The sequence below is a fragment of the Triturus cristatus genome, chromosome 12, assembly GCF_964204655.1.
Source record: "Triturus cristatus chromosome 12, aTriCri1.1, whole genome shotgun sequence".
Lineage (NCBI taxonomy): Eukaryota > Metazoa > Chordata > Amphibia > Caudata > Salamandridae > Triturus > Triturus cristatus.
The window spans coordinates 852,943,220-853,087,398 of record NC_140595.1 but is presented as its reverse complement, the minus strand read 5'-3'; the positions used below and the strand labels follow the sequence as shown (position 1 = coordinate 853,087,398).

Here is a 144,179-nt window from a genome sequence, read left to right as displayed (position 1 = left end):
CACTGGGGTGGACGCAGCTTCTTCTATGGAGCGTCCAAATTGTGGAATACTCTTCCCTTTTACCTCAGAAACGCTAGCTCCCTGTTAACTTTCAGGAAACAATTGAAGACTTGGCTTTTCCAGCATTAGAGGCAAAGTAGTCTTGTATCTCTGTTATGTCTAGCGCCAAGACACCCCCGGGTATACATGCGCTCTATAAATCCCTGTAACATAACATAACATAACGTAACATGTTAAAAGTGATGCAAAAGTGGCGCATGGGGCCTGTAAATCTGCCCCATGGTTTCTCTGATTCCGACTGGAAATTCTGATCCTGAAGCTCCCTGAAACGCCAAATGGAGCCGTTCGGACTTTTGACCCTGGAACCTCCCGCCCCATTACAATGCAAATTTCCGACATGCTGAATCTGCTGGGCCAACCACCTTGTCAGAGCAGGAAGGTAGGGGAGTATTTCAAGTCCAGAGACATGCTTCCAGCGACCTATGTTGTGCAGCTATGAAGTACATCATGCATGTCATCCCTCTACTATACATCATCGATGAATATTACAATCCGAACCAACGCAGACATCGATGCTGGTAAGTAAGACACCTACCCCTACATATTAAGGTAACTACCAATGCGAAAGTCAATAGTGTAGAAAGTGTTCCATAGCATGTTGAGCATGGCTAATATGTGAATGCCATCTTCAGGAATCGACACTCTGACCATCAAATTCTTGATGAAACACAAATTTTACGTTTAAATAGGAATGCCCAAGCTACATATATGTATGTATATCTAAATGAATAGATGAGTACACCGCAGAACACAAAGATATATTACATTGCAACAGAACAGCAATGCACTCACAAAGGTATGTCCACAGAAATATATGCAATGGCACCAGTGCCGCATCTAGATTAATCTTTTCCCTGGGAAGAATCTGAATCTCTGAAATGCATACAAATACGACAAGATGGCATGTCATAGGAAGTCACATTGCAGGAAGTGATGTCATTTACTATATTTAACTTGTCATTTTTCAAACACCATTGCAAGAAACACCTTATCTAGTCTTTATATCTTGAAATTGGCCAACAACATGTATGAACCCCACATGAAAATGATGTCAAAATGCATGGCTAATCTACCAAGTAGCAATACAATATATCCACCAAATTAGATGGAAAAGCAAGGCCTAGCTTGTTTACAATCTGACACCTCGCTTAACCTGAACACCAAATTGACTAATACAATCCAACCTGGACTGCTACTCCTCCATCAGCCCCAATCGCGGAATCCCACACCTTGTGTCCTGATGAGTACAGCAGTGTCGGGGCAGGCATCCACCAAACCCTCCGCTCCCTATTATCTCAAACTCGCCACAGGGCAGGGTGCCAGGTCATCATAGGGAGTCACAGCCAGCATGGGATGTTTGATGTGTCAGTATTAACAACATTTGAAGGCTCCAGCACATATCCAGAGCAGGAATCAAACGTATGAATCTCTTCCCTACAATCCCTAGATTGTACCCAGGTCTGCTTGCACGCACACATCACTCAAATACATTGGGCCACAACTATCCTAGAGCCCCTTTTGCTTTGTCGGGCCAGCTTTACATGCCCCTGGTAGACCTGTGGCATTCCTCCACCACTGTTCACTTAGGCCAGCCAGAGGGGCATGAGATAGGATATCTACCTGTACAGTCAAGATATGGCAGCAAAATGTTCCACTTTGAGTTATAGTAAAAAGTAAAAAGAGTCCACATGGAGCACTTAAAGGATGGTTCATGGTGTAAATCCTTGGGAACGGATGAAATACATCTCAATACTAACACATTTTATTACATACAACAAAAACAGACAGGGAATTGCGTGTGTTGCCATATGGATGAATGCATGTACCTGCAAGTCACAAGACATTTCAACATCCAAACTAATCCCTTACTATCAGCTTATCATCATGCTTGGGCACACCTTGAGTAAATCATCTTTCATTAAGCAGGCCATGAAGATCTGGTCAGCAGGGCATAACAAACATTCATCATTGAGTCAAGTATACCGCAAAAGGAGCATATGGTACAATGCTGAACAACTCCAAAAACACGATAAACATAACAAGATAGATGAGCACAGAGGGATGATGGACATTTAGAAGGTCAGCATCCCACATAACTCACAGTCCAGACATGGGGTTGAGACCGTGGCCTCTTGTACAATAGCCATTGTCAACAGTCGACCTTGTAGCATATGTGAATTCTAAGAGACCCCCCTACATGTGAATGAAGGAAGCGATGTCAGGCAGCCAGCCTGCCTCACATGACAGAGCAGCTGCCTTATCTAGCCATGTCTGGACCACCTATGAGAGGTCCATGACCACATGTCTGTGAGCCTGACCTTTCAAAGTCCTTCACACATCCAGTGGCTCTTCCGGTGCATCCTCTTATTCCTGTTGTAATTGTAATTGTAATTGTAATGGTATTTGTAGAGCGCGATTGCTGCCCGTGGGCGTCCAAGCGCTAAGCTGACCAGAAAGTGACGGAGGAGGTGCTATGGTACAGTGGGTTTGTCAAACAGCCATGTTTTTAAGTTTTTGCGGAATGATAGAAGATTTGAGTTGGACCGGAGTGAGAGGGGAAGGTCGTTCCAGAGCCTGGCGGTATTCAGCGAGAACATTCTTCCCCCTGCTCTGGCTCGCTTTACTCTGGGAATGACGGCAAGGAAGGCCTCCTTTGATCGTAGGTTCCTGTTGGGATGATAGGGGGTGACAAGATTTCTGTTGATCGCTGGGCTTGTGTTCCAGAAGGTGCGGTGCGCCAGGCACAGTGCTTTGAAGGCTATCCTCTGCCTCACTGGCAGCCAGTGGAGAATTTTTAGAGCAGGTTTAGCAGACTGAGTGCGCGGGATTTCTAGCAAGGAACGAGCTGCACAGTTTTGAACAACCTGCAGTTTTCGAAGTGTAAACTCAGGTGCCCCCATGTATAGGGCATTGTTCGAGTCAAGGCGAGACTGGATTAGCCCTTGGACCGCAACCTTTTTGGCTTCTAGTGGCAGCAGCGGAAGAACCTTCCTCAAGGTTCTTAGAAGGCCAAAGCATGTGGCAGATAGTTTTGTGGCCTGGGTGGAGAAGGAGAGTTTGCTGTCCAACCACACTCCCAGGCTCTTCACGCTTTCCTTTGGGGTGGGGGGGGGACCCAGTGCATTAGGCCACAGGGAGGTGAATGGGACTGGAGAAGGTGGGCCTAGGAGCATGAGCTCCGTCTTATCTCCATTTAATTTAAGGGAGGAGTTGGTCATCCAACCCTTTATGTCCTCTAGGCAGTGTAGCAGATCGGCAGGGGAGCACTTGCTGTTCTCGGTCGTCATACAGCTTAGCTATTGCAATCCAGTGGAGGCACACAACTAACTCCCTGCACTGTGCAGCAGCCTCAGCCCTACACCATTAGTGAGTCGCTGTAGCCAAGTGTTGCAGTGTTGCGTCATCAGTGGCCTAACAATGGATGCAAATGTCCTGGCGTATGATGAGCATTTACAAATCCATCCTTTTATTGGATACCTTTTAAAAACTCATCTTCTGGAATATCCCTCGCTGCATCCCCTCCAATGGAAAGAGGTGATCCAACCCCTCACTGTGTCAAGTACACCTGTAACTCAGGACCACAGTTTTGCAGCAAACTTCCAATACCACAACATATGTTTCATATCTGAATTAGGTGCATTACATCATGTGTACAGAGGGCAGGGCACAAACCTTTGGGGTCGGACAGCTGAGGTGAGACATGCCCTGTGCTAGATGTCAAATTGAATAAACTAGAGTTTGGCATCACAAGATACTGTACATTGGAAGTGCCTAGTACATTCCCACTCCTCGTCCATGCGGGCACGTAATATATCAGTGTCTCATAGACAGCGAGCAGGTGACAGTGTGTCATTCTTTATGTGTGCAAACACATCAAAAAATAAGGGCACTAGTCTCTGACCTTCACCCATGACATGCAGGGCGTGGGTTGGGGGGATGCGCCAATTGAGTCCCATTTCAGCTATCAGTGGGCCATGTGCCAAGAAATGGCCCACCAAACTGTCAGGATCTTCCTACAACTGACCAAGAGTAATGTCCTCCTGGACCCTGAATCGGTCCCCCACTGAGCTCAATCCCATGTCGGTTCATGCCAACAGTCCTTCCCAACAATGCTTCTATAGAAAAGTGCTAAGTAGTGCAGAATAACAGACAGAGCGAATGGGATCATGTCCCTTAGTAGCCTCAGGCGCTTTTAGCTCAAATAAGCTACTTTCACCAGGCTGTCAGCCCCACCTGGGAGCTGCGCTCCAGGGAGCAACATTGATCCTGCCATCTCCTTTGCCCTGCATTTTGGGAACATGCCTACTACGTACAACTGCCTCCCAGCCTAACATCAAACCTGCCATTGCTGCGGTGCTGACACATAACATTTCATAACAAATGCTCACCGTGGGAAGCCTTCAGACAGACAGATTCAGCCTCCGCAGAGCCACACTTATCATGCCACTATTGCAGATCAACCCTCGCAGCATGGTGTCCGACTACGTGGAGGTGGCACGAGGCACAGCCAGTGCTAGGTGATGGCAAAAATGCAAGATGCACGGGAGCATAAACATCTCGGAAACTGAAATCCATCCTTGACCTGTAACTGGGAGATGCTGCAAAAGGCCATCTGTCGACATAAGGAGGATTGGCCCAGTTTAGATTCACACAATGTGGTTCTTTGCACCAGACAGTTACAGATCTCTAGGTACAAAAAACACGAAGCTCAGGCATCACCCTCTGCTCACCCGCTATCACCTCTTGTAGAGGATACTCCACCCAGAGGGTAAAACACAACGCTGAGCCCAGTTAACACCCAAACTCAACACACTCTGCAAATTTGATAGTCTCACATAAATATCTGGAATGTCCCTGCAGACAGACGGAATATAGAGCAGCGTGCCGTCTGCATCAATGGATACTCCTTGTACCTCATCGCCTCGTGAAACTTACCATACCTACCACCCCTGACAAACGTGCTGGTCTAGCGGCTACACTGCCAGTACAAAGAGCAGTGGGAAAAGGAGACAACCCTGACAAATCCCCTGCCCAATCTAAAAGAAGGTGACATGTCCATTAAAAATCTTGACTTGGGCTGTTGGCTTGGTATGAAAAAGACAAATGTGTTGTTGCAGCTGCAATGTTCAGTTTGGACTTAGTAGTAAACATGTATACCCAATCCACGGCATGGAATACCTTCACTAATTACAGAACTAAGCAGGCTGCATAGGGACACCTCCACTGGACTAGCTACAGCACCCTATTTTGGCTCTGAATGCTAAGCGTTGTGGATCTAGCAGGATTATAAACCTTTTGAACACCAAGCACTAGAGGCAATGTGTGTACCAGCAGGCGTGGTGCCACTACTGTGCTAAGGTTTAAAAATCCATTGCAAGCATGGACAAGGATTGTAGGAGGTCAGTTTGGCCATGACCCTGTTTGTTTTTACCAATGATAGCAAAAAAGACCTCTGCTTAAATTGTTATAGTCTCAAATCTCTCAAGGTGGCTGGAGATATCAGCAGTCACCTGTGGGCAAGTACAAACTCAATAGCCTTGTCGAGATTGGACGGAAGGCCGTCCAACCCATGAGTTGTCAATGTGGAAGTGCACATAATCACTCTGTGTATCGCTGGTATCAGCCAGAGGGTTGGTGAACACTGCATGTGATGCCAGATCAATTACAGGTAGATTCAATCCAGTCATGAGTTCAGAAACATTTACCTTGCGTTCAGACTACGGGGGAATGTGTAGGGCACAACAATACACCCTGAAGGATTCTTGGATGTCTGCCTGACTAGTGCACATCTGGTGAAGCTGATTCCTAATCATTGTCATCTGATGGGTTGTTGGTCTGCAATGGAGGAGGCAGGACAGGAGCTGCCCTGACTTATCTCCCTCCATGTGCATTCCAGCTTATCATGTTTTAAAGTGAAAGCAGTGCAGTTTCTCAATAAAATGGTTGTGGTGTATTTGAGCATCTGTCGGCATGGGTAACATCCCGGGATGCACCTGTACCACAGTCTCATGCTGACCTAGTGGTACCTCTGTCTCCATCAAAGCCCTATGGATATTGGCACTAGCCCCCACAAAAGCCACAACCACCTGCCGCTCAGTACCGCTTTCGATGCTTCCCACTCCAACGGCCTAGAAGTGGCTGTGTCCCCGTTGTCAGTGAAATAATTGAAGATGGAATCCCTCAGTAATGAGCTAAATGCATATTGTCCAAAAACAACGTAGGGGGTCTCTGCACACTACATCCAATGTGTATGTGTATTGGGTTATTTACAGAGGATGTTCTTCACCGGTTTTCAGCATCAAGCACCTCGGGCTGTCGTGTGTGCTGTTAACAAATATTTAAATTCCGAATGTGCTGATTGTGTGCTGCAGAGTAGTAGGAGTACTCATGGGTCTCAGGATGTAGGATCCACCAACAGCGTCAGATGGACCAGTAAGCATCTCATTGTGAAAGGCACACTGCCAACACTGGAGAGGATGCCGAGGGGGTGGATAATGGTCAATGTGGCTCTTGGACACAATAAACACCTCCATCTTAAAGCCAGGAGATATTGGTAAACCTCGTGAGGATAAGGGATAGGTGCAGAATGAAGTCTGGTTTGTCCATATTCACCAGAGAAACACTGCCCCATAATCCCGGATAACATCAAGGAGACCCTCTACAAAAACATATTTCTTTCGGGCTCAATGGCAGTGTCTAAGGGGCTCAATGGGACCCCTGTGCCGACCCACACAAGGGCTACCCTTGCCAAACCAGAGTAGATTATGCAAAAATAATGGATCTGCAAACACTTCTGGAACTGGGTCTAATGCTCCGGTGTCACATGGGTCTCTTGTAACAGTGCAATACTCTTTCCCAGCTCATTCTGATATATCATCACAAGGTGCATCTCTTCCTTGTCGTTCCCATACCTATGACCTTTAAAGTCATAATGCCATAAGTACCCATGTGAGTGAAGTGTACTGAGGAGGAGTTTCAGGTGTAGGCCGCCCCCAGGTGGGCCACCAACACACATATTATAGTTTTTTAAATGGGGGACATTGGGCTCTAATCAATGGACTGCCATTCAATGGTTCTGCCTCATGAAAGAAAACATGAACCCTCAACACCTCCACCCAGGGCAGTTTTCAAGGGGAAGACAGAGCAATCAGTGACATCAACCTACAAAAGGAAACTTAGCAATTACGCCCACACACAACTCAGCCAGGGCAAATCTAGGTGCAGGGAACATGTCCTGTGATGCCAATAGGTTTTGCACATGCTGGTAGTCTCCTAGCGGCCATTTCAACAATCTGTCATGAACAATTCGTGGCAAACAGGAAGAAGCAGCAGCTGAGCTAACACAAACTACATCCTAAACTTTCGTCTGGCAACTGTTTTTGCATACTTACATCTACCTATCCTCTCCATGTGTACTTTTCCACATTACCTCTTGGCCTGCATAATGTCTACTTGTGCTGGTCTGATCCTTCTCACATCCACAAGCTCTTTACAATCACCCTCTGGTGCCACCATTCTTAAAACCATGTCTACCCTCCAAGCTCTACCCTTGTACTCTTGCTCTTTCACTCAGACTCTCACATTCTCATTCTGGTGCTGTACGTCTTTCATCCACACCTACATTCCCAGCCCCACTCGTCACTACTATGTTCATATCACCTCCCACATTCATTCTATATCGACAATGTACTCAGCAGCCGATAACCAGATCATGTCAAATGTACACTTCTGATCCCCATTTGGCCCCTTTCCAATGGCTTTGACCTCACTTTTTTCACAAGGTGCAACATCATATCCAACTCTGACATTCACACTTAACACCTCACCACATCATGCAGACACTTGCATTGCTCAATAAATATGTCCTCATCCATTCGCATCTCACCATTCACTCACGCTACTCTGCTTAAGGCCTATTAGGAGTCATTTGAGTCAGTAAGGAAGTAAGTCAGTGCTCCGATAGCGTTCCAGCAGCTACAGAAGGTAAGGATTCGATATATACGGAGGGTGCGGAGGAGGCTCAAAATTCCCACGATAACCTTGTTAAAAGTAAACAAATCGATAAAGGGAAGAAAACATTTAAAGGGGACAGAAGCATACTCCGTAAGCAGACCCTTAGCAAAAAAGAGAAAAAAGTATTTTTGGCAAGGGCGGCTGCGAGGGATAGTGAACAACTTGAAGTGGAAAAGGCCAGAAGGTGTACCCCAATAGGTGAGGGGGAGCTAAAGAATAGAAGGGCAAGTCGGAGTCAGGAGGGAGAGGATAAGGAAGTACAGAAGCGCGTTAGTGGGAGAAACTCCTTACAGAAAGTGGAGAAGAAACAACAGAGTAATACAGTTCGAACAACCCCCTCTCTGCGCTCCTTCTTCAAGGTCCTACCTCAGGTTTTGGAGATCTGTGCTAGTAAGGACACCTTGCCATTTTTTGCTGACCCCTCTCCCGATCCTATGTCTGATATTTCCGATATATGGTCTTTAGCATGTGAGCAAGCACCCATCCCCCAAGAAGTTAGTACTGGAGGGGTGATGGCGGAGGTTAGCAGCAGGAATGCGAAATTAAAGGTTATGGCGACAGCCTGTGATCAGAGCACATTGGGGGAACTTGCACAAACACTAGCAGATATGAGGGAAGAGATTAGATCTGATTTCTCAACCTCTAAGCTCAATCAGGCGGAAATAAGAGCCACGTGTGAATCCCTTGAAAAGAAAGTTGAAGATCTTGGAGGGCGGATTGAGAATCTGGAGACCTCTGTTGAGGTTTTGAAATTGGGCATGGAGAAAGCCGAGGATAAAATCCACTCCTTACAGAGAGAGGGGGCCGTTCTGAAAGAAAAGGTTGAGTCTCTCGAGGATTTTTCACGTCGGAACAATCTCCGCCTTCTAAAAATTCCGGAGGGAAAGGAAGGAGCGGATATTAAGTCCTTTGTGATCAACCTGTTAAAAGCCTCTTTGGTTTTCGATGAGGACGTGGAGACTTTAGAGAAAGACATACAGCGGATTCATCGAGACCCATTCCGGTTAAAACCCGGAAGAGACAAACCAAGGAAAATCTTGATTAATTTTCAGACCTATGCCCTGAAGGAGAAGCTATTAAATTTGGCGTTAAAAGAGAAGTCGGTCAAGGGTCCTGAGTTCTCCTTTGAGGTGCGATCGGACCTCTCCAAAACCACTCTAGACCGTCAGTGGGAGCTTGGCCAAAGAATGGAAAAATTTCGATCATTGGGTGCTACGGTACAGATGAGATTTCCTGCCTTTCTGCGGGTGATGTACAATAATAAAATGCTTAATTTTAGATCTCCCCAGGAGGCAGATGCATGGCTGAACGATACTCTAAGGAATTCTCAAGGGCGAAGTTAGGTGTTTGTATTTTGAGTTATCATCATTTTGAGTTAAGACCATAGTTCCTTCTATAGGTGGGATATTTGTGAATAATTATGTAAAAAAAAAAAAAAAAAATTCAAGAAATTAACAGCATTTCTATTATGGTCTCAGATACTTGGGTTAGGAAAAAAAAATAATTAATTAATAACAACAAAAAAAAAAGGGGGGGGGTTTGCGTAGGGGAGTGAGGGGTAAAAAATTAAGAAAGGAGGAAAAAAAATATATATATATAAAAGGTGGAAGATATTATAAGTTTTTCATTCTACGCTCTTCCCCTTGTGACAACATGTTTCATGAGGAATCAGAAGGGAAGATTTTGGATTTTGTAGTTGGGTATGAGGGTATTGCTCAATGACGCAAATCTGACAGTCCAACAGGTCAGAGTAAGCAAGGGAGGGTTTTCCAGGGGGGGTGGTGGGAAGAGGGGGTGGGTGATGGGAGCAAATTAAAAATTCTCATTTGTCATTTCTTTTTAAGATTAAGATGTCCTCAAATTTGGTTGAAATCTCAAATAATCCTCAATCATGCACAGCAAGTTAATTGGAAGGGATGGTTAGATTGCTTGGGTGGTGGTGGGTAGTCACTAGTGGTTATGACTGTTCTACAGTATTTATCCTGGAATGTTAATGGTCTGCGCGGGAGGAGCAGAAGAGAGCTGTCCAGATAATGATGGGAAGTGTACTTTCAATATGGCTGTCACTGGTGCTTGGTGTTTGAAGCACAAGGCCTTGATGGGGGCTGTGGTCAAGTCAGACACCAGTCCACAGTGTCAGCCATCTTGCTAGTCGATTTCCACTCACTGTCAGGTAAGCATAGTTCCATCTGGGCTCTTTGTGCTGGGGGAGGAGTATTTGCAATGACTCCATCTCCCATCAGCCCCTTTCTTACACACCCCCTTCCCACCCAGACGGTGCACAGACATAGTACAAAAATATTGAGTTCGAAATATCGAAGGGACAGAATATCGACATCAAGATTATCGGTGATCAGAATATCGACAAACCTTTGCACTGAGGCAAACAGACTTGTACCAGTGCAGAGCAGAGATCTTGGCACCTGCCTGACTGAAAAAAGTTGATGATAAATAAAAAAAACCAGCAAAGGCCGATAAGGGTGTGAAAGTTGCCACTGGTAATCTTTATCAGGTATGAAGCTGATGTGCTTCCCTAGGGAAATGCTGTGCAGCATACAACAGGGTCCCTCCAGCTTGTCCAGGCAGTGACACATTTAGCTGGCTATTTGTGTGGTTAAAGTACCTATGGCTGCAGTTTAATTTCATCCACATCGCTAGCTACAAAATCCACTGCAAGGGGGACACTGTTGACCATGGAGCCACCTGTCACCACCTCCCCAGTTTTCACTTATGCTACTTCATTTCCCTTCAGAAGGGGTTTGTCATCTGGCACAGTTGAGGGCAACACCCAACCAAGCATCAACAAGAGGTGGAGAAATTTGTTTTTTTCTATTATTGGAAAAGAGATTATTTTTATCCACATTATGTTTTGTCATTTCAAAGAGACTCCTGGATTGTTGCCTGGAAAAGGTCTTAATATAATTGTTTGCCTAACATAAACTTTTCATTCAACTTTACTGCTTATTCAGGGATGCGTGAGCTTTCGCATTGCTACGTGACTGAATCTGCTTCTAGGCTCGTGAGACGCTCGTTGGGATGGTTGCAGCGCATGGAGAAAGATAGGAATCCACCAGAGAAGCTGTGGTGAACCAGGGGGCATAGGAGGAGCAGGAGATACTGAAAACTCACTCTGGAGAACCCTATGCGCGACTAACTCAAGTGGCAACCCGAGCAATTAGCAATTTCTGTGGTTAGTAGCACCCTCCCCGCATTTTAGGCTGAGTACGAGCATGCTTTACGGTGGCCAAATACTTGCACATTTGTAATACTGGGCAGAGGGGGCCTGTCAACCAGAGTCAAATTCTTGAAGAGGGAGTGACTAGCCGGCAGTCCCAGTGGGGGGGGGGGGGGCTAGTAGGGAAGAACAGATAACAGGGCGAACTGAGGAGCGTACAGTTCCAGTCTTCACAACTGACCCTGTGAATATTTTGGGGCAAATTTACAAGCCCCTTGTGCCACCTGTACGTCACTTTTCCCATGTTGAAAAATGACACAAAAGTGGTGCAATGGACTTGTAAATAAGCCCCTTAGATCGGTGCAGTCGAGTCCCTGGACAAGGAGTTGAGTGGTTCACGCAATATTACTGGAGTATCTGAATTAAGGAGGAGTTGAAGCAACCTGTCGGGTGACTCTAGGTCCCGCCACGGGGGGAGCATTAGCTGAGTATTCGGCCGGTCTCTCTAGTGCGGATGTGGCTTGCCATTTTTCAATGAACCTCTGGCACCTCCTTTCTTCCCGCATGTAAATCAGTGAACTACATGAAAAAGCACCAATGAAATGCAATTCAAGGGATACAACAATAAAAACCCATGTTTTAAGGAATCAAAAAGACAGCAGTCAATAATTTCAGCCGAAATCTAGGAGTGCAGAAGGCGACCTATACCTCTGAGCCAACAGGCTCCAGTTCAAATGAACTCTTCAGTCAAATCTATCCTAAGTACAGATGATATTGACTCTAACCAGCCAACAACAGGCTTTCGCAGCAGGCATGCTACTTATCAGCAAGGAGAAACTAATGATGTACCCTTTGTTCACTATGGGTCACCCTAAAGGGGGCCAAAAGGAGTCCGAGCACAGCAACCAAGCGCAAGGAGAGGTGCAGGAAAAAAGCAAAGATCTAAGCGGTACTGCAGGGTCTGCTACAACTGAAAGTTCAGTCTTCCCATCGCCAGCCGGAAATTTGGATTCAATCATGATCTCCCCAACTGAGACGCTATCACCATTACAGACCCCTCACTGGAGACAACACTCAATCAGATCCTATGTAAGCCTGGGCCAAAATTTCGTTCCTTTCGCGGATATTGCGATAACTTGGCATTTTCGCGTTCCGCGGAAAGCGCGAAAATGTCAAAATTTCCGCATTCCGCAGCTTGGCGATAATTTGTTTCTTGCTCGCGCTGTAAAATAATACATTCTCGCGTGCGCGCCATCATCTTACCTGAATCCCCGCGTTCGCTGACAAGTTTTCCCGATCCGGTCGCGTTCTCCACGAGATGTTGGATTGTTGGTAGCCATTTGCGCTGTCTCGTGACAGTTCGCGCCCGCAATATCGTCATGCGTCGTGCGATCACGTCTTTCTTCTCGCGATCATGCACCGCGAGACAAGTGAAAACAAGATGGCCGCGCCCGCGAGCAACCGCATGGGTAATTTGGCGAGCCGCGACCACGCAGAAAATACCGCGAACGGGCGGGAAAAAAACTTCTGCATCTTCGCGATATTTCGGCGTGTTTGCGGAGGTTTTTAACATTTTCGCGATAATTTGCGAAAGTGAATTTCGCAAATTCCGCCCACCCCTAATCCTATGTAAACTGCGAGAAATGAAATTATCTCAGAAAGAGGCAAATAGAAAAACCAATGAACAGTTGGGCCACATTAGTACTAGCATCCAACAATTCTCCTCTCATATGCCTAGAGGAGCTGCATCTGAAGCAAGATGATGCAGAAAACAGATCGCAACCTGGAAATCTAAGCTTCAGAGTAATTTCCGTGGATCGTGAGGCCGACCAATCTGTCCCAGTGCTCATTTCAGACCTTGTCTTCACGCATGTTCTTCCTGATAAAGCATCAGAAGGAGTTGATTTAACCCTCACTCAGGCACATATGGTTACAGCAGTTCGACCCACAAATGCTTAGTACCCTAGAACACTTTTGGCTAACTTCAGGGATTTCAGATTCAAAGAACAAATTTTATCTAGGGCAATCAAGCAGAAACTCTTCACCTCTTCTCATTATGAATCTTTTTAGATATGTCCATTTTAGGTACCCCCAGCGCAAAGCATTTGTGGCCTTAATTGATGACTTTAAGTGACATGGATGGCCTAACTGGTTATGTCCAGCAATCCAAACTCAGTTTTTTGTTTAAAGGACAAGTGCACATTTTTCAATCTTTTGGATTGTCAAGGAACTTTCTGTATTCCATCAAGAAAGATCCAAGACGACGGTCAAGTAGTAGAGCCTTCTAAGGATCATGTTTGTCGAAGGCAGTAGAATGCTTTATTAATTGATTATTTTTGGAGAAAGGGGCTGAAGATTTTCGCCTTTGTACATTAACTTCTGTGCTTGTTAACTCAATTGTTTTTAGCCTTAAAGTGCAATCAAAGCTACCTAAAATGACATATTTTATCTCTCAAGCATTTTTTGCATCGGGGGAGTGGCCATTTTGATTACACAGAATTTTATGATAGAAATTCTACAAGTCACTAGGGACCCTAAAGTAGGATGTCTCATCATCAAGGTGAAATTAGGAACCCAATTGTTTGTATTGTTAGCTTTTATAGTACAAATAAGGATGACAAAGGGGCTCTTAAAGAACTACTCGATGCTTTGCTTCTGTTATATATCAAAGAAGGGGGGACTAGGAGCTAATTATGGTCCAGTACCAGTGCTCCCTGTGTTAGACACCAATCAGAAATGGGGTTCCAAGGCTAGGCGCAGAGAGTTACCCGCCAACAGACCAGGAAAAAGAAAAGGGATGGTCCTAGGTATAGAACTCACTGTCTAGAGGCAAGCGCTAGTCTTGTCTCATGATGCCCTCACACACCCGAAGGATGTCATGCGTCATCATTGGGCATTTGCTCCTCGTTGGGCCGGTGCTACAATGCCCTATGGGTCCCCCGAAGTGTCACTTTTGTGGAGATCTTTTGTATAGACTGTTGTCAGATGAGTGCGGGTGTGCGAAAAGAGGGTCCTCTGTGAGTGGTCAGTGGGTGTTAGGAGGATAAAACTGACTAAGGGACACCTGAAAGTCAGTGAAGTTAAATGTGCGGGTTCCCTTGCCAGATTAAAAGACCCCGAAGGTTGTGAGTTACTAGAAAGAGTGTTAGGGGCCTGAGTTACTATAGGTCAACAGGTCCTGAGGAAGGCCGAGAGCATATCTTGATCAATGCGGCTGAAACATGTAGACCTGTTTTTTTCGGACTAATGCAGTTATTTGTTCTAAACTGCATATGCACTGGTTGTATATTTTGACATCAGGATAGATAAAATTAAAGGTGTTTTGTTCCTGGTAGCCAATTTTATCACCACACGCACTGCAACCATTACTCGAAACATCTTTATCGCTTCACTTCTAGTGGATCCTAGTAGATCCTAGTCGTGATCACTGAAAACATCCCTGAGCTCGTCCCTCCCAGGTAGGGGGTTGTAGCCCTTGGTTGCCCTAGGTTTTGTAACCAAGAGGAGAGCCCAGATGATGAAGCATGCCACTTTGGTGGGTGACGGGGTTCCGTCCTCTATAACAGACTACCCTCAGATTTAAGAGGGACTTATAAACCTGTACTGTTTGTGCTCCCGAGCTTGTTGAAGCTGAGCTAGACCTGCGGATTTTCTTTGGTTTATTTCAGTATAGTATTTGGGGATTGAATCCATGCTGGTCTTTAAACTTTTCCCTTAGACCCTCTATCTGAAGTGTTGTTGTGATTCAACATGTTTTGCGCCTGATCGGTCAAAAAAAATCACGGTGCTTCATCAGGACCAAATGTTGAGAATAAAAATGTGAAAATTAGTGGGTTCGAGAACCCTATTCGATCAGGGCGGGCCACACCTGTGTGTTGCTATAATGTAGCTCAAAGTAAATAGCTTAACCGCTACTGTCACAACCTATTAGATGATTAAGTGGTGATCCATAGGCTAATGCGTGCGGGCACTTTAACAGGAGTTACCTGAGGGTGCAACGTCATACATCACCTACCCACCAGCATGCCTGTTTGCATATTGCTTTTGTTCCCTGGCCGTTTAGTGACAGGGGGCGATTTTAATATCCTGAGAGGTTTAAGGTTGGACAAAATAAAAAAAGTCCAGAATAAATCCCAGGGCCTCTAGTTTTTTTTAGATAAAATGATTAAGGATATAGTGTTAGTTGATTCCTGTTGAAAAAAGCATCCTCCGATCCAGGAGTTTACCTGTTTTTCTAAAAGGTTAAACCCTGCTTCCAGGATCAACTTTTTCTTAGTTTTCACCAATTGACTAGAAAGAAATCTAGTCTACTTTCTAATCCTTTTTCTCATCACTCAGACCCCTTTATAGAACTACGCATAGATTTTGAGCAGGTTGAAAGACCAGTTGGTCTCTATATAAAATCATGCTAACCGATCCGGGTTGGGTAGGAGTTATGACATCTAACCTCATAGTATTCTCGGAGAGAAATGTAAGGACTGCCTCCTGCTTCTCAGCCTGAGATGCACGGAAGAAGTATATCAGGGGTAAAGCAATCACTTGTAAAGCACGGTGCTTAAACTAAGGGGTGGGGGAATGCACGCCTTGCAAGTAATCTTGGAGCAAGCTCCACAAGCTCACTTGGCAAGTTGTTATTCTCAGTGCTCAGGCTCTAGCTTAAGGATAGCTAGACAGACCTTGAAGGCCACAATGTGTCTCAGACAATAGTCAACCAAAGCTTCAGCTTCCAAAGATGCTAGGAGGTGAGCAAATGTGCTGGACGACTCATGGCCTGTTCAGTTACAAAAAGGTGTAATAACGCAATCACCAAACTGATTTACAACGAGGCCGGGGGGGCATGGTCATTGATGAGCTAGAGAACGTTCTTCGAGTGCGCTTTGCTGATCCATACACATCCTCATCCATGATCACATCTGATGCAGTCAAGGAACACCTGGGGGTATTGATCCATCTACTCTTAGCAGAGAGCCGCAGTCTAGAGCAATGGCTCCTCTCACGCTCACTGAGGTTCAAGAGTCGATCAAGTCCTCTCCTAATGGGAAAGCCTGTGGGAATGATGGGTCGCTGGTCAAGATGTATACAATCTTTATGGTCCGGATAGCGGCATTCCTGCTCAAGCTGTTCCAAGAACTCCTTTAGGGATGTGAAGTGACCAATACATCACTCCAGAACTGGACACAAGTCTTCAGGTGTTTTTCTTCTTTTTTCCTCTTCGTTTTCTTATTTATTACAGAAATGTGTCTATTTAGTTTCAGTTCACAGGAACAATGGTGTGTATAGTTAATGCCTAGTAATTATGTAACACAGAAAATTCACTGTTTAAACTCGTGGACAGGGATATTTTTCTACCCAAACAGCCTCTTTAGTATTAAAAAAAAACTGCCATCATACAAGCTTCACCCGTCAAATCCACCATTTCACACCATATTTTCAGTAGACTCAAACAATTAAAACATTACTCGTGAAATTTCTTGCAGGAGTCAGGAAAATACTTTTCACATTCAACTTTATAAACAATTATGTACAATCGTTTTTACACTCACCTTGTTGTCTGAGCTTATCCATTCCTCTTAAAAAGAAAAACAGGTGGAAAGTTCTGTAACCAAATTCTCAGCATTTGTTGTCTTGCATTTTCAGCTATGCTATAGCGTCGCTCCTCCTCCTCAGTTTGTCTTTCCATATTTCCTTAGTTCTCCAGATTTGGTTTTCCTTTGCCTCTTCTGTTCATGCCCTTCTTCCTCTTTATCAGTACACATTTCTAAAATGTAATTTCTCCTAAAAAAAGATGCTTTGAGGAAGCTGTGCCTTCATCTGCAAAGCTGACGTTAGCGCTCTCCTCAGTATCTGGTCACCTCTCTGCTCTATGGTTTCATCTATATATTCTGTGCTTCTCATGGAGTCAAATCTTCTGGCAAATGTTGAAATCCTACCATTTGTGTAGTGAAGTCTATCCCTATTAAATTTCCTCGCTCTCCTTGCTTGGACATCTAATTCATGTTTATCCATTTTTTTCTCCATGATCTTTAGAATACTCTTTGTGCCCTTCGATGTTTTATGAATTTCCAGCTCTTGCTCAAGTGTTTTTATTTTCCCAGCCATTGTTTAATCAGTGTTTTTATTACCTTGAATGAACACTCCGGAGTATCCATTTGCCATTCTTTCGGGAGGCCATCACCTGATCATTTAATGTTGGCATTATAAAAATGTGAAGGCCTCTTGGTATCCTCTCACAGTCACGGGGGCGGATTTACAAGCCCCTTGTGCCGCGCGTGCTTCACTTTTTCCCAAAGAGCTTGTACATAAACACCAAGATATTTACACAATGACATTTCCCACCATTTATTGATTTCCATATTACAAGCATTCTCCAGTTCCTTCATCAATCTTCATTGTTCTCTTCTGTTCATCTTTTTGTCCCTCATCTCTCCGTCTTGGTCTAATTCCATTGTCATTGATAATCTCAGCAGCAATCCGAGCTCTCTTCGCCCTCCTGTCCCATGGGTCCTGGACTCACATTTGCATGTTTTCCAATGTTCAGTTTATTTCACCCATATAGGACCGGCTTCCATTTCCCAATCGTGGCTGCTCATAAACATGAACAATTCAGTCAGGCAGGCACTTTATTTAGGGTCATAAAAGTGACTATAAAAGTTTACAGGACAAACATCACAATCCAACACTCAAAACAGATGTATAAAGTGAAGTTAAAAATGAAACAATTCATATAAAATCCAGAAGCAATTTGAAGCCCATAAATACAGCCATGGATCTTAAAACAGGCATAAAAGCATACACAAACCAAAGTCTAGCATTGCATAAAAGATCCAGTAAAATGCAGGTTACTGTGCCTAAATCACATAAGAAAATTCTTTAGAAGGCATATGTGCATTTAAAAAAAAAATAATAAGCTAGACTATCTAACTAAAACAATAATGAAAAGATGTGAGTAACTTTCCAGGTTTTACAATGAAAAACAATGTTGACAACATTTAGGATTGGACACTTTCAAACAGTATCTAACAGTATTAAGCAGGTATGGACATGAGTGAGTAACAGTACTAACCCAGGTAGAAGCATGAGTGAGTAACAGTTCTAAGCCAGGTATAAGCATGAGTGAGTAACAGTACTTACTCAGGTATAAACATGAGTGAGAGACAGTACTAAGCCAGGTAAAAGCATGAGTGAGTGACAGTACTTACTCAGGTATAAACATGAGTGAGTGACAGTACTAACCCAGGTATAAGCATGAGTGAGTGACAGTACTAACGCAGGTATAAGCATGAGTGAAAGACAGTTCTAAGCCAGGTATAAGCATGAGTGAGTAACAGTACTTACTCAGGTATAAACATGAGTGAGAGACAGTACTAACGCAGCTATAAGCATGAGTGAGAGACAGTACTAAGCCAGGTATAAGCATGAGCGAGTGACAGTACTAAGCCAGGTATAAGCATGAGCGAGTAACAGTACTATCCCAGGTATAAGCATGAGTGAGTGACAGTACTAACGCAGGTATAAACATGAGTGAGTGACAGTACTAACCCAGGTATAAGCACGAGTGAGTAACAGTACTAACCTAGGTAGAAGCATGAGTAAGTAACAGTACTAAGCCAGGTATAAATATGAGAGAGAGACAGTACTAACTCAGGTATAAACATGAGTGAGAGACAGTACTAACCCAGGTATAAGCATGAGTGAGTAATAGTACTAAGCCAGGTATAAGCATGAGTGAGTAACAGTACTAAGCAAGGTATAATCATGAGTGAGTAACAGTACTAACCCGGGTATAAACATGGGTGAGGGACAGCACTAAGCCAGGTATAAGCATGAGTGAGTAACAGTACTAACACAGGTATAAGCATGAGTGAGAGACAGTACTAAGCCAGGTATAAACATGAGTGAGAGACAGTACTAACCCAGGTAGAAGCATGAGTGAGTAGCAGTACTAAGCCAGATATAAACATGAGTGAGAGACAGTACTAACGCAGGTATAAGCATGAGTGAGTGACAGTACTAACCCAGGTATAAGCATGAGTGAGTAACAGTTCTAAGCTAGGTATAAGCATGAGTGAGTAACATTACTAACCCAGGTATAAGCATGAGTGAGTAACAGTACTAACCCGGGTATAAGCATGAGTGAGTGACAGTACTCATGCAGGTATAAGCATGAGTGAGTGGCAGTACTAATCCAGGTATAAGCATGACTGAGTGACAGTACTAACGCAGGCATAAGCATGAGTGAGTGACAGTACTAACGCAGGTATAAACATGAGTGAGTGACAGTACTAATCCAGGTATAAGCATGAGTGAGTAACAGTACTAACCCAGGTATAAGCATGAGTAAGCAACAGTACTAATCCAGGTATAAGCATGAGTGCGTAACAGTACTAACCCAGGTAGAAGCATGAGTGAGTGACAGTACTAACCCAGGTAGAAGCATGAGTGAGTAACAGTACTAACCCAGGTATAAGCATGAGTGAGTGACAGTACTAATCCAGGTATAAGCACGAGTGAGCAACAGTACTAATCCAGGTATAAGCACGAGTGAGTAACAGTACTAACCCAGGTAGAAGCATGAGTGAGTGACAGTACTAACCCAGGTAGAAGCATGAGTGAGTAGCAGTACTAAGCCAGATATAAACATGAGTGAGAGACAGTACTAACGCAGCTATAAGCATGAGTGAGTGACAGTACTAACCCAGGTATAAACATGAGTGAACAATATTGAAGATGTTGAGCAAGATATCTGTGAGAATTTAGAAATTGAACAAGATAAATGCAAGGAATATCCCCAATAAACATGCTTTAAGATTTGACATATGAAGTGTTTTGGAAAAATGTGAAACGTTCAAAAACAGACGTACATCGAAAAGCTTTCGGGGATTTTAAAATGTCCACGCTTGGCTATTTTGCAGGCACTCTTGAGTTCATGCAACGCTCCAGTGTAATGAAAATTCATGTTACTAAGAAGGGAATAAATATTGAGGGATGGTGTGATTTAAGTAAGCGTGGTCTTATTTTGAGACCAGGTACTGACAATCCCATTACTCTTGATAATGTTCCTTTTTTGCTGGTAAGCACCGACAGGAGTTGGCTGGGTATTAATGCTATAACTGACCGGCATAAAAAAGTTTTTGCACACCATAGGGGATGTGTGAGAGGCTAAACGCATTATATAAACGTAAAAAAGAAGCTTTACAGGTGACAATCAAAAATACACCGTTTATAAGTTCGAGAACAATAATAGAAATTTTTAGAATCTTTGTGTGAGGACACCATTGTTGAGCAGATCGATTAATCTGAATGTGTTTTAGAAAGCGTTAAAACACGAAAATAATGCGGCAATATTCTTTTATGTGCCGACATGTGTCCCTGAACAAAAATATCATAGTCGTCTGTCACCCCCTGCCTAGGATGCAAGTAATTTGTCTGTCATTTATTTTTTTATCTGGACTGGAGGGAGTTGGAGCACGTCAGGAGACTCATTTGGTCCCGGCATTTTGCTAAAAAAATTAAAAAGCCAGTATTAACGGTGTTAAAATTACAGATAAGATTTATCGGAACAAGGAATTTACCGTCTTGTGTGCCATAGCTCCAGTGGGTTATTTACTTTTGGTTCTTAACGGAGGGTACGAGTGAAGTTTGGCCCTTTTTATACCGGTTGCTCAACCTCAGATGAGAATCAGAAGAGAATCCTTAAAGGGGGAACGTATTGGCGCCTATTTCCCTTAGACTGTGGGGCTGTGTGTGAAAGAAAAAAAACAGCCATCGCTACATGAGGAGGAGACAGTTTCCCTTTTTTAAACAGACGTTCTGTTTTTTCGGATTGTGTTGGGAGACACTGAACTATAAAACATTAGCCTCAAGAAGGTGGTGAACCATACTAGACCACCGAAACGCGTCACTCTGTGTCGATTGAGTACCCAAGCTTCACCGGGTTTGATTATAACAGTTACACGATCAAGTGATCAACCTTGGCTATCAACAATAAAAGATAAAAGATAAGTCTTTGATGTCTCTACTGTCTTGATATAAGCTCCCAGATTATTTTTATGAAATATTTTAAATGTATGTGATTATTTGAATTGTCAATCTTGATGTGTGTGTTTTTTAACGATTTTAATTATGAAAAATGTTTTTAAAAATGGAATCCTATTTGGATCGTGAATAATAAAGTATACTGTATATTTGTATATTATTGTTTTGGTTTCAACTTGGTGTTGGCAAACTGTGTAATGTATGCTTGAAAGTAATGTGTATGAAGGGTAGTATTGTGTTCTTGGATGCTTAAAAAGAGCCCAAAGGGATCTTGTCTCTGACAGAAGTGTCTATTTATTATTTTATATCATACTTAAATTGGAATACCATCAGATGTTATCTAAGGATTCACAGGATACTAGCACATTTGTGACACCTTTTGGTGCCTAATAATTTTTGAGACTATCGTTTGGCGTGCAATCTGCCACCATCATCTTCCCAGTTCATTGAGGAAGGTCCTTTACAAATCAAGCTAAAAACCTGGCATATGGCCTGTGTACAATTCAACACTCAGCTCTCCCATATTCAGCAGATGAGTGAGAGGACAGGTTGGAAGCCACACGATATTGGTTTCAAATAATATATACATTAATAAACATAGATAAATACTTTCTTTTAAAGTACAATACAATGATATAAAAAATACTTCTATTGCATTTAAAGTATACTACTCTTACATTTCATGGAACTGTTGTATTTTTAATATATATTTTTATAAATAGCATACCTAGTATATATAAAATACTTGCATTTAAAAAATATTTCTTTAATACACCATTCATTTTCAAATTAATAAAGAACAATAAAATTAATTCAATATTTTATTTCATTTACCATAGATACCACTAAAGATATATTTTAAAATGTTTTATTAACCAGGTGTAATGATTCAGTAATATATTATTTGTTTTTTAAAGTTCAGCCCACTCTAATCCCCTATAAGATGCACTATCCACCTTATAACAATATTAACAAATTAATTAAAAAATTGACACAATGATTAAAGAAATCAAACATTGGTTAACAATTAGCATAATATGTTAGTTATTTTATATTACTATCTACCTCATTCCCTCATTAAAAGACAGACCCATGGAAAGATTATTAACACATGAATTTAAATTAATACACAATTAAATCAATTAACAAATAAATATAAAATAACCTAATGAATTGAATCATCAAGACGCTTACAAAATAATACCTACTTCTTATAAAACACCACTCACCCAATAAAATCCAAGAGCCCGAAATAAAAAATTCATAATAATGTATATTTTAAAACAATGTTATATTATAGCCTTATAGCCCGCCGTAGCGGGCTATACTGGCTTTTAAAGGCCCGCTGCATCGTTAAAGGCGCGAGCCGAAGGCGAGGGACTTTAAAAGCCGGTATATAGCCCGGCTACGAAGGGCTATAAGGCTATTAGAACATTCTGCCACTAGAGGGCAGAATGTTCTAACAAATAAAACGAAGCCTTCAGGGGGCGCGAGGGGATTCAAATCCCCTCAGGCTCCCTGAAGCCTGTGTTCACAGCCAGAGCTGTGAACAAAGAAACATTGGAATGTTGGAGCTCCGGGCTTATACCAGCCATTATAAGCCCGGAGCACTCCATTGTTTTAATGGAGCTACCAACATTCCAATGTTCTAATATAGCCTTATAGCCCGCCGTAGCGGGCTATACCGGCTATTAAAGGCCCGCTGCAGCGTTAAAGGCCCGAGCCGAAGTCGAGGGACTTTAACAAAAGCAGCGGGACTTTAATAGCGGTATAGCCCTGCTACGAAGGGCTATAAGGCTATTAGAACATTCTGCCACTAGAGGGCAGAATGTTCCAACAAATTAAACAAAGGCTTCTCGAAGCTCGAGGGGATTTAAATCCCCTCGAGCTTCGAGAGGCTTTTGTAAAACATTGGAATGTTGCTCTGCGGGCCTTTACCGGCCCGTAGAAGCAGGGAGCACTCCATTGTCTACAATGGAGTGCTCCACATTCCAATGTTCTAATATTATTTACAATCTAAATTTAATAAACATGCAAACTAAATAGCGTGTAAAAATTTAACATTAACTACTCCGATATTTTAGCAATCAAAATTTGTAACTTTGACGTCATTTTGAAAAATATATATTTCCTTAATATTACCTTCCAGAATATTTATGTAGCCATGATATTTTGACTTCAACATTATGGTCAAATAATATTATGGAGTCCATATTCGGAGTTGCTGTGGAAGATGCGAGGTGCCTGCTGAGTGGTCAGTGGCGTTTTGCTTCCACACCTCTAAATTAACATTCTGTACCTCTAAGTAAACCTTCCGGCTAAACGATCAATTGTTTCAGCACCTCTAAGAAAACCTCCCTCCAAGGCCATGGCATGCTTCCAGCTCCTTCAAGTAAACTAGGCCATGACATGCTTCCAGCACCTTCAAGTAAACTAGGCCATGACATGCTTCCAGCACCTTCAAGTAAACTAGGCCATGACCTGCTTCCAGCACCTTCAAGTCAACTAGGCCATGACATGCTTCCAGCTCCTTCAAGTAAACTAGGCCACGACATGCTTCCAGCTCCTTCAAGTAAACTAGGCCACGACATGCTTCCAGCTCCTTCAAGTAAACTAGGCCACGACATGCTTCCAGCTCCTTCAAGTAAACTAGGCCATGACATGCTTCCAGCACCTTCAAGTAAACTAGGCCATGACCTGCTTCCAGCACCTTCAAGTAAACTAGGCCACGACATGCTTCCAGCACCTTCAAGTCAACTAGGCCATGACATGCTTCCAGCTCCTTCAAGTAAACATAGGCCATGACATGCTTCCAGCTCCTTCAAGTAAACATAGGCCATGACATGCTTCCAGCTCCTTCAAGTAAACATAGGCCATGACATGCTTCCAGCTCCTTCAAGTAAACTAGGCCACGACATGCTTCCAGCTCCTTCAAGTAAACTAGGCCATGACATGCTTCCAGCTCCTTCAAGTAAACTAGGCCATGACATGCTTCCAGCACCTTCAAGTAAACTAGGCCATGACCTGCTTCCAGCACCTTCAAGTAAACTAGGCCACGACATGCTTCCAGCACCTTCAAGTCAACTAGGCCATGACATGCTTCCAGCTCCTTCAAGTAAACATAGGCCATGACATGCTTCCAGCTCCTTCAAGTAAACTAGGCCATGACATGCTTCCAGCTCCTTCAAGTAAACTAGGCCATGACATGCTTCCAGCTCCTTCAAGTAAACTAGGCCATGACCTGCTTCCAGCTCCTTCAAGTAAACTAGGCCATGACATGCTTCCAGCACCTATAAGTAAACTAGGCCATGACATGCTTCCAGCTCCTTCAAGTAAACTAGGCCATGACATGCTTCCAGCTCCTTCAAGTAAACTAGGCCATGACATGCTTCCAGCACCTTCAAGTAAACTAGGCCATGACATGCTTCCAGCACCTTCAAGTAAACTAGGCCATGACCTGCTTCCAGCACCTTCAAGTCAACTAGGCCATGACATGCTTCCAGCTCCTTCAAGTAAACTAGGCCACGACATGCTTCCAGCTCCTTCAAGTAAACTAGGCCACGACATGCTTCCAGCTCCTTCAAGTAAACTAGGCCACGACATGCTTCCAGCTCCTTCAAGTAAACTAGGCCATGACATGCTTCCAGCACCTTCAAGTAAACTAGGCCATGACCTGCTTCCAGCACCTTCAAGTAAACTAGGCCACGACATGCTTCCAGCACCTTCAAGTCAACTAGGCCATGACATGCTTCCAGCTCCTTCAAGTAAACATAGGCCATGACATGCTTCCAGCTCCTTCAAGTAAACATAGGCCATGACATGCTTCCAGCTCCTTCAAGTAAACATAGGCCATGACATGCTTCCAGCTCCTTCAAGTAAACTAGGCCACGACATGCTTCCAGCTCCTTCAAGTAAACTAGGCCATGACATGCTTCCAGCTCCTTCAAGTAAACTAGGCCATGACATGCTTCCAGCACCTTCAAGTAAACTAGGCCATGACCTGCTTCCAGCACCTTCAAGTAAACTAGGCCACGACATGCTTCCAGCACCTTCAAGTCAACTAGGCCATGACCTGCTTCCAGCTCCTTCAAGTAAACTAGGCCATGACATGCTTCCAGCTCCTTCAAGTAAACTAGGCCATGACCTGCTTCCAGCTCCTTCAAGTAAACATAGGCCATGACATGCTTCCAGCTCCTTCAAGTAAACTAGGCCATGACATGCTTCCAGCTCCTTCAAGTAAACTAGGCCATGACATGCTTCCAGCTCCTTCAAGTAAACTAGGCCATGACATGCTTCCAGCTCCTTCAAGTAAACTAGGCCATGACATGCTTCCAGCTCCTTCAAGTAAACTAGGCCATGACATGCTTCCAGCTCCTTCAAGTAAACTAGGCCATGACATGCTTCCAGCTCCTTCAAGTAAACTAGGCCATGACATGCTTCCAGCTCCTTCAAGTAAACTAGGCCATGACATGCTTCCAGCTCCTTCAAGTAAACATAGGCCATGACATGCTTCCAGCTCCTTCAAGTAAACTAGGCCATGACATGCTTCCAGCACCTATAAGTAAATCTCCCTGCCAGGCATTCAGTCACTTCCAGCTCCCTGCTGGAAGGTCATTCCTTTCTAGCATCTCTAAGGAAACCTCCTTGCCAGTCAATCAGTTGCTTCGAATGTGTGTGTGTATGTGTGTGTCTCTGTCTGTCTGTCTGTCTGTCTGTGTGCCTGCGCACCTTGCATACACTGAAGTCCATTTCCTGCACCCCAGCTCAAGCAAACAATGTTGCACCTTCTTCCTCTGTGTAACTGATGCCTCCCTTCCCCCCAAACAGGGTTCTCTTCCTTCCTTCTGGTCCAAGCAGAGGATGCTTGGCGGAAACACCTCCTCATGATACAGATGGGCTTCTACATCAGCTCTCTCTCCAGAGTGCCCTGTACCAATGCCCAGGTCCGGCACTACCAGGTAGCGCCGAGTTACAACTACAAGTGGACCGACATCCACTACGAAGCCAGCCGTGGCAACGTAGAGAAGCTCAGTGTCCTTCTAGCCACATCAGGTGAGTACTTCTACCACCCTCCCAACAACATGGCATGCAACCTTCTCAAAGATAACCTTACTTAAATATTGCCTGTGTAAATGCTCTCTTTTTAATTTTGAGCAATGCGTATTTTATGTGTGGTGTGTGGTATGGCCTAAGAAGTTGACATTTTATTTTATGTTTTTGCTTCTAAAGCATGCACTGCAAACTGAATTGCTTTTGGGAGATTTAAGAGAGGTGCAGATGTGGAGTAAGAGCTTGCTCTATTATTCTGTTGTAGCATTCCTGCAGTGCTTGTTCCCCCTTTGCTGGTGCGGTAGCACTTACCCTGACAGGGGGCATGCTACACCATGTGGGGTATGCTTGGAAGGGTGTTGTCTTTGTTTTGAGCCTATGCCGGAAGTGTTTTAGCCGTGTGAATGATGGAGGTGGTCTTATCTTGTCTTGGGGGACAGCATGATGGAAGATGCGTGCAAGAGACAGAGAGGCACCTTACAGTTTTTACAGCTAGTGGCACCAGTTATTCCTGCCTATCCCTAAAAGTTGTGATTTCCATCTGGTCAGTTTCTATGTGGGATGCATCAGAAGGGTGTACGCTGGAGTTATGGGAGTGCAGCAGGTCAGCTAGTTATAGGACAGAGATAAGTTGGCAATCCACTCGGGAGACTCTAGTTATGGATGTATGAACATGTATGGGGGAAGAGGTTCAGGAAGGGTCTCGATCGGCAGGAATAAAGTCCTCCATTTCAACAGCCGGGAGGAATGTCTCAAATACTATCAGTAGCTCCCTAAGCTCTAGAGGGCCATAGTTATCAAGTTGCATCACCCTTGCGCTACACCACTGGTGCAAAGACAAGACTACTCATAAGTTAGATTTATCAAGCCATGCAGAGGGGGCGTTCCATGGGTGGTGCGTGAGTGTCCCCACGCAACTCCCATGGATTTTGGCGCATTCCTACATTTAACATTACTGCTAGACCTGAGAATGCATCAAAACTGCTACGTATCCTCAGGGGAGGCGTAACGAGGAGAAATATCTTTATTTCTCCTCGCTTTTTCCTCTCTCTTTGTGTGCTCCATTTTGCATCACACAAAGAAAGGGGGAATGCCTCAGGGAATTGTCTTTGGTCCTCCTTCCTGCACATAAAACGACGCTGCTTACAATGCAGGCACCCTCGTTTCATGGTGCCCGGGTGCCTGCGTTGGCACTAGGCAGCACATTGTGCGCCAGTGCTGGGAAAAGGCAGGAATGTGCTGTATTATGTTAAATACGGCTCATTCCTGCCCTTTCCCTGTCACGCAGCGCAGCACATAGGCTTGATGCGCTGCGGGACCTTTTTATAAATACGCTCCTTGGTGTTTGCTAACCTGGACTCTTAGTAGGAGAAGATCATGAGTGATTACGAGGAGCGGTAAATCCATTGAAGCTGGCGGTACCACCTAGAAGAGGCAATCCTGGAAGTGCAGGATGGCTGTTACCCATTGAAGCTGGTGCTACCACCTAGAAGAGGCAATCCTGGAAGTGCAGGATGGCTGTACCCATTGAAGCTGGCGGTACCACCTAGAAGAGGCAATCCTGGAAGTGCAGGATGGCTGTTACCCATTGAAGCTGGCGGTACCACCTAGAAGAGGCAATCCTGGAAGTGCAGGATGGCTGTTACCCAGTGGAGCTGGCGGTACCACCTAGAAGAGGCAATCCTGGAAGTGCAGGATGGCTGTTACCCAGTGGAGCTGGCGGTACCACCTAGAAGAGGCAATCCTGGAAGTGCAGGATGGCTGTACCCAGTGGAGCTGGTGGTACCACCTAGAAGAGGCAATCCTGGAAGTGCAGGATGGCTGTTACCCATTGAAGCTGGCGGTACCACCTAGAAGAGGCAATCCTGGAAGTGCAGGATGGCTGTTACCCAGTGGAGCTGGCGGTACCACCTAGAAGAGGCAATCCTGGAAGTGCAGGATGGCTGTACCCAGTGGAGCTGGTGGTTCCACCTAGAAGAGGCAATCCTGGAAGTGCAGGATGGCTGTACCCAGTGGAGCTGGTGGTACCACCTAGAAGAGGCAATCCTGGAAGTGCAGGATGGCTGATACCCAGTGGAGCTGGCGGTACCACCTAGAAGAGTCAATCCTGGAAGTGCAGGATGGCTGTACCCATTGAAGCTGGTGCTACCACCTAGAAGAGGCAATCCTGGAAGTGCAGGATGGCTGTACCCATTGAAGCTGGTGGTACCACCTAGAAGAGGCAATCCTGGAAGTGCAGGATGGCTGTTACCCATTGAAGCTGGTGCTACCACCTAGAAGAGGCAATCCTGGAAGTGCAGGATGGCTGTACCCATTGAAGCTGGCAGTACCACCTAGAAGAGGCAATCCTGGAAGTGCAGGATGGCTGTACCCATTGAAGCTGGTGGTACCACCTAGAAGAGGCAATCCTGGAAGTGCAGGATGGCTGTACCCATTGAAGCTGGTGGTACCACCTAGAAGAGGCAATCCTGGAAGTGCAGGATGGCTGTTACCCATTGAAGCTGGTGCTACCACCTAGAAGAGGCAATCCTGGAAGTGCAGGATGGCTGTACCCATTGAAGCTGGCGGTACCACCTAGAAGAGGCAATCCTGGAAGTGCAGGATGGCTGTTACCCATTGAAGCTGGCGGTACCACCTAGAAGAGGCAATCCTGGAAGTGCAGGATGGCTGTTACCCAGTGGAGCTGGCGGTACCACCTAGAAGAGGCAATCCTGGAAGTGCAGGATGGCTGTTACCCAGTGGAGCTGGCGGTACCACCTAGAAGAGGCAATCCTGGAAGTGCAGGATGGCTGTACCCAGTGGAGCTGGTGGTACCACCTAGAAGAGGCAATCCTGGAAGTGCAGGATGGCTGTTACCCATTGAAGCTGGCGGTACCACCTAGAAGAGGCAATCCTGGAAGTGCAGGATGGCTGTTACCCAGTGGAGCTGGCGGTACCACCTAGAAGAGGCAATCCTGGAAGTGCAGGATGGCTGTACCCAGTGGAGCTGGTGGTTCCACCTAGAAGAGGCAATCCTGGAAGTGCAGGATGGCTGTACCCAGTGGAGCTGGTGGTACCACCTAGAAGAGGCAATCCTGGAAGTGCAGGATGGCTGATACCCAGTGGAGCTGGCGGTACCACCTAGAAGAGTCAATCCTGGAAGTGCAGGATGGCTGTACCCATTGAAGCTGGTGCTACCACCTAGAAGAGGCAATCCTGGAAGTGCAGGATGGCTGTACCCAGTGGAGCTGGTAATGAGCTTACCCCAGAGTAAGAGTACCAAGAAGCTGGACCTGGGTATGTCATCCCTGATGAGGCAGTTAGTGGCTTCGGGGCAGGTAGCATGGTATTCCGTAGAAGCCAAGAGTTAATAATGTAGTGAAATATAGAGTTTATCAAAATCTTGCTGTTTCTATTCTTTAACATTCAATTCTGATAATATGCTCATACCTTTTATTGAAACATTTTACAGATTCTTTATGTAATGTTACTTTTGTGGGCTCAAGTTCATGGGATTACATCCCTGCAGGGTTTGCTTTTCATGGGACGGTATTTAGTGCTCTTCAGTGGCTATTGATATTAGTGGAAAGGGTCATATTTCTACAGCTGTGGTATTTGATATGCGTGGTTTAAGTTAAATGTCAAAGTTTAGCCCAGAAACTTGGGCTACTTTGGTCTCTTTGTTGGTGGCGGTCTAGAACGCTTCTTTTGTTCTTGACATTGTATTGTCTTTTGTTGATGGTGGTCAAGAGGGCTTTCTTTGTTCTCAACATTGGAGGTCCTTTTGTGATGGTGGACTACAGGGCTGCAGACTTTCATCAATATCAGAAGTGGTGTTCAAGGGGGGTATCCTATGATTTCAATCTTGGAGGTCTTTTGTTATTGTGTTCAAGAAGGCTTTCTACATTCTCGACATGAGATGTCTTTTGTTGATAGTCGTCAAGAGGGCTTCTTTATTCTCGGCATTAGAGTTTTTACGGTGGTCAACAGGGCTTTCTTCATTCTCACTATCAGATATCTTTTGTTGTTGGTTGTCATAGAGGCTCACTTTGTTCTCACCATTGACGGCCTTTTGTTGATGGTGGTCCCATGGACTTTTTCATTCTCAGCATAAGGGTTTCTTTGATGGTAGTGGCCTAGGAGGCTTTCTTTTCTCTCCATTGAAGGTGTTTTGTAGTTGGTGGTCTACAGGACTTCCATTTTACTGAGCATTGGAAGTCTTTTGTTGACAGTGTTCAAGGAGAACTCCTTTGTTCTCGATATTGGAGGCCTTTTGTTAATGTGTTCAAGAGAGCTATCTTTATTCTCGACATCAGAGGTCTTTTGTTGATAGTGGCCAAGAGGGCTTCCTTCATTCTCCCCCTCACAAGGTTTTTTTTTTGGTGGTCGTGAGGGTTTTCTTTTGTTCTCAATATCAGAGATCCTTTGTTGATGGTGGCCATAGACTCTCACTTTGTTCTCAACATGAAAGGTCTTTTGTTGATGGTGGTCAAGGAAGCATCCTTTCCTCCTGACATAGACGGTCTTTTGTTGATGGTGGTCAAGAGGGCTTTCATTGTACTCCACATTGGAGGTCCTTTACTGATGGTGGTCTAAAGGGCTGCAGATTTTCCTCAGTATCAGAGGTGGTGTTGAAGGGGTCTTCCTTTGTTCTCAACATCGGAGGTCTTTTGTTCTTGTGTTCAAGAAGGCTTTCTGCATTCTGGCCAGGGGATGTCTTTTATTGATACTAGTCAAGAGGGCTTCCTTCATTCTCTAAATTAGAGGATGTTTTCTGATGGCCTAGAGGTATTTCTTTATTTTCGATATCAGATATCTTTTGTTGATGACAGTGATAGAGAGTCAATATTTGCTCAACATTGAAGGTCTTTTGTTGATGGTGATCAGTAGGGCTTCTTTTGTTCTCAGCATTTGACGCTTTTTGCTAGGGGCTTGATTGCTTGTCTGCTGAGGATAGCTGTGTTGTGTTGCATGCACTTGGGTTCTCTGAGTCTCGTCTTAGAATTTTATGTTTTGTCCTGTAGTCCATGAGGTTAGGAATGTTCTAAAGGTTCAGGGCTTGTTGTTCATTGTTAAGAACCTCTGACTGAGAAGTTCCTTTCTCCTCTTGATTTGCAATAGGCTCATGTTATCATGTTGACTTCACAGAGCAGAGAGTGTGAACAGTTTAATAGCATACTATTTTTGCTCTAGATAGCCTGATGCTGACACTTCTCGGATTCTGTATGTGAGACAATATCTTGAAGTTGATCCTCGAGCGCACCAGCAGGCAGTGTAGGTTTCTGCAGTAGGGTGTTACTGAATGTTCTATTTAAAGCCAAAAACGTAGGTGTGCCATGGCATTTTTGACTCTTCCGAGTCTTTTTGTTGTCTTTCTGTGGTAAATGGATAGATTCATGTAGAGGGAGTGGTGGTGTCTGAAAAGCAACTATGCCATGGGAAGATGTTTATGGTTTTCTCTAGTTTTCCAGTTTTTCTTTAGTATTAGAAAATGGAGGAAGGTCGATTTGCCTGCTGCCCCCCTTTGTGAGTAATGGCTCAGTCCAACATCTCATATCACAGCCGGGTTTCTAAACTTGCATTTTTAATTTATACCACTAATATGAAGACCCTGTGGCTTGCGAAAGAATTCTGGGCCACTAAAGAAAGTTCCAGGGGGGGCAGGGACCAACATTTCAGGTATGGATCTACTAACCTATTTCACTTTTGTCTCTGGCAAGAGGCGTTATTGTTCTTTACTACAAACGGTTGAGATTACCATGTGAAACATGAAAGGCTAAGCACATATAGGGGCCTGCTGTTGAACAACATCGAAATGTGAAATACGATTCAAATTGGAAATATAAAAAGACATGGTTATGCTTTGTAGTCAATTAGTTCCGATGCATGTAGAAGCCATGTGTCTTTAGCATTTTCTCCTAGTAATGGAGGTTTCGTTAAGTTCTTCGCAGAGGAGGGAGGGGGTTCTAAAGACTGTACCAGTGAATAATTGTTTCATTGCATGGGACTTTTATAATTTTGGAGTTTCTAGATATAAAGAGCCTTGCTGCCGGGACCGTGCTACCCACCAGAGATGGGCAATAGTTGGGGAAGATCAAGAAAGACCTTGTTTATAAGAAATCAGACTTTAAATGGAATTTCACCTTATTTGGAGGCCACTGTAAATTTTTCGATACTACAGAGATGCAGTGTCTTAGCAGATACGAGGCGGGCAGTGGATTGGTGTATAGCTTTTATTGGGGTCAGTGAAGGCTGAGGAACACCTGCTACAATCATGTATCCACCATCAAGCTAAATTATGATAGGGGTTTAAATAGTTAGGAAATGCCTGATTTTCTTCGATAGGCGAAAAAACAGTTTGCAGTTTGTGCTGGTATGGATGATAATGCTTCATGGGTAGACAATGGTGAAGTTCAGAGATTTTACAATGGGATCTTTAGAGGGCAGAACATGTCCAGCTTGAGTTCAGCCAGAAGCACAGCATCAAAGTAGCTTTTAAAGATGGTTGTTATGAGCATGGTCTAGCATGATGAAGTTCCTGTGGTGATGGTTGTCTTATTAAGGAGGTTGAGATATGTTTTTTGGGGAGGATTTAACATCAGAACATTACTGGACATCTACTGCTGACATTTCAGGATACAGGATATGAAAGTAATGATGTCTTGGTTGGATGATGTATTTAAGTAAAGTTACGCATAGTCTTCATATCGGTGGATGGTAATACCAGAATCCACACGAGAAGAATTTAGAAGTATGTGATATATATTAAACAGTATCATGCCCAATAGAGCGCTTTAGGAGACCCTGCTCGTCATCAGAAAGATGCTCGAGAGAGGACTTTCATTTTTCACCAGCTAATCCTGATGAACCTGGAAGGATGAGATCCATTTTAGTGCCTGATTTCACAAGCCCATTCTTTGTCATAGCATGGCAAGTGTCCTGTCAAGCTCATTCTTTATTGTAGCATGGGGAGTGTCCTGTGAAACCCATTCTTTGTTATAGCATGGCCAGTGTCCTGTGAAGCCCATTCTTTATTATAGCATGGTGAGTGTCCTGTGAAGTAAAGCCCATTCTTTGTTGTAGCATGGCAAGTGTCTTGTGAAACCCATTCTTTGTTGTCGCATGGTGAGTGTCCTATGAAGTCTATTCTTTGCTATAGCATGGTGAGTGTCCTGTGAAGCCTATTCTTTGTTATAGCATGGCCAGTGTCCTATGAAGCCCATTCTTTGTTATAGCATGGCCAGTGTCCTTTGAAGCCTATTCTTTGTTATAGCAAGGCCAGTGTCCTGTGAAGCCCATTCTTTGTTATAGCATGGCGAGTGTCCTGTGAAGCCCATTCTTTGTTATAGCATGACAAGTGTCCTGTGGTGGTTGAAAGTGTCACACACTGCAGAATGGTCAAGGACTGCAAGTAATTATTGGTTACCAGTTGGTTTAGAGCTGTTAGTTTGAACTGTTCAGTTGGTGTTAGACTGTTTGATCCATCGAACTTTCAATTGCAAAGAGGCGGTTCAATATACTGTTGAAGAAGTGTCTGTTTCCTGTGACCTCTAGGTAGATTTGAGTGTCGTCGGTGTATCTGTGGAATCACAGGGAGTAGGCCCTCAGAAGGCTCATCAACTGCTTCTTCTAAATAATTAAAAGAATAGGGGACATAGAGGAGCTTTGTGTGCAGAATGTGACTGCGTAGACTGGGAGACAAAAAAGTGCCAAGTCTGAGGTTTTAGCTTCGTTCTTATAAGAAGTAAATGAACCCCTTGAATCCTTGGTCGGACATGTGTGCAGCAGATTGGACGTGGCTTAGTAGAAAGTTGTGATGCACAATGTAGAAGGCAGTGGAGGACTCAGGAGAATCAGTTTGCTGAGTGATCCCTTCTCTGCTGAGGTAAGCAGCTCATGCCACACATTTATCAGGGCCATCTCAGCTCAGTGCTTGCGAATGAAAACTGATTGGTTCATATCAAAGCTAATGCTGCTTTCTGAGTGACTTTGTATTTTTTTTTTTTACTAGTTCCTCTAGCATGTTTTCAATTCCAGAGATGCACAGTGTTAGGACAGTAGCTGTTGGTCTCAACTGGAAAATGCCAGGCTCTTTGTTTGGAGAGGAGAACTGAAGAACTAGTTTATGGTGGCTGAGATCTATTGATGAAGGTGGACTCAAGTCCAGCCCTGGGCTCTCTTCGTGTCGCAGCGATGGATGCAGGTCGAGGGTCATTAGAGTATTGTATGGTTGGAGTCTAGATTCAGGGCTGATGTTGGTGAAGGTGAAGCTGTAAGTTTGTGCCTTGTTCTCCACGCACAGGTCACTAAAGACGCTTCTTTATATATCACAGACAAGGAGTTGGTGGACCGGAAGGACTACTATGGAAAAACCCCTCTCTACTGGGCTGCCTACAAGGGACAGAAGCTGGCCATGGAGTTGCTTCTACAACACGGCGCCAGTGTAAACAGCTGTTGTAAGCACGGCGGGACCCCGCTGCATGCGGCAATCGGCCTATTTCCAGACTGTGTCCTGCTCCTGATAGAGGTAAGGTGCCTCTTCTCATCTGAATGGAACTGCATAGGTGTCAAGGAGACCCCAAGCCAGGTTTGACCCTTCCACCCAGTCCTTGTGGTGGAGCCGACAGAACTTTGTATCATGTGATTTTTAAATACGTTCTGAAAACAAAGCTGCTTGAAGGGCAGGCCCTCTCCCACGACCCTGTGTTGTTATCGCCCAGCATGACAGCCAGGATACCTTCAGCCCAGCTCCCTTGAAGTGCTGCTGTGCTGCTGTGCTTCAGTGCAGAAAGAGCAGTGTAGAAAGGAACTTTGAGGCACGGGCACTTTTTGACAGATGTCCCGCATCCGCCAAGCTCTAAGTAAGCCACAGAATCTAGAGTAAAATGTACTTATTCTTGTTTGCAATTAAATATATTTCTTGTGGTTAACCATAACCTATATGAACATTTAAGTCAAGGAATGTTGTATCTTGTTTCTTACAAAGAGCATCAAATACTAAAGTAATATACAAAGGGAACTACATTAATCGTAGTTACCACCAGTACTCAAGTACCAAAGGAATTGCCAGTTGATATCAACTTAAACTGATCAATGTCATATTTTTCATTAGTGAATGACGCGGATAAATAAAGTATTTGGGTTTCTTTCATTTTGTATAAGAGACTCAATTGGAGGTGGGCTCCCAACAGAAAGCAGATATAATGGATACATTGCCCTTCCTTTGGGGATCCCAGACCAGAAGCAATCACCGCAAAGACGGGAATCGTCTAAATTGTAATAAGATGTAGCACCGCCGCTGCACCAGCGCCAGGCAGATGCAGACTCCTATAAATTGCAATAAAATCTCTATTGGATATTGTTTAATGTCTATTCAGATTTCAGACAGAAAAACAGGAACTTCTTACAGGGGAGGTCTGAGTTTCCAAAGGCAGGCATAAGAGAAGGTGTAAGACAGTATTATGCATCAGTTTATCCAAGATTGGTTTAATACCCACGATCAGTGGCACGTGTTGCCTCCCAGTGGAAAGTCCTTTCCACAGGTGAACTGGTCACCTTTCTGTTGCTTATTGCTATATTTGGGTGTTAAACCGGTACTGATGAGGTACAACCAATACCCAGACATGGTTAAAAGTGTAAAAAGTAGAAGGTACTGAAGTAATACTATTAAAAAATGTGCAGCATTATGCCACATATTTTGCCTTTTCTTGCTGCATAATTTCCTCAATCCAGCCGCATAATTTGGCCCTCTCTTTGCTGCATAATTCCACTGAGCGTGATTAGGCCTGTAGTATTACTGTGTTATACAATGATTTGTCCCCTTGCACATCCATTCTCATGCCATTCAATTGTGAACCAAAGATAATTCAAGAAAAGGGGGCGGGGGGGCTCCAAACCGCTTCCGGTTCTCGCATGTGTATTAGCTCCTTTGTGACTCATCAGGTGAGAAAACGGATATATGTGATCACTTCACCCTTAGCAGGGCTTGGAACTGTCATACACAGCGTGCCAGGCATCACTCAAGATGTAAAAACATACTTAATTATTAACTAATTGTAAGTCATACAATTCTGACCAAAAGTAGCTTTAAGCACCATAGTTCCCCCACTATGCTGCTTACCCTAGAGCTAACAAACAATGTTTGAGAAACTAACCTTGATGCAGGGACCAGCTAAGATGTTTTGTAATTTTCTATTATTTTTTCACCCTAATGAGCCCGACTTTCCGGCACCCAGGCAAAGCCCCTGGCAGCCTGTGTATGATTTTACACCGTGACATGGTGTGCCAGCTGGTTCTTGTGATAAACGGTTGCTAATGCAATGACCTTTTAATATAACCTTTGTGGACTTGGTGTGTTGCTTATCAAAGGATAAATATCACTCCTACTTTTCGAAAGGGTTCCCCAGTGTCCCCTCAACTAAGGGGGAGCCGGTTGCCCATGTACCTCAGCGTTGCCATATCATGGATGGCCACAAGAGGGGCAGTGGAGTTACAATGCCCAATTGGCAGCAAGTAATGCCACTGGTTGCATCCCATGTGTAGCAGGAAGTGGCCTCCCCCGTCTCCCTCCCCACAGCTGGACCAGCACCTTTCAGATCCAAGCCGGGTACCATTCAACGTCTTGTCTTTGAGGTGCTGATGCAACTGAAGATGGACAAAGGGTCCCAGTGTACTAGAGAAACTAGACATATGGACCCCTCAGCACACTGACATGAGATTAATGTTTTTAAACAGACTCAAATCTATGCATGTGGCTAGAAGTAAGTGGTGCTATTCCAACCAGATGCGCCTCGCAGACACTAGCTTGTTTTTATTTTTATTAAAGGAGGCGATAATTTAAAACATGTGCTCCATCCTCTTGAACCCGCCAATGAGATTGCCAAATCTATTGATCCTACTGACACCTCTCAGCACTACAGAACTGGTCTCCAGAACTGGACACAGCACTCAACCCTTGGCCCCAGGACTGTATACATTGCTCAGGACCTGGACACAGCACTCAACCCTTGGCCCCAGGACTGGATACATTACTCAGGACCTGGACACAGCACTCAACCCTTGGCCCCAGGACTGGATACATTACTCCAGAACTGGTCTCCAGAACTGGACACAGCACTCAACCCTTGGCCCTAGGACTGCATACATTACTCAGGACCTGGACACAGCACTCAACCCTTGGCCCCAGGACTGGATACATTACTCCAGAACTGGTCTCCAGAACTGGACACAGCACTCAACCCTTGGCCCCAGGACTGCATACATTACTCAGGACCTGGACACAGCACTCAACCCTTGGCCCCAGGACTGGATACATTACTCCAGAACTGGTCTCCAGAACTGGACACAGCACTCAACCCTTGGCCCCAGGACTGCATACATTACTCAGGACCTGGACACAGCACTCAACCCTTGGCCCCAGGACTGGATACATTACTCCAGAACTGGTCTCTAGAAATGGACACAGCACTCAACCCTTGGTCCCAGGACTGCATACATTACTCAGGACCTGGACACAGCACTCAACCCTTGGCCCCAGGACTGGATACATTAGTCCAGAACAGGTCTCCAGAACTGGACACAGCACTCAACCCTTGGCCCCAGGACTGCATACATTACTCAGGACCTGGACACAGCACTCAACCCTTGGCCCCAGGACTGGATACATTACTCCAGAACTGGTCTCCAGAACTGGACACAGCACTCAACCCTTGGCCCCAGGACTGCATACATTACTCAGGACCTGGACACATCACTCAACCCTTGGCCCCAGGACTGGATACATTACTCAGGACCTGGACACAGCACTCAACCCTTGGCCCCAGGACTGGATACATTACTCCAGAACTGGTCTCCAGAACTGGACACAGCACTCAACCCTTGGTCCCAGGACTGGATACATTACTCAGGACCTGGACATAGCACTCAACCCTTGGCCCCAGGACTGGATACATTACTCCAGAACTGGTCTCCAGAACTGGACACAGCACTCAACCCTTGGCCCCAGGACTGCATACATTACTCAGGACCTGGACACAGCACTCAACCCTTGGCCCCAGGACTGGATACATTACTCCAGAACTGGTCTCCAGAACTGGACACAGCACTCAACCCTTGGCCCCAGGACTGCATACATTACTCAGGACCTGGACACAGCACTCAACCCTTGGCCCCAGGACTGGATACATTACTCCAGAACTGGTCTCCAGAACTGGACACAGCACTCAACCCTTGGCCCCAGGACTGCATACATTACTCAGGACCTGGACACAGCACTCAACCCTTGGCCCCAGGACTGGATACATTACTCAGGACCTGGACACAGCACTCAACCCTTGGCCCCAGGACTGGATACATTACTCCAGAACTGGTCTCCAGAACTGGACACAGCACTCAACCCTTGGTCCCAGGACTGGATACATTACTCCAGAACTGGGCTCCAGAACTGGACACAGCACTCAACCATTGGCCCCAGGACTGCACACATTACTCAGGACCTGGACACAGCACTCAACCCTTGGCCCCAGGACTGGATACATTACACCAGAACTGGGCTCCTTAACTGGACACAGCACTCAACCCTTGGCCCCAGGACTGCATACATTACTCAGGACCTGGACACAGCACTCAACCCTTGGCCCCAGGACTGCATACATTACTCAGGACCTGGACACAGCACTCAACCCTTGGCCCCAGGACTGGATACATTACTCCAGAACTGGTCTCCAGAACTGGACACAGCACTCAACCCTTGGCCCCAGGACTGCATACATTACTCAGGACCTGGACACAGCACTCAACCCTTGGCCCCAGGACTGGATACATTACTCCAGAACTGGTCTCCAGAACTGGACACAGCACTCAACCCTTGGCCCCAGGACTGCATACATTACTCAGGACCTGGACACAGCACTCAACCCTTGGCCCCAGGACTGGATACATTACTCCAGAACTGGTCTCCAGAACTGGACACAGCACTCAACCCTTGGCCCCAGGACTGCATACATTACTCAGGACCTGGACACAGCACTCAACCCTTGGCCCCAGGACTGGATACATTACTCAGGACCTGGACACAGCACTCAACCCTTGGCCCCAGGACTGGATACATTACTCCAGAACTGGTCTCCAGAACTGGACACAGCACTCAACCCTTGGTCCCAGGACTGGATACATTACTCCAGAACTGGGCTCCAGAACTGGACACAGCACTCAACCCTTGGCCCCAGGACTGCATACATTACTCAGGACCTGGACACAGCACTCAACCCTTGGCCCCAGGACTGGATACATTACTCCAGAACTGGGCTCCAGAACTGGACACAGCACTCAACCCTTGGCCCCAGGACTGCATACATTACTCAGGACCTGGACACAGCACTCAACCCTTGGCCCCAGGACTGGATACATTACTCAGGACCTGGACACAGCACTCAACCCTTGGTCCCAGGACTGGATACATTACTCCAGAACTGGGCTCCAGAACTGGACACAGCACTCAACCCTTGGCCCCAGGACTGCATACATTACTCAGGACCTGGACACAGCACTCAACCCTTGGCCCCAGGACTGGATACATTACTCCAGAACTGGTCTCCAGAACTGGACACAGCACTCAACCCTTGGCCCCAGGACTGCATACATTACTCAGGACCTGGACACATCACTCAACCCTTGGCCCCAGGACTGGATACATTACTCCAGAACTGGGCTCCAGAACTGGACACAGCACTCAACCCTTGGCCCCAGGACTGCATACATTACTCAGGACCTGGACACAGCACTCAACCCTTGGCCCCAGGACTGGATACATTACTCAGGACCTGGACACAGCACTCAACCCTTGGTCCCAGGACTGGATACATTACTCCAGAACTGGGCTCCAGAACTGGACACAGCACTCAACCCTTGGCCCCAGGACTGCATACATTACTCAGGACCTGGACACAGCACTCAACCCTTGGCCCCAGGACTGGATACATTACTCCAGAACTGGTCTCCAGAACTGGACACAGCACTCAACCCTTGGCCCCAGGACTGCATACATTACTCAGGACCTGGACACAGCACTCAACCCTTGGCCCCAGGACTGCATGAATCAAACCAGAACTGGGCTCCAGAACTGGGCACACCACTGAACACTTGGGCCCTTTGAATCCAGTGAGGCTTTTAAGCAACGTATACTGTAGAGCTCAAGCTAGAGTTTTTGTGAATTCACATATGGCAGGAAGATTTGTATTCAGTCTGGGCGCTCAGCGGGGTTGCCTGATGCCCCCAGTGCTGTTTGAACTTGATATCCATCTGCTGGCTTCACCCCCCCCCCCCCCCCCGGCAAGATCCTCAAATGAATGCCCCTCTCCAGAGCCCACCTAAGCTGATGTTTGATCCTGAGGTCCACAATACTAACAGAACATTCGCTGAAATTAAAGCCTTCTCAGATTTGGGTGGCTGCAGAACTAATCATTTTCAATCAGAAGTCCTTTCATTCAATGCTCCCGACCTAGTACTACCCACTGAAACGGGGCCACACCTTCAGGTCTCAAACCCTATTAAATATTGAGGTATTTTTATATCTCATGATTTTTCAGAACTCCATTAACTTAATTAGTTACCCACTTTATCAAAAGCTGAGAAGTTACCACATCAATGGCAGTCATACCCTGCTACCATTATTGCATGATCAGCATTAAAGAAAATGATGATTCTCCCACTTATCCTCTTTATTTTTTCCATCATAATATTTAAGGTGCACAAGAGCTTCTTTACCACAATTGAGCAGCTGCTGGAACACTTTATTTGACTTGGTTAGGAGCCTCAGACTCAGCTGGAAAGTCTAAAACTAACTATTGAGGATGGCAGATCGCTCCCTCGTTTAAGAAGTGCTATCAGGCTTCCTGTTTAGGTTGGTGTGTCTGGCAGAATATTCCGAACAACTTTTGTCTCTAGTAAATGCTGAGTGAATATGGACTTAGGCTTTCCCCTTTCCTAAAAATCCCAACCTTCAGATAATAGTACCCGGCCCTGGTGCTTGGCGCGTTTTCTCAGTTAAAGGAAGAATATTGCTTTCCCCAGTTTCACTCTGATATATTTTTGAAAGATTGAAATTGACTAGGCCTCCAGATGGGAAAGGGGACTATCCAGGGGTGGGAAAAAAGTCAGTATTCTCCACTTTGAGGATCTATTATTCACTGGAGCTGTGAAACCTATCGGCAGAGTCTTTTTTCCAAAGGTTCAGCCCCTAAGAGATGCGTTGGGCTCCGCGATCAGGCAAGCTTGCGATGTTGGAGGACTAGCCCGAATTGGTAAATGGCACCGCATACTTCTGCTACAACTTTTCATTACATTTGTACCAGAGCTTTAGAGAAGCTCGAGCCATCCACCGGGAGTCGGATCGAGGCTTCTATCTGGAATCGATACAATCAGGGGGCCTATAAAGCCATGAGGGGGGCAACTTCTAAAGTATGGCCTTCTCTCCCAAAATGGATGTTCTACTACAGGCCATCTTCTTTAAGAAATGTTTCCATCCGCATCCAAATTATGCTCCAGATGTGGCATTGATGAAGGAGATTGGCCACATGTATGTTGTACAAGCCCTGTCCATTTAAATCATGGAATAGGGTGTTTCAGTGGCTCAGCGCCAAACTCCAGCAGGGTTCAGTAGCTCCCGCTCCCTTGAGAGTCCTTTTTGTGATATGCAATTCATTAAGCCAAAAACAAAAATATTTCATAGCATCCTTGGGGGATAAATCCTTGATCCTCCAACAATGAAAAATGTGTTGGGTACATAAGATGCAGCAGGTGAAAGCGAGGGAAAGGCCTTTTGTGTTATTAGTGGCCCTTGACTAAATATGGAAAATCTGTGAGGGGGAAGAACTGTAATGTGCTGCGCCAGTTGAATGATCATCCATATATTACTGCCTTGCTGCGAAAAAGATTGATTGCACGTATATGTGCAGGAAAGTAAGCTAACAAGTTTATCCTTTGCGAGAATTGAAGATAGGAGGGGCCTTATTCTTATTCTTATCTTTATTCTTAGCATAACTTTCAAAAGTTGGTAGGGGGAGAAATAATATCTAACTATGCTAAATGAATTACATGCCATGTGTGATGATTTGCTGTTTATCTTCATATTTCATTGTAAGCATCTTGGGGCAGATTTATGTTGCACTTGCGCCACTTTTGCGCCGCCGTTGTGTCACTTTTGTGACGCAGCAGCGGCGCAAATCCTGCGCCATGGTGCGGGGTATTTACAACGTGACGCATCTGGGAGATGCGTCACGTTGTAAAGCCCTGCGCCACATGTAGGCGTTCCAGGGCAGGTGGGGGCGTTCCGGCGCAGGAACGCCTCCTAAAAGTGGCTGAGTGAAATCTACAAGATTTCACTCAGTCACTTTTGAGCCCATGCTGCGTCAAAACCCTGCGCCTGCTTGAAGCAGGCGTAAGGATTGACGCAGCATTGTGCAAATAGGGCCCCCCCAGAGCATTGCTGGAGCTGCGTCGCGCTTGCGACGCAACTCCAGCAATGCGCCACTTTTACGACACAGATGCGTGACGCATCTGTGCCGTTTTTGCCCCATGGTGCGGCGCATTATAAATGCGGCGCATCCATGATGGCGGAGCTGGGGCGCAAAATAACTGGCGCATCCCTGCTGATATGCAGGGATGCGTCAGTTATTATAAATATGCCCCCTTGAGTTTATAATTATGCACATACCTAGCCTTATTGCAAGCATGAACTGTGATATATTTCTAATTTCATCTACCTCTTCAAAAATAAATAACGAAAAAAACTTTACTGCTAATTCATTTCCCCCAAAAATCGGTATTTATAAAACAATTTTAAACACAAATCCTGTGTTAACAACCATTTTTCAAAATTCGATATGTTTAAGTGTATGCAAATGTTTTTCAAACCATTGTGGGGCTTATATATTAGCCCTTGCGTCACTGTTGTGCTGCCGGTGCATCACTTTTTGTGACACACCAGCAGTGTAAAAAAAGCACCGTGTTACGCCATATTTACAAAGTGACTCATCCAGGTAAATTCATCACTTTGTAAACCCTTGCACCACATAATACCTGCACCAGGTATAATGCATGCTGGGGGGGTGCTCCGATGCAGGCATGGGTCGTAGGAGTGGCGCAGTGAAATCTATAAGATTTCACTGCACCACTTCTAAGACGGAAATGCGTCAATATCTTACGCCTGCCTCATAGCAGGCGTGAGACTGACGCAGACTCATTTGACATGGGACTTGCCCATGTGAAATGACCCATTGTTGAAGTTGCATCACTTTTGCGACACACTCCAGCAATGCGTCACTTTTGCGCATACAGAAACATCAGAAATAATGACGTATCTGTAACTCTTTGCGACATCATGTGTCATACTGTAAATATGACACATCATTGGTGTCACAAGGAGGACGCAATGAAAAGTGACGCATCGCAGTTTTCTCACAGCCATGCATAACTTTTCATAAATGAAGGCCCGTATTCTTTATCTACTATTATAAGCACATATGCTCCATGCATATAATGCCTACAATGCACATTCCATAGTATAAAGAGACATAATAATACAATACCACTTCTTTTAAATTAAATGCTGTTTTGATTGAGAGGTTACAAATACATAGCCCTATGTGTCTATCATCACCAAAAGGGAGAAGGACAAAGACTTTGAAATCTAGAAGCCAAGCATAGAGGAAGTAACGTATTACAATAATGAACCAACACAATAATATTAGGTCCAGATTAAGCTAAAACAATATCATAAATGTGAGATTAAGTATACTCCCATTGTGAACATAATAGTCCTTTTTAAGTACATTAACAAAATCAATGGGAGCTTTCACTCAGACATTTGATTCTTCCTTGGGTGTTTAAAACAACTTATGTTCAGACAGACTCAATGTCTCTGTATACAGGGCCGGGCTGGGGACACAAGCCAAACCTAGAAATGCTGCTGGACTGGCCCCCGGGGGCAGGGGGTGCTGCTGCCGCTGCATTAGCACTGCTGCCACTCTTGGTACAGAGGGCTAATATGTAAACCGCCCCCAGTATCAATATCGGCCCCCACAGAATGAAAACTGGCCCCCACCCATCCGGCCCACCTGGAAAGAACTCACTGCCCACTACAGCCAGTCCGGCCCCGCCTACAAATATCCAACAAATAAACGCTACGGGCCAGATGTACGACCAAGAAAATTGTGCATCGCAAATTGCGAGGCACAATTTCCGATGTACAACAGTGTATTTCACACTGTTTTCAATTCCCAATGGGGTCGCAAAGTGCGAGATTTAGTAATATTAACTGAGCCTCTCGCAATTTGCGAGCCCATTGGGAATGACAGCCCTCCCAGGGAGGGTGGCCTGTTGGGCTCAGCAGACCATCATGTCTGGGACTGCTTTTTAATAAAGCAGCTTTTTTATTAAATGCAGCCCGTTTTCCTTAAAGGATGCATTTCAAAAAGAAAAATGAAACCTTTCAGTTTAAATTTTTTAAGGCCAGGCAGTGGTCTCAGGGACCACTGCCTGCTCTTAAAAAATATTTTCCAACCTACTCACAAAGGGGAAGGGGCTCCCTAGGGGCCCCTCCCCATTGCGAGTGGTTTACCAGCTACTTGAAGTAGGTGGTAAACTGCGAGTGCTTTGTGGCCGCAAATGTGCCCTTTCCTAATAGTGAGAGTCGCAAACGCTATTACCCTTTTTTGCGGCTGCAAACGGGAGGTTCTCGGCCGCAAAAAACGGGTCACACAGCTGGCCCTAAGATCACTACTTTGAGACCCATTAACCTTAGAAAACCCTTGATAATGTTATCACCACTCCATGATTTAGAGTAAGTGTACAGATGTTGACTACCAACAGATTACATGAATCTTCAGGCTACTTGCAATGCGAGTCTCTTTATTCACATTGTGTTTGCAAGACTCAAATAAAACTCAACAGCTTGCTTGTGCTGAAGCAGATAGCAGGATGACATGACCTAGCAAAAGTTGAAAAAGTTTGACAGTGTCTCAACGCTTTTAGGATTATACATTTGCTTTTTTTTAAGCAACAACATCTAGGCTACTCACATATAAAGGTACTCATAGTCTGTATGCCAAACATTTCAACATTTGATGTTTCACTGCTAGGCCTCGACCCGTGCAAAGCCTTTTTTGGCTATTCGGAGTAGTTTGCGCTTAGGCCCCAGTAACTTTTTGTCCACATAAGGTATTCACGCCAAATTTGTGTCCTTTTCTTACAACATAATGGAGATTTTAAAGGTTCCCAGGGTTTGTGGATTCCCCTGAAGGACCCCCAGAAATTAACCAAAAAATAGCTAAAGTTTGTTTTTTTGGGGGGATGGGGAAAAATGCTACAGAAGAAAGCGTCTGATTTTTTCCCTAGAAATGGTATCAACAAAGGGTTTGTGGTACTGAAATCACCGTCTTTCCAGCTCTCAGGGACAGGCAGACGTATGTCATAAAACCAAAATCCTTTACACAGTTTTGGCATTTTTCTGGGACATAGCCTATTTTTGCTACTTTTGTGCTTTCAACCTCCTTTCAGTTAGTGGTAGAAATGGATATGAAAGCAATAATAGATCCTGGACTGCTATACATTTCTGAAAATTAGACACAATTTATAAATTCAGCAAGGGATCATTTGTGTAGATCCTTCAAGGTTGTGTTATGGGAACCGAAAGTTGAAAATAAGAAAAATTGAAAACGAGTTGTAAAAACAGCCATTTGTGCCAACATATTCACCTTTAACTTCTAAGTATGACAGATTTAAAAAAAAATATATACAGTTACATCCAATGTAACCGTCTGGTTGTGGAGATATATAGGACTGTAGGTTCACCAAGAACCCGAGGAACCCAGAGCCAATAACTGAGCTGCGTCTTGCAATGGTTTTTCATTGTGTACCGGGTATATAGCAATTAATTTTGTAAAATATAAAGGGTGAAAATAGGTATCAAGGACATCTATGTGTTTCTGAAATGGGAACAAAATATAGAGTTTAGAAGCTGTAGCTATTTGCACATCTCCGAAATTGAGGGTACCGATACTACCATATGAATTATAGGACTTTTTTCAAAGTGACTTCTTTTTTACACATTGTTTTACATTTGAAAGCCAGAAATGCAAAGAAAGACAATTGATAATAACACTTGTTCTACTAATATTTGTGTCTCTAAGCCTCTAGATAAAAATGGTACCTCACTTCTGTGGGTAGGCCTAATGCTCGGGGCAGGAAACAGCCCAAAATGCAACGTGGACACACCACATTTTTACAGTGAAAACAGACCCTTTTTTGCAAAGTGCCTAGCTGTGGATTTTGAACCCTAGCTCAGCTGGCACCTAGGGAGACCTAGCAAACCTATATATTTTTGAAAATTTAGACACCCAGGGCAATCTAGTATGGGATGACGTGTGTGGCTCTGACTATATTCCGTTACCCAGAATCCCTTGCAAACCTCAAACTTTGTAAAAAAAACACATTTTCCTCACATTTCTGTGATGGAAAGTTCTGGAATCTGTGTGGATCCACAAAATTCCACCCACCCCACATTTCCTAAAGTATTCAGCTAAAAACGGTACCTCACTTATGTGGGTAGGCCTAGTGGCCGCTACAGAAAACGGGCCAAAACGCAACATGGACACACCCCATTTTTACAGTGAAAACTGGCCCTTGTTTTTCAAAGTGCCTAGCTGTGGATTTTGAACCCTAGCTTTGCCGGCACCTAGGGAAACCTAGCAAACCTATACGTTTTTTAAAAAAAGACACCAAGAGGAATCCAGGAGGGGGTGACTTATGTGGCTCTCACCAGGCTCTGTTACCCAGAATCCCTTGCAAACCTCAAACTATGTAAAGAAAACCCACCCATTTTCCCTATTTTTCTGTGATGTAAAGTCCTGAACTCTGTGTGGGTCGACAAACTTCTATCCACCCCCCATTCTGCAAAGTCTCCCAACAAAAATGGTACCACACTCATGTGGGTGGGCCAAGTACCCACGACAGGCAAGGGCCCCAAAAATATTTTTCTCAAATTTCCGTGATGGAAAGTTCTGAAATTTGTGTGAATCCACAAAATTCGACTCACCCCGCATTCCCCAAAGTCTTCCAATAAAAATGGTGCCTCACTTGTGTGGGTAGGCCTAGTGCTCAGTATAGGAACCGGGCCAAAACGCAACATGGACACACCACATTTTGTACAGTGAAAACTGACTCTTTTTTTGCAAAGTGCCTAGCTGTGGATTTTTAACCCTAGCTCTGCCAGCACCTAGGGAAACCTAGCAAACCTATACATTTATAAAAACTAGACACCCAGTGGAATTGAGAATGGGGTAACTTTTGTGTCTCTCACCAGGTTATAATACTCAGAATACCTTGCAAACCTCAAACTTTGTGGAAAAAAACCCACACATTTTACCCATATTTCTGTGATGGAAAGTTCTGAAATCTGTGTGGGTCGACAAACTTCTATCCACTCTCATTCTACAAAGTCTCCCAATAAAAATGGTACTACACTCGTGTGGGTGGGCCAAGTACCTACGACAGGCAAGGGCCCAAAATGTATTGTGGAGATATCAAAATTACCTATCACAAAGCAACCTGGTTTTGCAAGGGGGGCACCTGGGTTTTTGGCCCCGGGCTCGGCGGACATCTAAGAAAACCTACCAAACCCACACATTTCTGAATACTAGACTCCCTGAGGAGTCCAGGGAGGTACGGCTTGAGTGGATCCCCCAAAGTTTCCCTACCAAGAATCCCCTGCAAATCTCAGATTTAGCTGAAAAAAATCACTTTTTCTACACATTTTTGTGTGGGATATTCATGCTGGCAGAAATGTCCTACCACCCTGTGTTCCCTTTTTCTCCTGAGTAAAATGATACCTCACTTGTGTGGGTGGGCCAAGGGTCTGTGACTGGGGAGGGCCACAAACATAGGGATTAAGGGTATAGCACAGATAATTCTAAGCGCTACATTTGAAAAAAAAATGCATTTTTAGCCAATTCTGCATTGGACAGCCAATCACATTCAGTTTCAATGGAGTCAGACGTGGTCTTGAAGAACCCCACATGAAGGATTTTATCTTGAAACCAATCTGACCTTAAAGCTCTCAACTGCTCTTTGTCCACCTCTAACTCAGTTAAATCTCTTGGAATAAGCATTGACCAGAACCTCAGCCTTTCTCCCCACATAAAAAACGCAGCCAAAGGCGCTCTCTTCTTTCTACATCACCTCAAGAAAATCAAACCCTTCTTCCTGCTGATGATTTTAAATTAGTTGTTCAATCACTAGTACTTTCTAGATTGGACTATGGTAATGCCATTCTCTCTGGAACACCGAAAGTCCACCTACTCCCAATCAAATCAGTCCTTAACCTCATGCCCAGGCTTATTTCGGATTGTAAGCGGTTCAATCTTGGCCTGGGCTAAATTTCCGTTCCGCTCGCGGAAATTGCGATAATTTGACATTTTCGCGTTCCGCGGAGAGCGCGAAAATGTCAAAATTTCCGCATTCCGCAGCTTAGCGATAATTTGTTTCTTGCTCGCGCTGTAAAATAATACATTCTCGCGCGCGCGCGATCGCCTTACCTGAATCCCCGCGTTCGCCGACAAGTTTTCCCGATCCGGTCGCGTTCTCCAAGAGATGTTGGATTGTTGGTAGCCATTTGCGCTGTCTCGCGACAGTTCGCGCCCGCAGTCATGTCATTGGTCGCGCGATCACGTCTTTCTTCTCGCGATCATGCACCGCAAGAAGAGTGAAAACAAGATGGCCGCGCCCGCGAGCAACCGCATGGGTAAGTTGGCGAGCCGCGACCACGCAGAAAATACCGCGTGTTTGCAGAGATTTTTTACATTTTCGCGATAATTTGCGAAAGTCACTTTCGCACATTCCGCCCACCCCTAGTTCAATCACATCTCCCCCATCCTTAAAGTTCTCAAATGGCTTCCCATCAAAGGCAGATCCACATTTAAGAATGCTTGCATTACGCATAAAGTCTTGCATCATCATACCCCATTGTATCTCGCACACAAACTCCACAAAGCGGGCTGCTCTAGAGAAATGAGGAGCAGAAATACTCTCATGCTAGTACCTTCCTTGGTAAACAAGAAATCCACCCAGTTACGCTCTTTCTCCGGAAATGCGCGTACTATCTGGAACTCACTCCCCAAAGATTTACGTTGCACCCCCTTCTACCTTAGCTTCAAAAAAGATCTCAAGAGGCACCTTCTCAATAAATTCTGGGGTCCTTAATCCTGCCACCTAACAAGGTTTCACAACCTGCCCATGATGGTGCTATATTCTCACCACTTCAGACCTGACTTACTACCCCCCCTCTCTCATTCTCTCATATATTTCCACCCTCCCCAGACTAGTTCTCTTATAATCTCTACTTACTCCTTCATGCTATCTCCTCTCCCATCACCCTCCTCAGTTTACCACTTCCTCCTCCCTCCCCCCCCCCCATCCATGTCCACCCGCGCTAGATCAACTATCCAATTCTGGTTATGGATTAACTGTACTCCTTATTTTTTTGTCCATGTATTTATTGCTATTTGCATTTTCTTATTATTATCTTGCACTTGTCCTTTATGTACAAATGTCATATTTCTTATTGCTTCAATCCCAACCCCTGTTAAGTGCTCTGATACCTTTGGGTCTAGCCAGCGCTATATAAAACCATTTAAATAAATAAATAAATCAGGCGTAAAGTGGCAAGTGGCACCTGGAGGGGGAGCATTCCAAGGGTTTATATAAAGTGCAGTAATGTTACAATGCGTACCGCTTGTACTCTGCCCCACATGGAGAATCCCAACACCTTCCATTTTTTGAAATCTCGTTGCATCTGAGTGAGCAAGGGGTACAGGTTGTCCAAGACCAGCCCCTCCATCTCCTTGTTCACCAGAACCTCCAAGTATTTAAGACGCAAGGGTTGCTAATGGAAGGGGTACTCATGTATGACTGCCTTCATGGTGCCATTTGAGATGGGCAGAGCTTCACTCTTGTCAAAGTTGATTTTAATACAGAAAAGGATGAGAAGTAATTTATGATTTGAAGCAGAGATGTCAAAGAGCAATGTAAGTCTGTGAGGGAGAGCAGGATGTCGTGTGTGTAGAGATAGAGTCTGGAGTCTCCCGTCGGGAGATGGATGTCTTAATGTTAGCCGATTTGCACATGGTGGCTACTAAGGGTTCCATGGCCGGGAAGAAGAGGAGTGGGGAGAGGGGGTATCTTTGACTCGTCCCTCTGCAGATTGGAAACAGATCTGATATGAAGCCCTGTTAGATCTGGGGGTCTCTAGTTGGCAGGGTAGGTACCACTGTCCAAGTAGGGACCCTTGCTTCTAGTCAGGGAAAGGGGGATACACTGTTAAGATAACCCCTGCTCACCCTCTAGGTAGCTTGGCCTGAGCAGTCTAGGCTATCAAAGGCAATGTGTAAAGTATTTGTACCAACACTCACAGTAACACAGTGAAAACACCACAGATTTACTCCACACCAGTTTTAGAAAAATAATGTATCTTTACTAAAAACTTCACAAGACCAAATACTACAGACAAACCAACATATAATTCAAAAAGGTTACTTTAAAGATAGTTCAGAGTTTGCAGAAAGTACTCCAGGATGTAAAAGTCAGTGTCTTGCACAATGCGACTCTCAATGCACAAAATGCGACACTTTCGTGCCCAACAGTACCTGTAGTTGCGATAAGGTTCCCAAAAGCTATAACAAGGAAGCTTGCAAAGGCGATGCGATGCTCCTGAGATCCTGGGGAGGCTTTGCAGCAGCCCTGCTTCACGCAGCAGAGGTGGATGCGCCGGCTCCGATCTGTAAGGGGAGGATGCGATGACTTTGGCCTTCGTTGCGTAGGTTTCTTAGGGGGAAGCTTCACGCACAGGTCCGATGCGACACTCTTCGATGTGGTGCGATGCGTGGCGCAGCGCTGCCTTCCGGCGCCGCAACTCTCGATGCGCAACGGAACGGGACTCTGCGTCGACGCACGCAGCGACTGGAGACTTTTCACGCACCGGCAGTGGTGCGTCCCGCAAACTGGTTCTGCGACAACCCTCGCAATGGCAGGAAGCTTCACGCTTCGGGACGATGCTCGATGCACTCGGCGATGCGGGGACCCTGCGTGTTATGATGGTGCCGCGATTACATTTTCCACGCACTCTCGTCTTGCGACACGCAATCGGATGATGCGTTGGGTACCAGTCACTCTTGTTCACGCTTCTGCTTCCCAGCTCCCAAGCACAGCAAAACGACCTCCTGGGGCCCCAAGACTGGGCAAGCACTCCAAGGCAGGTCAGAACTCTCTCAGCAGAGTTCCAGGGGAGCTGGTGGTGAAGTCCTTTTGTTCCTGGGACTTCATAACAGGGAGCCAGCTCTTCTCAGGCCCTTGGAGATCAGAATCAAAAGAAGGGGACACAGCAAAGTCCTTCCCCTCTCCTTGGCAGCAAAGCAAAACAGCAAGCAGGCAGTCTTCTCCTCTTCAGTCCTTTTCAGCTTTCTCCTTGGCAGAGGTTTCTTCTTAGTTCCAAAGTGATCTAAAGTTTTAGGTGTCTGGGGTCCTCTTCTTATACCCCTCCAAGCCTTTGTCTCTCTTTGTTCCAGTGGGGGGATTCCCCTGCTCAAACCGGTTCCTGGGTGTGCTCTGCTCTGGAGCACCTGGTTCCTTTCAGAGTGAGGGGCAGGGTCGTTAGACGCTCAGCAGGAGGTGGAGCCTTCTTTGTGCCAGCAGAGGCAGAGTCCTCAGCCTGGCCAGCAGGGGGTGGAGCCAGCTTTGTGTTGGGCAGGGACAGCCCTATTCAAACCCAGGGACTACTCCTCCCACCCATCTAAAGCAGATCTCCCTATTCACCCTGCTGCTGACTCATCCAGGCTCCTGGAGCCACCTAGCCCATCACATGACACCAGTCAGCCAACCAGCACACAGGCACACAGGAAGGTTAAACAGGAGAATAGCTACTTTCTAAAAAGTGCTATTCTCACACAGTGAATTTAAAAACCATCTTGCTAAAAAGATGTATAATTAAATTCTGAACACAGAGATACCAAACTTGGATTTTCTATCTTGCCCTTATGGGAAGATAGGCATGTAAACAGCCTTCCCCATTCTATCCTATGGGCAAGATAGCCTCTCAGCAGTGAAAAACGAAAATGGCTGTAATTCACTACCAGGGCATGTTACACACCTCAGTACATGCCCTACCTTTCAGATACACTGCACCCAGCCCAGGGGGGTACCTAGGGCCACCATAGGGATGCCTTACATGTACAGAAAGGGAAGGATAAGGCCTGGTCAGTGGGTGCACTGGCCAGGTCGACATGGCAGTCCTGGACTGCACATAGGCACTGCAAGCAGGCCTAAGACATCATTTTAGCGCTACTCCTGTGGGTGGCACAATCAGTGCTGCAGCCCACTAGTAGCATTTGAATCACCAGCCCTGGCACACGCAGTGCACTTTACTAGGGGCTAACAGGTGAAACAAATATACCAATCATGGATAACCAATCAATATAACAATTTATACAGAGAGCATATGCACTTTAGCACTGATCAGCAGTGGTAAAGTGCTCAGAGTCCTATTGCCAACAACCACAGGTCAGAAAAAATAAAGGAGGAAGAAGCAAAAAGTTTGGGGATAACCCTGCAAAAAGGGCCGTTTCCAACAAGCCCCCACAGTTTACTTGTGCATCCGGGTTGTCATATAGCACTTGCACCTTGGCGATGAACTGATCACCCAGACCAAAACGCTCCTTTACTTTGAAAAGATAGGTCCATTCAATGCAATCTGATGCTTTTCTGTGTCAAGCAAAAGTGCCAGCGCATCGGTTCAAAGACCTTTGGCGGCCCATAGCGTGTGGGCTAGGATGCGCAGGTGGTTTCTGGTAGAGCGTCCTGGTATGAATCCTACTTACATATTGTGCACCAGGAAGGGAAGAACCTTTCTGAGGCGAGAGGCCAGGACCCTGGCCAAGATTTTGATATTGCAGTTCAGCAGGGATATGGGACAGTAGCTGCCGCATTGCAGGGGATCTTTCCCAGGTTTGGGTAAGACTGCTATCAATGCCTTGCTAGAGAGGGGACCTAGGGAGGACGTGCGCGCCACCTCTTGTCATCCTTCTGTCTGTCAGCTATCCCCTCTCCTGACCAGTGACAGAACTCCGTTGGAAAGCCATCTTACCCCGGGGCCTTGTGATAGGGTTGGTTAGTTATCGCTTGTGCAATCTCATCCCGGCTTATTTCTCCTTCTAGGAGCTCCCTGCCCTTGTCTGACAAGCAAGGGAAAGGCGCCTCATTAAGGGAGGCAGTCAATTTGCCTGCTTCAGCTGCCACTACCGGGGTATAGAGAGCCTTATTGAACAGGGCAAATTCATACAAGATGTCCTGGGGCCATGTAAGGGTTGTCCCTGCAGCTGACTGTTTGCTGGTATGGGCATGGCAGCTTCCAGCTGGCGAAGCTGCGCTGCTAGCAACCTGCTCAAAATGCCTCTCTTCCATCCTCTGCAGGGTGTACTCTGCCTTGGAGGTGTAGAGGCTATTCAGCACCATGCTGGCCTGTTCCAGAGATCTAGGGTGTTGTATGGTGGGCTGTGTAGAATATAGGCGGGTATAAAACTTGATGTCCCTTTCTAGGTATTTTTGCCGATGAGCTGCTTACCTGTTGGTCAGTGCTCCGTCCCTCATGAGTTGGCCCCTAATGGTGGCATTGGCTGCAGCCCAAAGGGTTCTGCCCGAGTCCACAGACCATCTGTTGGTTTTTAGGTACTCTTTGAGAGGCTCTTGCAGTAGAGACTTGCCCTTAGGGGTCCAATGGCCCTGGATATTCATGCACCAGGACTTACGGAATGGTCTGGCTAGCCCCATCTCCAGTGATAAGAGAACCGGAGAATGATCAGACACTGCTGCTTCCAGTGTGCGGGATTCTCTGACAAGCTGTACCACCCATTGGGAAATGAGGGAGTAGTTAAGATGGGAGAGAGTTTGCAGTGAGTCGGGGAAGTAAAAGTGAAATTAGTATCAGCCGGGTGGCAGAGGGGCCAGTGTTCCACCAGGCCAGTATCCACCATTATGTCATCCATCAGAGCCTGTCTATGGTATTGCCCCTGTCAAGGGGCCCGTTCTGTCCAGAACTGGGTCCCTCACCAGGTTCCAGTCCCCACCAGGCGCCTATCTCCAACAGCAGGCGGTTCAGTTGGAGAAGGAAATACTTATTTGCTTTGGTAGGAGCGTAGACTGACTCTACACAGATATAATTGCCCCAGTCATAATTTGGCAAATGCATATCGTCCTTCTGGGTCCGTCCATGTCTTTGTCACTGTGGCTGAGAGGGATTTGCAGAGGAGTATCGACAAGACACATTTGGGGTGGGTCCCGTGCCTGGAGTGTCCCCGCCCTGTACAATTCTGTGAATCACCTTCCCCACCCAGTCCCTGCGCAGCCTATCAGACTCGGGGTGGCGAGGTGCATCTCCTGCAGCTGTGCCACATCCACTCACTTGGATTGGAGGTAAGAGGGTATTTTTCTGTTTGATATGAGTCTGTGTGGGTTCCAGGTTATGGCGCGTAGAGGATGAGTGGTATCCATGATAGGGGTCGGGTGGAGCAGAGAGTGGGGGGTGCCCACTGGGACATATTAAGCACCTTGTTGGTGGAGAGAATGTACTAATGTGCAGCAGGGGGGATTCCTGCCCACTCTGTGTGTGTAGTCAGCAGAGCAGTTGTGGCAGTGCACAAGAGAGGTAGGAGGTTCAGAGGAAAAGAAAAAGGGGGGTACAGAGAGAGGTATGGAGATAGGAAAAAAGGAGGGGAGGGAAGGTGGAATAAAGAAGCGAGTGTTAAGCGGGGGAGGCAGTTGGGTAGAAAAGGCTCAGGGAAGTGCGCTGAGTGATGGGGAAAGAGGGGAGGGGGTGGGTCCTAGGAGCCCCCCTGGCCCACAGCAGGGGTATCATGGCCTGATGGAGCTGCCCAAATCAGTGATGGTGGAGTCATATTCCCGGATGTGGTGAGTTGAGAGGTGCAATGTGGCCATATAGGGGAAGATAGAATGGAAGAAGGGTGAGGGTGGCAGAAGAACCAATCGGGATTGGTGGTCTTTCTGCTATGCAGCACAGGAGATCCCGCTTGGTGTGGGTAGGGGCCCCTTGAACCTGTTGTTTGGCCCAGGCCACTTTCGAGGCCCAGCCGTTGAATAGGGGGGCAGGGGGGTGGATGCTTTCCGCCATTTCCTTGAAGCAGCAGGTGTGCGGTCCCCCTTTCACGGTCCCGGTGCGCATGTTTGTTTGTGGGATAACCGGTGCTGTGGGTAAACCAAAAGTAAGAGGGGGAGACACGAATCGCCACAGCTCTCTCAGGCCACCAGTCTCCCTTGCAGTCTGGCTGGGCGTCGGTGTGCGAGGAGTAAAGAGGTATATTTAGCCGGGTTAGTAAGGGAGAGTCACCCTGCCCTAGGCACCAGGTCCTCCGATGGGGGGGGGCCATAGGGCATCTAGGGCATTGGCCAGACCCGCTACCTCTGGGTCCTGCCTGTCACCTCCTGGGACCAGAGTCTTCTGAGTGGTATGCGGGGATCTCATAAATCCACGCTGCGCCCAGAAAAGGAGGGCAGGGTGCCCCAATGGGATAGAAGTGGCACGCCTGCCGGGCCGTTATGAATGAAGCCAGTAGCAGCTCACTGTAGTCAGTGGTTCCAAACTTGCCTGGCCATGAAGTGGAGCTGAGTGATGTCGGGTTGCACGTGCGACCGGAGGGGCTCAGTGATCTCCCTTAAAATGGAGGGAGCGATTTCCAGGCTCCACCCTCTGTGCTTGTAGGCCCACCGGAGACGTTCTCGGTTCACTTACGATGCAGGACAGGCAGGCCTCACATAGCCAGAACAAGGGACGGAGGGTGGGGTCTACAGTCCACGCAAGGGGCGAGACTTCCTGCACACCTACATATTTGCCAGGATGTTTTCGCACTGATGTGCGTCGCGGCAGCATCGGGTCTTGGGCTACTGCCTTCTAGGAGTTAGGACGCTATGAGGGACATGGATCATGTGTCCCCAGCCTCGCTGAGAAGGCTGCTGCCTCTACTCGGAGCCTGTCTTAGAGCAAAGTTCACAGTTTAGGCGGCCATCTTCACTCGTGGCCAAACCACACCTCCCCACCTGGCATATGTTAAATTAAAATACAAAAAAATTGCAAAATAAAATCAGTTTCAACAATGAGACACTTACCAACAAGCTAGGTCTTCATTGTTAGCAGGTCTGCCATTGGTTGTGATATACTGCTGTTTCATTGCACTAGTGAGTTATTGGTTGATCCAGGCCAGATCTATCTATATTTTGTGAAGCACAACACAGTAAGACAGATTGCTGTGCTGCATCAAATGCAGAGAAGGAATGTGCGACAATTACTAATATATGGCACCTGCCTACTCTCACTATGCTGCACACTATGTGCTTCCTAGCACCAACAGAGATACCCTTGTGCCATAGTGCAAGAGTGCCTGCGTCACAGCCAGGATTGTTTTTGTGCAGGAAGGAGCACCTTCCTGCACAAAAACCTTCCTCAGAGGCATTTTTCTCTTTCTAAGTTGACAGGAGAGGTAAAATAAATGTATATATCCTCTTGTCGCACCTCCGGAAAGCATACAATTATGATGCACTACCAGCTTTACTTGCCTTGGTAAATCTGGAATGTGGCAAAATACATGGGGCATATTTGCATCATTTTGAAAACACAGTGATGTGCCTTATTACCAAGAATATGGCCCAGCCCTGTGCTCACACCAGTGCCGGTAATAAAAAAGCTGCTTAGCACCAACGAAGACACCCTTCACCATGGTGCATGGGTGCCTGCAGTGCAGGAAGGGTTGTACACCTTCCTGCACAAACAATAATTAATTAAGCTTTGCTCCTTCTATGTGTGCTGCAGAATGTGCCACATTAATTACTCCTTTTGAAAGGTTTTCGTTTTGACACGCCCTCAGATTTACAGATTCTTGTAAATCTGTAGAAGTGTCAAAATGCCATGGCTGTTGCTAGGAATGCCCGGAGGAATACCCTTTGCATGCCCCTTTGCCGCAGAAAGCTGCACTGCAGTGGGCCATATTTGCAAGGCTGTTTTAAGTCACGCAAAGTGACTTAGCCCAGCCTTGCAAATATGGGCTAGCATAGAGCACCACCGGAGCATCAAAAACAGTGGCACTATGGTGGTGCTAGGGGCTTTTACCTATAGCCCTATGGGTTGATGCAAGAGAGCACCCGCTCTCCCTCCATTTAATGCCTTCCTGGCTCAGAATAACACAAGGCATTTCCTTGTGTTCTTCCAGATTTACCAAGCCATGCAGGGCCACACAAGGTGACCTTGGGTGTCTTGGTAAATCTGACTTAGGGATGGCATTGAGCTTGCACCACGTGGCACTAAGCAAGGGCAGCGCAATCTTTTGATGAATCTGGGCCTTGGGAAGCAAAAAACCTGCAAATTGATGGAGTGGAAATGTTTCTGATTCCTACATTCTTGTTCACGGTTGCTTTGTGACACTACTGCTATTTAAGTTGCATCTATGGCACAAAGAACATCTGGAATGTGACCTAAACCATAGAACCTGGCCTTGATATTGTTCAGACTTGCATTATTTATTGGAAGTTGTATGTTTTCATTCAGGTGCCTCCACATGACCTCCAACACTTGGCTGAGGACAGCAGTAAAAGTAGTTTGTGGCATCCCATCAGGAAGTGCTTTGTAGAATATTTCTTGACGTTGACATCTTCCTTGTAGTAGTCAATGGACATATTTGAATTATTTTTAACAAAAGGTTATTAATGAGGCCATAAATGGTCCATAGTCCATAGTTTATTTAAACTCTGAGACCGCAGTATCAGTCCATTTGTCCAGGTGCAAATTAAAATAACCTAAGAGTGTGAGTACCTTAGTGCTAAGTGAGTAATTGCTTTAGCTAAAGACTTCGAAAAGGAGCCAAAACTACTGGTGGCGTATAGCGCAGCCAGAGTCCTAATCTATAGGCCGCTGTGACCCACTGCTTCCTTTCTTCATTCTTTAGGTAAAAAATGATTAACTTAACACTGAGGTGCTCACATTTTATGCTTTTTGGTGATTTTAATTTGCATCTAGACACATTCTCTGATACTGAGGCCTCAGGGTTCAGAGAAACTAGGGACTCTTTAGGCTTAAATCAATTAGTTGTAAAGCCAAACTTCTAGTGCGGCCATATACTGGATCAAGTTTGTTCCAACGTCGTTATACGAATGGAGGACCTGCAACTCTTGAATTTGTTAGACCACTACTTAATTACATTCGCAGGGCAGATTCCACAAAAATTAAATCCAGCTCCAGACAGGATGACCCATAAGAGGAAAGCCTTTAACAAATTTAAACAGTGGAGTTTATGAGTGCTCTTGAAAAGCGTATCTCGGGCTCGTCAGGCATGGTGGAGGAAGATGTTAGAAGGTGTGATAATTGGATTAGAAATGCAATGGAGGAGTTCACACTGGATTATCCTTGCAGGGCCAATAGAAAGAAGTCTTCTAGTCCATGGTTTTCTGACACTCTTAAAACAGGTAAAACATGCTGCAAGGTGCTGGAAAGAGAATGGAGTATGGAATACAATTCCCTAGATAAAGAGACCTATAAGCTAGCATTACAAGAAATATCATGCCTCAATAACTGTAGCTAAACAAGCCTATTATGAGGAGAGGATTGCAAAGGCAGGGAACAGTACTAGAGAGAACTTCTCGATTGTGAAGAGTTTCGTGGCCCCATCTGCGTGCGTTAGATCCCACTCATTCTCAGCAGAACGGTGTAAACAGCTTGTAAGTTTTTCTAATACAAAGAATTTTAGTTTTCAAGCCAGTTTGATGGTGGGTTTAAGACAAGTAGAAGAACCTTGGATGAATCAGCAAGCCAGGATGATTCCGCCCTCTAAGGCAAAGCTGAGTACCGTTGAGCCCATGTCTATGGATTGTTTGTTGATGGCCCTGATTTCATTACATCTGGTTTTCCAGCAGATCCTTGTCCCCTTAAATCAAAGATATCAGGGGCTATCATGAATAATCTGGTGGCTAATTGGATTTTAAATTCATCAATCGGACGGCCTAAATTCCCAGTGTGGAAGCAGGCTAAGATTATGCCACTGATAGAAAAAAACTCCAGCAGATCCAGCTATCCCTGCCAACTGAAGACCAGCCTACCTTTTGGCTTACGTTTTTAAGAAACATGTGAATGAACAATTTGCTAGCTTATTGTAAGCAATTAATAAGCTACATTCTAGCCAGTCAGACTTCAGAGCCCGATATAGTATGGAGATGGCTCTGGTGGGAATATTTCAATATATTAGACTTATTTTGGGTACTGGTGAGGGCTGTAATAATCATGGCTGACCCACCTGCAGCATTCGATACGGTCCCCCACTCGATGCTGCTGGGCCATCTTGAGGCTCTTGGAGTAACAGGGCAAGCTTTCTACTGGATAATGTAATTTCTGGATAAGAGGAGCCAATAAGTCTGGATTCCTCCTTGACCTGTCAATCCATGTGAGATACAAGTGGGAGTTCCGCAGAGTTCTGCCCTGGGTCCATTACTTTTTAATTGATATGTTACCCCTCTGGCACATCTCGCTGAAGAGCTGTGAGCTAAAAGAGATCTCCTACGCGGATGATACACAACTGCTTTTCTCCTGGGATAAGGGAGCTGAGTTGAAAGGCGGTCGGATGGAAACTTTCCTGACTGCTGCTCTCCACTAGTTAGCTATGGCACAACTTAAATGCAACAAAGAGAAAGCAGAAATGATCTTCTTTGGGCAGATTCCATCAGATTTTTGGCAAACGTTTTGGACAGTTGATGCTTCCTACCCAGGGCACCAGAAAGATTCTGTTAGAAATCTGTGTTTCAAATTTGATAACCAGCTGTCCTTTAGGCCTCAATTAAAATGTGTTGGTAGGCACTTGTTTTGGGATTATGAGATCCCTTAAGAAATGTTGGCAGCTTTTATCCTTCTCAGCAAAAAAGATGATAGTCCAGTCCTGATAACTTCCAAATGCACTATATTTGGGTTTACCAGTGTACCTGATGGGCAACCTCTAAGTGATCCAGAATGCAGCGGCTCGTCTGCTGCTAAATGTTGCTATGAGATCACGGTTTTCCCTGCAGTTGCGTGCACTCCATTGGCTGCCCATGAGGGATGGAGTCAAATTTAAGAATCTGGTAATAGTACATGATGCTCTATATCAATCTGGTCCCTCCGACCTTGGTGCCAGATTTGGCTTTCATAAGTCCACTAGACAGCAGAGATCTCAAGAATTCAGCACTTAAAAGTAGGAGGAAGGTCTCTAGCGTATCTGGGTGCAACAGCCTAGAATCACATCCCTCTGGAGCTGCGGATGATGAGTGAGGTGGCATTGTTTCAGAAGAAACTCAAAACGGGGCTCTTAGTGCAAATCTAAACCTTTTCATATTCCGCCGGGACACTCCTACGAGTAGCTGTGCATGTTATAAATTGCTATCATATCATGGGTGTGGTACAACTCAAAATTTTAAATTTACCTAGGCTTACATTGAAGTATTTAATAAAGCAATATGTATGAAAAAAATCAGATATGCAAAAGTTAACAGTGTAGTTCAAACAAGGGTTTAATCATGGAAAATCTATAATTTATATAATATATTATTATAATTCCAGTATTTTTACAGTCTCTAATTTGTTTTGCAAAAATATGTGAATAGTGTAAAGGGATTGAAACATTGAATATATTTATTATCAAAACTTATAATTGATGACACACATTTATCTGTGCAGAAAAAACTTGCACTGCTGACTTTAATTAGGAAATTCTGTCGTTGATAGTGCAAGAAGCAAAGTCAAAGATGACAGAGCAGGAGGAGACCCCTCAGTCACTTTGTCTGTCATTAGCAAGCCATCCAATGTAGAGTAATGTTGTCCTACATACCATGGCGGGTGACTTACATGACTGTCATGGAAAACAGACTATTAAGTGGAGTTTTTTTAATCTCAGATCAAAATCATTTGTTAAAAAGGTCCATGATGAACAAATTATGTTAAGCTGATTTACACAACTATAGACTTAAAGTGCTCTTTACTTTAGCACACATGTATTTAGCAACCATATTCTCATGTGCCTCCTATCCTCCACGTGTAGCACACCTCCTCAGCAGTTGCAACTCTTTTGCTTCTGCAGAACGCCACCAAATGTTTTATTTGGGTGGGGGGAAATAGTTTACACAATAACGATGAGAAGATGATCTATGATGATTTAAACCATAACAAAAAACATTACTAATGCAATAACCGGTTTCCAAAAGCACCAAGATGTGCATAAAGAAAAAATATTAAAATAATGTTTGATTCTGACATATATTGAAAATAAAACTTTATGTACACTTGAATGTATAGGTAGAATGACACGCATAAGTCAATAGATATTAGAGCTAAGATTTGCTTGAAAGTTAGATGATATTGTAAGCAGAGAGACTGTACATTGTGAACTTATCTTAAGGCGTAAAATCAAAGCAATTATTATATGTGAAGTAACTACATTCTCAGCTGTTAACAAATATACCTTTCACATTGTGAAAAATACAATCAATAGTGTTGTTTTTGATTCTCTTGCATTAGTCTGTCTATTTTCAATAGGCCAGACTCCATTGAGGAAAGAAAAACTACAATGCCATGCCCATGTGCTAGCAGGGAGTCCACAGGTGCAGCAGCATTCACTGTAGCAGTTGGAGGACCTTCGGCAGTGGACACACCTCAATGCACTGAAAATACTGTGAAGGTCCTCCCAAAAGAAGGAGCGGGTTCAGTGCTTGATTGCCATCAGCATTCTTTGGATTCTGGCAGACATTCCCTGATCTGGATAGGGAGCTGAAGGCCATAATGGAAGGACAAAGAGGTAAGACATATTATAACATTTTGACCATAATTTACTTTACATTTAGGAACTTCTACAATCACAACAGAGAAGTAAGGATTCAATAATCACCATGGAGTTATTATGAGAAAGAACAATTATTTTCAAGACAAAACTTACCATAGGCACATTTTTATATTTGACAATGTGCAAAATCTCCTAGTAACAATAGTGAAATGAGCTCAGTCATGGTTATCGTTGTGAAAATCATAATTATTGTTTTACAGTTCTTGTAACACAATTTAAAAAATCTATATTTAAATTAAATATTCTTTTTTCTGAACTGTGGTATTTTCCCCCAAAGAAAATCTCAAAATTCAGCCATAGGTTACTGTCCACCCGAAGGAATACTACCATTGATAGCCATGTTTAAGGCACAACATTTGAACAGTACCCTGTCAGGTATGGGACAGATCAGACAGCTTAACTAAATAGACTTTTTGAAAAGAGTATTCTGTAAAGAATCATTAAAAAAACCAATAAAGTAGGAAAAAACATTATTAATTTATTCAAAAGTTTTTATTTTTACCATTTCAAAAAGACAAACATGTTACAAAATCCAAACATGAAGACCAGAGATTTTTTTTATTTATATTTACAAAAAAGTGCCCAAATGTGCAAAGCACCAATAGAAGTCAACAGATGTGGTAGACGAGGAGCAATTACTTTTTTCATAATGTCCATGATGTAGCCCTGGTCAAGTATACTACAGTGGATTTCCCATTGTAAAAGCCTAGAATAGGAAAACCATGGAATTATCTGTAAATCCTAATCTAGAAAGTTAATATAAACTTTATTTGGCATACATTTACAAAACTTGCTAGCCATAGCAGGAAAAACTTCCTTAAAGTATCTTACCTTATGATCCACGACAGCAGGTAATATCTAGCCCTGACTGGCAAATTAATTAGATTAGAAAAAAATGACTGTCATTTGTTTGCTTAGGATGCATTCGACTACACTTGGACGCCCAAAGCATCAGCCGGAAAAATCTTCTTACTGCAGCCAATCAGGGTTACACGTGTACAAATTACGCCTGGGTGAAGTCTAGGTCAAGGGCAATTTTGTGCTTTGGATTTTCTGCCACTCATATTTATTTGTATGGTGAAAAAATGTATCCCGTTCAAGGAATGGTATTTCTTACTTTCCAATACAGTTTTGAAGATAAAAAAATGTTAACATTTATGTCATTATAATAATTACATTTTATTGTTCAATAAATATTTTGGAAGAGCCTAAGGGCCAGATATCCTTATAATAATTACATTAGATTATAATACATTATAATAATTACATTATTACTTTATTACATAATTACATAATTTTATAATTGTATTAATAATTTTAGCAATTGTTGGACCCGGCCTCGTAACATGGCTCTACTGGTCCCCACACCACCTAACCTGGTACCGGCAGCCCCAATCCCCCGGCCTCACCAAGCCTTTCCACCAGAACACACGCACTCGACCCGGACATCCTCGTCCATGGCCTCTCTCCTTTCGGCCACCCCGGGCCCGCGTGCCCACTTCATGCACCAAGATGGCCGCCCGGCCCCAGCGCGACCCGGGCCTAGAGGCGCCACTCCGGCTGGAGGACATCACGCTTCCAGGGGATGAGAGAGGGAGGAGCAGTTTCTATCGCACCTCTGAACTCCCCTGGGATGATGGGTTTCGATCGGCCCTCCGACCTCCCTGAGGGCTGGCTCCACGCCTGCTGGGTGTCTTGGACTCCTCCCGACCCGGCCCTGTAAGGATCAAAAGACAATGGCAGGAAACCCCGACAAGCGACCCCCAGGTGACAAGACCCCTACCTGCACAGACTCCGGACATCAAAGAGGGGTCGACCTATAACAAGGGGTGCTCTGGGACTGTCCGGCAGATTCGATGCTGGAACAACGAGGGCCTGCTGACGCGGTCGCGGCTCCTGGAACTTAGAACCACCTGAGCCCTGCTGAGTGACTCGCGGCTCCCTGAAGATCGTAAGACCTCCGAACTGTACCTGAGCCCTGCTGAGTGACTCGCGGCTCCCTGAAGATCGTAAGACCTCCAAACTTGTACCTGAGCCCTGCTGAGTGACTCGCGGCTCCCTGAAGATCGTAAGACCTCTGAACTTGTACCTGAGCCCTGCTGAGTGACTCGCGGCTCCCTGAAGATCGTAAGACCTCCGAACTTGTACCTGAGCCCTGCTGAGTGACTCGCGGCTCCCTGAAGATCGTAAGACCTCCGAACTTGTACCTGAGCCCGCTGAGTGACTCGCGGCTTCCACAGACTCCACCGGTCCCGCCGGATCCCACGACAACCAGCCTACCCCCCAGCTCGAGGATTGTGAGCTGTGCGCCGGGTACATCCTTACCTTGAACCTTTTACCAGAGACTGTCCCGCTACCCCCTATCCCCTTCCGAGACTCATTGAGCCCGTGCTCTCCTTGTACATATTTGCAGTGCTAACCTATTTGATAAAGATTGGTTCCTAAGAAAGCACGGTGTGGTGTTTCTGTGTCGTGTGGTGCCAGAAGTACGATCCTCGATACGAGATCCCTCCTCCTGAGGCGTCTCCCGCCAGTGCCCGGCTACGATACTTTGAGGGTGGGTCTCAGGGTAGTCAGGACCCCCTTTCCGGGCTCCTCTGAGGTCACCGTCTAACATTGGTGGCAAGCGACGGGATTCGGGCCCATCACCGAGAGATCGTACCGTGAACGACGGACGCACTACCCACAAAGATGGCAGAAGGAAACGCCATGATCCCCGCAGAAATCAACGCCAACAGGGTGTTCCAGGTGGAACAACTAGAAGAATACACACACAAAGAACTAAAGCAATTCTGCAAAGAACTTAGAATCGCTACCACCGGTCTCAACACCAAGGAAGATTTGCAGAAAGCACTGAAAGCCTGGGTGGATACCGGGGCCTCCCGCCCGGAAGACACGGGGGAGCGCCCCGACGAGGCCGAACCCCCCCAAGGCGAAAGCAGCAGCAATCAGGTGCGAAGCATCGTACCAGACGGGGGCCTATCCCCGGAGGAACTCGTGGACAGAGAGAGAAGCCGCAATCACGAACTCGAGTTAGCTAAACTCAAAATCGAAGGCGAATTAAAGTTAGCGGAGAAAAAGCTAGCAGTAGAGCAAATGCGCGTGCAAGCCAAGGCGAGCTAGAAGAGAAGAAGCTCCAACGGGAACACGAAGGAAGGAAGCTCCAACTGGAGCACGAACGCAGCTTGAAAGAAATCGAGCTCAAGGCCAGAAGTGAGGAAGGGAGGCCCCCGGGAAACCGAGAGGCGACCTCCCCAGCGGAGCAGAAGGTCCACATCCCCAAGGATGTGGTCAAGGAATATTATAAAAACGATGACATTCAGCAATGGTTCAGGGCCTACGAGGTCGCCATGACCTCCCATCGGGTCCCGCAGAAGGACTGGGGGGCAGGGTTGTGGGGACGGTTTCTGAGCGAAGGAAGAGACACCCTGCTCGACCTACCCCTCTCTCTGCAGACCTCCTACAGCCACATGAAAGAGGCTCTACTCACAAGGTACGGTCTCACCCCCGAGATGTACCGTCAGCGATTCCGGGACTGCAGGAAAATCCCGGGCACCACCTGGGTGGAATATGTAAACTTTTTTAGTCGGGCCTTCGATGGGTGGGTCAAGGGCAGCAAAGTCACCACCCTTGAGGAACTCACCGACCTCCTGTTGTGGGAACACCTGGCTGCGAACTGCTTTGTGGAACTACGCCAGCATCTGCTTGACAGCAAACTCACCGATCCCAGGAAGCTGGCGGTGGAAGCAGACCGCTGGACCAACACCCGGGTCACCCGGGGCATGGTAGGAGAATACCCCCGGGCCAATCAGGGACCACCCCGCCAGAGAGGAGGGGGGAACCAGGGAGGCCAGAGAGAGTCACAGCCTAGTCCCCCAAAGGCCCAATGTCCACCTTTCCCAGCGCCCCCCCCACCAGTAACCGGACCCCCCGGGAGACGGGGACACAGGGTAACCGTCACTTGTTTCCGTTGCCAGAAGCCCGGGCACTACGCCAATGACCCAGAATGCCCCATGGCCACCCAAAACACCCCTGCAAGACAGATAGCCAACATAGCTCTGGGGGAGGAGGTTGAGGAAACCGGGGAGTGGGAACCCGCAGCCATGGCCCTAGTATCCCTGGGAGATAGGGAGATGGTCCCTGGTAGCCTCCTGCCCTCCAACACGAAGAAATACGGGCAGCTCGTCAAGATCAATGGCCACCAAATAGAGGCCCTGCGGGACACCGGGGCCAGCATCACCGGTGTCCTCAGGCACTTAATCCCCGAGGAGCAGATCCTCCCCAACGTCTTTTGCCCAGTAATTTCCGCAGATAATAGAGAGAGTATGTGTCAGGTAGCTCTGGTGCCGTTTGAGTGGGGTGGAGTGATAGGTAAACTGAGGGTTGCCGTAAGAACCTCCCAGACGGTCGACTGCCTCTTAGGGAACGACCTGGAGAGTTCTCCCTGGAAGCACGTCGAACGCAAGGCCCACCTAGAGATGATGGGGCTCCCCGAGTGGGTGTGCGCCACCACTCGATCCATGTCAGCTCGACTCCCCCCCCCCGGGGAGAAGTCGAAGACGCCCCGACCGAAGAAGTCAGAGCAGTAACCCCCGAGGGTCCTCCCGTCCCCCCATCGGAGGGGCCCCTCGCCAGCGACGAGCCCTCCCTGTCCGACACCACCCCGGTCCCTAAGTTAGGCGATCTACCCGAGTTGGCCCAATGGCGCCACGAGGGTGGGCCCACCCGGGAGGAGTTTTGCCGGGAGCAAGCCACCTGTCCTTCCCTGGTTGGACTGCGGCGCCAGGCCGAGGGCCAAGCCACAGGCGACCAAACTGGCACGCACCGAATTTATTGGGAGAATAGCATTTTGTACAGTGAGCAGAAGTCGGTGGAGCTGGGATCCAGACGGGTGCTGGTGGCACCCCTCCGCTTCCGAGACTTCCTCCTGGGCTTAGCCCACGACGTCCCCCTCGCCGGCCACCTGGGTCAAGACAAGACCTACAGCCATCTCGTGACCCATTTTTACTGGCCTAGAATGAGAGCAGCTGTAGAAGCCCACTGCAAGTCCTGTCCCACGTGCCAAGCTAGTGGGAAGAGTGGGGGGAAGCGCAAGGCTCCCCTCCAACCCTTCCCGGTCGTCAGTACCCCCTTTGAACGAGTCGGGATTGACATCGTGGGGCCCCTGGACCCTCCCACCTCCCAAGGTCACCGTTTCATCCTGGTCCTGGTGGATCACGCCACCAGATACCCTGAGGCGATCCCCCTACGCACCGTCACGGCCCCCATAGTGGGCCGGGCCCTGATGGGGATCTTTTCCCGGGTAGGTTTTCCCCGCGAGGTCGTGAGCGACCGCGGCACTAATTTTATCTCGAAGTACATGACGTCCCTGTGGCAACAATGTGGAGTGTCCTACAAATTCACCACCCCGTACCATCCCCAAGGGAACGGCCTAGTAGAGAGGTTTAACAAGACTCTGAAAGGGATGATCACCGGCCTAGAAGAGCCCCTCCGGCGTAAGTGGGACGTCCTGCTCCCCTGCCTCTTGTTCGCTTACCGAGAGGTCCCCCAGAAGTCCCTGGGGTTCAGCCCGTTTGAGTTGCTCTATGGACACCCCGTCCGAGGTCCCCTCAGCTTGGTTAAGGAAGGGTGGGAGGCGGCACCCCAGACCACCCCACGAGATGTGTTCCACTATGTTCTGACCCTCCGGAACCAGACCAGGAAGTTCCGAGCACTGGCCGAGGCCAACCTAGAGACAAGCCAAGAAGAGATGAAGCGCTGGTACGACCAGAATGCCACTCTGGTCGAGTTCCAGCCAGGCCAACAAGTATGGGTCATGGCCCCCGTGAAGCCAGGCGCCCTCCAGGACAGGTGGACCGGGCCCTACAAAGTGATTGAGCGGAAAAGTCAAGTCACATACTTGGTGGACGTCCAGTCGCCTCGGGATCCCCTCCGGGTCCTTCACGTGAACCGCCTCAAGCCTCACTTCGTGCGGACAGAACTGAGCCTCCTGCTGGCCACCGATGACGGGGCCGAAGATGAGTCCGATCCCCTCCCGGACCTCCTGTGTGTCAAGGAGCTGGATGGCTCCGTGGAGGGAGTGAACCTCTCCCCAGCTCTCACTGCCCAGCAACAAGAGGACTGCCGCCAGCTACTAGGACAATTTGCTGACCTCTTCTCCCTGATCCCCCGAGTCACCGACTGGTGTGTCCATGACGTGGACACCGGGGACAGCCCGCCGGTGAGACACCGAGCATACCGGGTCCCAGACCGGGTCCGGTCCTGCATTCAAGCGCAAGTCTCAAAGATGTTGACCATGGGGGTGATCGAACCATCTGACAGTCCCTGGGCCAGCCCAGTGGTCCTGGTCCCGAAGGCAGCGGCCCCCGGTGTCGCCCCCGAGCTCTGGTTCTGTGTGGACTACCGGGGGCTCAATGACGTCAGCCGAGCCGATGCCCACCCCATTCCACGAGCCGACGAGCTCATTGACCGACTCGGGGCAGCACGGTTCCTCAGCACCTTCGACCTCACCTGCGGATACTGGCAGATTGCGCTCACCGAGGGGGCCAAGGAGCGGTCCGCCTTCTCCACCCCAGATGGGCATTACCGCTTCCGCGTAATGCCCTTCGGAATGAAAAATGCCCCGGCCACCTTCCAGCGACTGGTGAATAGAGTCCTGGCCGGGCTAGAACAGTTCAGCGCGGCCTATCTGGACGACATCGCCGTTTTCAGTTCCGGATGGAGTGAGCACCTCCAGCACCTCCGGAGGGTGCTAACCGCCCTGCGCCAGGCAGGCCTCACAGTAAAAGCCAGCAAGTGCCAAATTGGGCAAGGATCAGTAGTCTACCTGGGGCACCAGGTCGGGAGTGGCCAGGTCGCCCCTCTACAACCAAAGATCGACGCCATCGTGGCCTGGGAACCCCCCACCACCCAAACGGAGGTCCGAGCCTTACTGGGCCTCACTGGCTACTACCGAAGATTCATCAAGGGGTATGGCAGCCTTGTCGGCCCCCTCACAGAACTCACATCCAAAAAACAGCCAAAGAAGGTTCAGTGGACCACCGCCTGCCAGGAGGCGTTCGATGCCCTAAAGAAGGCCATGTGCACGGCCCCTGTCCTCCAGGCTCCGGACTACTCCAAGGAGTTTGTAGTCCAAACCGATGCGTCCGAGCATGGCATCGGGGCCGTCCTGTCCCAGATGAATGACCAAGGCCTAGACCAGCCCGTCGCCTTCCTCAGTCGGCGGCTGTTGCCCAGAGAACAGCGATGGAGCACCATTGAGCGCGAAGCCTTTGCCGTGGTCTGGGCACTCAAGAAACTACGACCTTACCTGTTCGGCACACATTTCAAAGTCCAAACCGACCATCGGCCCTTGCGATGGCTCATGCAGATGCGGGGAGAAAACCCCAAGCTACTGCGGTGGTCAATCTCCCTTCAGGGGATGGATTTCACCGTGGAACACCGCCCTGGGACGGACCACGCCAACGCCGATGGCCTCTCCCGGTTCTTCCGCCTCAGCGAAGAGAACCCCCCAAGATGATGGGCAGTTCTCCCCGGCTTTCAGCTGGGGGGGACGTGTGTTGGACCCGGCCTCGTAACATGGCTCTACTGGTCCCCACACCACCTAACCTGGTACCGGCAGCCCCAATCCCCCGGCCTAACCAAGCCTTTCCACCAGAACACACGCACTCGACCCGGACATCCTCGTCCATGGCCTCTCTCCTTTCGGCCACCCCGGGCCCGCGTGCCCACTTCATGCACCAAGATGGCCGCCCGGCCCCAGCGCGACCCGGGCCTAGAGGCGCCACTCCGGCTGGAGGACATCACGCTTCCAGGGGATGAGAGAGGGAGGAGCAGTTTCTATCGCACCTCTGAACTCCCCTGGGACGATGGGTTTCGATCGGCCCTCCGGCCTCCCTGAGGGCTGGCTCCACGCCTGCTGGGTGTCTGGGACTCCTCCCGACCCGGCCCTGTAAGGATCAAAAGACAATGGCAGGAAACCCCGACAAGCGACCCCCAGGTGACAAGACCCCTGCCTGCACAGACTCCGGACATCAAAGAGGGGTCGACCTATAACAAGGGGTGCTCTGGGACTGTCCGGCAGATTCGACGCTGGAACAACGAGGGCCTGCTGACGCGGTCGCGGCTCCTGGAACTTAGAACCACCTGAGCCCTGCTGAGTGACTCGCGGCTCCCTGAAGATCGTAAGACCTCCGAACTGTACCTGAGCCCTGCTGAGTGACTCGCGGCTCCCTGAAGATCGTAAGACCTCCGAACTTGTACCTGAGCCCTGCTGAGTGACTCGCGGCTCCCTGAAGATCGTAAGACCTCTGAACTTGTACCTGAGCCCTGCTGAGTGACTCGCGGCTCCCTGAAGATCGTAAGACCTCCGAACTTGTACCTGAGCCCTGCTGAGTGACTCGCGGCTCCCTGAAGATCGTAAGACCTCCGAACTTGTACCTGAGCCCGCAGAGTGACTCGCGGCTTCCACAGACTCCACCGGTCCCGCCGGACCCCACGACAACCAGCCTACCCCCCAGCTCGAGGATTGTGAGCTGTGCGCCGGGTACATCCTTACCTTGAACCTTTTACCAGAGACTGTCCCGCTACCCCCTATCCCCTTCCGAGACTCATTGAGCCCATGCTCTCCTTGTACATATTTGCAGTGCTAACCTATTTGATAAAGATTGGTTCCTAAGAACGCACGGTGTGGTGTTTCTGTGTCGTGTGGTGCCAGAAGTACGATCCTCGATACGAGATCCCTCCTCCTGAGGCGTCTCCCGCCAGTGCCCGGCTACGATACTTTGAGGGTGGGTCTCAGGGTAGTCAGGACCCCCTTTCCGGGCTCCTCTGAGGTCACCGTCTAACAACAATGTTACATAATTACATTATAATAATTACATTAGATGTCCTTATAATAATTACATTTTATTGTTCAATAAATATTTTGGAAGAGCCTAAGCGCCAGATATCATATGTTTGCTTTGTATGCTTTCGACTACACTTGGAATCCCAAAGCATCAGCCTGAAAAATCTTCTTACTGCATCCTATCAGGGTAACACTTGTACAAATTAAGCCTGGGTGAAGTCTAGGTCAAGGGCAATTTTGTGCTTTGGATTTTCTGCCACTCATATTTATTTGTATGGTCAAAAAATATATCCGGTTCAAGGAATTGTATTTCTTACTTTCCAGTCCAGTTTTGAAGATAAATTTTTTTTAACATTTATGTCATTATAATAATTACATTTTATTGTTCAATAAATATTTTGGAAGAGCCTAAGGGCCAGATGTACAACCCTTTTTTGCACTTGCAAAATGGTGCTCGGCCCATTTGCGACCACAAAAAAAGGTCATGGCATGTATAATTGCTAATTTGCAAGTCACTGACTCGCAAAATAGCGTTTGCGACTCTCGCTGTTAGGAAGGGACGTCCCTTCCTGATAGCGAGACTACATGCTATTTACTATTGTTTTTCGTCCTCATTTGCAGTTTACCCTCTACTTCAAGTAGATGGTAATCCACTCGCAAACAGGAAGAGGTCCCCAGGGGACCCCTTCCCCTTTCTGAATAGGTGTGAAAATATTTTTTAGGAGCAGGCATTGGTCCCAGGGACCACGCCTGTCCCTAAAAAATGAAACTGAAAAGTTTAATTTTTCTTCTTTATATGCATCGCGTTTTCCTTTAATTTAAAGGGTATTTTGCACAGAAACTATTTTTAAGAGTGTTGTATGTTGGATTTTTGTAGCTTTTGGTCTAGTTTTGTTTAGATAAGGTTTTGCTTATTTTTCTAAACTGGTGTGGTGTCCATTTGTAGTGTTTTCACTGTGTTACTGAATGCATGCACATATGCTTTGCACACTGTCTCTGAGATAAGCCTGCCTGTTCGTGCCAAGCTACCAAGGGGGTGAGCAGGGGTTATTTTAGAAATGTATCCCCCTTACCCTGACTAGGAAGAAGGGCCCCTACTTGGACAAAGGTACCTGCCTCTGACAACTAGAGACGCCCATTTCTAACACTGGTTGTATTCTTTTAATATTTAATAGTATAATGATGCATTATTTGTTTGACCCTCATTAACAATAGTAAGGTCTATAGTCTTACTGTCAAAATAATTACCTTTTAATATCCTGGAAAAGTGGAACAAATTAAGTGTTGCAAAAATGCCCAGGTCACTCTGTCTAGTACCCATGTTATGCAAAAATGATGTATAAATAATAGGAATAAGTTAGTTGACATGATGATATGACGTATTTGATGTAAATGTATCATGCACATGGGGTATATCATATTAACATGCCAAGAAAAGGTATATGTTGATTTTAAAAGAGTATTGTGCCATCCACTGGGATGTCCAGCTACATCTGGCATGTTTAATGTTAGTGAAGTCTCACTGCTGGTTACTGGTCAAGCAAAACATTTTCTCAGTGAAGATTTGCAACTTTGAAACTTGAAAATTACAACCCTATGTTAAGCTGTTATACTCCAAGGCAGGACTAATGGCTCATAAACTGAATTAACATGTCCTTAGAGTAACAAACACCCAATACCGATTTATTATATGGAAGACCCTGCCTGTCCTCTGTAACAAATAAAGAAACACATAAACAAAAAATTGTTAATGTATTTGCTAATAAAATAAATAAATTAAAACCCTGCATATGTTAATTCTTTTTATAATATAACATTTATAAACATTTGTTATGTTATGTTATGTTAGGTATATTTGTATAGCGCACAGCTGCTTCAGTGAAGAGGCGTCCCGGCGCTTGCAGCAATTACCAGTGGAAGCTAGGGCTAGATCATAGGGAAAAGGTGGGTTTTAATGGCCATCCGGAAAGAAAGAAGACAGTCAAGCTGCCGGATTTGGACAGGGAGGGAGTTCCACAGTTTTGCAGCAAGGAGTCTGAATGACCAGCCCCCTGCTCTAAGACGCTTCACCCGGGGGATGGATGCAAGGAATTGCTCAGCAGAGCGAAGCTTGCGAGTGGGCACATATAGGGCTAATAGATTAGAAAGGATTTCGGGAGAGGACTGTTTTAAGATTTTAAAAGCTAGGCAGAGTACTTTGAATTGGATCCATTGAGGGACGGTTAGGCAGTGTAGGTGACGCAGGGCTCCTGAGGCTGAGCAAGTTCTGGGGAGCCTTAGTAGGACACGAGCCGCAGCGTTCTGAACTCGCAGGAGGCGTGCAACCTCGGCCTTGTTGGCGCCTAACATAATTGAAGCTTTGCTGTAGACGTGCGGAGCGAGCTTGGAGAAAAAACTATCTTGACTCTGAGAAAGCCCTCTTTAAACAGGCCTTGTTGTCCTATAAAAAACAGATTAAAGCTGCAAAAGCACGATTCCTGGAGGAGTCACTCTTAAATGCATCGAATAAAACGCAGGCCTTGTTTAAGATTGTTGGGGACCTCTCTCGACCTGCCTCTGCTGCCAACGATATCCCTGCCTCCCAAGCTCTGTGTACCTCTCTGGCGCAGGCCTTTGAAGATAAGATCGCTCTGATCATAAGCAAGCTTGCTTTAACGACTACACCTGTTATTCAGCCTGCACAGGGTCCCATATCAGTGACCGCTATAGAGATGAAAAGGGTAGTTGGTAAACGGGCACAGATGGATAGTTTTCCCCTTCCATCCTTTGAGGAATTCTGCCTGTTGGCTAATAGTGTATCCTCTGGTTCCCCGTTGGACCCATTGCCACATAAATACTGGAAAGTATTCTAGGCGGAGCTTTTTCCTCCGTTGCATGCTATCTGTTGCCAGTCTCTTTCTTTGGCACGTGTCCCGGAGTGTTGGAAATTAGCAGTGGTCTCACCTTTATTGAAGAAGGAAACCTTGGACCCTACCTGCCCAGCGAACTATAGACCTATATCGCTGCTCCCTTTTCCCATTAAGATTCTGGAGAAACTGGTTACTAGACATCTGTCCAGTTTTATGGAGACCAACTTCTGCCTGGACACATCTCAATTCGGCTTCAGACCCGCACACGGCACGGAGTCTGCCCTGGTGACTGTTTTGGACGATCTTCGTTCGCGAGCCGACACTGGCCGAGCAGCCTTTTTAGTGCTGCTCGATATGTCGGCCGCCTTCGATACGGTCAACCACGACATCCTGATCAGAAGACTCGAGGATGTAGGGGTGAAGGGCTTGGCTCGTGACTGGCTGATCTCCTACTTGGATGATAGGCAGCAGGTAGTGGCCTTGCCACCCTTCCAGTCGGAGATTAAAGCAGTTAAGCAGGGTGTTCCGCAAGGGTCTGCCATCAGCCCTATTTTGTTCAATCTCTATCTTCGCCCTCTAGTGAGTCTGATTAAATCCTTCGGCATCTCGGTTATTAACTATGCCGATGATACTCATCTTTTCCATCGAGGGCAAGGATGCGGTGCCTCTGGTGACTTTTCACCAGTGTATGGCGTCAACTGCAGAATGGTTGAGGCAGAACTCTCTGCAGTTTAATGGCTCCAAAACAGAGGTATTACACTGCTCGCTGGATCGGGTCCCTCGGCCACTGCCTTTTGATTTTTGGCCTACCTCTTTTCCGGATGCTCCTTTAGCAGCGGCCTCCGCCAGAAATTTGGGTGTAGTGCTTGGGCCCAATCTTCAACTGGACTTTTTTGTAAATAAAACTGTGGCCACTTGTATGATGCTGCTACGTATGCTGTGGAAGATTCTTCCGCTACTGCCGGCCCACGTTCGGCCAGAAGTAGTGCGTGGCACCATATTGAGCAGGCTGGATTACTGCAACGCACTACTGCTGGGAGCCCCAATTAATCTGGTGGCTAAGTTGCAACGTGTGCAGAATATGGCGGCTAAGTTGGCTTTGTCCCGGCGCCGTTCCGCTTCTTCTTCTACGGCACTAGTCGATCTTCATTGGCTACCTGTCCCGCAACGAGTCATCTTCAAAGCACTTTGTTTAGTGTTTAAAGGACTTCATGGGCAAGGACCTGCTCCGCTGCAGGATTTGTTCCAGTGGTATGTGCCCACTCGCTCCCTTCGGTCTTTATCAGCACATTTGGTGGTAATTCCAAAGGTAATGAGAGCTCGGATGGGCGGGAGAGCTTTTGGATTTGTGGCAGCTAAACATTGGAATGCTCTTCCCCTGTCACTGAGAAGCTCCGGGGACTTTTCCTCCTTTAGGAAGGAACTAAAAACATTTCTCTTTCCTAGGTTTGATTAATTTCTTTTGACTGCTCTGTGTGGTGTTGGTATAATTGTCTGAAGCGCCAGGATACCCTTCGGTGATAGTTTTGCGCTATACAAATACGCCTTACATACATACATACATACATAAGGGAGTTGGTATAGTCTAATCTAGACAGGATGGTTGCCTGGACAATCAACTGTCGGGTGGGGGGGTCGAAGAAGCCCAGCATGGGCCTCAAGCCCCGCAGGAGACCAAAGCACGTGCCAGCGGTCTTTTTGGTATGTTCCCGGAGCCCAAGGGTAGAATCAAACGCATATATATATTCACTGAAAAAACCATAGGTTTCACACACGTTATAGTTAGGAATTAGCATTTAAAAAACCTTGCAAATTCACTTAAAAAACCATAGGTTTCACACATGTTATAGTTAGGTGGATATTTCACTCGTAAAAAAACAATGAAATTCCACCGTTATAGTTAGTTCAGATAACTATAACACGCGCGCCCGCAATCCACTGCTGATGACGTCACATATTACATCACTCATGACATGGTCAATGGCATCACTCATGACATCACTGATGACATCATCCTTGTGATAGAGTGGCGGTCGCGCGAGTTATAGTTATATCGTATATATATAGTTATAGCGGCATTTCCGCGTTCCGCGGAGAGCGCGGAAATGTCAAAATTTCCGCATTCCGCAGCTTTGCGATAATTAGGTTCTTGCTCGCGCTGTAAAATAATACATTCTCGCGCGCGTTTTCCCGATCCGGTCGCGTTCTCCATGAGATGTTGTATTGTTTTAGCCATTTGCGCTGTCACGCGACAGTTCGCGTCCGCAGTGACGTCATGCGTCGCGCGATCACGTCTTTTTTCTCGCGATCATGCACCGCGAGACAACTGAAAACAAGATGGCCGCGCCTGCAAGCAACCACATGGGTAAGTTGGCGACCCGCAACCATGCAGAAAATCTCGCGAACATGCCGGAAAAAAACTTCCGCATCTTCGCGATATTTCCGCTTGTTTGCGGAGATTTTTAACATTTTCGCGATAATTTTCGGAAGTCGCTTTCGCAAATTCCGCCCACCCCTAACCTGAAGCCATCTTGCTTGGATAAAAGTGGTAACTCTTAAAACATTTAAATTAAAAAGGAACAAAATGAGGGGGTTCATTTTTCCATAAAAAGTATGATTAGTGCTGCAGAAAGAAAAATTAGGGCACATTTTGAGTGACTTCTCAAATCCTCTTCTATTTCATAAAAAAATTCTGACATGCAGACTGAAACATGCACTTTCAATACCAGCAGCAGTTTTCCCTGGTGAGCAGTAGCTTTACTACAGTGATCTAATGAGCAAAAAGAGTGCTAACATTCTGAATTTATGGCAAATGTGTGACATATCTGAATACCTTCATGATGGAATCAAAGTAAAAAAATGAAAGCATTTCCTACTGAGGAGACTGCAGTACATGAGGAAATTAGGAAACTTCATAACAAATAAATCTCCCAAGATGGCCACCAGAGACAAAAGAGCCCAAATGTAGCCCAAATATCACCCAGATGTAGCCCAAGTATAGCCCAATGACAGAATGTCCCAGAGTGTTCTTAAAAACAACAGAACAACTAGAGCGCTTACTGTTTTCATTATGACAAAAGTATGGCACACCTGAAGCCATCTTGATTGGAATAAACTGGTAACACTTAAAACATTTAATTTAAAAAGGAACACAATGAGGGGGTTCATTTTGCCATAGAAATTATGATTAATGCTGAAGAAAGAAAATGAGGGCACATTTTGAGTGACTTCTCAAATCCTCTTCTATTTCATAAAAAAATTCTGACATGCAGACTGAAACATGCACTTTTACTACCTGGAGCAGACTTCCATGGTGAACAGTAGTTTTACTACAGTGATCTAATGAGCAACTAGAGTGCTAACATTCAGAATTTATGGCAAATGTGTGACATATCTGAATACCTTCATGATGGAATCAAAGTAAAAAACTGAAAGCATTTCCTACTGAGGAGACTGCAGTACATGAGGAAATTAGGAAACTTCATAACAAATAAATCTCCCAAGATGGCTCCGGAGACAAAATAGCCCAAATGTAGCCCAAAATCACCCAGATGTAGCCCAAATATAGCCCAATGACAGAAGTGTGCAAAACACTTATTATTTTGTGTTTTTGCAGTGTTATATAGTGCAGACTTGTCAGGTATTGGAGTGCTTTACATGAGCATTGGTTACATCACACAAGAACAAATTCATTTTGGTTGTAGACATGGGGAGACTAAGTGATTTGACCAGAATCACAGAATGACGAGCTGTAGCAGAAACTCCAACCTGGTTCCCCAGTTGCAAAGTCTGCGGTTCTGGAAGTAACACCACATCCTCTCCCCTAAGTGCAACATTTAATCAAGTGGTCAACTGGATAAAAACATAAAGTTAACAAAGATTTTAAATGTGCTTTGTCGCTATTTGAAAACTCAGAAAATATGTCCTTATTTTAGTCTTTTAGAGCACTAACCATAATTTTGATGCCAATAAGACCCTCTCATATATGTAATTTCTAAAGGAAATGCTCTAGGTATTACAGTTTTGATTACATCAAGATGACGTCAGGCGTTCCACACTTTTGTAATAAATATAGAATGTTAGCAATCTAGTTGTTCATTAGGATACTGTTGAGAGGCAGAGGCCAGGGGCACGGACTCTGAAAATTGAAGGCAGGTAGAAGGGTGCAAAGGCAACAATTTAACTACACTGAGCAGGCAGGAAGGGCCGTGGCAGCACAACAGACTATGGAGGGCAGTGGAAAGTTGGGCAGGGGCAACAAACCAACAATACAGGACTTGCAAGAGAGGCTGTGGCAATGTAATAGACCATTGTGGGCAGAAGGAAGAGGCAATGGCAGTACAACCATACATGCCAACAGACCCGATTCAGCCAGGAAACGTCCAATGTTTTTAAGCTCAAATGGGCTTTATTTGATCTGTCTCCTGTCTACAATCTCCTCTTTTTCAATGTAACTCAAAGGGGAAAACCAATACCCCAGTTTTTTTTCAAAATCTCCCTCTTACCAAGTTCAAAATGTTCGCAAGTATGGTACATTAGATCATGGAAGGAAATGGGGTAGGGACATGGACTTGGATAACAGAGGACAGGAGGGACATGGAGAGGTGCACCAAACTGACCCTGCAGGGCAGGCATCAGGGTTTGCAGCAGCACAATACACCACACAGGGCATGCGGGACGGGAGTGCAGCACAACAATCCATAGAAAGCAAGAGGGAGGGGACAGGACCGTGCACATGGACAACAGAGAACAGAGGGGCAAGAGGCAATGGTAGCTAGCTGACCATAATGGACAGACAGGAGAGAAAGCTGCAGCGTAACAGACCATAAAGGGCAGGAGGGACAGATCAGGGGCATTACAATGGAACAGACAAGCCAGGAGGGAGGGAGTAGGGATCTGCACATGTAAACAGAGGGCTGGGGGCAAGGGGGCAGGGCAGGAGCAGCAAGATTGCCATGGAGGGCAGGCAGGATGGGCACTAAAAGCAAGACACACCATGAAGAGCAACACTGAGACTGTGATGGCATAGACACAGACCATGGAGGGAAGGTGGGAGGGGGTCAGGGGCAGCTAACTGACCACACAGGGAAGGTGGGAGGGGCCATGGCAGCACAGAAGAACATGCATGGCAAGTGGGAGGGTTAGTGGCAGCAAAATGGCTATGATAGGCAAGAAGGAGGGTGCAGGGGCATGCACAAAGGACGATGGAGGATAGAAGGGAGGGTCAGGACCTGTGCACAGACAAGAAAGTTCAGGGGAAGGGGCCTCACAACAGACCGCACGGGGCAAGCAGGAGGAGCAGTTGCAGCACAACAGACCAGGGAGGGCAGAAGGGAGTGGCAGTACAATGGACCATGTAGGACAGGAGGAAGAGGATAGGGGCATGGTATGTGGACAGGCAGGGTGGAGGTGGCAGGGACAGGATACAGTCATCTGACAAAGCTAGGCAGGTGGGAGGGGAGTGGCAGCTCAACAGAACACTCAGAGTAGATAGGAGTGGCAGGTCCATGGAACATGGTGGGCAAAAAGGATGGAGCAGGGGCATGCACAAAGACATCGGAGGGCAGGGGGAAGGAGAATAGGGGCAGCAAGCTAAGCACAGAGTTTAAGCAGGAGGTCAATGATGGGGCATAGAATTGGGCAATGGAGGGCAGGAGGAGTGGACTGGTACATCATACTAAATTGAGGGCAGTGGCAGCACATCAGACCATGCATGGCAGGAGGGAGGAGGCTAGTCCATGGATTCACACAACAGAGGATAGGGAGGAGGGGGATGGGGCAGCAAGCTAACTGTTCAGAGAAGGCGGGTATTAGGAACTTTATTGTTTTTAAAACATGTGTCTGTGCGAACTACTTAAAATATGAACAAGTATGCAGCATAATCTCACTTTTATTCAGGAAGAAGAGGACGTTTGTGACTGTGACTCCGGGCTCACTTGGCAGAAACACCCCCTGACCCTCCACCCCCTATCGCAAAATGTAATGCCAGTGAAAAGGGTAGGTGAACACAGTGTTATATAGAACATAGTCCTGAGAGCACGATTGAAAATGAAAACTAGATATAGTGAATGGTATAAACTATGCACCAAAAAGTGTGATATAAGATGAACAGGGCGTGAAATATAATATGCAATACATTGTGCGCAATTACAGATTCATTGGAGAGCGCGAGATAGCGCAGGCACTAGCACGTGCTATGCGTTATGCGCCTTGGAGTGTAATATGCACAGGGCAGTGTTGTGTAACCTAACTAGTCTCTAAAGTTGTAATATAAAATATGTGCTGGGGAGTGTAACGTTGCATATGCACTGTGACAAAGATATGGATCCCAGATTGTAATATGTATGGCATAGCACTGTGCGTTATAACATAGGCATCGAGGAAGGCACGTTAGATGGCGCAATATAACCTGTGCGAAGACAAGTGTGGCATGACAAATTCACGGGGTGGTGTTACAGTGCACATGGGCTAGAGAGTGTCATAGCATATGCACTAGCTAGTGGAATACAACACAGAGGTGTGTGGCACTCAGCAGGCAATGGTGGGTGTAACACAGCATTGGGCTCTGCCAGGAGCGCGCTGTGACTCGCAAGTGATGTTCGTCCCCTTTCCAGAGAGTAAAATAAAAAGAATTACACATCCGGCAGTGGATGTGTGTTTTATTAACCTTAAGGGGGGTTTCTTGCATAGTTTTGGTCGAATTTTTGTCGAATCCCCTTTGAATGGCTTGGTGTGCATGTGTATTAAATGTGCCCGTCAATAGCTACCCATGTTTGTATAAATAAACGACAAGGGTGTCTACCGGGATTAGGAACGGTAGGGCATCAGACATGTCAGAGCTTCACTAGTGGTGTAGATACATTCTTCGTGGATTCATTGTATGTATAGTCGCCTTTTAATGAATAGCACGCAAATCGTCATGGTGATAGGTAGGTACGGTTTGTCCAGCACTCATCCACCCATACAGTCCTGCACACATGCTGTCTTCAACACATATAAACAGTGAGTCACTCATTCATGCACCTATGCACTACGTCATTCCCCCACCGAACCATGCAGACACTCAGACTGATACTCAAAAAACCAACTAATAACCTATATAGACACCCATGTAGTTACTCACCAACCCATGCAGCCACTTATACACAAAGTGAGAGACTGATACAGATATTTACATATTTAAACATTACTCACTAAGCCATGTATTCACTATGATACACTTAATCAGTCAGTTACACAATCAATTTTTCAAAAACAAATCATCCATTTAGACACTTATATACCCATTTATTCTTCCATCGACCTTGAGATATACATATATAAAACATATTTAATTTTCAGAAATTGATGTCATCAGTGATGTCATCAGTGATGTCATTTGAGATGTCATGAGTGATGTCAGGAGTGATGTCACTGACCATGTCATGAGTGATGTAATATGTGACGTCATCAGCAGTGCATTGCGAGCGCGCAAGTTATAGTTAGCTGAACTAACTATAATGGGGGAATTTCAATGGTTTTGTACAAGTGAAAAGTCCAGCTAACTATAACACCCCTGAAACCTATGGTTTTTTCAGTGAATATATATATATATATATATATATATATATATATATATATATATATATATATATATATATATATATATATATATATATATATATATATATATATATATATATATATATATATATATATATATATATTACCTACTGGCGATAGCCAGTAGGTAGTTATAGTTAGGACCACGTTTCCATAGGAAAACCTCAACATTCTATTTTGAATAACTTTGGCGCCGGTCGACGAATCCTCGCGAATTTCTCAAAATAGGTGGGGCGCTACGCTCCGCTCCTACCCTGAAAGTCTCGGGGGGATCCGTCAAGCGGGGGCTGAGATAAAAGGGGGGTCCCAAAACGCGTTTTTCCCATGCATTTTTCCATAGGACCTTTAGAACGAGCTACAGCCCGAACGGCTGAACAGAATTACTCAAAATTTGGCAGAGAGGTAGTCCCTAGGTCAAGGAAGTGCCTTTTGTAGGTTTGGTGTAAATCTGTTCAGTAGATTCTGAGAAAATAGCCTTTGAATCAATATATATATCTGTATGCGCGCAGAGTGCGCGCTGGGTGCGCGCACCTTGCCGTGCGCGAGCGCAATTCTGATTGGTTGTTAGATCTTAGTAAACATTCGAATCGGCAGAAACCAGGAAGCGGCGTCCGCCATTTTCTCTCTCGCATAAAGAGGGGGTGATAAACAAAGGGGGTGCACTTGAAAAGGGGGCAGAGTGGGTAGAAATAGACCCAGTAGGCATTGTAAGTGGGTCAAAGTAGGACCTTGTAGGGCAAAAAAAAAGAATAATATTTTGTAAAAAAATATCGCCGAGTGCGCGCACCCTGCGCGCACCCGGGAAAAAAAAATAATAAAAGAAATTTTAAAAAAATTGCATTTAAGTGTTTAGATTTAAGGTGGCTCTAAAAAGAGCCCTTGTGTTTATTGTTTGTTTTTCGGTACCTACAAGTAAGTACCGACGCAGAGTCTGAGGTTCAAGAGGAAGACTCTGTTCCCTTCATCATTAAAGTGCACACCATCTCCTCTATAAATGTCTTGCATGTCGTAACGCAAGTTGTTGTGGTAAATGGAACCCATACCATAGTCACGGAGGAAAGCAGAAACAGTTTTGTTGACGTGCTTCCTTGCTTTGTCAATCTGCGGACAAAATTGGTTGGACCAGTTCCACTTTTGCCTTTGGCATATGTTAGAATATACAAAGGCAGATTGAGGAAAAAGCGACATCAATTGCACAAAGGTGTCCTTAATAAGCATTTCCAGACCTACCCCAGTTAAAGTGCCTAGGTCATTTCCACCACAGTGCACAATAATAAGGTTAGGCTGTGGGAGATGTAGAAAGGTTTTCACCAAAGGCATTAATTGGTGCCACTTTAACCCTCTCTGACCAATCCACTTGATGTCTACATTTGGCAAAGCAAGGTCTCTCACCATACCTCTTTTCTCTGCAAATTTTTCACTCCAGAAGACATAGCTGTGTCCTACAATCCACACTGTGAACATCTTCAAAGGAGATCTGGATGCACTCAGGAGGTGTAATTCAGTAGAATGGTAAAAAGAAATGAAAGACAGTTTGGAAATGGGAGGCATACATATTTTTTATAAAAAAAAAAGAACTGATTGGCTGTTTCATACCATTCTACACTAAAAACTAGGCTGTATGTGTAAATTAATAGAAGCATGTTTTGTATTGGTTCAGAAAAATGTGTTATCAAAGAACAGTACTATGGATTTGCTGTAAGGTTTGAAAAGTCAAGCACTCTTGCTCTGTGGAATTGAAACATTGTGTGGCGAACTTCTGACCTAACTCCACACAGCAGTGTTCCATGAGCTGTTGCCATGGTAGCAGGCAGAAGTCAAGTTGGGGGAAGGGTACTAGGCAGAAGTTAAGTAGGGGGAAGGGTACTTTTGGAAAAGGGTTGGTTTTCAAGCAATAGAAATGTGTGATTACATTTGTAAAAAAGGGGGAAGCAGTGTGATTTGAATTTAACATCTATATGTGTGGAACAATAGAGGGCAAGATTGCCATTATCTGGTTCTGCTGAGTGGAGAGAGGTGTAGAGAACAAAGGTCCTGGCTCTGATAATCTGCTGTGGGGTTTTGAGGTTTCAGTCTGTAATGCAAATACATTCAGCATCACTAAGGGTGGTTGCCCTTGCTGGAGTGTAGGCAGTCACCCAGCATACACATGGTTTGTGGTCTCAAAATGCAGTCTGGAAATGTGCATTTAAAAAAATCTGAAAAGTGGATTCATAATGTGTCAGTCTGTAAAAGTAATTTTCACTTGCTAACAAAAAAAAGCAGTAAGTGTGCATTCAAATTGGCAAAGATTTTTCGTTTTGTGACTAATGTAAAAACATGACTCTGTGTGCAAATGGGAATTACATGAAGAGATTTGTTGTGTCTTGCTCTGGTGATTTCACAGTTGCATTTGTAGGAGAAAGGGGGAGTCTCTAAAAAAAAAAAAAAAAAAATTTTAAAAAAAACCTTGGGTGCGCGCTGGGTGCGCGCACCTCAAAAAAAATTTTAAAAAAAATTTAAAAAAAAAAAAAATTTTGGTTAAGTTTATAAGTGGCTCTTAAAAGAGCCCTTGAGTTAATGGAGGGAAACAGGAAGAGAAAAACGCAAAAAATGAAAAAAAAATCTATGGCCTAGTGCATGAATGTGCATCAAATCTATGGCCTAGTGCATGAATGTGCATCAAATTTTCTCTGAAGGAGATCAAGACTGGTCTCCCCCACAGAAATAAGTGAACCGCAATCAGTGCACCGTGTAGACAACCTCGCCAAACAAGGTGGTCCAACAAGAGGTAAAGAAACAGGTGAAGGCACCACCGCAGCTGAAGTGCTCCCCTGAGCTGCCGAAGATGTGCTCGGCAGAGCTGCTGCTGAGGTCGTCGGCTGAGCAGGTGAAGAGTCTTCTTCAGAAGCTCGACGAAAAGATACTGGGTGCATTTTGTCAACATGTCTTAACATAGTGTGAATGCTAAAAGAATACTTCTTATTAGGATTCCCACGAGATAAGACTTTGCCACAAAGTACACAAGTAACTTTTGGTGCATTTACCTTTTTCTCATTCTTGGGAAAAGTGAAAAACTGCCATATAAAGCTGTCTTTCTGCTTCCTGTTCCTCTGCCTCTCAAGAGTGTCCTGCTCACTCTCTGAAGTAGGTTGCTGTTCAGCCATTGTCTCTCAACAACAGAATAGCTCCTTCTCCAAAGGAATCAGAACTAATAATGAGGGGAGTAGGTGTGGTTTGGGAAGAATCTGGAACAGAAAGTACTTCAAACCAATCAAAAGTGATGATTCTTGATCACATGACTTGCCATGAGGGGATTGGTTGTGGTATTGAAACAATTAGAAACTGAAAGTAATGATAACCAATAAGAAATGTTGTTTTATTATGTATAAACCCGAGGTGCGCGCACTGCGCAAGCTCCGAGCGCGCACCCCGTGATGACGTATGCACGAACGCGTAAACGCGCAGGTGCATACGTCATATACGCGCACCTAGCGCGCATACGTTTAACACGCGTATACGCGACCGTTATTGCGCGTAATTTCTGCGTATGCGGAAGTAAACCGCGTCGAGGGCGTAGGACGCATGCGTGCGTACGTACGCATGCGTACGTACGTACGCATACGTACTGGGTGCGCGCTCCCAGCGCGCACCAACAAGTATATTTGCGTACGTAAATAACGTACGCCGGAATTCATAAAAAACATACGAAATTGTACTAGGAGCGCGCCCAGAGCGCGCACCCCAAGAAATTATAAATAAAAAAAAAAAGAGGACATTAAATAATTTAAAAAATCATAAAAAATAAATATCCAAATTGAATTATTTAAAAAAATAATTTATAAAAAAATACAGATAATATATAAATGAATATAAAGTAATTTTATTTAAATTAAAAAAATATCTTTAATTAAAAATACATAACTTACCATACAAATTCTCAGAAAAAAACATAGGTTTCAAAAACGAAATATTTAGAGATTAGCATTTAAAAAACCTTGCTAATTCACTGAAAAAACCATGGGTTTCACACACGTTATAGTTAGGAATTTGCATTTAAAAAACCTTGCAAAATCACTGAAAAAACCATAGGTTTCACACACGTTGTAGTTAGGAATTAGCATTTAAAAAACCTTGCAAATTCACTGAAAAAACCATAGGTTTCACAAACGTTATAGTTAGGAATTAGCATTTAAAAAACCTTAGAAATTCAGTGAAAAAACCATAGGTTTCACACACGTTATAGTTAGCTGGACATTTTACTCGTAAAAAACCAGTGAAATTGCCCCGTTATAGTTAGTTCAGCTAACTATAACTCGCGCGCCCGCAATGCACTGCTGATGACGTCACATATTACATCACTCATGACATGGTCAGTGACATCACTCATGACATCACTGATGACATCTCAAATGACATCACTGATGACATCACTGATGACATCATCCTTGTGATAAAGTGGCAGACCTCCTCTCACCCTAATATAACCTTTGACACACACATTCAAAAATAGAGACTAAAATTTTCAAAAAAAAAGGACATACCAATAACAGTTACAACAACCTCTTCAGTAATTCTAAGGTCCACATACACATCCACTCATTCACCTACAGTCCTATACAGTCACTCATACATGTACTCACTCATCATATGTACTCATACACCTACACATCCTGTTACATTATGCCACTCATCCATAGAGTTACTCACACACATAGTCACTCATGCTAACAAAGAATCAAACATGCATTCACCTGCATATACAGTTATACACACACCACCACACTTGCTTCTACAGAAACTTACACATACTTAGTCTTTTAAACAATCACTTATAGAAACACATACTTATTCATACAGGAACACTTTCAATCTCTCCCTCTCACATATACTCACTTATATACAACAATAGTCACATATACTAGTTTAAAACATATGTAGTTTCTCCTGAAGACACTATTGAGACAGTCATTCACTCACTAACACACCCATACACACACTCATCCACCCATACAGTCCTGCAGACATGCTGTGTTCAACACATACAAACAGTGAGTCACTCATTCATGCACCTATGCACTACGTAATACCCCCCACCGAACCATGCAGACACTCAGACTGATACTCAAAAAAACAACTAATAACCTATATAGACACCCATGTAGCTACTCACCAACCCATGCAGCCACTTATACACAAAGTGAGAGACTGTCACAGATATTTATATGTTTAAACATTACTCACTAAACCATGTATTCACTATGATACACTTAATCAGTCAGTTACACAATCATTTTTTCAAAAAAAAACAACCATTTAGACACTTATATACCCATTTATTCTTCCATCGACCTTGAGATATACATATATAAAACATATTTAATTTTCTGAAAAACACACATTCACTGGATGATGTCATCAGTGATGTCATTTGAGATGTCATCAGTGATGTCATGAGTGATGTCACTGACCATGTCATGAGTGATGTAATATGTGACGTTGCATTGCGGGCGGTGAGATATAGTTAGCTGAACTAACTATAACGGGGCAATTTCACTGGTTTTTTACGAGTAAAATGTCCAGCTAACTATAACGTGTGTGAAACCTATGGTTTTTTCACTGAATTTCTAAGGTTTTTTAAATGCTAATTCCTAACTATAACGTTTGTGAAACCTATGGTTTTTTCAGTGAATATATATGTGTGTATAAACAAATATTTTTTAAGATACAACACGGTCTGTAGATCAAGGAACACTTTTATGATATAATACCATGACTTTTGCAGTATCTTCTTGATAAGAAATAGTTTTTAGCTAAATTAAAAAATAATTGATATTTCATACATGCTTGAATTAACCAGTAAAAAGTGGACCTACACTGGACCCTAGGGTGACATTGGTAAATACTTACCCATAGGTGTTATACATGAGCTGAAAGGGGCCTAGGAAGTGACCAAGAGTGCACATTTTGATTAGACATAACACGGTGGGACTTTTTTTAGGGGAACTTAATTTGAAAAAGTATAAAATCTAAGCTCCATAGCATCAGCATATAAAATCCAAGAGCTGCATCCAATCAGGGCACTGTTGCGGTCAGCCTGAAATGGTACCTATGTACCCCTAAAACACGTTCATAGAGTTAAGCTATCACATTCTTTTTCTTAATGTAATTATGCAATGTAACAATTTACCGTCAAAACTGTTTATTTAGTAAATTTTGCAATTGTAATTCAATATTTTTTTCATTGTTTCTACAAATTACATATAAGTTTGTATATATCATGAATGCCATAAAATTAGGCATTACATTTATATTCAATTATATTTTTATGGAGCCCGTGGGTAAACACAAATAATTACTACCAGGGCCCATATTATTACAGAAGTACCCTGCAGGCACAAGGGGTGTTTGTACCAGCTTTGTGCACCCCTGGGGCACTTTGGTATTAAAGAAGAGACCGCAGATGCTTGTGTGCCCCCTTTTGTAATATAGATAACACTGGTGCATATATTGGGGCAGATTTATGTTTCCTGGCGCATCCCTGCAAATCAGCAAGGATGCGCCAGGAAAGATGCGTCACGCAAGTTTACCCTTGCGCCACACATGATGCGCCGCATTTACAATGCGGCGCATCATGGCGCAGGAATAAACAAATGCGTGGCGCATCCGATGGCGTAAGGTTGGCGCAGTGCTTCAGTTGTGTCGCAAGCGCGACGCAACTCCAGCACTGTTCCAACCTACCCTATCCCTAACATGGTGCGTCAAGCCTTACGCCTGCTTCAAGCAGGCGCAGGGTTTTGGCGCATCAGCGTTGGGAAAGTGACTCAGTCAAATCTTATAGATTTGACTGAGTCACTTTTCAGGGGTGTTCCTGCGACGGAACTCCCCCCCCTCTGTCGACACGCCCACGTGAAACCTGACGCAGGTTTTACGTGGCGCAGGGCTTTACATCGTGACGCATCTCCATAGATGCGTCACGATGTAAATATGGCGCAACGTGGTGCAGGGTTTACACCGCCGCTGCGTCACAAAAGTGACGCAACGGCAGCGTAAAAGTGGCGCATCTCCAATATAGATCTGCCCCATTGTGTGTAGGAGGCTGGCTTAACATTTGGTGCACACTTATTCAAGTAATGTACCTTGCGCTAATCCAGGCAACCCTTATGGTGATTTTAGTGGTCTTTGATAACCATTGACAGACCAGTCTTCAGGCTTATCTTGAAGGAGTGTTAAGCAGCTTGCAGTAGCAGATTATTCTATGGTGTAGATTAGATGAAAAGAAACCACACAGTGTTTAGCAAAAATACATCTATTTATTACAACACAACATCACTATCACTTGGTGTATCTCCTACCCGGAGATATCAACACAATACACAAGAAAACTTCAAATGCAATCAGTAGCACACAATACAATGGGGAGACCAAACCATATATTAAGAAAGCGGAATGTGAACCACTAAAGGAGTCTGGACTTGGACCAGAAGACGCAGAGGAGCTGGGACACCAGGCACCACCCAAGGTAAGTACCCAGGAATCCCACAAAGTGGAAACACAGCCACATTTTCAATAGAGGCCAATATGAAGTCACGGTTGCAGTTTTGAAGAAACAGGACTCTTCCCAGTGGACCCCAAAGAAACTCTTTGGAAGACAGAAGGTTGAAGAGTCATCCACCCCTGGATGTCCTAGCAACCAGTTATATAGTTATATGGTTATATGGAACTTATACCAGGGAAGCTGGGTGCATAGGAGCAAAGTGATGTTGGAACCTGCCATAGACAGCAATGGATGACTTCGAAGAAGATACCTCTGGAGAGGACTGTAAAGGATCAGGTGTAATCCAAGAGTGGATTCTGCCAGTAAAGAGTATGCAAGTAGAGGGGACAGCGTCTATCCCACATGGAGGTGGAGTCCGGTGGTGAGTGTGTAGTGGGAGATGGTGTTGAATGCTGCAGAGAGGTTGAGTAAGATCAGGGCTGCGGTGTGTCTTTGGTCGAGGAGGGTGCAGATGTCATCTGTGGCAGTGAGTAGAGTGGTCTTGGTGCTGTACTTGCTGAATAAGCCGGATCGGGAGGGGTCAAGGATGAAGTTTTCTTTGATGAATTTTGTTAGTTGTGTGTTGATGGTCTTTTCTGTGACTTTGGCTGCGAATGGGAGGAGAAAGATGGGCCGGTAGTTCTTGAGGTCCATGGGGTCTGTGGAGGCCTTCTTGAGTAGGGGTCTGACCTTAGCGTGTTTCCAATCGTAGGGAAAGATGCCGGTTGCGAAGGTGTCATTGATGGTGCGTCACAGTTCCGGAGCAATGGCGGCGGCTGCTCTGTGGAAGATGTGCGGGTGACAGGGGTCCGTGGGGGCTCCTGAGTGGATGCCTTTCATGGTAGATGCAGTTTCTTCGGTGGTGACTGGGGTCCAGTAGGAGATGGTGGGCTAGCTGGCGTTGCTTGAGGACGGACTCTTTTTGGAGTCAGGTGTCTGGTCGTTGAAGTTCTTGTAGAGGCCCTTGATGTTCAGACGGAAGTATGAGCCGAACTTGTTTCAGAAGTCATGGGAGGTTCGATGTACGAGGATTCGTTGGGGGGTTTGGTGAATTCCTGGATGATGCTGAAGAGTTATTTGAAGTTGCTGGGGTTGGAGAGGATCTTGTTTTGGATGAAGGTCCTTTTGGTGGATCTGATTCACTGGTGATATTTCGTCATGGCGTTATTGTAGGCAGTGTGATCTTCTGAGGTTTTGCTTTTTCTCCAGTTCTTCTCAAGATGTCTGCAGGTGCGTCTGGATTCCTGGAGGTCAACGATGAACCAGGCTGCCTGCCTGGGATGCTTTTTGTCAGGGTTGAGCAGGGGTGCAAGCTCATCTGTGTATTTGGTGATCCTTCTGTGGAGTTTTTTGGCTGTGAGGTTGGCATTGGTAGAGGTGGGGGGCATCACGGTTGAGGGCGGAGTTGAGTTGTTCTACTGTGACTTTGCACCAGTTTCTTTGTGGAGGGTGGGGTGCAGGTTTGGGTGCTGTGAGTTTGTTGATGAGGAAATGTACACAATGGTGGTAAGTCCTTGGTGGTTGCGTGGTGTGGCCTAAGCAGATGTTGTTCCCACCTGTGAAGATGCCTTGTGGGTTGGGCCAGTGACGAGCTGTTTCAGTCCGATGTTGACGAGGTTGTCCAGGAGGGCGGTGGAGTTGGGGTCGCTGGGATTGTCGAGGTGGGAGTTCAGGTCTCCGATGAGCATGTAGTCCATGGAGGCGAACGTGTGGGTTGCAATGAGGTCGGCAATGGTTGTGGTGAACAAAGTGCAAGGTCCTGGTGTTTGTATGCAAAGGGGCCACGCAGCGTGGTTCTAGGTCTGGAAGTGAAGGTTTTCTGTGGTGGAGGAGTGGTATCCCTTAGTGGAGGTGGAGGATTGGAGGGAGCTCTTGTGTGTGATGGTGAGTCCTCCTTCTGGGCGGTTGGGGCTGTCCTTCCTCTGGATCTTGTGTACATCAGGAATGGCAGTGACAATGTCAGGGTGGAGGAAGCATTTGTTTTCTATGAAGAAGGCAAAGAGGTCCCAGATCTCTATGGCGTGTTTGTGCAGGGAGCGCACGTTGAGGAGGATGCACTTCAGGGCTTCGGGGGTGTTGGTGTCCAACAAGAGAGCAGTGTCTGTGGGGGTGCAAAGGGTGGTGAAGGTCCGGCAGCAGCGACGGCAGGAGAACTGGCCATGTGTGGGGTTCGGCATTGACACCTGGCAGTTGTTGTTCCTTCCGGGGTTGAGTGTCAGCAGGGCAGCTGTGTCGTAGCAATGGGTTGCTGGAGATTCAGGGTCCCGGATGTTGGTCGCGGTCAGGGTGCGGACGGGCACAGACGGACGCAGACAAGCTTGCCTTTGGCGTGCCTTCAGCACGCCAGCGTCTGCCATGAAATAGGGAAAGGGAGAGGGAAGTGCAGCTGGGAGGCAGGAGCAGAAAAATAGCAGGGGGTAAGGGGCTACAGGGGCAGCAGCTGCAAAAATGGGCTGGGAGGGCAGGAAACATTAAGTGTACTCTAATGGGTGGCACAATGCATGCTGCAGCTCATGGGAGGCCCCTGGTATACCTTTGACCCAGGTACCTCAGTGCCATATACTAGGGACTTATAAGGGTACACCAGTAGCCAATTGTGGAGGTACCAAAGTACTTGCCATGCCAATTTAGCAGAGAAAGCACAGTTGCTGGGGTCCTGATTAGCATAATACCCTGCAGACTGGGAAAAAAACACGCTGACACCAAGCAAAAAGTTGTGGTAACCTTAAAAAGAGATCTTACTTTCCTACATTGTGCCAGAGATATCTCAATAGGGCGGTCTTCATCTCTTTCCCTCTGCACCCATGCTGCATTATGGATGTGGGTGCAGAGGCAAAGAAGCTATTAAGAGGACACTGACAGTCTGCCCCCTGAAGACAGTCCTCTGAAGGGGATCCAGGGGGGTCCTATGGACCCCAGACACCCCCTTGAGGGGGGAAGTCACTTACTACACCTGCCTGCAAGGGGAACACTCCCCCTTCTTTAAAGTGCAGATCTGTGCCACCTTCACTGTGAAAAAACTGAGCAGTATTGAAGTAGCTGCTTTGTTTTTCACTTGAGTGTGCTGCCCCCTGGGCAGCTTGAGTTCAAGGCTCCCCTGGGGGCAGGGCTTTCAACCTAAAGGGTTGCACTTTCCCTGTTTGCACCCGCTGTACCTGTTTGAATGTGCACCATGGCTCACAGAGGACATGTACCCTAAACATAATAGTGTCCCTGGAAAGTAATGATTAGGCTATTTAATATAAAAAATGATATTTTGAGACATTTTTGCAATTACTCTCAAACACCCTCAAAAAATTACCTTTGATTTTCCTGTAGATTGAGTTATTCTTCCTCAGGCCCTGCCAGGTCTTGGAGGAACAGGATCATGTTTCTTGAGTATGTGATGTGTTGAAAGAGGAATACAAAGTGATATTTTATGGTGTTTCTCCATCCAAACACTGGCTTCTAAATCTGGAGAGTGGATCCCCATGGCAGCGGACACTTAAACAGATTTTTGGCAGAGCTGATGCATACACCAAACTCTTAATCAGGCTCATATGTCTCTGCCAGAAAGGTATAGGACTGGATCATATTATTTTATTATATTCAGGCAATTTTAAGAAAAAACTCTAGAAAATGTTTACTTGATCAATATTTAATCATGAATAAATTATGTTAAGTAAAATGATTAAGATGCAAAGAAGTTTGAATGCTGAAATGAATTACCTTTTGAAAGAAGGAAACAACTTGCTAATGAAGTCATGTCTAAAAATTGTTTGATATAAAAGAAGAAGAAGACAACCATTTATATTTATAATAAAAGGGCACGATAAATCCCAACCTTTATCTAAAATGGGCAGTGGACGCTGTGTTTACTATTCTTTCACTCCTGCAAATATTGCACAAGGTACTTTCTTTTTCAGATCTATACTTTAATAGTTTCCATCATTCTATTCACACAACACTAGGATATGCTTTGATATATGTCTGATATCCATCAGCATTAGACATTTTTTTTACCACTAATTGATATTTTTGTTAGTATTAGCAATCCTTTGCTCCTCCTATTTGAGCTCTGCCTCAACTTGGAAAAATCAATTAGAAACGTATCTAGAAATGGTGGCAATGGATATTTTGCCAAAGGAATGTCATATGTGCGGCCCATAATGTCATCCATCAAATCCACTATATTAGGAGTGTTTTAGTGGCCAACACCCAACCATTGAAGACTCCTCAGGCTCTGCAAATGGGTCTTCTAAAGATCAGAATCATCTCTGCCATAAAGGAGCCGACATTCCCCATTCAATCCACAGAATCTGCTTCATCTCCATTATCTTGGTAGACTTTCTGTACAACAGGGTTATAGGTTCCTAAAGTATTGGGAAGCCTCTTCATCATGTGAAGGAGACTCTCTATACGAAGTATGAGATGGTGCCGCCAATGTGGGATACATTCCCAGTGCCCACAGTTGGAAGCAAATATTCCATCTTTCCAGAGCCCTGTTACCACTGGCACAATTTTCATCTCCTGAAAGTGAAATAGAATTCCAACAGAGGGAATTTAGGGTGATGGGGAGCTTGCATGCTTGCAGTGGAAAGAGTTTGTAGAGTAGAAAGCAACAATTGCCTCATCTTGCACTTCCACCTCCAGGGGTATACAGTTTGTCCAAATATTACTATAGAAGAACAGAGAGCTGAGTTGCGGGTGATGAAGGTTATTTTATTGGGGATATTTGCCTCTAACTGAAAGCAATTGGAATTCTTTTAAGATATGAGTGATGTGCTCTGATTCATCTGCATTGGAGGGTACGTATGCTGATGCTTGCAGGGTGATCCTTGAAAACATGCGGATTATGGATTTCAGAAGGACCACCAGGAGTTTGCCTTTGTTGAGCAAGGAACGCCCGTGTGCTTGGCCTGCTGGAGGAGAGTCTGCAGGAGAGATGAAAGGTTTGATTTCTGTTTACAGATGAAATCAAAACTTCCCTTTGCATGAACTCCATTCATTGGAGTGTTGCTTCAGAAGGGGATTTGGATGAAAAAAGAAGACTTGAAATTTTGTAAATGTCACAAGTGATAGTGAAATTTCAGGTGTTAAGAATGCTTTGAACAATTTTTTGACTTTGGGTGGGAAATTGTTTTTGTACAAACCCTGTAATTATCTCTTGCTTAGATTTGTAACTAGAGAGACGACATCCTATTGATTGACTTTTTTGTGAGATAAGTTCAATCGCAGTGTATTGGTGTAAATAAATGTCTTTATCCTTGATCATTGAACTGACAGGTTCCCTGTAGAAGTTGAACAGCTCAGGTGAGAGGAGTGAGCTTGTGAGAATTGTGGTGCATCACAATTTAAAGTATGAATGGGGTTTTGGAAGCGTTCACTTTTATAACCTGTGTCGTTGAGGTGAGTGAAATGTGGGGTAGAGGGTTCAACAAACTGATGTACAGATTCCATACAGTACTCAAGTACAGAGCTGGAATGTCAAGACTAGAGATATAGAGGCAGAAAAGAGATTAAGGACAGCTGCAGATCCTTAGACAGGATATCTCATCAATTCTCTTTCATTCACTCAGGTTTTTCCTCTGACTTCTGCTTTGCTGTACACAAATGATGTGAAGCGTCCATAGTGGTACAACTTGCATTCTAAGTGATGATCATTATGTGCTATAGAAATGGCGCTGAATAGAGTTTGACTTTCTGTCTTTTCTACAAGAACAGGTTTCCATTATCAATATAAACCACCAAATGGTGATTATGATAGAACTTATTATATAATTCAAAACTAATTGATGACGTCTTGTATGATATTTGATTTGAATACTTTGGGCCTGATTCGTAAAGATATTACCTATAAATCCCTTTGTGAATAGCAAACAATCGTAAACTTGCATGAAAATCAGACTCTGAATCATTTCAATTCAAAATTGGTATTCCCTCTGTTGGTGTATTTGTTGAACATTCGGTGATCGCTCTATGCATCCACTGTTGATTTCATTTGCAGATACATGTGTGAGAAACAGATGATGCAGAATCACACCACTGGCAAGGGATTCATCCTCGTAGGGTTTTCCGTCTCCTCAGATGCTCGAGTCTCCCTGTTTTTTGTTTTACTGTTTATCTACATCATGGCGCTCTCTGGAAACCTCATTGTCATCACAGTCATCAGAACCACAAAGAAGCTCCACACCCCTATGTATTTCTTCCTATCTGTACTCTCCTTCCTTGACATCATCTCTGTCTCGACGACCGTCCCAAGAATGCTGAAGGATCTTTGGAATCAGCAGAGGCAAATTGCTTTCCATGAGTGCTTTACCCAAGTGTTTCTCATCCTTTGGCTGGCAGTTTCAAATGCTTCTCTTCTCACTGCCATGTGCTATGATCGTTATACCGCCATTTGCCGCCCATTAAATTACACAACCATCATGAGCAGGCAGCTATGTGTCAATATGATATCTCTTTCCTTAATGGGTGCTGTTCTGATCTCCTTTGTAAATACCTTTCTTATTTCCCAATTGTCCTTCTGTGGACACAACAGGATTGACAATTTCTTGTGTGAATTTCCAGCCCTGCTGAGGTTGGCCTGTGGGGACACCTTCACTAGTGAGATTGTGTTCTTCATGTTGGCTGGGGGTGCAGGATTGGTGACCTTCTTGACCATCTTCATCTCTTACATACTCATCATTAGGGTGATACTGAACATCCCTTCCACAGAGGGCAAGAGGAAGGTCTTCTCCACCTGCTCAGCTCACCTCATGGTGGTTTTCCTATTCTTTGGGACCGGGGCTGCAACCCACTTGACTCCTCCAAGCAGCCAAGAGCAGCCAGATAAGCTGGCATCACTGTTTTATACAATTTTTACCCCTATGCTGAATCCAATTATTTATAGTCTAAGGAATAAAGATGTGAAACAGGTTCTTAGGAAAGCAATCTACAAGAAGAGCAGCTACTCATAGGCTGCGTAAGGATGACTTTGTTAGTCTTAAGAAAACTTGCACTACTTTTAAAATTGTGTCAGATTGATGTTACTAAAAATTCATAATAAATTCAGCATTTATGTTTGCTGTGACAGCATGCCATACTTTTGTAACTTACATTGTATTCAGAATCACTGCACCAGAAGAATATTTCTCAAGTTCAACTCAGGTTTCTCCTGTATTTCCATAGCACCCTGAATTACCTGATTGTCTAAACTGTAATTCACAGAATGTGGAACATACATTTTATATTAAACCACTACAAGCCTGGCAATTGAGAAAAATCAATAAAAAATGAATTTTTAACGCTCTGCTTATCACCCATGTGTCTATATAGGTGCTGGGGGTGGGGGCTGGAGCTGCTGAGATGAATTAGTGAAAGAGCTAGGTCTTCAGGTCCTTCTGTTATGTACCCAAGCCTAGGTCTAAGTAGCGAACAACCTTTCACCTACATTTGTCCTACCTTGCTCTGCATAACTGTTCTAGCACTGACCTTTCACCCAGTTATGTGCTGAATAAATGTCAATTGGTTTCCTTATTTCGATAATAGTTTATTATGCATGAGAATTCTTAGAAAACGTACCCTGCACAGGATGTACATAACAGGATTAACATACTCTGTATAAAAGTCATGGTCATCTTCATCCTATGGCAATAGAACTACTTTGCATAGTTGCAGATATTGATTTTGGCCAATTTGCATAATTGCCCTCATAACATATCGATTGTGTTAGGAACCCAGAGCTATCTTTACGGTATACAAGAACTAGATAGGCATAGGAGACCCTTCCACGCTGACACGAGACACTGAGGTCTTGACCTGCAGAAGTTCCAGCATGCAGTGGTCTGACATCCCTTTGGGTGTCCAACTCAAGACCAAGACGAGGTCATTCACTCTCTCCCATCATGCAATGGGGTTGGCTCTTTCCTAGGGGCTTCTTGGCTTTATACCCACATACATGCTAGGTTCCTTTAGGTGCACTTAGATAGGGTCTGCATAGTAGGAGTACGCTTGAATACTGTCATGATTATATGCCTGCATATATTCACTGTTTTAGCACCATGGTAGAATTCTGCCTTCTATATACTCTGTTGGTGTTCGTAATCTTATACATGTGCTTGTCTGATGATTGTTGCTGCAAACATGTTTATACTAGAATGACACTGGTTCAATAAATGCTTATTGAAGACGCCCCCACTGAACCCAATGTTTACTCTGTGAATCCATCTAGCGCTTTGTGTATTGCGCACTCTATAAAACTATTTCATATCTCTCTGAGACTAAGCGAGCACAAGTGCCAGAGCAAAAAGTACAGTACTGTTTCCACGATCCCTGGCGCATCAAGTGTTGTCATGTTATATGGTTGCCAGAAACTATTTGCTTCTTGGTAATGAAAGGGGGCTTATGGTGGCACAGTATATAGGCTGACAAATCCTTTGAGGGTGCCCAGAACCAGTCTTGGCAGCTAGACATAAGTTTATGTTACCTATAAATGTGCAGATCCTATCTATTATTAGGAACTACACGGCATGGCACCGCCAACATTTGTTTTGTTCTTATGTAACAGTCAAATATGAGTAGTTCAGACATGCTTTCTCAAAGACTCCTACTCACATTTATCCCGAGACGTCTGGAGTGGGAAGGAAAATCCGCCGCAGCTGAGTAGGTATCTCCTATCTATTGGCTGTAGGTTTGTTCAAGCTTGAGGGATAATAGTTCCCCACATTGCGCAAATCATTATCTCTTTTCCTTACTACTTCCTTCCACAATGTCTGTCCAGGACTGTGTTGCAAATGCAGGGAAAGGAGCTCTTGAAGGTGCTCTTAACATTATGGAAAATTGGCAAACATGCAGTTACTATGAAATTTGTAGAACACAGCCTCCCAGCAATGGGTGGTAATGTAACCTTTCTGATAAAGGCACATAAGGCATTCACAACAGAGTTATTCTATTCTTGGGTTAAATCTGCAGACGCACGCACACAGTTGTTTCATACTTACATTGAAGATGACACACCTGAAGAATACTCTCCATGTGAGGACTTAGAAGTCCTGTTAACCTACCAAGAACATAATAATTGGTTTAAAGGCTCCCTCCCCCACACCACAGAAAATGTGAGACTCAGTCCGCTCAGCAGAGAAAGAGCAACTTGGCCGGTCCTAGCTGCTTTCACACTGCATCCAGAGATTGACACATTGCCAGAAGCAGAATTATGTACACTTTACAGAGACATAGTAAAACTATATAGAAATGTTACGCAGTTCATAATGTGAACACTTACAATTCATTCTGCGAGGGCTATTCAAGCTCGTCAACCTCAAATGACTTTGACAAAGATCAGCCCACAAACGCTGAATGTGATTATGGAAAGAATGGCCACTAAACGAAAGCAAATGCCTTTCTGGATAGCACAGCTTGAAGCAGTATTTCCACATTCAGGCACACAGAAAAAGCACAAAATAATAACAGTTTGCTTGCCAATGGGGATAGCTCCCCTGATAGATGATTGTACCACTTGGGGTACTGTTTTTTGCTGCCGTTTATACCAGAACTTGCGGTACCCCCTCAATAGCAGTTATACCAGAGGTATAATAACAAATACAGAATGAGTACAGGGCAGAACCTGACCTGAACTTTGGGATGAAATTGATAGGGAAATATGCCCAAGTATGAGCAATTATGTTAGGTAACTTAAAAGGAGAGGTAGCAGCGGTGGCGATACTCCAACGCCTGAGGTAATTTTCTCCTGCACAATAGGAGTGTGAATTACCTGAGATTATTGAAGAAACTTATGCTTTGCTGGGTAGAGATAACTTGGGAGCTAGACCCTGAAACCACAAAAAACAGGTAATCCTAAAGAGAAACACTCAAAGCAAGCACTCAAATCTTCTGAAAAGAAATGGGATAACATACAATCCAAAAATATTAAGTAGAATGCATCACAATCAAGGGGTGGGTGTACTCAACAGGAGCCGTCTGAGAGAAAATACAATCTTGGAAACTGTGATAATATAAAAAAAACTGACAGGTATCAGGATACTAATATACATCCCTCTCGTTCCTTTTGGGGGTCGTAAAAACACTCGGAGAGGGAAGACGGTCAGAACACAGATCAGAAGAGCAAATCAAGCCAAAAGACACACATCCCACCTCAGACTACATTATCAAACAAAAAAGAAAAACAAAAAGTTAAACCTCAATTTAAAAAGAAGCAGGTTGCAGGCCTTAATCTAAGAAATGCCCTGGCTACTTAGGACTCTATCACTGAATGGGGAATGGACTCTGAAGATGCTAGACAGCGCAGCAGATGGAACAATAGCTCAGCAGACCATGATGGAATTTCTGGTGACAGCAGCGTTGAATGATCACATCACGTTAGAAACATCGGATACAAGGGTAAGCATCCCACATTGTTTATAAAAAATTATGCCCTTGATGGAGTGTTATGTTCCCTATAGCTAACCTAATATAGGCTCAGGTTGTCACCTAACCTTTCACCTATATTCTTCCCTACCATTACACTACATAACGGTTCTTACTACCGACTTTTTACCTAGCTACGGTAATGTCCAAAGATGACAAGGATAAGCCTCATTTATTAGGCCTACCATCTCCTGCATAATAACTATGTATGAGGGTCATTCCTTCCGTCATCCTAGTCTGACATGACACAGCGAGGTATATCCCCAGGGGGTACCATTTTGAGTATATATACACCATATTTTGCTGAGGTAGTGAGAGGAGAAAAGGACTTCCATGCGACACACTGACGCGAGACGCTGAGGATCCTACACGCAGACACTCCAGCTCGCAGTGGTCTGATATCCCTTGTGGGGTGTCCATCTCGAGACCAAGACAGGGTTCCACATTGACTCATTTCAGGCAATGGGGTTGACTTTATCCTAGAGAGATTCTTGGCTTTTACACCCACATACATGTTAGGTACACTTAGGTACATCTAGTAAGGGTTCCATCATAGGAGTAAGCATTTACTACTGTCATGTATTTTATATATTTGCCTGTATCCATTGTTTTAGCATGATGGTAGAAATCTACCATCCTTTTACTCTGTCAGTACTTATAACCATTTATATCTGTTACTGTTTAGTGGTTGTTTCAGCATACTTATTTTACAATAGAATAACACTGGTTCAATAAATGCTTATTGAAAAACGTCCCCACCGTTTATTCTGTTTATCTCTCTGAGACGAAGTGAGCACGTGTGACTGAGCGAAAAGTAGTACACTCTTTCCATGATCCTAAGGGATCAGGGTTGTCATGTTCGATAGTTGCCAAGAACTATTCTCTCCTTGATAAGGGGGGTTTCTAGTGGCACTGTGAGCTAGCAGGTATACAGGCTGACATATTTGGTAGGGGTGTCCAGAATCAGTCTGACTCCAATCCTACAGTATATGTTGTCTAAACGCACAGATCATATATAGGTTTATAGGAACTACACGACAGGACGGGGGCATACCCAGGAAAGTGAAAGTCTCTTTTAGGAGAACCTGACATATGGATAGAACATCTTTTTGACTGAAAAAGATTTGCCAACTGAGTTAGTTATGGAGTGCCTTTAGGGGGAAGATGTAATTTTACCAGCGTTCTCCTACCTCATTCCAGAGTCACTAAAACATTCATACACTCCATATTGGAAAGCCTTTTTGGAGGACTTCCTCTGGTCCTATTACTTGTAGTGGGTTTCTTGTTTTTAATTTTTCTGCTATGTAATGGACAGTCCAGTCCATAGTAATATGGAAAAAGGAGTGCTGGTACGGCGTTGTTGTGAACGCATGGTAGTCCATCTGGGCACGGTGCCGAGCCAGAATATCGAATCAAAAATATTGAATTGCACAAATATCGAGTCATACATTTTGTGGGTCAAAAATATCGAAAGGCAAATTCTCGTGGTCAAAAATATCAACTTAAGGTAAGTAATATCGATGTAAAAAATATTGAAGTGTTTAATATCGTTTGCAACCATATAGGGGTTGATTCCGATCCTGTATTTTTTTTTTCCGTACGACTCGTATCCGTAATTTTTTCCGTACGAATCGTACAAGTTCCGTCCGACCCATGAAGTACGATTTGTACGGGAAAAATACATACGGATCAGCCAGATCCGTACGAATCGGATCGGGAAAAGTTGTACGAGACGGACCCGGACACTTTTCCGTACGAATCCTAAAAATACGGTCAGACCGTACAAGTACGATCCGGACCGGCTTTCTGATTTACGAATCGTACAGAAAACGTCCTGTACACACGGAATGACTTTACCCGCTACGAAGCGAACTTTGTACGACTGTATCCTGGGAAAAGTTGTTCCCGGGTTGCGAGTCGTACAGGGGTATGAGTCGTACAGGCACCCCCCATGCATATGTACGCACCTTACAACAATATTGCGTATGTACGCACCGTACATGCGCAATGTTGGTGTACGCACCGTACATATGCAATGTTGGTATACGCACCGTACATAAGCAATGTTGGTGTACGCACCGTACATATGCAATGTTGGTTACGCACCATACATACGCAATGTTGGTTTACGCACCGTACATACGCAATGTTGGTTATGCATGGGGGTGTATGCCTGTACGACTCGTACCCCTGTACGACTCGCACCCCTGGGAATGTGTCGGAGTACGACTCGTACCGCGGAGAATGTCACGTATGACCGAGTTGGACACACAAAAAACCAGAAGCAAATACAACGAAACGAGTCGTACTGAACCACAGGCACTGTAAAACACCACAAAACATGACTACAGTGCACAAAACATCCAAATGACTGAGCTGGCCACATCCAAACAGGCAAACAGAGGGGCAAACTCACAACCACCCCTTATAATACACCCACCATAAATTCAAACTGAGGCCCACCCACAAATTGACCAATAAAAAGGTCCCACACATACAAACCATGAGCCTTTGCAACAGACTCACTGCAGCTAAAGAGCACACACCAACAACTGCACCCATCCACCTTAACATATACACCTTCACACAACCTCCTTCACACATACCCCCTCATCACATTTCGACCCACACCTTCACATTCAGACCCACACACCCACAACCATCCACACCCTCACCCCACACCATGCCCACAGACAAGAATCCAAAGTTCACAAGGGAGGAGTTGGAGATGAAGTCATCAGAGTCGAGCCACAGCTGTTTGGAACATTGGTCAGACAGACCAGCATAGGGGAAAAATCACGCCTGTGGCAGAGGATCGTCGAGAGGGTCAATGCTGTTGCACCCATCAGAAGGACCAGGACTGAATGCCAAGCCAGGTGGTACGATCTGCGGAAGTCAGTCAAGCGAAAAATGAATGACGACTACGCCCAGAGCAACATCACTGGAGGTGGTGGGCCCCACAGACCAATACATTTCCATCCCTGGGAGGAGAAGGTGATGGCCCTGCTTCAGCCGGTGGGAGTACATGGACTTCAAGGAGTTCCTGGTGAGTACACAAACAACTTATGTAACATGGGGGTAATGGCATCCACACCCCAACTACACAAAATGCACGCAACTACCCTCAAGCCCTCACCTGCCAGAACCACAGTCAAAAACAACACTAATGCCACTAGCATGTGTATGCCCCATTGAGAAAGCAAGGCCATGCTATGTCCCATGCTACACAAAGCACTAACCCATGAATGGATGTCCGGTATGCTGGGAGGGTGGGTGTCAAAAAACACATTGTTGAACTCCAAATCAGACACAATTGCCCTCATTCCATATGGCCCAGGTACATACCCATGCACCATGCGCAATGCACAGGGACTGGGAAAGTACTGACAAGATAGCTGACACTTGGCCCTGGTGTAGGCAGCACAAGGCCCTCCTGTGACCAGTGCAAACACAAACACCAAAACAACAAGGTCAGATATCTAGGACAGGAACGCACACTCACTGTCATGGCAGCATGCTCCATGGGGGGACATGGGGGGACAGCTACATCACCTGGGAGCCCCAGTGCCAAATCACGCTACACCCACCAGCAGGCCCTGTCACACACACCCCTTACACAAGCAGATGGATTTACCCACTGTCACAATGGACATGTAACACCACAAGACCAATACATAGCCGAAGAAGCATCCAAACCAAAAATCTACATGTCAAAGACTCAGGAGAACATATCAATTTGTCGCCCGCAACATACCCATCCCCAAGTGAACATTCAGGAGAATGCTAGGCACATACAACTACCTGGAGGAACAGTGCCAACTTGAATGTGTATGAAACATGGATGTTGCATGAAACAGCAATAACTGAATCTCCCCCAAACTATGGTGGTAAAGAATCACAGCCCCAGTCTAGGGAGGAACCTGATCCCACCAGCAGCGACGCCTCTCAACACTCCACGGATGACCCCGACCGACCTGGACCGTCTGCTGTCCAAGCCCCAGCAGCACCTGGTTCAGGAACATCTGTGCCAACCACCACCCCCATTCCTGCCACATCCCAGGAGACACCGAGGAGCCGTGCCCGCAGTGAACAACTGAGCCAGTCTGACCAGGAGGGACAAGGTGCGCCGGGCACCCAGGAGGAGGCAGACAACACCGCCACTGCCATCCCTCAGGGGTACCGTAGACCCGATGTGCCCACAACAGCAGCCCAGGCTCGTGTGGGCAGGGGTGGTGGGAGAGTAGGAAGGCGGAGGCGAGAACCTGACCAGCCAGCTGAAGGGACCGGTATGTCACACATACACAACATCATGGACGCATACTGGCGTGACACCAGGGAGTTCACCCAGGTAGTGGGGACCCTCACAGAGATAAATGGGATCATCACAGAGATGAAGAACCAGCAGGCCGAGCAACACGCCAGTCAACAAGAACACCTAGGACGGATGGAGGCAAGACTGGCTGAGCTCCTGGTGGTGCAAAGGGACATAAGCCATTCACTACGTCGGATCGCCAACAACATGGGCAACCCTCCCTGTGCCACCAGGCGAAGACCACCACCAGCCACAGGGAGGGAGGAGGAGGAGGATTCGTCCGACGGAGCGTCCCAAGCATCGTCAAGGCCTGCATCTGAGGGTCCCCCGAGGAAGATGGGTCGTCCACGGAAAAGACCGTGAGAGGCAGCGGCCCATCCACACCTCCCAGGTCACCTGGCCTGGCACCTGGCCTTCATGTGCAACAGCATCAACTCATTGACTGACATTATCTGCCACATGGACTTGCTGGTCACAGTCTGACCAATGATGCCAAACACTGTGGTCTGGACTCTGTTGACTTCAAATGCCAAGGATCCCATCTCCCCCTGTGAACTTTGGATTCTATGGTCCCTGTATTGCACCTTTATCTTTGCACAAATCACGCACCAGACCTATAATACAAAAAAGAATATTTTAAATTTTATGTTGCAGTCATTTAGCTTGAGTCCACAACATACGTGTGGGGATATGTCAAAGTATGCCTGAGTGGAACTAACTCCAGCCATCCATACCCTGGGATCTGAGTCCGGTCGAGAACACACATGGGTCACAATGTATCATCAAATACAGACATGGAGCCCAATACTCACCCGTGATGGCCTCAAGCTGCTGAGGTGGGGCTGGCAATACTGTTCGGAAAGACCAATTTGGAAGAGTATCATGAAGGCGTAGAGGTCATGGGTCATGTGGAGGTGCCCGGGGAGGGAGCTCCAGGTCTGTTTGACGAGGTGGGAGAACTATCTCCTGCATGCAGTTGTTCTGTGGATGTGATGAATGGTGGCCTTGGCAGGGTTGGCTGCACGGAGTTGGGCCAACGGGGTGTTGGATGACAGACGTCCAAGGTCGGTTTTGGGTCTGGGGTTGTGGATTGCCTCCTGAGTGTGGTTGAGGAGTCTGAAGGTGAACCTGCAGTGTTGGAGATGTGTCAGCTCACAGTGTGGTAGTACATGGTGTAGAATGCCGTTGAGAGGTCAAGGGGGGGGTGGTCTCACCATTGTTGAGCAGGGCAAAATTGTTGTTGGTGGTAGCAATGATGACGGTTGCAGTGGTGTGATTACTGTGGAAGATGGTCTGGTGCCAGTTGCCTGGAGCTGTTTGTGTGGAGTAAGTTGCTCGTTGAGTGTCTTCCTGATGACATTTGCTGAGTAGGGAAGCAGGGTGATGTTCCAGGAGATCCTGCGGTACTGCCGTCCATTGTTTAAGAAGGGTCTGGACCTCTGCATGCCTCCAGCTCCCATGGAATGTGGTAAACTCAAAGGAGACATTTATGACATGTTGGACGTGGGCTTCAAGGATGGGGAAGGATGTGGTTGAGATGGTGTGTGGGAAGGGGCCTGATGGAGAGTCTGAGTGTATGGTGCACATTAGCCAGGTGGTGTATTTGCTGCTGACGCGAGTCCAGAACCTGAGGGGGCTTTGTCCCGCAGATAAGAGTGCTGTCTGCCTCTGTGTGCCAAGGCTGTCGTGTATGTCCATGAGCTTGCAGTGGTAGAAAGTTGCAAGGGATTTGATCTGCCTTGCAAGGGTGGGGTGTCTTTTGGATGGAGAGCTGCTGTCAGTTCACTCACAATGCTGATGAGCTCCTTGATGTTGTGTGTTTTGGTGCCTTGGCCCTATCTGAAGGATCTCCAGTTCCACTTGTCCTTGCTGATGATATGGTGATGGCTGTGTGTGGCTGTAAGGTAACTGATGGTTCTTTGTGTTGCAAGGTTTGCACAAGAGTCCGGTTAGATCTGTATGAGTCCAGTGGGTCTGCCTTGTCCCAGGTGGCTTAACTGTTGTTGTGCTTCACAGGAAAGTCTGTCAATGTGGCAAGATTGCTGGATCAGTTGCTGATCCAGTGTGTGAGGTTGCAGGGTGTGGCAGTGGTGTTGGTTCTAGTGTCCCACACAGCTTGTCTGTGGTGACTTACATCAAGCATCTTTGGGGGATCGGTAGCGTGGTGTGGGGCAGTGTGTTGCTTGTCGGAGACGTGGATGCAAATGTTGATGGCCCAATGATGGATGGTGGTGTGGTTCTCCTCCAGCAAGAAGTTACTGGCCCCCAGCCACATGTAGCCTGTGTAGGTGAAGGCGTGCGTGCAGATGTACATGTTGATGGCTTTGCGGAATTGTGGATGTAGGCCTGGAGATCTGTAGATGAGTGTTACTCTGAGGGTTGCCAGGGGGTTGGTGCGAAACCGGATTAGTGACTCTGAGGGTGTACTTGTGAATAAATTACAATTCATCCTCCGGGATTGTTTTTGCCATCCCTGCGGGTGATCTTGTATCCGTCAGAGATGGCAATGAAGAAGTTGTGTGCTGAGGATGCTTTTATCCAGGTTACTGTCATGAAGGTGATGTGTGGTGCTGTTGTGTTGAGGAGGTAACAGAGTCCAATGGCGTGCTGGTGGACGGAGTGGGTGTGGAGTAGGAGGCACATGACCTGGTTGTTCTGACAGGGTCTGGTAGGCGGGGCAGCGCTGTGTAGGCAGTTGGAGTTGCACACTCAGCATGCGAAGGTGTCGTGTGTGCGCTTAGGGGTTGCCTGATAGCAGGCGGTTGATTGTCTGGTGGACATTGCTTGGAGGGTGGCTGAGCCTGTTGTGTGACGTGGGTCATGCAAGGACCAGAGGGTCGTGCACTGTGCACGTTGCAGGCGCAGACGGTCCTGTCTTTGGCACGGCGTTGGCGCAACAGTGGCACAGACAAGCTGCTGGCTGCATTTAGAATGGGTGGAGGGGGGAAGGGAGGAGCATTTTTGAGGCGTGTGGGTTGCAGAATCAGGGCAGTCGGTGGGGCGGTGCCGCAGGGGAGGCAGCAGCAGGCGGAAGGGGTGAGAAACTAGGCAAAAAGTAGCACACAAAGACAAGGAGGTCAGAAAGGCACAGTGCAACAGGTGTATGTAAAGGAAGGAGTGTCAGGTTACTCATGGGTCACTCATAGAAAATATTTGAACAATCACCAAAATTGACGGCCACAGGATCAGGCAACAAAATGCGGAGCTGCACACAGGAGACACACCGTCAGCAGGCGTTGACGTCCTGTTGTGGGGAGCAACCTGCACAAATACATACACAACCAGGTACTTCATGCACAATAGAGATTATTTGCCATGAAGAACTGCATGCATGTTGCCAAAGTGGACATACACTCATATGCTCAATCTTTGACAATTATGCCATAGATGACGCATGCAAACTGGCAAGAGATCTGCAGTGACAGAGATGAGGCACTTTGGATTGTGCTGAACACCTTTATTACACAAACTCACACAAAAAGAAATGCATCCATATGAACAGACTCTCAGGTCAGTTGACAGAACATGTGGGACATACGCTGGATCCCCCCTTCACAACACGGATGTTGTATTTCTCAGTGAACTGGCACACAAGTTAAGGGGATGAGCCAAACACATCCTGCTGCACACGGAGAGGCTGCAATTCACCATAGAGCCTGTTGTTGTGATGTCCCCCACTATGTCCACCCGTAGCATCTGCAATGTTTCAGAGGCAAGGTTTACGCACATTGATGCCTTCATCAGACTCCACACTCCACTACAGATGACTGTCAAGAAGGGTGACTATCATGTCATGGGAGTGATGCTACATGTTATATGCTCCATGGTGAGAAGACATGTATTCATGGTACCACAACATGCACAGAAGCAGTCCCCACACATTCCCAACCCGTACCACCACCAAAAAGCCTTGCTGCAATCCTTACCCAAACTGACATTTCCACATGTCCGTGCATGGAACGCTGATTCAGCACACGTTGCAATCCTCATGAGGAATAGCAGGAGGACAAAGATGACACGAGCAGACAACAGGCGCAAAATCCTGGGAATGACAGACACACAAGAAGTCACCTAAAACAAATCTCGCCACACACATGGTCAGTTACGAAACATGAGCAATGTTGGACACATGCAAATTTCAAAGAAAGTCTCTCCGCAAAACTGTGTGGCATGACATCATCACTCGAGTGACACATCAGTACACACATCAAAGTCACTTTGCATTCAGTCAGCTGAATACACACATTGTAACACATGCCACTCAATGCTACAAGCTTGCACACTCATACCCAGTGACTCACCATTATTAGAAGAAGTTGCGTATGACCTGACTCTGGATATCATCCTCCTCCTCCTCATCACTTGCCTCGTGACCAAGCACAGGATCCTCCACAGGTGGATGTTGCTGCGCATCAGGATCAAGGATGAGTGGCACTGCCTTCTCAACTGCCATGTTGTGCAGCATGCAGCACACAATGAAGATATTGCAGACCTTCTCTGGTGCATATGGGAGGGACCCGCCTGTCTTGTCAAGGCACCGGAATCGGCTCTTCAGGAGGCCAAACGTCCTCTCAATCACTCACCTGGTCTGTCCATGTGCATTGTTGTACCGGTGATCTGCGGCTGTTCTTGGGTTGCAGAGAGGTGTCAGTAGCCATGGCATGTTGGGATATCCAGAGACCCCTACATGGAAACCACATGGAAAAAAGTGGGTCAGGAGATGCCGTAAGAGCCAAAGATACCGCAACACACAGGACAAACAGAGTATACCCACCAACAAGACATGCTCGTTCGTTGTGCAGCCGCAGCATCATTTGTGGCACCCTGCTACGCCTCATGATGTAAGCATTGTGTGCTGATCCTGGAAAACGTGCACAGACATGGGAAATCAGCATGTTAGCAAGACACGCCACAAGGGCATTTATTGAGTGGTAATGTTTTCGGTAGTGATAGGCTTGCTCCTGTGCCTGTGGTGGTACCAATGCCACATGTGTCCCATCAATGAACCCAATGACATGGGGCATCCCTCCCAGGGCATAGAAATCACCCTTGACATCTGTCAACTCCTCAGGAGTAGGAAATTTGATGAATTCATCAAGGTGCTCCAACATGGCTTCCAAAATATCATGCAGGACACGGCTGAACATTGTCTGTGACATCCCACCAACATCAGCTATGGTCAATTGAAACGTACCTGTGGCAAAAAAATGTAGGGCTGCCATCACCTTCATCTTGGGGTTCAGCGCAGTAGGATACCTGTGTCGCGGTTGGTGGTGTGGTGCCAGCTTGTCAGTCAAGTCCTCAATCAACTGTCGAATGAATCTGTAACGTCGGATGCAGGCACGTTCCCTCATGGCAGCCAAGTCTGGCATTGGTCTTGGGACAGGCGGCGCCCTGCAGGACATTGTTAGGAATAAAGAAGATTGACAGTCTGCCGACATCACTGTCAATGAACATAGGCCATGCTAAACTGCTACTAAACATCAGGTAACTATGGAGTCTGGTGTGTGCAATACATCCAGGACACATATGCCAGCTTACTGGCACTCCTACGTAAAGCCAGATACACCTGTTGATTGTCAAGTCTACATTAGGCCTGGGCAAAAATGTTGTTCCGTTCGCGGGAATTGCGATAATAATTTGAAATTTTCGCGTTCCGCGGAGAGCGCGAAAATGTCAAAATTTCCGCTTTCCGCAGCTTGGCGATAATTTGTTTCTTGCTCGCGCTGTGAAATAATACATTCTCGCGCGCGCGCGATCGCCTTACCTGAATCTCTGCGTTCGCCGACAAGTTTTCTTGATCCGGTCGCATTCTCCATGAGATGTTGGATTGTTTTGAGCCATTTGCGCTGTCTCGCGACAGTTCGCGCCCGCAGTGACATCATGCGTTGCACGATCACGTCTTTCTTCTCGCGATCATGCACCGCGAGACAACTCAAAACAAGATGGCCACGCCCGCGAGCAACCACATGGGTAAGTTGGCGACCCGCAACCATGCAGAAAATCTCGCGAACATGCGGGAAAAAAAATCCGCATCTTCGCGATATTTCCGCTTGTTTGCGATAATTTTAAACATTTTCGCGATAATTTGCGAAAGTGGATTCCGCTAATTCCGCCCACCCCTAGTCTACATGACATGCCCTGAAATGAGCTGGGGGCAAGTCTGAGTGAACAGCCAGAGATATCACCGGAGTGACACACATCCACATAGCTGCATTGAAAGAATGTCATCTCATCCAGACAGCTGACTGCAAGGCACACGCACAGGTCACATGGAATGTCAAATGTACATATCAAACACATTGCGATGAAGGGGTACACGTAACAACCAAAAAACACAGCCATTGAGACGATGCAGACATGTATGCTTGGGAAAATATGATGTCCGATGCACACAGACACTACAGCCGTGGTAATCCACATGTGGCATGGTGTGCGTAGATGTGTGCCATGCCCATCTCCACACAGACCCATGTTGGATGCACCAACAGCAGATGCAGTTGACGGAACACTAACATCAAGCTCATGGGAACACATGAAGCACAGCTGACATAGTCACATAGGGGCACGCTGATCGTGACATGTCAGTTGATAGAGTGTCCCTGTCCCTGGCATCAGGAGACAGGTGCGGGTGGTGATGACTGTGCCATCCCTCTGCTGCTGTGCATGACACAGTTGGACTAAAGACACACATGTGGCAAGTTTCAAGGTGATGTGTGCCACATAGTGCCCCATCACACATGACATGTGTACACAGGTCATCACACATCAATTGTGCAACTAGATGAGATGACCTGTGCAATATCACTGGCTGACACACCTAGGGCATGCACATGAAAGTATGCAATGAAAAGTACTTGATGGACATCCTTGTGCGACTTGTAGCCCTCCATTCCTGGTGTGTGTACGCCTTGTATCACCATTTTAAGCGAGTGAAACGCACTGTACCCACGCATTCATTGCGTGTGTACGCCCCGTATCACTATTGTAGTGGTGCTCGGGAACAATTCTTTACCTTTTACACAAATCCCAAACAAACACATGAAAGTACATGCTAATGCTATTGGACCTTGTTTTAACCTATATACTCCAACCAATTTGTCTACTTATTGTGCATTGCCTAGTTTTAATGAACCAGACGTAAGCGAAGAAGCCAGTAACCCAGCTAATGTGGAGACTCCTTGTATCGAACGCCAACCAACCATAGCCTCCCCCTCAGATCTTAAAATCAGGATCCTATCATGGAACATCGCTGGTATAAATTCAAAGATAGACAACCCAGAGTGGTCTAAGTTTATATCAGAATATGATGTTGTATTATTGCAGGAGACCTGGTCGCTTTTGCCTACACAGTTCTCCGGGTTTTCGGCACATACCGTAGTAGCGACCAAGGGGAAGAGGGGTAGGCCTTACGGGGGCCTCTCCATATGGGTCGCAACTCATCTAGACTGCACTATCTCTGAACTAGATCTGTTCTCAGTAGATCTTCAAGGTCTGGCTCTTTTATTCAAACCCAATTTTAAACTAATTCTTATTAACGTTTACTCACGTCCATCTAGCCTATCCCAAGATTCTCCGATTTTTGACTTATTATCTACTAGTATACCAGACCTACCTAATCATGATAGACTAATAATTGCGGGTGATTTTAGCTGTCAATACGAACCGCTAGTTGACCTCCCATATATATTAGAAAACGAGGAAGATAATTGTAATCTAATACCAGATCCCCAAATCCAGAAGGTAAAGGCTTGGACCCCAATAGTTATGCAAATTAATGCATTTGCCCTTAGCATTCATTGAGGGCCTGTAATGGTCGTTTAAAATCAGACCAGCCAGGGAAACCGACCTTCAAAAGGGACAATTATTCCTCCCTAATAGATTATATTCTGGTGGAGGTATCTTCTTGGAATAGTATTGTAGACTTTACCGTCATTTCTAGATTTGACAGTGACCACGATGCGTTGTTGCTTGAGATATTAATTCCTGTCTCTCAAGCATCTTCTACTATTGGCCCTATGCCCGACCGGAACCTTTCTCTGGTCAATAATAAAAGAAGAATTAGGTGGGATGCAGTAAAACGCACCCCGGACAAAATTTTAGAACTTTATAGGCTGATTCTCCCAGCGCTTCTAGAAACGGAAAGGTTATTTACCCCACTTCCAAGCGACTGGGATTTACAAGCGGTAGAATCAACGTACCTGCATCTTACCTTGGCTCTTAAAATATTCTTTAATCCCCCATCAACTAAGCCCAGGCAAAATCACTTTTTTAATTCCTGGTATACTAAAGAATGTAGGCAGGCAAAATCTGCTCTTATTAATGCAATAAAAACCAAAAATAAGGCTGTATTGAAGCCTTCCAGGAAGTTTTATTACGAGACTATTAAAAATGCAAAAAAATCATGGGAGTTTGAGAAATGGGAGGCCCTCAAAATTGCCCTTTCTAATAAGGACATGAGGGGATTTTGGAAAATTATTGCCAATTCGGGCAATAAGGACGAACGATCCCCAACTCTACCGAATATTGCAGCATCTGCCTGGGAAGCCCATTTTAAGTCATTCTACTCAACTGGAGATGATCTGATTCTTACGGAGGGTCCTCCTCAGTTAGCACAATTTGACTCTTTAAATGAAATAACGGCCCAAGAAGTTGAGGGTGCTATCAAAACCCTCTCTACATCTAAAGCACCTGGCCTAGATAAAGTCCCCGGGGACCTATATAAAGAAGAACCCTTGATCTGGGTCCCTTATTTATGGACCTTATTTAACGCCATCATGAAAGGTATGAACGTCCCAGGTACATGGCTAGGAGCTGAAATATTCCCCATTTTTAAAAAAGGATCACCGTTGCTTCCTGCAAATTACAGGCCAATCAGCCTAATAGATGTAGCACAAAAGCTGTTTGCTAGAATTTTACTTAATCGTCTGAATTCCTGGATGGAAGAGATGAATATCTTGAGCGATTTACAGGCAGGATTTAGGAAAAGGGTGTCAACTGTTGACCAGCTCTTAAGGCTGCAATTATTATTCTGGAAGACAGTATCAATGGAGGGTGGCAGCCTCTATCTGATATTTGTCGACCTGAAAGCAGCTTTTGATATGGTCCCAAGGGATAAGCTCTGGGCGGTACTGCACAAGCTGGGAGTCCCCTTGGACCTATTAGCTATGATCATTAGACTGCACACTGGCAACTATGCGCAGGTCCGATATGGTAAGGCAGGCCAATTAACCGCGCGCTTTTCAGTCAATAGAGGAGTCAGGCAGGGATGCGTGCTAGCCCCTACCCTGTTCTGTCTTTATGTTAACGCTTTGGTTAATCATATTAATAAAACGGACCGTGGTGACTCCCCTAGACTTAATGGTAGAAAGGTTCCAGTCATGTTATTTGCAGATGACACCCTTCTTCTATCTAAATCCCCGATGGGCGTTCAACGTGTTTTAGACAGTTTTTTAGCTTTTTGCGTTGACCATGGGCTCGAAATAAACATTTCAAAAACTAAATACATGGTTTTTAACCCAGCAAACACAACCCGGCCTAATCCCACACTCAATGGAACAACTCTAGAAAGGGTCTCACTATTAGATTACCTAGGGATCACACTTTCTGAGTCCTTTTCCTGGGCTCCCCAACTAGACAAAGCAGCTATGCGGCTTGCACAACTATCTGGCGCGATATTAAGAATGGCTAAATATACCACACACAGGGCCCCTGGCCCCGCAGCAGAAATCTACAAAGTACAAGTAAGAAATGCAGCTCTATATGGGGCAGAGTTGTGGGGCCATTCTCAGTTGAAAGGTCTTTCTCTATTAGAGAACAAGTTTATTAGACTTTTATTGGGCCTACCGCAAAGCACCCCTCTAGTACCGCTACGCCTTGACCTGGCAATACGACCAATAGATGAAGAAGCTGGCCTACGTCCTTTAACATACTGGCGAAGACTTTGGCTAACAGATGAGCTAGGGTCCTATTGTCGTGATCTCAGTTCAATAATTGCAGTTAGCACTTCAAAGAAGTTTCCCTGGCTTGTCTATATTAAGGAGATGTGCTATAGGATTGGTTTGCCTGAACTCTGGACTAGCCCTGGGGTATTCTGTTTGACGCTCTCTCGTGCCAAACTGGTCCAGGTATATAGGCAGCATAAGCTAAGTACATTACAACAAAACACAACTCTTGGCAGTCTTTCGAGGCAGTTTTTGGTAAATAAAGACCAGTATATCTTTGAATCATTCCTGAATGAAGTGCACCCATTTCTGGCAAGGAAACTATATATCCAATTCAGGATGGGCACCTTACCTCTTAGGGACTTTACTAAGAACTGGGCCAAACAAAGAGAAAATATTTGCCCAGCCTGCGGAAGGTAGCCTGAGACAATAATCCATGTACTGTTTCTTTGCGTTGCATATAGAGCCCCCAGGAAGTATTGGCTCATTCCTCTATGTAGGAACTTAGGATTTACAAGATGTACCGAAGCCTATCGCATCTTAGCCACTGACACAAGTACTGTTGTAGTGTTTGCTGTTTCACGCTTTTTACATGCAATGTGGATTAAGCGTCTTAAGTACTAAAACTATTGTATGCTGCTATGTATATTTTCCATGGTCTATTTTTAAATCAATTTTTTTAATGCCTTTTATTATGCTCAAGTTTGCTTTTTATATGTATTTTATGCAACTTTTATGATCTTTTGATCGAAATAAAGTGTACAAATGGAAATGGCAAGTTTCAAGGTGATGTGTGCCACATAGTGCCCCATCACACATGACATGTGTACACAGGTCATCACACATCAATTGTGCAACTAGATGAGATGACCTGTGCAATATCACTGGCTGACACACCTAGGGCCTGCACATGAAAGTATGCAATGAAAAGTACTTGATGGACATCCTTGTGCGACTCGTAGCCCTCCATTCCTGGTGTGTGTACGCCTTGTATCACCATTTTAAGCGAGTGAAACGCACTGTACCCACGCATTCATTGCGTGTGTACACCCCGTATCACTATTGTAGTGGTGCCGTAGGGGTACGTGTGAAACGCACCGTAAACACGCATTCATTGCGTGTGTACGCCCTGTATCACTGTTGTACTGGTGCCGTAGGGGTACGTGTGAAATTCACCGTACCCACGCATTCATTGCATATGTACGCCGCGTATCACTATTGTACTGGTGCCATAGTGGTACGTGTGAAACGCACCATACCCACGCATTCATTGCGTGTGTATGCCCTGTATCACTATTGTAGTGGTGCCATAGGGGTACATTTGAAATGCACTATACCCACGCATTCATTGCGTGTGTACGCCCCGCATCACTATTGTACTGGTGCCGTAGAGGTACATGTACCCACGCATTCATTGCGTGTGTACGCCCTGTATCACTATTGTACTGGTGCCGTAGGGGTACGTGTGAAACGCACCGTACCCACGCATTCATTGCGTGTGTACGCCCCGTATCACTATTGTAGTCGTGCCGTAGGGGTACGTGTGAAATGCACCGGACACACGCATTCATTGCGTGTGTACGCCCCGTATCACTATTGTAGTGGTGCTGTAGGGGTACGTGGGAAACGCACCATACCCATGCATTCATTGCGTGTGTACGCCCCGTATCACTATTGTAGTGGTGCCATAGGGGTACGTGTGAAACGCACCGTACATGTGTGTGGATTTCAAAATTACATAGGGGACACATAGGGGACAAGTATTAGGCCCAAAATGCATGCTGGTTGTCATGGATACAGAGTTTAGTTTTCAGTTGCAATGTGTCCATCAGGTGTCCTGGAACAGTAAGTTTGCAAAAAAATACAATGTCGCAAAGTGGTTGATGACTTGACATGATGCTCAAAATTTGAACGATGCAAATGCGTGTCATTGGTGTATGTTTAAAGGGATTGGAGTAAATGTACGATGCGAATGAGTCTGACCAATCACTATGTACTCCTCTAAATGAATGCCCCTCAGCAAGACAGATATTAGGCAGCCAGAACCCATGAGAGGGCACTTGCCTGCACAACTTTCCAGTCGACCACACTGCTGCTGTCTCTGCTTCTTCTGGACCATGTCGCCTACTGTGGAGAGGGCCCAGCCATTCACCCTAAAGGAGAATGAGGCGTTGCTGGACTGCCTCCTCCCACAGTACCCCAAGCTGTATGGGAGACCAGGGGAGCAGGTGAATGCTGACTCCACTACCTTTGGCTATGCACTTGTTGTGTGACTGTCAATATTGTCTCCAGGTGGGACAGACATGCAATGTTGTCTAGAGTGGGTCCAAGGGGGGGGGGACATGCTTATGTCTCTCATGCAGAGCATGATGTAGTTCCTGTGTGCACTCCTCACTTGCATTGTGCTTACTGTGACATTCACTGCATAGTGCATGACACATTCTGCCTATCAAATCCTTGGTGACTTTTTTTCCTATTGTCCTGAGGTGATTCAGTGGTCCCCCCGGTGTGACAGGTGACTGTACCCACAGATGTGTATAAGTTGAGTGGACCTGTGGTGAGAGTGTCCAAATGATGTGTACGACCTCATGGACATTGATGTGTGTGAATGTTCCTTGTCATGTGGGTGGGTGTCTATGTGAAGTGTTGCACCACAGCTGCATGGAGGAGGCAACAGATCAACCCATCTGATGTGACAAGTAAGCTGTGCTGTGTGTCTGACTTGCAGAGCTAGCGCGACACCTGTGACACCCCACTGGCAAGTGGCACATGTGCAGAGTGAGGGTTGCATCCACTGTTGTGACTGACAGGCGAGTGATCTGTGCCTGGGTGTGTCTGTCTAGTATGCTGATCGTGCATCAGTGGAGTGGGACATGTGACTGCATGGCACGTGCTGTCCATCAGCCTGCTGTTGCATGTGCTGCACAGTGTGTGGCATGATCAGTGAGCATGTTGGACCCCTCATGCCAACCTGTTGACTTTCAATGCCATGTAGTGCATTGGGGCTTGCACACAGGCCAATTTCTTATTGCGTATGATGTAACTCCTGTCTGCATCCTATGTCCTGTTCAACATTTCAATGATGTTCAAATGTGTGTCTCTGGGAGATGGTGCAGATGTATTGATGTTGTGTCACTTTGTCATCCTGACAGGGCCGTGAGATCAGTGGGGGATCGTAGTCGGCGCCTACAACAGGTCAGAAAAAGGTGACAGGATATCCGGTGCTGGACCCGGCGGATCGCCCTGGTCCAGCTGTGGATCGACCCTCCTCGTCCCCACCGCGGGCGCCGATGCCTGACCCCCCACATGACCCGTGTCCTGGCGGTGGTCTTCCCTGACCTCGATAGGTAGTTACAGGAGAGACTGCAGCAAGGAGGGGGTAGGTACATGGCTGTTTGTTGTGTTAATTGTCACCAGCTTTTGGAGGTGCTCTGTAGCCTGGATACACTCCCAGAGTTTATATGAGCAGTGCATTTTCTGTTCCCCAATGTCACCTGGTGCTCTTTTTCATCCCTTCCCCTCCTTGACTTGTGTCCCCTGGTCTGTGTGTTATCACATTTACACATGGTCATCTAGGGTGCCAGAAAATTAAAGTGCACATTGCTTTCCGCATCATGTGGGAGGGTGGTCTGTGACTTGTGTTGGTACCTTTTCTGTGCCATGACCTGTTCACTATGTTGGGGGTCCATATTTGTTGGCACTGATGATGAGTATCAACATAGGAGTGTGAGGTTTCAACAAAACACCCTTGTACCATGCATGACCAATGTTGTGGCCTCAGACATGATGTGCATGAGTGGGAGATATGCATAGTGCCATGACGGTTGCTCATGGTACAGTCAGCTCATTCCAGGAACACGGAGCAGTGTGCCCACTACAGTCCCCTGAGACACCCTGGCCTCCTAATCATGTCTGTCATACAACACTGTGCACATTCTCTGTGGGTTCAGCATAGGTCTGTTTCTGTGGCATTGTTCCCTGGCCTAGTTTGTATTTTTCCAATGTGTGCTACATGTGTCCACTGGACAGGGATACACGATTTGGCTTGTGCATCCTCACACTGGGCAGTGCCTGTGTGGCTATTCACAACAATCTGTTGATGGTTGTTTGTCACAAATATGTTATGCCAGCCCCACAAGGTGATGTTGTGTTAATGTAGTAATTGTTGCTGCACAGTTTGTAACCCTGATTAAGAGGTGTCACTTCTTTATCTGTATCAATCACATTGACTCAGGTATGGGAGGGTTGTGCGGGAGAGGCCTACATGGGCACCCCTGATTTTTCCTTGCCAGGTCTGACCTCTGTGTGAGAAATGGCTGTACAAAGAATCACCGTGCAGTGCCCCTGTGATGGTGGCCAGTGCTTAATGTTCGTGCTTTGCAGCCTGTGTCATTTTAAAAAAAACATGATTCCTGCTCATACATTTTTGGCACCTGTGTGTGGTTCAGATGCAACGCAGTTTGGTATTTGTGTGCTGATATCTGTGTGGACATTCTGGCTTGCCATGAGGGTGTCTCCACAGTACAGCTATGCTTTTTTACAACCCATTTGCAGGGCCATTAGCTTATGCATTTTCCTGGGTTTGGACATGTGTGCCACTCCACATGATAGGCAGTAGGTCATATGTGTACCCAACTGTGTCATCAGGTAACGGATGGCCATGTGACAACTGACATAATTCAAATTGTTTGTCAAAAAATATTGTACCTTACCACTCACAGCACTTGTCAACAGTTCTTCATGTTTTAAATGTGGTAATTTGATGATTTGTGTTAAGAACACTAATGTGCCTGCATGAAAGATGTCTCCCAAGGAAGTGCACACCAAACAACATTTCCACTTTCATGGAACACGCTGGCACCTTTTCAAAGAAGCCACTGTTAGAATTAAATGGTGTTGCAGATTCTCCATATACATGTTCCCCCAGTGGTCTTGATTTTGTGAAACTCCTTTGCTGATGGTGATACAAACTAACGAGTGTCAAGACAGCAAGACCTCCGTGGGCCCATGTATATGTACTTTCTGCAACATCATTTATTTCTAACAGTGGCTTCTTTGAAAAAGGTGCCAGCTTCTTCAATGACAGTGTAAATGTAGTTTTGTGTGCACTTCCTTGGGAGACATCTTTCATGCAGGCACATGAGTGTTCTTTTCACGAAATGACGAATTGCCACATTCGATACATGTCGATTGTGTAAAGTATTGTGAGTCCCAAGGTACCAACATTTTTTCGTTTTGTGTTCCAAAGTACTTACAGGTCTCTGAGTGTGGTGACACCTTGAGTATTGAGGTGCGTTAGTTTACCTTAGGTGCACCACTACTGTTTCCTTCAGGGTAAACAAGAGGTGGCATGACTTCATTGTATTGCTGTGCTCACCTGTTCACAGACACTAGCTTCTCAGTGTATTTCTCATTCAAGTTGTGGCCTGCTGTGTTCTTTTTTTCATTGTGTCCAAGTGGCATAGTGGGTCTACCAACTGGGCAGTACAGGGCTTACATATGTGCGGAGTAATCTAGCTGTTACTCATGATGCATTGCCTGATATGCACTGTGACCTATTGTTTTTGTGCTCATGTGTCAGATGTATACAGGTGACTGATGCATTTCGGTTTCTTCTCCTTGCCCACAGCATCATCATCCCAAACAGTTGGAGACACCTGCACGGACCTGGAGGAGGGACCCAGCGACTGTGCCACCATTGCTGTCGAGTCCGAGGGAGCCAGTGGCACGGAGGGCGAGTGGAGTCAGTCCGAGGACCTGTCTGGAGGCGATACCACCTACGACGCCGACGGGTCCGACGCTGACTTACTCGAGGAGGCGGAGGCTGCTACAACACCTGGCAGCAGCCCCACATCTGTCCCCGCCTCCTCCGTTACCATCTCCACCCTCCCAGTTGCTCCCGTCCCTTCTGTCCGTGCAGAGGCTCACAATGTCTTCTTCGGCCCAGGCACCGCACCCCCTGCCCCTGACACCCCTGCTGCCCTCACTGCAGAGTCTGTGGACATACTGCGGCAGTTGCAGGTTGGGCAGGCATCGGTGCTGACTGTCCTCCATGGCCACACTAAACTGCTCACACAGATGTTGTCGTTCATGGAGGGCATGTCAGCAACGATGTGTGATCAACGCAAGATTCTGCGGTCCATGGACTCTTCCCTGACGGCAGCAGTTAATCTCCTGCAGCGCTCTGTCCCCCCCCCACCCCAGACCCATCCACACTTCCCTCTCCCATACCTGTCCAACACACACCCAGACAGTCACGAGCACGCACCCCACCAGGCACAGGCAGCACACCCCCAAGTAAGGTGAAGCACACACCTCCTGGCACACACACTCAGGGGGATGTAGGCACACCCACAGGGTCTGGGGACAGACGACATACACGCAGCCACAGTTGCAGTCCGCAGTCCTCACAACCCTGTCCCTCCAAAACAACTCCCCTTGGCTCCCCTGCCAAATGCTCACCCAAGCAGCTCTTTCTGGCTGAGCTGGACCTCGCCCCCGCTGAGCCACCACCCCACAAGCGGGAGAGGAAGTCCCCGGGCACGGGAGTTGAGTCCCCCACCACGTCGACCCCCTCCCCCAAGAGCGATGCACACCATCCCTCACCCACCACACCCTCCCTTGACCCTGGGAAATCCTCAGGTGCAAGGGTTGTGCTGGACGTCCTTGCAGCGGTGTGCAGCGCCGAGCTCGCCTCCACCTTCGGCGCTGACCCAACCCCTGTGGTGGAGATGTCCACCCTTGCAACCACCACACCTACCTTTCCCCCTCCTGTCCCTGCGGTGCCTGGTATTGCCCCAGATGATGCCCCACCCCCGTTCGACGAACCTGGAGGTTCATTTGTGCAGGCAAGCTAGGGGTAGACGCGGTCCCCTACGTCCCCCCTTGGACTTTACATATGGACTGGCCATTGGCCTGTGTAAATAGTCTATTTGTAGAATTTTATTTTTTGTGCTGAATAAAGCCTTTTGTTTTACTTTCAACACTATTGTATTTCAGGTACTTGATGTTGGTGATGAGGCTCCTGGAGTTGGTGTTCTGGTAATGTGTTAGGGTTCTGAGAAATGTTTTTGTATGATGGTGTTAGAAGGTGGTTCTGACACTATGGGCCGCCCGGATTTTTCGTTTTTTGAGCACCTAATTGTTGAGCTTTTACTGTGGGGGAGCCTCATAAGTTGGGACTCACCCACAGTGAACTCAGGATATAAGAGACTGGTTACATACAGACATGTGTATATGCATGTGCACACGTGTATGGGCTGCGCAGGGGAGATTCCTAGCGTGCGCAGTCCAGGAGCAGCTACAAAGAGAATGGTTTGGCAGGACTTATGCAGTATTGGGTGGTGACATGGAATTGGCTTTATACACTGAAAAGAAACATGCCAGGGAAAGTCAGTGTGTTTTACTGTGTTTTCACTTCATTATTCCCCTATGGGGATGTGGGGCCCATGGCTAGATTAACTTCTGTTAGGCCTACAGATTCCAGACACGCACTTAAGTCCAATGTAGCGAATGTGAAAATAAGTATTCTGAAGAGTCCAAGGTCATATTTGTACTGCTTTTGGGTCATCCAGAACTGTCATATTTCTCTGAGCCAGCCATGACCAGACCCAGGCAGAGGGCTGACCTCAGCTGGATGGATTGATAACCTTTCTTCCACAAGCGAGGGCCTCCTCTCCACGAAGAGAAGATGGGTGGGGCTACAGGCCAATCCATCAACCGCTGTCGCTGGGTGCCAGGCACCAGGCTGCACCAAGGAGGGAAGGCAGCTTGGGGGGAAGGTGTTTCCTAGACATGTGGCCGAGACCCTGGGCGACGCCATTTTGAACAAACCCAAGAAGGAGGGAGCAGGGGCAGGAAAGTGATGTGTCGCTGTTTGATAGTACCAACAGGGACTTCCTGCCAGCCCCCTACTCAACTTTTAAAAAGTGCTTGCACAGGAAGAGAAGCTCTCTGGGGTGTGGTCGGCTGAGGCTGAAGGTGCTGGAGCCTGGCGCAATGGGCAGTTGGAAGGAGAGACCCCCTGACTTCCCCCAGGACCCTAACAGCACCAGAAGAAGAGCCCAGGACCGGTGCGCAGAAGCAGTGGTCTCTGCGCAGGGAGAAGGGAGGCCACGGAGGAGAGCCAGGCGAAAGGCTGGCGCAGGGAGCCAGTGAAGAGAGCACCCTGCTGAATCAGAGACCCAGAGGGCGGAGGAGAGTGTTCGCAGTGGCTGGGGCTGGTAAAGAGGAGCATGAAGCGCCCCATAATGCCTCGCCAGGCATTTGGAAATCTGCCGTTTTGGTGCTTTGTGGCCCCCAGAGGAGGGGGGTAACCCTCACTTGTGAAAAGGTGCTGGGGGAGCTGCTGGAGAAGAGCAGTCTTCCCCCCCGACAGCACGAAGAAATCTGCAATTTTGGTTACCGGTGGCCCCCAGAGGAGGGGGTCACCCTCATGTGTGAAAAGGGGTGCAGGGGGGCTGCAGGAGCACCGCAGCCTCCCCCAGCATAAAGAAGAACAGTCCAGCCATAAGTTTCACGGGGCATCGGAAAGAATAACCCCTCAAGGGCTCAGCCAGCCTTTAACACCTTCTAGGCTGTAACTTATGTTCTACAGCTGAGGGTGTACTATGAAGTGCATCATGGAGTGAAGGGCTGAGTTGGGGATGTCTGGATGTTGGAGGGAGGCCCACCGGGTAGTCGGGGAGACTATTCCGGGCACCTTCCTACCGCAAAGGTTATAGCCGAGCGCCGCTGAGAAGCCCCCTCGGGGAGGTCTTTCTCCTATATTCGTACTAGGCCCAGTAACACCACCACACAGGACTCAATAGTAGTTGCGAGATTAGATTCTTTATCGGCAGCAATACGGGCAATATTTACAGAGGGATCGAGGGATCCTATCAGAGTCTCAATGTTCGTTCAAGAGGGTAGGGTAGCGGGACAGTCTTAGTGCCAGCCAGGCACGGGAGGGCTCTGCGCCAGACCTTGGATGCTGGTCTCAGAGCGGCTCGGACGTGGAGAGCCGCGACGTCGTCTGCAGGGCTCGGATGGTAGTTCCGCTTAGGTCGAGCCGCGACACGGTCAGCAGGGCTCTGGTGGTAGGTCTGCTTCGGTCGAGCCGCGACGAGGTCAGCTGGGCTCTGGTGGTAAAGTTCAACAAGGTCGGGCCGCGATGGCGTCAGCAGGGCCCCAAAGGTTCGTGAAGGTCTTTAAGCACGGTGGAGCCGCGACGTCGTCAGCAGGGCTCAAGTGGTGGTTCAGGATGAGTCTTCTTCCGTAGGGTTAGCCGTGATCCGATCAGCAGGGCTCTTGACTCCAGGATACAACTACTGCCCTGTTGTCGGGTCGCCCCAGAAATAGGACGGGAGCCCTTTGATGTCCGGACCCGTGCGCCCGGAGGGGGCGGAGAGGCCGGGTAGGGAGCGGCCAGACGCCCAGCAGGAGAGGCGCCAGGCCCCAGAGAGCTGTGGGGTGATCACACCTAGGTGTGGAGAGACGGTAGGGGGTCCCATCAATACTGCCCTCCGCCGGGAGTGGGAAGGGCTCACGTGGTATCCCCCGGGCCAGGGGTTGGCGTCTCGATGTCGGGCCTCGCTGGGACCGAGGCCCCGATGTGCATGGGACCTCGTGCGGCTTAGCGCGGGGAAACAGGACCACGCCACGAGGCCGGCTCCCACACGCGTCCCCCCCAGCTGAAGGCAGGGAGAGTCACCCATCTTCTTGGGGGTTCTCCTCGCCGAGGCGGAAGAATCGGGACAGGCCGTCAGCATTGGCGTGGTCGTTGCCGGGCCGGTGTTCAACAGTGAAGTCCATCCCTTGCAGCGAGATGGGCCAGCGTAACAACTTGGGGTTCTCGCCCCGCATTTGCATGAGCCACCGCAAGGGCCGGTGGTCAGTCTGGACCCTGAAGTGGGTACCGAAAAGGTAGGGCCGGAGCTTCTTGAGAGCCCATACCACAGCGAAGGCCTCCCTCTCGATGGTGCTCCACCTCTGTTCTCGCGGCAGCAGTCGGCGGCTGATAAAGGCCACCGGTCGGTTGAGGCCCTTGGCGTCCAACTGGGAGAGGACTGCCCCGACCCTGTACTCCGAGGCATCGGTCTGGACTACAAATTCCTTGCTGTAGTCGGGGGCCTGTAGCACAGGGGCAGCGCACATGGCCGCTTTGAGAGCATCAAACGCGGTCTGGCAGCGGGGCGTCCAGTGCACCGCCTTGGGTTGTTTCTTCGAGGTGAGTTCCGTAAGGGGGCCCACAATGCTGCCGTAATCCTTTATGAAGCGTCGGTAGTAGCCTGTGAGGCCTAGGAATGCCCGGACAGCGGTTTGGGTGGCGGGGGGTTCCCACGCCTGGATGGCGTCAACTTTTAACCGGAGGGGGGCCACCTGCCCACTCCCCACCTGGTGGCCCAGATAGGTCACAGATCCTTGACCGATCTGGCACTTGCTGGCCTTAATTGTGAGCCCGGCTCTTTGGAGAGCAGTCAGGACTTCCTCAAGGTGTCCTAGGTGCGCGGCCCAGTGGTCGCTGAAGACAGCAATGTCATCGAGGTAGGCCGTGCTGAAGGCTTCGAGACCGTCCAGGACCTTATTTACCAGCCTCTGAAAGGTCGCTGGGGCGTTCTTCATGCCGAAGGGCATCACCCGGAAGTGGTAGTGGCCGTCGGGGGTAGAGAAAGCTGATCGTTCTTGTGCGCCGGGAGTGAGCTTGATCTGCCAGTACCCAGCGGTGAGATCAAAGGTGCTTAGGTAGCGGGCGGCCCCTAAGCGATTAATCAGCTCATCGGCTCGTGGCAAAGGGTGGGCAATGGTCTTGGTAACTGCGTTCAGGCCCCGGTAGTCGACACAGAATCTGAGTTCGGAGGCCATGCCGGGGGCGGCGGCCTTCGGCACCAAGACTACCGGGCTGGCCCACGGGCTGTCGGAAGGCTCAATGACTCCGAGGGCGAGCATCTTGGCGACCTCGGTCTTTATGCATGCTCGGACTCGGTCAGGCCCTCTATAAGCGCGGTGTCGTATAGGGGGGCTATCCCCTGTGTCCACGTCGTGGACGCACCAGGGGGTTACCCCAGGCGTGAGAGAGAAGAGGGCAGCGAAGGGTTGCAGTAGCTTCTGGCAATCATGGCGCTGTTCCGGTGTCAGGGTGGCTGAGAGGTGGACGCCCTCCAAGGAGCCGTCTTGGCTCGAGGACCCCAGGAGGTCTGGTAGGGGCTCGGAGTCACTTTCACCCCCATCGTCGGTAGCCAGTAGTAAGCTTAGTTCAGTTCGGGCAAAATGGGGCTTGAGCCGGTTGGCGTGCAGGACCCTGAGGGGGTTTCTCGGGGACTCCATGTCGACCAGGTACGTGACGGGGCTCTTCCTTTCAACTATCTTGAAGGGCCCGGTCCACTTGTCCTGCAGGGCGCAGGGGTCCACGGGTGACATGACCCAGACTTGCTGGCCCGGCTCAAACTCGACGGCTGAGGCATTCTCGTCATACCAGCGTTTCATATCTTCTTGGTTGGCCTCAAGGTTGGCTTCTGCCAGGGCACAGAACTTCGAGTCTGGTTCCGCAGGGTCAGGAGGTACCGGTAGACGTCGGGCGGGGCACTTTGGACGTTCGCCTCCCAACCCTCCTTGACCAGGCTGAGGGGCCCTCGGACGGGGTGCCCATACAATAGTTCGAAGGGGCTGAAGCCCAGGGACTTCTGTGGTACCTCCCGGTAGGCGAACAGGAGGCAGGGCAAGAGGACATCCCATCTCCTCCTGAGGGGCTCTTCCAGGCCCTTGATCATCCCCTTCAGGGTTCGGTTGAACCGCTCGACCAGTCCGTTCCCCTGGGGGTGGTAAGGGGTGGTGAATTTATAGGTGACCCCACATTGTTGCCAGAGGGATCTCATGTACTTCGAGATAAAGTTTGTCCCCCTGTCGCTCACCACTTCTCGGGGGAACCCCACTCTGGAGAAGATGCCCATCAGGGCCCAGCCCACCACTGTAGAGGTCACAGTTCGGAGGGGGACAGCTTCTGGGTACCGGGTGGCGTGGTCGACTAGTACCAGGATGAAGCGGTGGCCCAGGGCGGTTCGGGGGTCGAGGGGCCCCACGATGTCTATCCCCACTCGTTCGAACGGGGTGTGGACGGCTGGAAATGGCTGCAGGGGGGCTTTCACTCGTCCCCCAGTCTTCCCGCTAGCTTGGCAGGTCGGGCAGGACCGGCAGTGCTGGTCCACGTCTCGTCTCATTCGGGGCCAATAGAAATGGGTCACGAGGCGGCTGTAAGTCTTGTCCCACCCGAGATGTCCCGCGAGGGGCACGTCATGTGCCAGGTTCAAGAGGAATTCTCGAAATCGGAGGGAGACCACCAGCACCCGGCTGGCCCCTAGTTCGGCGACTTTCTGCTCGCTATACAATAAGTCATTGTCCCAATAGACCCAGTGGGTTCCCGAGGGGTCCCCCGCAGCCTGGGCGGCCGCCTGCTGTCGGGCCCCCTCGAGGGACGGGCAGCCCTTCTGTTCTTGCTGGAATTGTTCACGGGTGGGGCCCCCGTCGTGGCGCCACTGGGCCAGCTCGGGGATCTCGCTGAGGGGAGCGGCCTCGTTGGAAGAAAGTTCGGATGGCCCGGCCTCCTCGTCAGGTTCCTCCGGGCCGGAGGAGGTGGATGGTTCGGGGCCCGCCGGTTTGTCGGGGGCCGGGGCCACAGCTGGCTGGACGGTCATGGACCGAGTGGTGGCGCAGGCCCACTCGGGTAGTCCTAGCATCCCCAGATGCTCTCGGCGCTCCACCTGGGCCCAGGGGGAGCTCTCTAGGTCGTTCCCCAGGAGGCAGTCCACCGGGGCGTCGTCGTCGCTTTCAGGGTGCTGGACACTCCTCCCCACTCGAAGGGGATTTGGGCCATCCGGCACATGCTCTCGGTGTTGTCGCCGGTCCGGACAGGGCAGAGGACATGTGGTAGGATCTGTTCGGGGGTCACCAGATGGCAGCGGCCCCAGTGTCCCGGAGGGCCTCGGCCCGTCGCCCATTGATGGTGACCCACTGTTGGTACTTCTGGGTGTTGCTTGGGATGGTGGCGCGGGGCACCATCTCTCGGGAGCCTAGGCACACAAGCGACATGGCGGCTGGTTCCCACTCGGGGGACCCGTCGTCGTGGTTCTCCTCCTCGTCCTCTCCCCCCTCCAGGGCTGCGGCGGCAATTTGTCGGGGAGGTGGCCCCGTGGTCCCGTTCCGTCGGTTCACGGGGCAAGCCGGGTCACTTGCATAGTGGCCGGTCTGCTGACATCCGAAGCAGGTTACTGTCGGTCGGGTTCCAGACCGGGCGATAGGGGTCCCTCTTCGGCCCTGGGTCGGGGAAGGTTGGTTGGTTGCTTGACCTTGTGGCGGGCTTTTGGGCGGCCCGGCTGGGAATTCTCGACTGCGGTGGGACCCCCCTCCTCCGCCGCGCTGGCGGGGAGGGCCCGTGGTGCTCCGTTGGTAGTCCCCCACGGGGTTCCGGGGGACCCGGGTGTTGACCCATCGGTCCGCTTCAGCGGCGAGCTTCCGGGGCTCGGTCAGTTTACTGTCCAGGAGGTGTTGCCTTAGTTCCACAAAGCAGTTGTTGGCGAGGTGCTCCCAGACAATGAGGTCGAACAGTTCGTTATATGAGGTGACCTTGCTCCCTTTGATCCATCCTTCCAACGCTCGGCTGAAGAAGTCCACGTATTCGACCCATGTGGTGCCGGGGATCTTCTTGCAGTCCCGGAAGCGTTGCCGGTACATCTCGGCCGACAGTCCGTAGCGTGTGAGTAGGGCTTCCTTCATGTGGTCGTACGAGGTCATCACTGCGTCGGGGAGTTGCAGCAGGGTATCCCGTCCCTCGCTGAGGAACCTCCCCCATAGGCCGGCGCCCCAATCCTTCCGGGGTACCCGATGGGAGGTCATGGCGACTTCGTACGCTCGGAACCATTGCTGGATGTCGTCATTTTTATAGTATTCCTTGACGAAATCCTTGGGGATGTGAACCTTTGGCTCGGTCGGGGACAGAGCGTCCCGGGCGCCGGGGTTGCTGGTCTCCCCAGTTTTAGCTTTTAGTTCAAGTTCTTTAAGGCTCCTCTCGTGCTCGAGGGTTAGCCGTCTCTCCTCTAGCTCCCGATGCCTTTTCTTCTCCTCGATTTCTTCTTGTAGTTGTAGTTGCTCCAGGGCTATCTTTTTCTCTGCCAGTAGGAGCTCCCCGTCCAGCCGGAGTCGGGCAAGGTCCATTTCGTGTGTCCGGGCCCTTTCCCGTTCTCGGATCTCTTCGGGGGAAAGGCTGGTGTCTGGGGTGGTTCGCTCCCCGTTTGTCGGGGTCGTGGTTGGCAGGCTTCCGTCCCGGGCCGAGGTCCCTTCGGCTCGGGGTGGAGGGGTTTCGGGTTCTGCCCAGGCTTTCAGGGCCTTCTGCATTTCTTCCTTGGTGCCCAATCCTGTGGTTGGGATCCCTTTGTCTTTGCAGAATTGTTTGAGTTCCTTGTGGGTGTATTCCTCCAGTTTCTCCAACTGGAAGGTTGCGGCCACGGTTGCTTCTTGGCCATCCATGGTTCCCTTTTTCTCTCCTCGTCTGGTCAGGTAGTGGTTGCGTTACTTGCTTGTACGATTGCGTTTGCTCGGATCCCATCGCTGCCACCAAATGTTGGAGGGAGGCCCACCGGCTAGTCGGGGAGACTATTCCGGGCACCTTCCTACCGCAAAGGTTATAGCCGAGCGCCGCTGAGAAGCCCCCTCGGGGAGGTCTTTCTCCTATATTCGTACTAGGCCCAGTAACACCACCACACAGGACTCAATAGTAGTTGCGAGATTAGATTCTTTATCGGCAGCAATACGGGCAATATTTACAGAGGGATCGAGGGATCCTATCAGAGTCTCAATGTTCGTTCAAGAGGGTAGGGTAGCGGGACAGTCTTAGTGCCAGCCAGGCACGGGAGGGCTCTGCGACAGACCTTGGATGCTGGTTCGGACGTGGAGAGCCGCGACGTCGTCTGCAGGGCTCGGATGGTAGTTCCGCTTAGGTCGAGCCACGACACGGTCAGCAGGGCTCTGGTGGTAGGTCTGCTTCGGTCGAGCCGCGACGAGGTCAGCTGGGCTCTGGTGGTAAAGTTCAACAAGGTCGGGCCGCGACGGCGTCAGCAGGGCCCCGAAGGTTCGTGAAGGTCTTTAAGCACGGTGGAGCCGCGACGTCGTCAGCAGGGCTCAAGTGGTGGTTCAGGATGAGTCTTCTTCCGTAGGGTCAGCCGCGATCCGATCAGCAGGGCTCTTGACTCCAGGATACAACTACTGTCCTGTTGTCGGGTCGCCCCAGATATAGGACGGGAGCCCTTTGATGTCCGGACCCGTGCGCCCGGAGGGGGTGGAGAGGCCGGGTAGGGAGCGGCCAGACGCCCAGCAGGAGAGGCGCCAGGCCCCAGAGAGCTGTGGGGTGATCACACCTAGGTGTGGAGAGACGGTAGGGGGTCCCATCGATACTGCCCTCCGCCGGGAGTGGGAAGGGCTCACGTGGTATCCCCCGGGCCAGGGGTTGGCATCTCGATGTCGGGCCTCGCTGGGACCGAGGCCGGGTAGAACAGGGTCATACAGGTGGTCACGTGGAGTGACGTGCAATCCAAGATGGAGGAGCGGGGAAACAGGACCACGCCACGAGGCCGGCTCCCACACTGGAGAAGGGCATCCCCTGGAGATGAAGTGGTGTAATTGCACCGAAATGCATTTACTATTGGTTATTTCTTTTTAGGTGGACTGAATGTCATGTGTAAGGTGATGTTAAGCTAAATGGAGTTATGTTGCTGGACCTTCCTGCTAGGGGGTCTGGCTCTATTTACGTAATCCCATGCTTTTACCTGTGATTCCTTTTAAAATGAAGAGGCGCACTGCAGGAGAAGTGTAGTTGCCAGGAGTACTTCTTTTGAAGGGAGTGTAAGTCACATGTGTAAGGAGTTGTCATAAGCCAAGTGGGGCTATGTTGCCAGACAGTCCTGCTAGGGTGTCTGGCTGTATATGCGCAATCCTGTGATTTCATCTGTGATACCTTTAGGGGCTGTAATTGCAATGCATTCAAATGATCAACCAAGGTGATGAGTACTGTCATTCTAAAGTGTGCGTAAACATGGATTCTAGCTGCTGCGCTTAGGTGAAGACCCCAGACTGCTAGCCCTTAAGATATAGAGGTGCATACTTTATGCTCAGTCAGGGTCATATGTCACCAAGGCAGGTTTACTCCATTTTAATGCTTGTTGAGGTAATGGGGTGGGTCGCCACTGGGATGGTGCCAGTGCGCAGGGCCCTCGCTCCAGGTTATGTTCAACTATCTGCATTGGGGGCATACATGGGAGTGGTGGTACTAGACCCCACCCCCCCCCCCCCCCTTTGCGGGAGGGGTAGAGATGTTATGCAATGTCACAAAGTAATTCCAACAGCTTATGTATATTTGGAAATTGGTGCATAGTATTGAGTAGTGTGTGTGTTTAATAAATGTACTCTTACTTTTATAAAGTAAAGTACAGACTGGACAATCAATTATTGAGTTTTTTGTGCACCTGCAAATGGCGATTACTAGCCCACACCACCTCCATTGAGTAAGCCTCAGACTGCTCTGCAACGCTACCCTCTGAGAGTCAGGCGCTACAATTGGGTGTTTGGTTCCCAGTGAAGGACAAATGTAGTCATGTTAGTTGTGCAGGCCTCACAGATGCTGCCTCGTTTTCCAACAGATGGTCATGCGGTTGACCATGGTATCTGTGTGCCGTCACAATGTCTCTGCAAAGAATCATTGGTAGTGTGTGTTCATTTTGTTTTGAGACATTGTCGCAAGGAGTGTTCCTTTCTCTGTGGCACCTGACATCTTCCCTGCAAACAGTTGCACAATTGTTGTGCTGACCTGTGTCAACATTTCCTTTGTTGGTGACAGATCCCTTCATCAATGGCCATGCCTGCTCACCGATGTCTCCTGCTGAATCGTCTGTGCCATCCTTGCTAGTCACTGTACTTGTGTTTTGAGTATGTAGAAATGCCTTCAGGGACAAATTCACCCTTTTTAGCACTATGCATGTGTGTAATCACGGCCTACCACACAAATGGTACTTGTTATGCAGGGTATTTGGGCACCTGACTCACAATTGTGGGCATTGTATCTAGGGGAATTCCACCCTATTCCTTCCATGAGAGACAACATCTTGGTGGCTGGACCAGCACCTGGACATTCCTATCACTTTTACGATGTGCGTGACAGTGTGTGTTCCCTTGGGCTATCTTAGTTTTGTAGGCAGTTACATGACTATACAGTCTTGTGGCATGATATCAGGGTGTGTATTGTGCTGCATCCGCCATGGGTGGGTATGCATGTGTTATTTGTCCTCACACCCACATGTGGTGTGTCATGCAGTGGGTGAAATACATCCATCCTCCTGGGAGTGGGACACTGCTGTCAGTGATGTGTTGTCATAGCACTATCATCATAGTCCAAAGTTAGGGATGCGTCCAAACCACCATGTAGGGGTGGTCATCTGATAATAATGTACACCCCCCATGTCTCTGTCCACTGCTGGGAGCCCTCTGCACCCACCCCCATGTCTCTGTCCACTGCTGGGAGTCCTCTGCACCCACCCCCATGTCTCTGTCCACTGCTGGGAGCCCTCTGCACCCACCCCCATGTCTCTGTCCACTGCTGGGAGTCCTCTGCACCCACCCCCATGTCTCTGTCCACTGCTGGGAGTCCTCTGCACCCACCCCCATGTCTCTGTCCACAGCTGGGAGTCCTCTGCACCCACCCCTCATATTGCAGGCCACTGCGGGTAGTCATATGCACCTACCCCATGTCTCAGTCCACTGCTGGGAGTCCTCTGCACCCACCCCCATATGTCTGTACACTGCTGGGAGTCCTCTGCACCCACCCCATATGTCTGGACACTGCTGGGAATCCTCTGCAGCCCTCCCACCCACCCCCTTGGAGCAGTACACTGCTGGCCTGGACCTACACACACCAATATGAAGGTAACATGCAGGGCCAGACCATAACCCCACATTCATGGCGTGTGTACGCCTCGTATCACTATTGTACTGGTGCCGTACGGGTACGGGTGAAATGCACCGTACCCCCGCATTCATTGCCTGTGTACGCCCCGTATCACTATTGTACTGGTGCCGTACCTGTATGTGTGAAATGCACCGTACCCCCGCATTCATTGCGTGTGTACGCCCCGTATCACTATCGTACTGGTGCCGTACCTGTACGTGTGAAACGCACCGTACCCCCGCATTCATTGCGTGTGTACGCCCCGTATCGCTATCCTACTGGTGCCGTACCTGTAAGTGTGAAACGCACCGTACGCCCACATTCATTGCGTGTGTATGCCCCGTATCACTATCGTACTGGTGCCATACCTGTATGTGTGAAACACACCGTACCCCCGCATTCATTGGGTGTGTATGCCCCGTATCACTATCGTACTGGTGCCGTACCTGTACGTGTGAAACGCACCGTACCCCCGCATTCATTGCGTGTGTACGTCCCCTATCACTATCGTACTGGTGCCGTACCTGTACGTGTGAAATGCACTGTATCCCCGCATTCATTGCATTTGTGTATGCCCCGTATCATTATTGTACTGGTGCCGTACGGGTACGTGTGCAATGCAACGTACACGTCCACTTCCGTTGTTGCGGTACGCAGGGGTTGCTAGACACGCCCCCCCAAGTGACCAGACCCTGGTGGTAATGTATGGGCTCCATATTATAGGTTTGGCTTTGGGTATGGGGTATGTTTCCTGCCCCTCACCCCCACCCTGGCCCCTGGGTGTTGTTCTCACCTTCTGTGGCGTGTGCGTCAGTTTCGGTGCACCAGGTCATAGGCTAAGAGGACCGGGATGACACGTACAATGGGGTTCATGGTGTGTACGTCGTGTACCGGGGCTCCGTTTGTAGGACTCTGCTTTAACGGCTGTTTTTGGCTCCCGTAAGAAAAGAGCCATACGGAGTGCCGTAAGGACGAATCGTACTTGCTGGGCCGGAAACCGCTGCTTAAATACGTCCGGATGTCGCGTACAGGCTGTTCCGGATCCTATTCGTGTTTTTTTTTTACCCGCACGGTCTTTTTTACGATTCGTATGGCAGTGTTCGAAGTCCAAGCTGGTAGTCTCCTCTAACTGTAGATGCGTGTGGTTACAAGGGAGGTCAGTGCACCCCTGAGCCCAAAATGGTGGTCGGCTTAAATTATACGTTTGTTAGGGGTAAATGAAAATTTTAAATAAAATATGTTTTGAAAATGATTTTTCCGCATGATTCAGAACCCTGATAGAATGTATATTTATTATGTTGTGTGTTTCATTTTCAGAAAGACAGCTGTTTTGAGTAGATGGAGGGCCGGCTGCTGTAGTGAAAATAGTTCAAACACTGCCATCTATTGACAGAAGTAAGTGTAAGTTGAAAAGGAGGCACATTTAATAAAAAAACAATTAATTGACAAACCTAAACATATTTTTACATTTTTAATATATTCACAGAACTTAAAAAAATCAGTAATACAATACCCATATTCTCTTAAACGTATGTGTATGTTTAAAATAATTTTGATTTAGATTTAAATGAAAAAAACAAAGTTGAAAATAACATTTTAATTTTTAAAACATTCGTAGACATACATTTCAGAGGAAATTCTCCTGTAAATACACTGTAAAGTGTTTGTAACAGAAAGAAAATTATATTTCCAGTGTTAGATAAATAAATTATCTTGGGTAACGTGTTGGTCAGTACTATAAGCCAAAATGACTATGCTAACTCTGCTGGACGCTTGCCTTTGTGAAGGTGCTGGACATTGGTGGGAGCAAAATCACTATTTATTTTAACTCCTTTTAGTGTTTGCATCAGGGAAGGTGCTGGTCAGTGGTGGGGGGCAAAATTAGTATTCTAACTTTGCCAGGTGCTTGCCTCAGGGAAGGTGCTGGTCAGTGGTAGGGGTAAAAAATGATATTCTAGCTCATCCAGGTCCTTGCCTCAGAGAAGGTGGTCATCAGTGCTGTGGGGGCAAAATGCTCACCTCAGGTAAAGTACTTTTTCCTGATGTGAGGCAAAATTACAAATTTTTCTCTGCAGGGTTCTTGCCTCAGGGAAGGTGCTGGTCAGTGGAGGGGGGATTACTATTCTAACTCCCCAGGGTGCTTACCCCAGGGAACATGCTGGTCACTGGTGTGGGGCAGAATTACTATTATAACTTCATCGGGTGCTTACCTCAGGGAAGGTGCATGTCAGTGGTGGGGGGCAAAAGTACTATTCTAGCTCCACCGGGTACTTGCATTAGGGAAGGTGCTGGTTATTGGTGGGGGGCAAAATTACTATTCTAACTCTGCAGGATGCTTTCCTCAGAGAATGTACTAGTCAGTGCAGCAGAGCAAATTTACTATTCTAACTCCCCCATTTGCTGGCCTCAGGGAAGGTACTGGTCACTGGTGGGAGGCAAAATTACTATTCTTACTCTGCCATGTGCCCTCCTTGGGGAAGATGCTTGTCAGAGGTAGGGGGCAAAATGACTATTCTAACTATGACGGGCGCTAGCGTCACTGAAGGTGCTTGCCAGTGGTAGAGGGCAATATTACTTTTTGAACTCTTCCAGTTGCTTGCCTTAGGGAAGGTGTTAATCAGTTCATAGTTTAATAAATGTAAACAATAAAAAATTGAACAAATAGTGTTTTTTTTTTGCACAGCTTAAATAATCAGAAAAACATCATCTGGACTGCAAAACATAATCTCCAGCAGTACTTCGACAACCAGAAGGCCTTTCACAGGTAAAATAATTGAAAAAACTAAGGTTGCAACTAAAACTAACAAAAGAATTCCTTTTACAAAATCTAAGCAAACGTCAATCATTAAAAATACATTATTCCTTTTAGACTTTCCCAACATCACCCAGAAGGGTTAATACTGAACGCCACAAAAACAAAAGAAGAAACAATTCAATAACAGCAAAAAAGACAAACAAGCAACCAAAGGAACCCTACTAAGGTAGGGCAAAAAACTTTAACGATATGAAATGCCTCTTTTTCCTATGACTAGAATCAACTACAAACCATATTAAAAAATCAGAGCTCACAAACTCAAAATCAAACATAATAACAAAGGTCATAGTCTTCAAAAACTCAATAGAGAACTAAATAACTAGTAATCACTTTTTTGCAGGTTCAAAACAATAAACAATTTCAAATTCCACAAGTACATGTTAACAGCAATACATTGTAAAAAAATAATTCTGAACTGTCGCTAGTCAAACATGTTTAACTAACCAATCTTTCTTTGCAGATTAAACGTTTGTTGAAAAACATTTAACTCAAAAATTCTTTTTCTCCCTTCTTTTACAGACATTTCCAAAATTGCATCAGCAAGACAAGCTACTTATGTAAAATCACAAAGAGGAAACTGACTCCTAAAACACGGCGGCTACCTTTATTGTAAGGAGAGATTAATTGAGCCCAGGAATCATTAGAGGTGTGTGCAGTATTACTCATCCCATTGCACAAGCAGAGCGGTTACTCTTGGGGACACTGTTGAAAGGACCACAGAGCATGACCACTCTGTCTCTGCAATGGAGATCGAAGTTAGAGAAAACATCAATCAAATGAAAGAACTTGCATCCACCTTCAATAAACCCTATGACGCAGTTTTGAGGAGGTATTCTAACACATTCTTATACATGTAGCAATTTGTATCCCCACAATCCCAAACTTGCGCACAATTATACAGAGAAAAAAACCGGAAAGTAACCCCCAACGTGTAACACCCCAAACATACTCTGATATTAACATTCCTCCTGAACTAACTGTTTCTTATGAAACCTTTCATTTGCATGACAACAAAAACCCTCAGAAAAGAATACTAATCTTTAGCACATCCCATAACCCTGTAAAATTGGAGACTAGGTATAATGGGATAATGGATGGAAGGTTTAAATCCACATACCATCCATTTACTCAAATACACACTATTCACACCGACATTAATAACACTGTAGTTTACTTAGTGTACAGTTTACTCCATGATAAGCAAACCTCAACTTACACTGAATTTTTAACAGTGCTAAAATCTAAAACACAAAATAAAAGTCCTAGAAAAGTGAGAATTGATTTTGAATTATCAATGATTAACATCATAACCAAAACGTATCCTGGTACCCAAATTCAAGGATCTTTTTCACTTTTCACAGGCGCATTGTAGGAAGGTTAGAAAACATCCTTAGTTAAAGATTACATATTAGACAGTAAACTTCAATTTGAGTAAAAAAATTAACTGCCTTGTGCTTTGTTCTTCCTGACTATGTGGATGAATACTACACATCAATTACTGAATGTTACTATTTTACTACAAATTAAGGCAAATTGGACACCCTACTAAATTACTTCAAGAATACATGGATTGGCCATCTAAGCAGGTCCAGTCACATGAGGAAGCCAAGGTTTCCTGTGAAGTGGTGGAACTGTTACACGACTCGCTTGGAGGTAGGAGAAAATACAAATAATGCTTAGAGGGATGGCACAACTCCTTCAATAAATCAACCAGAAAACCTCACTCAAACTTTCATCATTTCTTGGAAATTTTGAAGAAGGAGCAAAGTTTCCAAGAAATGAGAATAGTGCAATCATTGACTGGTAGACTGAAACCCATGAATTTCCAAGGGAACAAAAGAAATGTCAGAGAGACTCTTGGCACCAATTCAACAGATTTTATTGATGGTGTCTCCAGACTACCTAGTCAATATTGCACACAAACTATGTTTCAAAATATCATGAACTCCTATTCAATCTTACTTGTCTATTTTGCAAAAAACAGTTTAATGAAATTGCATGTTTTCGAAAGAAATTCTAAATCCCCCCAAAATTTGGGTTTCTTCCTTCAGTAGTCTTCCTTCTTTGACTCTTGTTCTTTTATAAAATTCCAAAGTTCAACAAGAGTCTGCTGCTCACCAAATATCCAAAGTCTCAATTCCATAATCCACCATCGAATCCAAAGCCTGCACAAAACTATCAAAAGAGACACAGATTGGCATAGCCATATTTTACAGCTACCACACTCCTGCAAAATATGCTGTGCAAACTAAAAAATAAGAAAAACAAAGAGGGGGAGTAGAGAGGTACCACTCAGCCTGAGTGGTGGAGGTGGATACGTCCTCCCAAGGTTCAATCAATAAACATAGTGATCCACCCACAGATGTATGTGTTTGTCAAAATTTCCCCAGATAAAGTGTAGATCCCCACAATGGTGGAAAGTACACACTAGTTGTTAAAATACCCCTCACACACCAAAAGGGCCCTTGGTGTCATGCTTCATCATAGGGGTCTTCCCGCCCCTCTACGGGACGGGGCGTGCTACGACCTACGTGTACGTGGGAGCACTGTTATTGTGAGAAAACTATGTGTTTTGTAGGGTGTGAGAGGAAGGGTCGGGGGTGAATGGAAAAAGTGAGATAAAAAATACCTGGCTCGTCGGTCTAAAAGACTTTAATATACCTATGAGCTGGTATTAATAAAAAGTGGGGGGAGGAGGTATATATGTCTCAATGAGCTGTGCCTCCTATGTCTGCCGACATGTTTCGAAGCTCCCCAAGCTTCTTCTTCAGGACCATTTAGGATCCCTCCCTAAACTCACAGTGCTGTGTAATAACGTGAAAAAATGTTGTGGTGTGAAAAGAAAAAATGATCTAATAAATAATGTATATGCCTCAATCGGTCTCCACGGCCAATATACCTGGAAAGAAACAAATAAAAGGGGAAAGAATAAAGACATTTGTCCTCTGCTTAGATGAATATTCCATCGTGAGTATTTCAGTGACCTGAAAAAAAGTGATAAAATAATCTACTTTTATCATTAATCAGCTTGCGTGACGTGTCTCGGTGCGTCGTGGGGCAAGCAGTAGTACATTGACAGCCGACATACACAACAAAAACACACATGAAACATAAAGCACACACTCTAAAAAATCTATAACAATACACCAAATCTAGTCCAATATCTCTATGATGGCTATTAGTTCGTGGTAGGACAAAGGAGGTAGACATACTTGATTCCTGTAATGTCTACAGCGTCATGAGCCTGATGCACGGGTCGTAGGAGTGCCTGATAAGCTATCTGAGAAAAGAAATTGAATAAAGTACATGCTTCTGAAGTAGATCGAAAGTGGTAAGCCAAAGTTCCCCTGGTTACGAGGTTTTCTATCTCGGCTGTGCCGTACTTACAACTCCCGGGTTCACGGCCCTCCTCAATACGACCTCACCGTGTGGCTCCGTAGGACAAATGAGTCAGTGGTGAAGGTCCGTTTAAATACCGTAATGAACCGGTAAAGTTAATTGATATTGGTGCGAAAGCAAATTAGTGGAGCTTGCAGGCAGGGTTACGCTAATACTGCCAGGGATGACCCGGAACCGGAAGTGTCCGGCTTCGCGTGTGGAAAGTAAATAAATAAAGTAAACATACCGAAACAGCCCATTACGGGAGGGTGCCATAGTCATATATATGACGGATCAGCAAAAGGAAGGGAAATAAAGGTTTGTTGTCACCCCAATGGCTGTAAGCATGCACGACAGAGCCGGGAATCCTCTGGTTTTGTCGATGTGCGATCGGCGAGTTAAGTGAAAGACACCATACTCAGGAGGATCTATAATGGGTCTGGTACGTAGCGCTAAACATGAATTTGGAAAATACGTGGTTCGGCCCATAGGGGGAAGAGGGAGGTGGAGTCAAAAACGCTAGAGCCTTGCAACACAAAATACCAGATTCGTGAATGGAATCAAAAGAAAAAAGTAAAAATATGTTTTTTCTGGATGTTTTCTTTTTGTTATTTTCAGGGAAGTAAAAGAGGATAGCTTGCTCCATAAGAGGGGGGTTTGCTGGTATTCAAGGTTGCGCCAGAAGAAAGTAACAGGATTAAGGTGCATGTATTCCCGAGGTTACTATAGAGGGAATAGATTAGGATCATTAGCGCTAAGGAACTAGTCGTACAAAAGCTCAGACTATCAAGATAGGAAGCTAACAGAGGCTCACAATTCTATTAAATCACACTTGTCTTTGTTCCCAAACTGCGCAAGAGAGTTATTACTTGCGTAGGGAAGTCATTGGTATATACATACCCGAGGTTAGTTCTGTAGAGCGTTCACTTCAGGAAGTGTGGATGTGGGCATATGAACTGATGTCCTCATATTTTGCACAGGAGGTCGGCCTTATATGCAACTTAGATGGCAGGTTTACACAAAAATTTCTGTTGTTCATCTATGGAATTGGTTCCATGGGATCTCATCGTTAAGTCCCAGGATGTGTGTTCCCAAACGGAACACCCAACGTTGTTCCTTCTCGAAGAGGCCGTTTTCTCCTTCCAGTCGCTCTATGACTGTCCATTTTAGATCTTCCACTCCGTGTGTTGTAGTTAGGTAGTGGTTGGACATCTTTGTTGTGCTTCTCCCACACCTGATGTTACTTCTATGTTCCCCAATGCGTATTTTTACCGGTCTAGTAGTCATACCTACATATTCTAACCCACAGGGGCAGGTGATTAGGTATACTAAATTTTTGCTGTTACAATTGGTGAAACTCCTCTGGTCCCACTCGCTGCCATTCCTGAACTTGATATGTGTACTCTTGTTTGTAAGATGGCATGTACTACAACTACCACATGGGTAATGTCCCTGTACAGGAGGTAGTGTGCATTCAGATACGGTCCTCTGTATTCGCCTTGGTCTTGTCCAGACAAGCATATCTCTCAAGTTTTTACCCCTCCTGTGCGCGAACATTGGTTTCGCGATGTTGAGATCGCAACTATTCAGGAGGCGCCAGTGTTTATTCACTATTTTTGTGATCTGGTTGGAGTGAGTGTTGTACGTGGTAACACATATGGGCCTTTCTTCAGTTGTTGTTCCCACCTCGTCTTCCAAAAGGGCTTCCCTATTGTTGTTTTTTGCCCTCTTCAATGCTTTGTCAACTATTTTTCCAGGGTAGTTGCGTTGTATTAACTTGCTACGTAAATCAGTGGCCTGTTGCTTGAAATCTCGTAGTTCGGTACAGTTCCTCCGCATGCGGAGGAATTGTCCTTAAGGTAGATTCTCCCTTAGATGTCGGGGGTGAAAGCTGTTAAATAATAGAAGACAGTTTTTGGCTGTTACTTTAAAGTGTGTAGTTGTCTTTAGTGTACCATCTTCCGGGTAGATGTTCAAATCTAGAAACACAAAGTTCTCATCAGATATTGTGTGTGTGAACTTGAGAAAAGTATTCTGTTGGTTGAGCCATACTAAGAAAGATTCGGCTGAGACATTGTCACCTTCCCATATTACCAGAACATCATCGATGTATCTCTTCCAAACCTTGATGTGGTGCAGGAAAGGGTTGATGTTATTCAGAATCTTGTTTGCTTCCAGGTGGTGGACATAGAGGCCTGCCAGACTTGGAGCAAATGTGCTTCCCATGCTGGTACCGTGTCGTTGTTCATAGAAAGTGTTGGCGTACATAAAAAAAATGTTGGTGAGTGCCAGTGAGATACATTCCAACACTACACTACGAGGTGTCTGGTAGTCCCAACTCATAGTGAAAAGGACTTCTTCGATGATGGCCATGGTCTCATCGTGAGGGAGACTTGTGTACAAACTTTCCACATCAAGTCCCATGAGGAGATTCTTGGTGGGGTCGAACTCGATATCCTTCAGTAGTTGTAACACTGCCTTGGTGTCACGCAAGTAGGTACTAGTCGCCTGTACCAAAGGACGGAGGAATGCATCCGCAAACTTTGAGAGAGGTTCCAAGAGAGAATTGATTCCGGAAACTGTAGGTCGTCCTGGGGGGTGATCAAGATTTTTGTGGATCTTTGGTATAGTATAGAAATAGGGGATCCTCGGGCATTTGTTGATCAGGAATTCCGCCTCTTTTTTAGATACCCAGTTGTGGGTCACTGCCTCTTCCACCATAGATGTAATTCTAACCCTGATGGATTCTGTGGGGTCATCATGCAGGATGCCATAGTTCCTATGGTCTTCTAGAAGTTTTCTGCATTCATTGTCGTAATTCTCTGCTGACTGAAGTACAATGGCTCCTCCCTTGTCCGCAGGTTTAATTACGATATCTTGATTCATAGACAGTTGATGTATTGCCTCTTTCTCTTCCTTTGATGTATTCTGGAAGGTTGTATAGTTATTAGTTGTAAAGCCCTGGATTTCTCCCATCACTGCCTTCTCAAAGGCCAGGAGTTCAACTGGGAGTGAAGAGTCAGGAGGAACGAAGGTGGATTTGTTACGTAATCCTGTGTCATTACCATCCATCTCCATGGGTTGGTCTTTGAAGAATGCCTTCAATTTCAATTTCCGAATGAATTCGGTCATTTTAGAGCAGGCTTTGAATTTATCAAACCGATTCGTGGGCACAAAGCCCAGTCCCTTTTCTAGGACCTTTTTCTGGGTTGATGTTAATGTCAGGTTGGTCAAATTCACCACTAAGCTCACTTCCGGCTGGTCGATGGTAGTGATGGCGTGCTGCTGGTCATGCTCCTGGTTGATACTCGAGGGGTTTCGACTTCTGGTGTGGACCAATGGACGTTGTAAGTTCCTCTGTTCCGGCCTCTTCGTGGTCCTTGACGTGCCCCTAAAAAAGGCGGTGGAGGTTGATAGTTATAATCATATTCCTGCGGGGGTGGTATCCAATGGGGGAAAGGTCCCCCCATCATCGGTTGAGGTCCGTACATAAAGGAGGGATACTGAGGTGGTCCCTGATAGCCATTCCAACCATTCCCTCTTGGGTAAAAAGGTCGCTGGTTTTGGTTATCCCTTCCCCTGTTGTAACGTCTACCACTTCCCCTGCTCGAGTTAGAATTATCAGAGCCGGTATCGGAGGTATCACCGTCAGAATTATAGTCCTGATTTTTTGCAACATAGTCATCACGCGTGTAAGGATACACATGTTCATGGCTGAAGCGTGCTGTATCCTTCTTCAGTTTATTATATTTGCTCTGTTTCAGAGTCATCTCAAATTCAGTGATCTCTTGATTCAATTCCTCTAGCCGTTTCTTGAGGGTACTGGGAGAAATATAGACTTTTAGTCGTACTTCCAAGTTTTGAATATCAATTTTGAGTTCTTGAGTGAGTCTTGTGGCTGTCTTAATAATGAGGACCAACCAATCCCGAGTACAGTGCCACAAAATCAGTGACCAATCGCGTTTGAAAACCTTGTCTTGTTGGAAAATGTATGGTTCGTTGCGAACTATTAGACCCTGGGGGGCCGCATTTGCCCGTAAATACTCCGTCATAAGTAATCCATGAAGAGCAGTTTTTATTTGGGTTTTTCTTAGATTGGCTAATTCATCCCAGTCTGCATTGTTAGGACCGGGGTCGGTGTTGCTTAACCCCTCAAAGGGGTTAATGGCTGCCAGAATCCTCTCCACTTCATCTTCCGCAAAAGTCAGGCCAACGTTTTCTGCCATCCTGCGTACCTGTTATGTGGGTGTAGTCTATGATCAAAAATTGTGTGTACTTATATGGAGTGTGTTATGTTGGGGAAGAAAAGCTAGTAAGGAAGAAATGTCCGTACTAAGCTATATAAGCAATGCTTTGAATAAAGGAAAAAAACTCCTGCAGCTGCACGCTGCCTAGACATAAGAAAAACAAAGAGGGGGAGTAGAGAGGTACCACTCAGCCTGAGTGGTGGAGGTGGATACGTCCTCCCAAGGTTCAATCAATAAACATAGTGATCCACCCACAGATGTATGTGTTTGTCAAAATTTCCCCAGATAAAGTGTAGATCCCCACAATGGTGGAAAGTACACACTAGTTGTTAAAATACCCCTCACACACCAAAAGGGCCCTTGGTGTCATGCTTCATCATAGGGGTCTTCCCGCCCCTCTACGGGACGGGGCGTGCTATGGCCTACGTGTACGTGGGAGCACTGTTATTGTGAGACAACTATGTGTTTTGTAGGGTGTGAGAGGAAGGGTCGGGGTGAATGGAAAAAGTGAGATAAAAAATACCTGGCTCGTCAGTCTAAAAGACTTTAATATACCTATGAGCTGGTATTAATAAAAAGTGGGGGGAGGAGGTATATATGCCTCAATGAGCTGTGCCTCCTATGTCTGCCGACATGTTTTGAAGCTCCCCAAGCTTCTTCTTCAGGACCATTTAGGATCCCTCCCTAAACTCACAGTGCTGTGTAATAACGTGAAAAAATTTTGTGGTGTGAAAAGAAAAAATTATCTAATAAATAATGTATATGCCTCAATGGGTCTTCACGGCCAATATACCTGGAAAGAAACACATAAAAGGGGAAAGAATAAAGACATTTGTCCTCTGCTTAGATGAATATTCCATCGTGAGTATTTCAGTGACCTGAAAAAAAGTGATAAAATAATCTACTTTTATCATTAATCAGCTTGCGTGACGTGTCTCGGTGCGTCGTGGGGCAAGCAGTAGTACATTGACAGCCGACATACACAACAAAAACACACATAAAACATAAAGCACACATTCTAAAAAATCTAGAACAATACACCAATTCTAGTCCAATATCTCTATGATGGCTATTAGTTCGTGGTAGGACAAAGGAGGTAGACATACTTGATTCCTGTAATGTCTACAGCGTCATGAGCCTGATGCATGGGTCGTAGGAGTGCCTGATAGGCTATCTTAGAAAAGAAATTGAATAAAGTACATGCCTCTGAAGTAGATCGAAAGTGGTAAGCCAAAGTTCCCCTGGTTACGAGGTTTTCTATCTCGGCTGTGCCGTACTTACAACTCCCGGGTTCACTGCCCTCCTCAATACGACCTCACCGTGTGGCTCCGTAGGACAAATGAGTCAGTGGTGAAGGTCCGTTTAAATACCGTAATGAACCGGTAAAGTTAATTGATATTGGCGCGAAAGCAAATTAGTGGAGCTTGCAGGCATGGTTACGCTAATACTGCCAGGGATGACCCGGAACCGGAAGTGTCCGGCTTCGCGTGTGGAAAGTAAATAAATAAAGTAAACATACGGAAACAGCCCATTACGGGAGGGTGCCGTAGTCATATATATGACGGATCAGCAAAAGGAAGGGAAATAAAGGTTTGTTGTCACCCCAATGGCTGTAAGCATGCACGACAGAGCCGGGAATCCTCTGGTTTTGTCGATGTGCGATCGGCGAGTTAAGTGAAAGACACCATACTCAGGAGTATATATAATGGGTCTGGTACGTAGCGCTAAACATGAATTTGGAAAATACGTGGTTCAGCCCATAGGGGGAAGAGGGAGGTGGAGTCAAAAACGCTAGAGCCTTGCAACACAAAATACCAGATTCGTGAATGGAATCAAAAGAAAAAAGTAAAAATATGTTTTTTCTGGATGTTTTCTTTTTGTTATTTTCAGGGAAGTAAAAGAGGATAGCTTGCTCCATAAGAGGGGGGTTTGCTGGTATTCAAGGTTGCGCCAGAAGAAAGTAACAGGATTAAGGTGCATGTATTCCCGAGGTTACTATAGAGGGAATAGATTAGGATCATTAGCGCTAAGGAACTAGTCGTACAAAAGCTCAGA

The 144,179-nt window shown here is 46.6% G+C and overlaps 1 protein-coding gene across 1 annotated transcript; it reads left to right on the top strand.

The window, feature by feature from the left end:
* Positions 1-95,091: 95,091 nt before the first annotated feature.
* On the top strand, positions 95,092-96,021 carry LOC146783084 (olfactory receptor 1G1-like). Its single transcript, XM_085637281.1, has one exon. It carries the CDS (start codon positions 95,092-95,094, stop codon positions 96,019-96,021), a length of 930 nt encoding a protein of 309 aa, XP_085493407.1.
* Positions 96,022-144,179: the final 48,158 nt, after the last annotated feature.

Coding starts and splice junctions, on each gene's coding strand:
- LOC146783084 (XM_085637281.1), top strand. CDS start 95,092: ATGCAGAATCACACCACTGGCAAGGGATTCATCCTCGTAGGGTTTTCC.